Here is a 144179-nt window from a genome sequence, read left to right on the forward strand (position 1 = left end):
CGGCCCGGAGCCCCCAGCGACTCTCCCCGGCCCGGAGCCCCCAGCGACGCTCCCCGGCCCGGAGCCCCCAGCGACTCTCCCCAGCCCGGAGCCCCCAGCGACGCTCCCCAGCCCGGAGCCCCTAGCGACGCTCCCCAGCCCGGAGCCCCCAGCGACGCTCCTCAGCCCGGAGCCCCCAGCGACGCTCCTCAGCCCGGAGCCCCCAGCGACGGTCCGCAGCCCCGAGTCTTCAGCGACGGTCCGCAGCCCAGAGTCTTCAGCGGCGGCCCGCAGCCCAGAGTCTTCAGCGGCGGCCCGCAGCCCAGAGTCTTCAGCGGCGGCCCGCAGCCCAGAGTCTTCAGCGGCGGCCCGCAGCCCAGAGTCTTCAGCGGCGGCCCGCAGCCCAGAGTCTTCAGCGGCGGCCCGCAGCCCAGAGTCTTCAGCGGCGGTCGGCAGTTCAGAGTCTTCAGCGGCGGTCGGCAGTTCAGAGCCTCCGGCGCTGATCCATGGTCTGGTTCCTCCGGCGACACAGAAGCGGGGGGATCAGCAGGCGGTGTGGGGGCTACACCCCGAAACAGAGCCGCCGCCAATTATAGATGCCCACCCGGACCCTCCCCAATAGGTTCAGGTTTGTGGCCTGGAGTCCGCACCTTTGGGGGGGGGGGGGGTACTGTCTCGCTCTGACCTAGGAGAGCTGTGTTTTCTCTGTTTAGCTAGGCAAGGGTGTGATAGAATGCCCACCCACCTATGTTTTGTGTTCTATGTTTTGGCCGGGTATGGTTTCCAATCAGAGGCAGGTGTCTATCGTTGTCTCTGATTGGAAGCCATACTTAGGCAGCCTGTTTTTCCTTTGTTTTTTGTGGGTAGTTGTTTTCCGTTTAGTTGTGAGTACCTGACGGAACTGTCTGCTGTCATTCTTGTTTAATTTGTAAGTGTTCATTCTTTCATTAAACATCAAGATGAACATATTCCACGCTGCACCTTGGTCTACTCACTTTGACGCCTGTGACAAAGGTAGCATAGTTTATCCTCTCTGGGCTAGGCGGGACGAATTCGTCCCACCTACGTAACAGCCAGTTGAATCTTGTGGCGCGATTTTCAAAACGTTTGAAATGCTATTACTTCAATTTCTCAAATATATGACTATATTACAGCTATTTAAAGACAAGACTCTCGTTAATCTAACCACACTGTCCGATTTCAAAAAGGCTTTACAACGAAAGCAAAACATTAGATTATGTCAGCAGAGTACCAAGCCAGAAATAATCAGACACCTATTTTTCAAGCTAGCATATAATGTCACAAAAACCCAGAAGACAGCTAAATGCAGCACTAACCTTTGATGATCTTCATCAGATGACAACCCTAGGACATTATGTTATACAATACATGCATGTTTTGTTCAATCAAGTTCATATTTATATCAAAAACCAGCTTTTTACATTAGCATGTGACGTTCAGAACTAGCATACCCCCCGCAAACCTCCGGTGAATTTACTAAATTACTCACGATAAACGTTCACAAAAAGCATAACAATTATTTTAAGAATTATAGATACAGAACTCCTCTATGCACTCGATATGTCCGATTTTAAAATAGCTTTTTGGTGAAAGCACATTTTGCAATATTCTAAGTACATAGCCCAGCCATCACGGGCTAGCTATTTAGACACCCGGCAAGTTTAGCACTCACCAATATCAGGTTTACTATTATAAAAGTTTGAATACCTTTTGTTGTCTTCGTCAGAATGCACTCCCAGGACTGCTACTTCAATAACAAATGTTGGTTTGGTCCAAAATAATCCATCGTTATATCCGAATAGCGGCGTTTTGTTCGTGCATCCCAGACACTATCTGAAATGGTAAATCAGGGTCGTGCGCATGGCGCAATTCGTGACAAAAAAAATCTAAATATTCCATTACCGTACTTCGAAGCATGTCAACCGCTGTTTAAAATCCATTTTTATGCCATTTTTCTCATAAAAAAGCGATAATATTCCGACCGGGAATGTCCATTTCGCTAAACAGAGGAAAGTAAACAAAGCTTTCGGTCGACGCGGGCACGAGCCTGAGTCTCACAGTACTGTAACCAGCCACTACCCAAACGAGCTACTTTTTTTCAGCCAGAGCCTGCAAAGCCACGATTCAGCTTTTTACCGCCTTCTGAGACCCTATGGCAGCCGTAGGAAGTGTCACGGGACAGCTAAGATCCTAACTCTTCAATAAACAGAGACAAGAAGAACGACACCTTGTCAGACAGGCCACTTCCTGCATGAAACCTTCTCAGTTTTTTGCCTGCCAAATGAGTTCTGTTATACTCACAGACACCATTCAAACAGTTTTAGAAACTGTAGGGTGTTTTCTATCCATATGTAATAAGTATATGCATATTCTAGTTACTGGGTAGGAGTGGTAACCAGATTAAATCGGGTACGTTTTTTATCCGGCGGTGTAAATACTGCCCCCTAGCCCTAACAGGTTAAATATTGTATATAGTCCTGCAAGGTAATATGGTGCTTTAAAGTAGTATAGTACTGTAAGGTAGTGTCGTGTCTTTGGGGGTACCATTACACTGAAGATATGTTTATCAATTAGCTCCCTGTAATTATTATCACGCGATTAAACTGATTAATCGTTTAATTGTAATTAACTAGGAGGTCGGGGCACCACGGAGAATATTCAGATTACAAAGCTATAATTTTCCTAATATAACTTTCCTGTACTATAATATTATATTCTATTATAGTATAGGTCGATTATCTTCTAAGTTTAAATGGTGTATTTACCTCTAGTCCAGTCTCATTCCAAAACGTCGTAAATTGTTGAATCTGCACGAACCCAGTCTTTACTAAAATCATCCATACATCAATTGTCTTAAAATCATTTATTTACTACACTAATTAATTAACAGAAAAACATACAAACAGTAATTATTGTCACAAAGGATTGGTATCGGAATGTGCCCTTGTGGGCTAAACAGGCTGGTCGGCCTGTTGAACAATGGGTCATAAATGGTCAGCTGAGAAGTTTACACAGAGTTCATTAATATTACAATTGACAATTGAAGGCTCACTCATTCGGGAACAATTGCAATCAATATATATTTACGCTCAGTGTGTCGTTCTGATTCTTGTTGGAGAGTAGTTCTGTTGTGGAGTTTTGTCCGTGTTCTCTCTCTCTCTCTCTCTCTCTCTCTCTCTCTCTCTCTCTCGGTTAGAATGGATCTTTCAGAGCGACATTCATTAATGTCGTCATCGAATGGTTGTTTCGTTGGTCTTCGCGTTCGATGATATAATTTACTTAGCTGCAGACTAATAATTAATATCAAAGACTTGTTCTTATTCTGTCGGTATCAATAGTCTAAAAGTTAACCACGTGGTATGGTTCACTTTCAGTAGAGTACTTGGATGGTCAAACCTCTGGCCATAGAGTGTAGGCCTGGTCTGGAGAAATGTAAATCAGGGAGTGTTTTATAGTGCCCATCGAACAGGCTGGTCAAATGACGCCTGGTCCTGTATGTGTCCCTGGGGCGTGCCTATGACTGAGTTAGATTTGGTTACAGAAATACAATTCTATCACATTACATCAGTACATAGCATCTCAATGTCTTACAAAAGCTTTATCCTTATTAATACATTCCATACACCCATATGAGGCAAGTCTTAAACTGAGTCTATTATATAAACAGTTTTATGGTAATATGGCTATATTGTCTCTTCTGAGTATCACAAAATTGTACCAAAAGACGTCATGACAGTAGTATAGTCTATATATAGTATATAGTCCTGTATGGTATATAGCCTGCAATATATATATATATATATAGTATAAGAAAGAAAAATTAATCCATGCTTTTGTTACTTCTAGGCTGGACTACTGCAATGCTCTACTTTCCGGCTACCCGGATAAAGCACTAAATAAACTTCAGTTAGTGCTAAATACGGCTGCTAGAATCCTGACTAGAACCAAAAAATTTGATCATATTACTCCAGTGCTAGCCTCCCTACACTGGCTTCCTGTTAAGGCAAGGGCTGATTTCAAGGTTTTACTGCTAACCTACAAAGCATTACATGGGCTTGCTCCTACCTATCTTTCCGATTTGGTCCTGCCATACATACCTACACGTACGCTACGGTCACAAGACGCAGGCCTCCTAATTGTCCCTAGAATTTCTAAGCAAACGGCTGGAGGTAGGGCTTTCTCCTATAGAGCTCCATTTTTATGGAATGGTCTGCCTACCAATGTGAGAGACGCAGACTCAGTCTCAACCTTTAAGTCTTTACTGAAGACTTATCTCTTCAGTAGGTCCTATGATTAAGTATAGTCTGGCCCAGGAGTGTGAAGGTGAACGGAAAGGCTGGAGCAACGAACCGCCCTTGCTGTCTCTGCCTTGCCGGTTCCCCTCTTTCCACTGGGATTCTCTGCCTCTAACCCTTTTACAGGGGCTGAGTCACTGGCTTACTGGTGTTCTTCCATGCCGTCCATGGGAGGGGTGCGTCACTTGAGTGGGTTGAGTCACTGACGTGGTCTTCCTGTCAGGGTTGGCGCCCCCCCTTGGGTTGTGCCATGGCGGAGATCGTTGTGGGCTATACTCGGCCTTGTCTTAGGACGGTAAGTTGGTGGTTGGAGACATCCCTCTAGTGGTGTGGGGGCTGTGCTTTGGCAAAGTGGGTGGGGTTATATCCTGCCTGTCCGGGGGTATCATCGGATGGGGCCACAGTGTCTTCTGATCCCTCCTGTCTCAGCCTCCAGTATTTATGCTGCAGTAGTTTATGTGTCGGGGGGCTAGGGTCAGTCTGTTACATCTGGAGTATTTCTCTTGTCTTATCCGGTGTCCTGTGTGAATTTAAATATGCTCTCTCTAATTCTCTCTTTCTCTCTTTCTCTCGGAGGACATGAGCCCTAGGACCATGCCTCAGGACTACCTGGTATGATGACTCCTTGCTGTCCCCAGTCCACCTGGCCGTGCTGCTGCTCCAGTTTCAACTGTTCTGCCTGCGGCTATGGAACCCCGACCTGTTCACCGGACGTGCTTGTTGCACCCTCGACAACTACTATGATTATTATTATTTGACCATGCTGGTCATTTATGAACATTTTAACATCTTGACCATGTTCTGTTATAATATCCACCCTGCACAGCCAGAAGAGGACTGGCCACCCCTCATAGCCTGGTTCCTCTCTAGGTTTCTTCCTAGGTTTTTGGCCTTTCTAGGGAGTTTTTCCTAGGGAGTTTTTCCTAGCCACCGTGCTTCTTTCACATGCTTTGCTTGCTGTTTGGGGTTTTAGGCTGGGTTTCTGTACAGCACTTTGAGATATCAGCTGATGTACGAAGGGCTATATAAAAATAAATTTGATTTGATTTAAGGTCCTGTAAGGTAGTATAGTACTGTAAGGTGGTATAGTATATATATAGTATATAGTCCTGTAAGGTGGTATAGTCCTGTAAGGTAGTGTAGTCCATATAGTCCTGTAAGGTAGAATATCCTGCAATATATAGAGTATAAGGTCCTATAAGGTAGCATAGACCTGTAAGGTGGTATAGTCTTTTTATATAGTATACATTCCTGTAAGATAGTAAAGTCTATGTATAGTATATACTCCCATAATGTAGTATAGTCCTGTAAGGTTGGATAGTTTATATATAGTACATAGTCCTGAAAGGTAGTATGAGTCTGTAAGGCAGTATAATCTATGTATAGTATCTAATCCTTTAAGGTAGTATTGTCCTGTTTGTAAGTCTCTATATAGTACATAGACTATACTTCCTTACAGGACTATCTTTAGTATATCATCCTGTGAGGTAGTATAGTCTCTTTTTATTTATTTATTAATTTTTTTTATTTCACCTTTTATTTAACCAGGTAAGGTAGTTGAGAACAAGTTCTCATTTACAACTGCGACCTGGCCAACATAAAGCAAAGAAGTGCGACAGAAACAACAACACAGAGTTACATGGAATAAACAAGCGTACAGTCAATAACACAATAGAAAAAAAAGAAAGTCATTATACAGTGTGTGCAAATTGCATGAGGAGGTATGGCAATAAATAGGCCATAGTAGCAAAGTAATTACAATTTAGCAGATTAATATTGGAGTGATAGATGATGATGAGCAGAGGATGGTGTGTAAGTAGTGATACTGGTGTACAAAAGAGCAGCAAAGTAAATTAAAACAATATGGGGATGAGGTAGGTAGATTGGGTGGGCTATTTATAGATGGACTATGTACAGCTGCAGCGATCGGTTAGCTGCTCAGATAGCTGATGTTTAAAGTTAGTGAGGGAAATGTAAGTCTCCAGCTTCAGCAATTTTTGCAATTCGTTCCAGTCACTGGCAGCAGAGAACTGGAAGGAAAGGCGGCCAAAGGAGGTGTTGGCTTTGGGGATGACCAGTGAGATATACCTGCTGGAGCGCGTGCTACGGGTGGGTGTTGTTATCGTGACCAGTGAGCTGAGATAAGGCGGAGCTTTACCTAGCATAGACTTGTAGATGACCTGGAGCCAGTGGGTCTGGCAACGAATATGTAGCGAGGGCCAGCCGACTAGAGCATACAGGTCACAGTGGTGGGTGGTATAAGGCGCTTTGGTAACAAAACGGATGGCACTGTGATGGACTGCATCCAATTTGCTGAGTAGAATATTGGAAGCTATTTTGTAGATGACATCACCGAAGTCTAGGATCGGTAGGATAGTCAGTTTTACTAGGGTAAGTTTGGCGGCGTGAGTGGAGGAGGCTTTTTTTGCGAAATAGAAAGTTGATTCTAGATTTGATTTTGAATTGGAGATGTTTGATATGAGTCTGGAAGGAGAGTTTACAGTCTAGCCAGAAACCTAGGTATTTGTAGTTGTCCGTGTATTCTAGGTCAGAACCGTCCAGAGTAGTGATGCTAGTCGGGCGGGCGGGTGCAGGCAGCGATCGGTTGAAGAGCATGCATTTAGTTTTACTTGTATTTAAGAGCAGTTGGAGGCCACGGAAGGAGTGTTGTATGGCATTGAAGCTCGTTTGGAGGTTAGTTAACACAGTGCCCAAAGAAGGGCCAGATGTATACAGAATGGTGTCGTCTGCATAGAGGTGGATCAGGGAATCACCCGCAGCAAGAGCAACATCGTTTATATATACAGAGAAAAGAGTCGGCCCAAGAATTGAACCCAGTGGTACCCCCATAGAGACTGCCAGAGGTCCGGACAAAAGGCCCTCCGATTTTACACACTGAACTCTATCTGTGAAGTAGTTGGTGAACTAGGCGAGGCAGTCATTTGAGAAACCAAGGCTATTGAGTCTGCCAATAAGAATACGGTGATTGAATGAGTCGAAAGCCTTGGCCAGGTCGATGAAGACGGCTCCACAGTACTGTCTTTTATTGATGGCGGTTATGATATCGTTTAGTACCTTGAGCGTGGCTGAGGTGCACCAGTGACCAGCTCGGAAACCGGATTGCAGAGCGGAGAAGGTAGGGTGGGATTCGAAATGGTCAGTGATCTGTTTATTAACTTTGCTTTCAAAGACTTTAGAAAGGCAGGGCAGGATGGATATGGGTCTTTAACAGTTTGGGTCTAGAGTGTCACCACCTTCGAAGAGGGGGATGACCACGGCAGCTTTCCAATCTTTAGGGATCTCGGACGAAATGAAAGAGAGGTTGAACAGACTGGTAATAGGGGTTGCAACAATGGCGGCGGATCATTTTAAAAAGAGAGGGTCCAGATTGTCTAGCCCAGCTGATTTGTACGGGTCCAGGTTTTGCAGCTCTTTCAGAACATTTGCGATCTGGATTTGGGTGAAGGAGAAGCCGGGGAGGCTCGGGCAAGTAGCTGCGAGGGGTGCGGAGCTGTTGGCCGGGGTTGGTGTAGCCAGGAGGAAAGCATGGCCAGCCGTAAAGAAACGCTTATTGAAATTTTCGATTATCATGGATTTATCGGTGGTGACCGTGTCGCCTAGCCTCAGTGCAGTGGGCAGCTGGGAGGAGGTGCTCTTGTTCTCCATTAACTTTACGGTGTCCCAAAACTTTTTGGAGTTAGAGCTACAGGATGCAAATTTCTGTTTGAAAAAGCAAGCATTTTTTCCTGACTGACTGTGTGTATTAGTTCCTGACTTACCTGAACAGTTGCACATCGCGGGGACTATTCGATGCTATTGCAGTCCGCCACAGGATGTTTTTGTGCTGATCAAGAGCAGTCAGGTCTGGAGTGAACCAAGGGCTATATCTGTTTTTAGTTCTACATTTTTTTGAAGGGGCATGCTTATTTAAGATGGTAAGGAAATTACTTATAGTCCTGTAATTACTTATAGTAATTTACTTATAGTCCTGTAATTAGTATAATCCTGGGAGGTAGTATGGTCTATATATAGTATATAGTCCTGTAAGGTAGTATAGACCTGTAATGAAGTATAGTTTATATATAGCCCTGTAAGGTAGTATAGTCTATGTCTAATATATAGTCCTGTAAGGTGGTATTGTCCATATATAGTATATAGGCCTGTAAGGCAGTACAATCCTGTAAGGTGGTATTATCTGTATATAGTGTATAGTCCTTAAGGTGGTATGGTCTTGTGAGGTACGACAGTCTATGTACAGTATACTATATCATCCTGTAAGGTAGTTAATTCCTGTAAAGGTAGTATAGTCTATATATAGTCCTTTAAGGTTGTATAATCCTGATAAAAACGTGTTTAGAAAAAATGCTAAATTCTATGGAATTACTACATTGAACAAAAATATAAACCCAACATGTAAAGTGTTGGGGCCATGTTTCATGAGCTGAAATAATTGATCCCAGAAATGTTCCAATGGCACAAAAATCTTATATCTCACACATTTGTATACATCCCAGTTAGTGAGCATTTGTACTTTGCCAAGATAATCCATCCACCTGGCAGGTGTGCCATATCAAGAAGCTGATTAAACAGCATGATCATTACACAGGTGCACCTTGTGCTGAGGACAATAAAAGGCCACTCTAAAATGTGCAGTTTTGTCACACAACACAATGCCACAGATGTCTCAAGTTGAGAGAGCGTGCAATTGGCATGCTGACTGCAGGAATGTCCACCAGAGCTGTTGCCAGATAATTGAATGTTAATTTCTCTACCATAAGCCACCTCAAACGTCGTTTTAGAGAATTTGGCAGTAGGTGCAACAGGCATCACAACCGCAGAGGTATCAGTCAGTGACTAACAGATGCAGATCTGTACTCCCAGTCGTGAAATCCATAGATTAAGGGCCTAATGAATTTATTTCAATTGTCTGATTTCCTCAAATAAACTGTAATTTAGTCAAATATTTGAAATTGTTGCATGTTTCGTTTATATTTTTGTTCAGTATATAATATACAAAAAGGGGAAAATATGTACGTGGCAAAGTAAATAAAAGACAGAGTGGGAGTTGTTCTGTTGCAATGGTAAGCATGTGACAATTATCCCAAAGCAAACATACAAAGCTGAATGTTTGCTTTCAACTCTGGTTTCTTAAATGAAATCCAAGTTACTAAAGACTTCCAACATTTTTTAAATCCAACTTAGATCTTGTGAAATTCAGCCATAGCCTTCGTGCAGGTCTTCTCCCCTTATTTGATGAACGATGCTTATCTTGATTTCAAGCTTTGTAAGGTAGTGTGGGGTAAAATGGTTTCGTTAGCCTAAAATGCTATGAAATGCTTGAGTTGAATAGTGCTATTCACTGGTAATTTCCCCTGATGTCCAGTAACCTCTTCATACACCACAGAAAGGAGTGATTTGTTATTGTCTCATTAGCAACCAGGCTAAATTCTTGTTCTGTCTGTTTAGACTCTAAAGATCTTATCACTCCCCTATCTTCGACACGAACGCTGTGAGAACTGGTTAGTACCGGTTCTTGTTTGTACTATTCTTCTAAGGATGTGGAACCTCAGGATGTTATCCCTTCTCTTTTGTAAGCTTACCTCTCCCTAGAAGGGAGTATAGCTCTTTTTGTAGATGAAGTACACTAAATGACCAAAAGTATGTGGACACCTGCTCTTCGAACATCTCATTCCAAAAATCATGGCCATTAATATGGAGTTAGTCCCCCCTTTGCTGCTATGACAGCCTCCACTCTTCTGGGAAGGCTTTCCACTACATGTTTAAGAATTGCTGCGGGGACTTGCTTCCATTCAGCCATGAGCTTTAGTGAGGTCAGGCACTGATGTTGGGCGATTAGGCCTGGCTAATCGGTGTTCAATGCAGTTGAAGTCAGGGATTTGTGCAGGCCAGTCAAGTTGTTCCACACCAATCTCGACAAACCATTTCTGTATGGATCTGACTTTTGTGCCTTCCCCAAACTGTTGCCACAAAGTTGGAAGCACAGAATCGTCTATAATATGCTGTACTGTTAAGAATTCCCTTCACTGGAACTAAGGGGCCTGAACCATGAAAAACAGCCCCAGACCATTATTCCTCCTCCATCAAACCTTACAGTTGGCACTATGCATTCAGGCAGATAGCGTTCTCCTTGCATCTGCCAAACCCAGATTTGGCCGTTGGACTGCCAGATGGTGAAGCGTGATTCCTCATTCCAGAGAACGCGTTTCCACTGCTGCAAAGTCCAATGGTAGCGAGCTTTACACCACTCCAGCCGACCGTTGGCATTGCGCATGGTGACCTTAGGCTTGTCTGCGGCTGCTCGGCCATGGAAACCCATTTCATGAAGCTCCCGACAAACTGTTTTGGTGCTGATGTTGCTTCCAGAGTCAGTTTGGAACTCGGTAGTGAGTGTTGTAACTGAGGACAAATGATTTGTACGCGCTGTGCTTCAGCACTCGGCAGTCCTGTTCTGTGAGATTGTGTGGCCTACCACTTCGAGGCAGAGCCGTTGTTGCTCCTAGATGTTTCCACTTCACAATAACAGCATTTACAGTTGACCAGGGAAGCTCTAGCAGAGGAGCAATTTGACGAACTGACTTGTTGGAAAGCTAACATCCTTTGACGGTGCGACATTGAAAGTCACTGAGCTCTTCAGTAAGGCCATTCTAGTGCTAGTGTTTGTTTATGGAGATTGCATAGCTGTGTGCTCGATTTTATACACCTGTCTGCAACGCTTGTGGTTGAAATAGCCGAATCCACTAATTTGAAGGGGTGTCCACATACTTTTTGTGTGTGTATATACAGCATATAAAGACTAACATGTAAATAATGAAGTTCCTCCCCGGTATATCCAGAGAGAGAACTTCCTTGCAATTGCTTGAATAAACTCAACTGGAAAATGAGCTTTGCTTGATCCTTGGAACAAGTTTTCACTTTATATCTTGTGTTTATATTTTTGTTCAGTGTATATTTTTAAATTCAACAGCAAATACCTTCTACGGTATATTCCTTCTTTAAAGACCAACTAACCTGCAAATTAAAGGACATTAAAAACAGTCTGCTGTTTCTACTAGCTAAAGCCCACACACACACACACACACACACACACACACACACACACACACACAGACAATTCTTCATCAATGTTTATTGTTAAATTTAAAGGATGGAAGTGGCATTAAAGCATGTCCATACTAGTGCGTCTCAAATCAATATCCAGAATAGGAATGTCCTATTCAGTCAGGTAATATTGCCCGCATCAGGCTGCATTTTACAGTAATAATGCCTACATCAGGGAGCATTTTACAGTAATAATGCCTGCACCAGGGAGAATTTTACAGTAATAATGCCTGCACCAGGGAGCATTTTACAGTAATAATGCCTGCACCAGGGAGCATTTTACAGTAATAATGCCTACATCAGGCATCATTTTACAGTAATAATGTCTGCATTAGGCAGACTTTACAGTAATTATTATTTACAATGAGCTGGGTAGCAGGCAGATACTGTACATCTTAGTTTTCTTCCAGATAGAAACTGACAGATGTGGTTGGAAGTGATTGTAGTGAACATGCTTTTCATCCCTGGTCCAGGCGGGCCGCAGGATATGAATTATTGTCCTTACCCAAGTACGTGGAAATAGCAGGGTATGAATTACGGTCCTTACCCAGGTATGTGGAAATAGCATAATATGAATTAGGGTCCTTACCCATGTACAGTTGAAGTCGGAAGTTTACATACACCTTAACCAAATAAATGTAAACTCAGTTATTCACAATTCATGGCAAATAATCCTAGTAAAAATTCCCTGTCTTAGGTCAGTTAGGATCACCACTTTATTTTAAGAATGTGAAATGTCAGAATAATATTAGAGAGAATGATTTATTTCTGCTTTTATTTCTTTCATCACATTCCCAGTGGGTCAGAAGTTTACATACACTCAATTAGTATTTGGTAGCATTGCCTTTACATTGTTCAACTTGGGTCAAACGTTTCAGGTAGCCTTCCACAAGCTTCCCACAATAAGTTGGGTGAATTTTGCCCCTTCCTCCTGATCGATCTGGTGTAACTGAGTCAGGTTTGTAGGCCTCCTTGCTCGCACACGCCTTTTCAGTTCTGCCCACAAATTTTCTATAGGATTGAGGTCAAGGCTTTGTGATGGCCAGTCCAATACCTTAACTTTCTTGTCCTTAAGCCATTTTGCCACAACTTTGGAAGTATGCTTGGGGTCATTGTCCATTTGGAAGACCCATTTGCGACAAAGCTTTAACTTCCTGACTGATGTCTTGATATGTTGCTTCAATATATCCACATAATTTTCCCCCCTCATGAAGCCATCTATTTTGTGAAGTGCACCAGTCCCTCCTGCAGCAAAGCACCCCCACAACATGATGCTGCCACCCCCGTGCTTCATGGTTGGGATGGTGTTCTTCGGCTTGCAAGCCTCCCCCTTTTTCCTCCAAACATAACGATGGCCATTATGGCCAAACAGTTCTATTTTGTTTCATCAGACCAGAGGACATTTCTCCAAAAAGTACGATCTTTGTCCCCATGTGCAGTTGCAAACCGTAGTCTGGCTTTTTTATGGCGGTTTTAGTGCAGTGGCTTCTTCCTTGCTGAGTGGACATTCAGGTTATGTCAATATAGGACTCGTTTTACTGTGGATATAGATACTTTTGTACCCGTTTCCTCCAGCATCTTCACAAGGTCCTTTGCTGTTGTTCTGGGATTGATTTGCACTTTTCGCACCAAAGTACGTTCATCTCTAGGAGACAGAACGCGTCTCCTTCCTGAGCGATATGACGGCGATGTGGTCCCATGGTGTTTATACTTGCATACTATTGTTTGTACAGATGAACATGGTACCTTCAGGCATTTGGAAATTGCTCCTAAGGATGAACAAGACTTGTGGAGGTCTACAATTGTTTTCTGAGGTCTTGGCTGATTTCTTTTGATTTTCCCATGATGTCAAGCAGAGGCACTGAGTTTTTTTTTATTTCACCTTTATTTAACCAGGTAGGCTAGTTGAGAACAAGTTCTCATTTGCAACTGTGACCTGGCCAAGATAAAGAGTAGCAATTCGATGCATACAACAACACATACAGTGGATATAAAAAGTCTACACCCCCCTGTTAAAATGCCAGGTTTTTGTGATGTAAAAGAATGAGACAAAGATAAATCATGTTAGAACTTTTTCTACTGTTAATGTGACCTATATTGTGAATAATTCAATTGAAAAACAAACTGAAATCTTCGAGGGGGAAAAATGAAAAATAAAAACCTTACAATAGCCTGGTTGCATAAGTGTGCACACCCTCTTATAACTGGGGATGTGGCTGTGTTCAGAATGAACCAATCACATTCAAACTCATGTTAAATAGAAGTCATTACACACCTGCCATCATTTTAAAGTGACTCTGATTAATCACAAATAAAGTTCAGCTGTTCTAGTAGGATTTTCCTGACATTTTCTTAGTTGCAGCTCAGAGCAAAAGCCATGGTCCGCAGAGAGCTTCCAAAGCATCAGAGGGATCTCATTGTTGAAAGATATCAGTCAGGAGAAGGGTACAAAAGAATTTCCAAAGCATTACATATACCATGGAACACAGTGAAGACAGTCATCATCAAGTGGAGAAAATATGACACCACCAAGAACTGGACGTTCCTCCAAAATGTATGAAAGACGATAAAACTGGTCAGGGAGGCTTCCAAGAGGCCTACAGCAACATTAAAGGAACTGCAGGAATTTCTGGCAAGTACTGGCTGTGTGCTACATGTGACAACAATCTCCCGTATTCTTCATATGAATGGGCTATGGGGTAGGGTGGCAAGACGGATGCCTTTTCTTACAATGAAAAACATCCAAGCCTGGCTGAAGTTTGCAAAAACAAACATCAAGTCCCCCAAAAGCACGTGGGAAAATGTGTTATGGTCTGATGAAACCAAGGTTGAACTTTTTGGCCATAATTCCAAAAAAGTATGTTTGGCGCAGAAACAACACTGCACATCAGTCAAAGAACACCCACAGTGAAGCATGGTGGTGGCAGCGTCATGCTTTGGGGCTGTTTTTCTTCAGCTGGAACCGGGGCCTTAGTCAGGGTGGAGGGAATTATGAACATTTCCAAATACCAGGCAATTTTGGCACAAAACCTTCAGGTGTCCGTTAGAAAACTGAAGAGGAAGTTCACCTTTCAGCACGACAACGACCCAAAGCACACATCCAAATCCAAGAAAGCATGGCTTCACCAGAAGAAGATTAACATTTTGGAATGGCCCAGCCAGAGCCCAGACCTGAATCCAATTGAACATCTCTGGGGTGATCTGAAGAGGGCTGTGCACAGGAGATGTCCTCGCAATCTGACAGATTTGGAGCGCTTTTGCAAAGAAGAGTGGGCAAATATTGCCACATCCAGATGTGCCATGCTAATAGACTCCTACCCAAAAAGACTGAGTGCTGTAATAAAATCAATAGGTGCTTCAACAAAGTATTAGTTTAAGAGTGTTCAACAAAGTATTAGTTTAAGGGTGTGCACACTTATGCAACCAGGTTGTGAGTTTTTTTTTATTTTTCCCCCCTCAAAGATTTCAGTTTGTTTTTCAATTGAATTGTTCACATTATAGGTCACATTAACAAGAAAAAGTTCTGACATGATTTATCTTTGTCTCATTCTTTTACATCACAAAACCTGGCATTTTAACAGGGGTGTGTAGACTTTTTATATCCACTGTAGTTACACATGGAATAAACAAAACATACAGTCAATAATACTGTAGAACAAAAGAAAACAAAAAGTCAATATACAATGAGTGTAACTGAGGTAAGTTAAGACAATAAATAGGCCATGGTGGCAAATTAATTACAATATAGCAATTAAACACTGGAATGGTAGATGTGCAAAAGATGAATGTGCAAGTAGAGATACTGGGGTGCAAAGGAGCAAGATAAATAAATAAATACAGTATGGGGATGAGGTAGGTAGATAGATGGGCTGTTTACAGATGGGCTATGTACAGGTGCAGTGATCTGTGAGCTGCTCTGACAGCTGGTGCTTAAAGCTAGTGAGGGAGCTATGAGTCTCCAGCTTCAGAGATTTTTGCAGTTCGTTCCAGTCATTGGCAGCAGAGAACTGGAAGGAAAGACAACCAAAGGAGGAATTGGCTTTGGGGGTGACCAGTGAGATATACCTGCAGGAGCGCGTGCTACGGGTGGGTGCTGCTATGGTGACCAGTGAGCTGAGATAAGGCGGGGCTTTACCTAGCAGAGACTTGTAGATAACCTGTAGCCAGTGGGTTTGGCGACGTGTATGAAGCGAGGGCCAACCAACGAGAGCGTACAGGTCGCAATGGTGGGTAGTGTATGGCGCTTTGGTAACAAAACGGATGGCACTGTGATGTACTGCATCCAGTTTGTTGAGTAGAGTGTTGGAGGCTATTTTATAGATGACATCACCAAAGTCGAGGATCGGTAGGATGGTCAGTTTTACAAGGGTATGTTTGGCAGCATGAGTGAAGGATGCTTTGTTGCGATATAGGAAGCCGATTCTAGATTTAATTTCGGATTGGAGATGCTTAATGTGAGCCTGGAAGGAGAGTTTACAGTCTAACCAGACACCCAGGTATTTGTAGTTGTCCACGTATTCTCAGTCAGAGCCGTCCAGAGTAGTGATGCTGGACGGGCGAGCAGTGATCGATTGAAAAGCATGCATTTAGTTTTACCTGCGTTTAAGAGCAGTTGGAGGCCACGCAAGGAGAGTTGTATGGCATTGAAGCTCGTCTGGAGGTTAGTTAACACAGTGTCCAAAGAGGGGCCAGAAGTATACAGAATGGTGTGGTCTGCATAGAGGTGGATCAGAGACTCACCAGCAGCAAGAGCAACATCATTGATGTATACAGAGAAGAGAGTCGGCCCGAGAATTGAACCTGTGGCACCCCCATAGACTGCCAGAGGTCTGGACAACAGGCCCTCCGATTTGACACACTGAACTCTATCAGAGAAGTAGTTGGTAAACCAGGCGAGGCAATCATTTGAGAAACCAAGGCTGTCGAGTCTGCCGATAAGAATGTGGTGATTGACAGAGTCGAAAGCCTTGGCCAGGTCGATGAAGATGGCTGCACAGTATTGTTTCTTATCGATGGCGGTTATGATGTCGTTTAGGACCTTGTGCGTGGCTGAGGTGCACCCATGACCAGCTCTGAAACCAGATTGCGTAGCGGAGAAGGTACGGTGGGATTCGAAATGGTCGGTAATCTGTTTGTTAACTTGGCTTTCGAAGACCTTAGAAAGACAAGGTAGGATAGATATGTCTGTAGCAGTTTGGGTCTAGAGTGTCTCCCCCTTTGAAGAGGGGGATGACCACGGCAGCTTTCCAATCTTTGGGAATCTCAGACAATACGAAAGAGAGGTTGAACAGGCTAGTAATAGGAGTTGCAACAATTTCGGCAGATAATTTTAGAAAGAGAGGGTTCAGATTGTCTAGCCCGGCTGATTTGTATGGGTCCAGATTTTGCAGCTCTTTCAGGACATCAGCTATCTGGATTTGGGTGAAGGAGAAATGGTGGGGGCTTTGGCGGGTTGCTGTGGAGTGTGCCGGGCAGTTGACCGGGGTAGTGGTAGCCAGGTGGAAAGCATGGCCAGCCGTAGAGAAATGCTTATTGAAATTCTCAATTATAGTAGATTTATCGGTGGTAACAGTGTTTCCTAGCCTCAGAGCAGGAGGAGGTGCTCTTATTCTCCATGGACTTTAGTGTCCCAGAACTTTTTTGAGTTAGTACTACAGGATGCAAATTTCTGTTTGAAAAAGCTGGCTTTCGCTTTTCTAACTGCCTGTGTATATTTGTTCCTAACTTCCCTGAAAAGTTGCATATCGCGGGGGCTATTCGATGCTAATGCAGAACGCCACAGGATGTTTGAAGGTAGGCCTTGAAATACATCCACAGGTACACCTCCAATTGACACAAATTACGTCAATTAGCCTATCAGAAGCTTCTAAAGCCATGACTTCATTTTCTGTAATTTTCCAAGCTGTTTAAAGGCACAGTCAACTTAGTGTATGTAAACTTCTGACCCACTGGAATTGTGATACAGTGAAATAATCTGTCTGTAAACAATTGTTGGAAAAAATTACTTGTGTCATGCACAAAGTAGATCTCCTAACCGACTTGACAAAATTATAGTTTGTTAATAACAATACATTTGTGGAGTGGTTGAAAAACTAGTTTTAATGACTCCAACCTAAGTGTATGTAAACTTCCGACTTCAACTGTATGTGGAAATATCAGGGTATGAATTATGGTCCATTTCAAAGCTTGGTATTGTATATGTTGTATCGTATTGAAATGGTGGACTTTAAAACCCTGACCTGTACCACAACTATTTAACAGCAATGGCCTCACATTGGTCCCAGTGAAAATAATGTATTTGCCAAATACTTAACAGTTCATTCTACTCATGACCCAATGAAAATAATGCGTCCCCTTAGCACAAATGACACATTCCATTCAGCTTCATTATAAAATTATGAAACTATTTAAAACATTTTTTATTTAAAAAAAAATCAGTAGTCAATCATATTGCGCTTCAATAGTAACACATTGAATACGGTAGAGAGTGACTGAATGGGATGAGAGGGTGAGTTGCATTGGAGAGGGTTTATAGACCATGGTTCATAGGGACTGGATGGGCTCATGTTTATAGTGGAAATTAAGCCAACATAACCCTGTCCTAATAATGTCATAAAAAGTTATGGCAACTGATGCCAAATTGACTGATGTTAGGATCCCCCAAAAATGTCTGGCAGGCCATGTGCTATTTTAGCTAGGTAACGGTATGTGTCATAACACCAATATAGCCCAGGGTTCCAGTAAACTACCACCCTTCAATTTCATTTCCTATTTTTCTCCTCTCCACTTCTCTTTTCTCCTATTCTCCTCCTCCCTTCTATTTCTCCTCTCATTAGAACTTGGCCCAGTCTAAAGTGTACTTGGATCCACACTCACAACAGAACTTGGCCCAGTCTACAGGGTACTTGGATACACACTCATGGCAAAACATTGTCATCATTCCACCATTATCCACATCGTTGTCGCGTTTAGCATCGTTCCTGAAGTGGAGAAAGGCAAAGAGAGCGAGAGAGAGGGCAACCACTGCAGAGGTTTAATTATGCTGAGCAATACTACAAGAGATCAGTATTCATTCTCCAGACTTGGAGTTGTCTAACGTCATCACACACAATACACTCCCAGTCACTCAGACAGGCCCTTTCCTACCTGGAGTTGGAGCTGTCTGCTTCCCTGTTGTTGAGTCCCCCTGCTGACAGACAGGTCTTCACAGAGCCGTAGGAACCTACTGGACGGGTCTTACCTCCAACACTGAGAGGAGGAGAAAGGAGGAGGGACAGAATGAAAGGAGAAGGAATGAAAGCGAAAGAAGGAATAGGGAATAGTTTTTACTGGTGGTCTTACATTAATATTGTGTTACATATTGACAGGATTTATTGACGTGTGCGTATGTGTGTGTGCGCGCGCATGGTATGTGCATTGTGTGTGTGTGTGTGTGCGCGCGCATGGTATGTACATTGTGTGTGTGTGTGCACGCGCACACTCATGGTATGTACATTATATGTGTGTGTGTGTGTGTACTAACCCTAAAGGAGGACTAGTCAGGCCCGACGCAGCAGTGCAGTTCGGAGAGTAACCAGAAGGGGTGCTCCTCACTGATCCTGCAGATGTAACCTTAATGGATGGGATCCCTATAGGGAGGGGAGGAGAGAGAAAAGGAGAATAGAGGAGAGGAAGGAGGAGAGGGGGGATGAGGACAGGAGAGGAGGTGCACAGAAAGGAGGTGCAGAGAGAGGAAGGGAGATGAGGAGAGCGGAAGGGAGATGAGCAGAGAGATGAGCAGAGAGCGGAAGGGAGATGAGCAGAGAGATGAGCAGAGAGCGGAAGGGAGATGAGAGCGGAAGGGAGATGAGGAGAGCGGAGAGAGGAAGGGAGATGAGGAGAGCGGAGAGAGGAAGGGAGATGCGGAGAGAGGAAGGGAGATGCGGAGAGCGGAAGGGAGATGAGGAGAGCGGAGAGAGGAAGGGAGATGAGGAGAGCGGAAGGGAGATGCGGAGAGGGAGAGAGGAAGGGAGATGCGGAGAGAGGAAGGGAGATGAGGAGAGAGGAAGGGAGATGCGGAGAGCGGAGAGAGGAAGGGAGATGAGGAGAGCGGAAGGGAGATGAGGAGAGCGGAGAGCGGAAGGGAGATGAGGAGAGCGGAGAGCGGAAGGGGAGATGAGGAGAGCGGAAGGGGAGATGAGGAGAGCGGAGAGAGGAAGGGAGATGAGGAGAGCGGAGAGAGGAAGAGAGATGAGGAGAGCGGAAGGGAGATGAGGAGAGCGGAGAGAGGAAGGGAGATGAGGAGAGCGGAGAGAGGAAGGGAGATGAGGAGATAGGAAGGGAGATGAGGAGAGCGGAAGGGAGGAAGGGAGATGAGGAGAGCAGAGAGAGGAAGGGAGATGAGGAGAGCAGAGAGAGGAAGGGAGATGAGGAGAGCAGAGAGAGGAAGGGAGATGAGGAGAGCAGAGAGAGGAAGGGAGATGAGGAGAGCGGAAGGGAGATGAGGAGAGCAGAGAGCGGAAGGGAGATGAGGAGAGCAGAGAGAGGAAGGGAGATGAGGAGAGCAGAGAGAGGAAGGGAGATGAGGAGAGCGGAGAAGAGGGGAGGAGATCAGGGGAGAGAGGAGAGAAGAGGGGGGATGAGGACAGGAAAGTAGGAGAGTGGAGAGGAGACAGGAGGATAACTTGTTAGATATTACTGCATGGTCGGAACTAGAAGCACAAGCATTTCGCTACACTCGCATTAACATCTGCTAACCACGTGTATGTGACAAATAAAATTTGATTTGAGGAGACGAGGGGAGGAAAGCCGAGAGGAGATGAGGAGAGAGAGGAAAGGCAGAGAGAGGATGTGAGGAGGAGTGGAGAGAGGATGAGTGGAGAGAGGAGGTGAGAGGACGCGAAGAGGGGAGAGGAATACAGGGTGTAGACAAAAACATGACAGTCCTTTCTCTCCAGCAAAGTGGCTTTAGTTCAGTGACGTTGTATCTGAATGGCTGATGGCTGCACAGCCCAAGAGGTTGTGTTAGTCTAGTACTACAGTGCTAGCTCCAGCGTTAGTTTAGTACTACAGAGTGCTAGCTCCAGCGTTAGTTTAGTACTACAGAGTGCTAGCTCCAGTGTTAGTTTAGTACTACAGAGTGCTAGCTCCAGTGTTAGTCTAGTACTACAGAGTGCTAGCTCCAGCATTAGTTTAGTACTACAGAGTGCTAGCTCCAGCATTAGTTTAGTACTACAGAGTACTAGCTCCAGTGTTAGTCTAGTACTACAGAGTGCTAGCTCCAGCGTTAGTTTAGTACTACAGAGTACTAGCTCCAGTGTTAGTTTAGTACTACAGAGTGCTAGCTCCAGTGTTAGTTAAGTACTACAGAGTACTAGCTCCTATTAGTTTAGTACTACAGAGTACTAGCTCTAGCGTTAGTTTAGTACTACAGAGTGCTAGCTCCAGTGTTAGTTTAGTACTACAGAGTGCTAGCTCCAGTGTTAGTTAAGTACTACAGAGTACTAGCTCCTATTACTTTAGTACTACAGAGTACTAGCTCCAGCGTTAGTTTAGTACTACAGAGTACTAGCTCTAGCGTTAGTTTAGTACTACAGAGTGCTAGCTCCAGCGTTAGTTTAGTACTACAGAGTGCTAGCTCCAGTGTTAGTTTAGTACTACAGAGGGCTAGCTCCAGTGTTAGTTTAGTACTACAGAGTGCTAGCTCCAGTCTTAGTTAAGTACTACAGAGTACTAGCTCCTATTAGTTTAGTACTACAGAGTACTAGCTCCAGTGTTAGTCTAGTACTACAGAGTACTAGCTCTAGCGTTAGTTTAGTACTACAGTGCTAGCTCCAGCGTTAGTTTAGTACTACAGAGTGCTAGCTCCAGCGTTAGTTTAGTACTACAGAGTGCTAGCTCCAGTGTTAGTTTAGTACTACAGAGTGCTAGCTCCAGTGTTAGTCTAGTACTACAGAGTGCTAGCTCCAGCATTAGTTTAGTACTACAGAGTGCTAGCTCCAGCATTAGTTTAGTACTACAGAGTACTAGCTCCAGTGTTAGTCTAGTACTACAGAGTGCTAGCTCCAGCGTTAGTTTAGTACTACAGAGTACTAGCTCCAGTGTTAGTTTAGTACTACAGAGTGCTAGCTCCAGTGTTAGTTAAGTACTACAGAGTACTAGCTCCTATTAGTTTAGTACTACAGAGTACTAGCTCTAGCGTTAGTTTAGTACTACAGAGTGCTAGCTCCAGTGTTAGTTTAGTACTACAGAGTGCTAGCTCCAGTGTTAGTTAAGTACTACAGAGTACTAGCTCCTATTACTTTAGTACTACAGAGTACTAGCTCCAGCGTTAGTTTAGTACTACAGAGTACTAGCTCTAGCGTTAGTTTAGTACTACAGAGTGCTAGCTCCAGCGTTAGTTTAGTACTACAGAGTGCTAGCTCCAGTGTTAGTTTAGTACTACAGAGTGCTAGCTCCAGCGTTAGTTTAGTACTACAGAGTGCTAGCTCCAGTGTTAGTTTAGTACTACAGAGTGCTAGCTCCAGCGTTAGTTTAGTACTACAGAGTACTAGCTCATATTAGTTTAGTACTACAGAGTACTAGCTCATATTAGTTTAGTACTACAGAGTACTAGCTCACATTAGTTTAGTACTACAGAGTACTAGCTCCCATTAGTTTAGTACTACAGAGTACTAGCTCATATTAGTTTAGTACTACAGAGTACTAGCTCATATTAGTTTAGTACAGTACTACAGAGTACAAGCTCCAGTGTTAGTTTCAGTCAGTGTGTGTTAAATGTGTGTGTTACCCGAGTGCTGGGCCAGGCCAGATCTCTGGGGTAAACAGGAGGAAGAGTAGGACACAGCAGGAGAGTTGGCCTTCTTCACAGGAGCAGGAGGCTTGAACTGTGGAGAGTGCATGTGTGCGCACACCCACACTGTTCTATGCTGTGCAACACACTCCCTGTGTATGGCTCACACACTTAAAAGAACCGTTAAACACTCATACCCATGCGTCAGTGCAGCTCCTTACATAATTTAATGTGTCTGCTGCATTCTCACTGAACCGCCGCTGGCAGGATGGACACTGGACATAATCTGAGACAACATAATCACACAGTTCTCAGACTAACTTTGCTATACAGCGCTCAGTGGTGAGGCTGAGGCAAGCTGCAATGCATACAGGAGGAAGCAGTGGAGACAGAGAGAGGAAGCAAGCAGAGAAAGAGAGAGGTTAGTGATAAGAGAATTATCTAATAAAGGTAAATGAATCAATAAACCATGATGAATTATTAGTCATACAGCATGGTTAATGAATAATCAATGTAATGATCAATGTAGTGATCGATTAGTCCGATTAGTCCCAGAAAATCTAGTAGAGGCTGTAGAGGGAAAGAAATGTGTGTGAGTATTTAGTGTGCCCATGGGAACAGGAACCAGATGGTAAAGGGAGTAAAAACTTCAAAGAGTTCCTAACCTTGAAGGAAAGGAACAGGCTGAGCTGGATAGTGATAAACAGTGTGGGGAGTCAAAGTGGAGAGGCAGTTCACCAACAGTTTGTGTGTAAATGCATGTGCGTAAGTAAGCAAGAACTATAAAATGACTGTTTTGTTATCCTGACCTCAGAACGTTCTCTGAATAAAGCTACAGAAACCTTTTGCAGAAAGCTGAGTCCTTGCCTAATTATTTAACCCATTGTCTTACAAACCTTGGGCATTAGTCAAGGCGTATTGAGTATTGATTATTATCATCAAGATATAGAATTCCTTTATCAGTTAGTACATTTGCTCTTGGGGTTGGGGGTCCCATGAGAAAATCTGTACTAATCTTACGAAACAAGTTACCAATCAATATGAAGATCTCCACATGGGCCTAGGCCTCCTATAAACCTACATTGAAAGGCAAAACACTTGTTTTATCGCTAATGCTAAGTGTCAGTGTGAATCATTTTCCCCCTCTTTCAGGGGTAAAACATTACAATTGTAAAGCTAATAGGCTATGTGTTTGTTGGTGGACTGAGGTGAATGAACCTACAGCAGCCAAGGTGACAACGGCCTTTTACTGAGGAGTGGCTTCCATCTGGCCACTCTACCATAAAGGCCTGATCGGTGGAGTGTTGCAAAGATGGTTGTCCTTCTGGAAGGTTCTCCCATCTCCACAGAGGAACTCTGGAGCTCTGTCAGTGACCATAGGGTTCTTGGTCACCTCCCTGACCAAGGCCTTTCTCCCCTGATTGCTCAGTTTGTGCCGGGAACCAGCTCTAGGAAGATTCTTGGTGGTTCCAAACTTCTTCCATTTAAGAATGCAACAGGCCACTGTGTTCTTGGGGACCTTCAATGCTGCAGAATTGTTTTGGTACCCTTCCCCAGATCTGTGCCTCGAAACAATCCTGTCTCGGCGCTCTACAAACAATTCCTTCAACCTCATAGCTTGATTTTTGCTCTGACATGCACTGTCAACTGTGGGACCTTATATAGACAGGTGTGCCTTTCCAAATCATGTCCAATCAACTGAATTTACCACAGGTGGACTCCAATCAAGTTGTATAAACATCTCAAGGATGATCAATGGAAACAGGATGCACCTGAGCTCAATTTCGCATCTCATAGCAAAGGGTCTGAATGGTTATGAAAGTAAGGTATTTCTGTTATTTATTTTAATACATTTTCAGAACTTTTTACAAACCTGTTTTCGCTTTGTCATTATGGGGTATTGTGTGTAGATTGCTGAGGATTTTTTTATTTCATCCATTTTAGAATAAGGCTGTAACGTAACAAAATGTGGAAAAAGTCAAGGGGTCTGAATACTTTCTGAATGCACTGTACATGTACATATCTACCTCAATTACCTCGTACCCCAGCACATTTACTCGGTACTGTTACCCCGTGTATATAGCCAAGTTTTCGTTACTCATTGCGTATTTATTCCTTGTGATTTTATTTTTTTATTATTTCTTCTCGCTTTGCAGTGTTGGAAATCGCCTGTAAGAGTGTATTTCACTGTATATGTACACCTGTTTTTTACAACGCATGTGACAAATACCATTTTATTTGATCACATAGTCACCGGATGGAATCTGAAACAACACAATCACATAGTCACTGGATATAATCTGAAACAACACAGCCACTGGATATAATCTGAAACAACACAGCCACTGGATATAATCTGAAACAACACAGCCACTGGATATAATCTGAAACAACACAGCCACTGGATATAATCTGAAACAACACAGCCACTGGAATTAATCTGAAACAACACAGCCACTGGAATTAATATGAAACAACACAGCCACTGGAATTAATATGAAACAACACAGCCACTGGAATTCATATGAAACAACACAGCCACTGGAATTCATATGAAACAACACAGCCACTGGAATTAATATGAAACAACACAGTCACTGGAATTAATATGAAACAACACAGTCACTGGAATTAATATGAAACAACACAGTCACTGGAATTAATATGAAACAACACAGTCACTGGAATTAATCTGGAACAACACAGTCACTGGAATTAATATGAAACAACACAGCCACTGGAATTAATATGAAACAACACAGTCACTGGAATTAATATGAAACAACACAGCCACTGGAATTAATAGGAAACAACACAGCCACTGGAATTAATATGAAACAACACAGCCACTGGAATTAATATGAAACAACACAGCCACTGGAATTAATATGAAACAACACAGTCACTGGAATTAATATGAAACAACACAGCCACTGGAATTAATATGAAACAACACAGTCACTGGAATTAATATGAAACAACAGTCACTGGAATTAATATGAAACAACACAGCCACTGGAATTAATATGAAACAACACAGTCACTGGAATTAATCTGGAACAACACAGTCACTGGAATTAATCTGGAACAACACAGTCACTGGATATAATCTGGAACACAGTCACTGGGACGTGGGGGGGGGGGGGGGGGGGGGGGTGGAGGAGGAGATAAGGGTGGTGTTACCTGGTACGTAGGAGGGGGGTGGAGTAGGGGAAAGCCCCCCCCCCCCTCCCTGACCTGAGTGAGGCCCTTGGTAGCTCTGATGGTGGCGATGAAGTCCTCGTGTTTCCTACACCAGTTGGACTGCTTCTTGGAAGGCTCTGGCTGGAACACACACACTTCAGTGACCCATTGGTATAGAATGATGAAGGGCTAACTAGGTCCGAGGTGGTGCCGTCAGTGTTGGTGGCTGTTGTTTTTTTTAGCCTTGAGCAACACCAAGAATCCTCTGAGCAAAGTCTCTCAATTGCTTCTAAGAAACTGTTTTGTCCACTGATTGTGATGCTGATATATTTGGCCAGCATATATTGTAAAGTCCTCTATAACAGTGCTTTAGGTCTTCCTGGACTCTGAGATGTACCACTAGTGACAGAAGTGGTTTGGCGTCATACCACTTCACGGTTGGTCACATGACACTCGCAGTCACCTCATATCTGGTTACAGCTCAGATCACACGCTTGTATCCCTCAGTGATTAAACTGGGTTTAATACAGACTACACTGTATATGCACATCCAATAAGTGGATACTCCCTTTAAAAGTGCAGTGCAGTTCACCAGTCCCAATTCAAAACACATTATCTCCTCTAGATATCTGCATGCTCCGGGTTTAGTACGGTCATTAAAAGGACAGTACCAAAACATTGCATTTACCATAATGTTTAAGCACCTGCAAGCCCTGGAGAATAGTGACAGTGAATTAGATTCCTAAATTTGAATTAATGTTATAGGTACCAAAGTGCATGCCTACCTATTACACATAGTCTACCTACATTTGATTTCTCCCATGAAAATGTTACTACAGGAGAACACACCTAGTTCTGTCCCAAAAGTATTGCACTATAGGAAATGGGGTGTAATTTGGGTTAGCTGTTAGCTGTCAGGCAGCGTGGCTAGCTCAGTTAGCTGTCAGGCAGCGTGGCTACCTCAGTTAGCTGTCAGGCAGCGTGGCTACCTCAGTTAGCTGTCAGGCAGCGTGGCTACCTCAGTTAGCTGTCAGGCAGCGTGGCTACCTCAGTTAGCTGTCAGGCAGCGTGGCTACCTCAGTTAGCTGTCAGGCAGCGTGACTAGCTCAGTTAGCTGTCAGGCAGCGTGGCTAGCTCAGTTAGCTGTCAGGCAGCGTGGCTAGCTCAGTTAGCTGTCAGGCAGCGTGGCTACCTCAGTTAGCTGTCAGGCAGCGTGGCTACCTCAGTTAGCTGTCAGGCAGCGTGGCTACCTCAGTTAGCTGTCAGGCAGCGTGACTAGCTCAGTTAGCTGTCAGGCAGCGTGACTAGCTCAGTTAGCTGTCAGGCAGCGTGGCTACCTCAGTTAGCTGTCAGGCACCGTGGCTAGCTTTGATTTGATTTATTAGGATCCCCATTAGCCAACACCAATGGTGACAGCTATTCTTACTGGGGTCCGACACATAACAAAAAAGACATTACAGACAAAATACTTTACAATACATACATTTAAAAACATTAACAGTGTGTTTGCATCTATCAGCTCCACATACATGTCAGTACATACACACACAAGTAGGTCACATGTCAGTACATACACACAAGAAGTAGGTCACATGGGGTAGAGGCGTTGTGCCGTGAGGTGTTGCTTTATTTGTTTTTTGAAACCAGGTTTGCTGTTCACTTGCGCTATATAAGATGGAAGGGAGTTCAATGCACTCATGGCTCTGTATAATACCATACGTTTCCTTGAATTTGTCTGGTGGGGTAAGTGTGTGTGTCAGTTGACTATGCAGACAATTTGGAATTCACAACACATGAATGTTTCTTATAAAAACAAGACATTACGCAGCCATTCTTTCCTCAACTCTCAGCCAAGAGAGACTGGTATGCATAGTATTAATATTATCTCTCTAATTACAATGAAGAGCAAGACGTGCCGCTCTGTTCTGGTCCAGCTGCAGCTTAACCAGGTCTTTCCTTGCAGCACAAGAATGGACCATGATCAAGATAAGATACAACTAGAGCCTGCAGGACTTGCTTTGTGGAGTGAGGTGTCAAAAAAGCAGAGCCCCATCTATACAACCATTGAATCTACACTGAACAAAAATTTAAAAAATGCAACATGTAAAGTGTTGGTCCCATGTTTCATGAGCTAAAATATCCCAGAAATTTGCCATATGCACAAAAAGCTTATTTCTCTCAAATTGTGTGCACTAATTTGTTTACATCCCTGTTAGTGAGCATTTCTCCATTGCCAAGATAATCCATCCACCTGACAGGTGTGGCATATCAAGAAGCTGATTAAACAGCAGGATCATTTTAGGTTCTAAATTTGAGTAAATAAATCAGACACTATAGAAGCTTAACCAAGTTTAATTCTTCCCAAAGGGTCGATACAGCTGTAATTCAGACAAAACACATTTCACACAAGCACTGATATTTAACCCTTCCGCCTAGGCTGAGTCTTCTCCTCCACAACTGAAAAGCCAATGCATCTCTGTTGCTAGACAGAACAATTTTCCCTCCTCATGATGCCATCTATTTTGTGAAGTGCACCAGTCCCTCCTGCAGCAAAGCACCCCCACAACATGATGCTGCCACCCCCGTGCTTCACAGTTGGGATGGTGTTCTTCAGCTTGCAAGCCTCCCCCTTTTTCCTCCAAACATAACGATGGTCATTATGGCCAAACAGTTCTATTTTTGTTTCATCAGACAAGAGGACATTTCTCCAAAAAGTACGATCTTTGTCCCCGTGTGCAGTTGCAAACCGTAGTCTTGCTTTTTTATGACGGTTTTGGAGCAGTGGCTTCTTCCTTGTTGAGCGGCCTTTCAGGTTATGTTGATATAGGACTCGTTTTACTGTGAATATTGATACTTTTGTACCTGTTTCCTCCAGCATCTTCACAAGGTCCTTTGCCGTTGTTCTGGGATTGATTTGCACTTTTCGCACCAAAGTACGTTCATCTCTAGGAGACAGAACACGTCTCCTTCCATGTAATCTAAGATCTTCACAACCTAATACATATACAAATTTTCATTCCCCCCATGGCTATATAAACCACACTCTAGGATTCATTCCCCCCCATGGCTATATAAACCACACTCTAGGTTTAATTTGGGTTATAATGATTGTTACGGATCCCTTTGGCCCTGCAGTCTAGGGGGGATGGAGACGAGACCCGTAACATAACTCATGAAAATTATAATAGTGAAAAAGAAACAGAACAAATAACCACAGACAACTTAAATTTACCGTCAAACACTATTGGTTTATTTCTAAAACACACGGTAATGGGGGTGTGAGAAAAGGGGCTGACCTGGACCCAAGGAAAGAAACAATCCAAAAACACCCTTAAGATAGGCTAGTCTATTCCAATAACAGCTAACTAACCAAAAATACAGTGGGTGGTCTGCCCAGTTCTAACTAGGGTATTTAGACAATTACCTACGGGTAGTGTATGCCCATGGGCGACTTGTCTTGGTATCCCCTTTTCCCACAAACAAACAATCATGCACCACAAAACAATACTCACAGGTACCGGACAAATGTGACATGTAATGGGCAACACAAACGAGCGATCTGCATACAAAGAGAGAGAGAGCGAGATAGCAAGAGCTTGAGACAGAGATTTAACACAGAGAGATCGAGCTTACAGAGAGAGATTGACTGGGGTTTTAAACCAAGGGAAAGGGATGTGATAGGGTAATGAAAAAGGAGCAGGTGTCTTCTGATTGGGGAATGATGATTGCCACCTGTGAGGAGAAGGAGAGAAAAGAAATACACATACAGGATACACACTACCTGTATCCGTAACAATGATTTACAAAATAATTGCATATTATGTAATTGTTGATTCGATTCTTTTTCAGCCTATCCGCTTGTTACATGAGTGAGTGAAAGGGGGCCTAGCTGTAAGATATTGTGCTACAAACAAACATACTTCTATTTCTAGAGGTTTTTTGACCATTCAGGGATCTACTATCAAAGTCATGAAATCATAAAAAAATGAATGTCTACACTAAAGAAAATACTTGTTGACAAGTTACACGCAGGGGAAAAAAAAAAAAAAAAAATTCGCTATTTTATGAGAAATCGCATAAAAATTGATTTTAAACAGCGTTTGACATGCTTCGAAGTACGGTAATGGAATATTTTGAATTTTTTTGTCACGATATGCGCCGGCGCGTCACCCTTCGGATAGTGTCTTGAACGCAAGAACAGAACGCAGCTATTTGGATATATGTGGTTAGATAAAGGAGAGTCTTGTCTTTAAAATATGTTTGAAAAATTGAAGTTTTGGGATTTTTGAGGGGTTTGTAATTTGCACCACGCCCTATCATTGGATATTGGCGAGGCGTTCCGCTAGCGGAACATCTAGATGTAAGAGGTTAAAGGGGTATAATGGATGTTCAGGACCAGTTTATTACTGGCCACCCATTCCAAAACAGACTGCAACTCTTTGTTAAAACCTGTTTAGGATAGGGGGCAGTATTTTCACAGCCGGATGAAAAAAATGTACCCGATTTAAACTGGTTACTACTCTTGCCCAGAATATGCATATTATTAGTAGATTTGGATAGAACACTCTGAAGTATCTAAAACTGTTTGAATGGTGTCTGTGAGTACAACAGAACTCATATGGCAGGCAAAAACCTGAGAAAATTCCAAGCAGGAAGTGGACTGTCTGAGAATTGTAGTTCTTCTTTTGATTCTCTATCGGAACTACAGTATCTGTGGGGTTACGTTGCACTTTCTAAGGCTTCCATTGGCTGCCTTCAGAAAGCGGATTGAGCCTTCTCCTGTCTCTGGGCAGAGTATAGTAGCTCAGTTTCTCAGTGGTCTGACTGAGGACAAAGGGATTGGATATGAGCATTCACGCGAGCACGCTGTTTTTTCTTTTCCTCCTTGAATGAATACACTATTGTCCGGTTGGAATATTATCGCTATTTTACGAGAAAAATACCATAAAAATTTATTTTAAACAGCGTTTGACATGCTTCTAAGTACGGTAATGGAACATTTTGACTTTTTTTGTCTCGAAATGCGCTCGCGCGTTACCCTTTGGATAGTGACCTGAACGCACGAACAAAACGGAGGTATTTGGACATAACTATGAATTATTTGGAACAAAAACAACATTTCTTGTGGAAGTAGCAGTCCTGGGAGTGCATTCTGATGAAGCTCAGCAAAGGTAATACAATTTTCCTAATACTAATTCTGAGTTTAGTTTGCCCCGAACTTGGCAGGTGTCAAAATAGCTAGCTGTGATGGCTGAGCTATGTACTCAGAATATTGAAAAATGTGCTTTCGCCGAAAAGCTATTTTAAAATCTGACATAGCGATTGCATAAAGGAGTTCTGTATCTATAATTCTTTAAATTATTTATGTATTTTGTCAACGTTTATGATGAGTAATTTTGTAAATTCACTGGAAGTTTTTGGTGGGAATACATGTTCTGAACATCCCACGCCAATGTAAAAAGCTGTTTTGGATATAAATATGAACTTGATTGAACAAAACAAACATGTATTGTATAACATAATGTCCTGGAAGTGTCATCTGATGAAGATCATCAAAGGTTAGTGCTTCATTTAGCTGTGTTTTGGGTTTTTGTGACATATATGCTTGCTTGGAAAATGGCTGTGTGATTATTTTTGTCTATGTACTCTCCTAACATAATCTAATGTTTTGCTTTCGCTGTAAAGCCTTTTTGAAATCGGACAATGTGGTTACATCAAGGACAAGTGTATCTATAAAATGGTGTAAAATAGTCGTATGTTTGAGAAATTTGAAATGATTGGATTTGAGGTGTTTGTATTTCGCGCCACGCTGTTCCATTGGATATTGGCTAGACATTCCGCTAGGGGAACGCCTAGATGCAACAGGTTATTAAGGGTTTCAGTGACTTCATTAGGTGTGGTTGCTGATGTGTATATGGTTAAGTCATCAGCATACATGGACACATGCTTTGTTTGTTTATTGCCAGTGGTAGGTCATTGGTAAAAATAGAAAAGAGTAGATGGGCTTTGACATTAGAGAAGCTTCAATTAAAATAAAACACTCAGTTCTATTAGAAAGATAGCTCTGAATCCACGATTCTGAACAACCAGTTATGGTCAATAATATCAAAGGCTCACTGAAATCTAACAGTACAGCTCCCACAATCTCCTTATCAATTTCTTTCAACCAATCATCAGTAATATGTGTTAACGCAGTACATGTTGAGTGCCCTTCTCTATAAGCATGCTGAAAGTCTGTTAATTTGTTTACAGAGAAATAGCATTCTATTTGGTCAAACACACGCAAGCTGATAGGTCTGCTGTTAGAAACAGTAAAGGTCGCTTTACCACTATTGGGTAGCGGAATTACTTTGGCTTCCCTCCAGGCCTGAGGACAAAGACTTTCCTCTAGGCTCAGATACAAGTTATGACAGATAGGAGTGGATATAGAGTCAGCTACCATCCTCAGTAGCTTTCCATCTAAGTTGTCAATGCCAGGAGGTTTGTCAATATTGATCAATAATAATTTTTCCAAGTCTCCCACACTAACTTTACAAAATTCAACTTTCAATGCTTTTCTTTCATTATTTGTTTTTCTTTTATGCATGAATACAATGGCTCACTGTTCACCTTTCCTGCCTAAGTTTGCCCACAATTAAATAATCATCAAAATAATTGGCCACATCAAATGGTTTTGTGATGAATAAACAATCTGATTCAATGAAAGATGGAGTTGAACTTGTCTTTCTGCCCATACTTTCATTTAAAATTCTTCATATCATTGATCTTGGCTTCATAATACAGTTTATCCTTCTTTTAGTTATTTTCTTTGTTTAGTCACATCATTTCTCAATTTGCAGAAAGTCAGATGTGCAGCCAGACTTATTAGCCACTCCTTTTGCCCCATCTCTTTCAACCATACAGTTTTTCAATTCCTCATCAATCCATGGAGCCTTAACAGTTCTAACAGTCAGTTTACATTTTAGTCATTTAGCAGACGCTCTTATCCAGAGCGACTTACAGTAGTGAATGCATACATTTCATAAAATTTCATACATTTTTTCCCCCTGTGCTGGCCCCCCGTGGGAATCGAACCCACAACCCTGGCGTTGCAAACACCATGCTCTACCAACTGAGCTACAGGGAAGGTTTCTTAACAGGTGCACGTTTATCAATAATTGTGGAAGAAGCAATTTCATAAATTCATCAAGTGCAGCGTCTGGATGCTCCTCATTAATCACATCAGACCAACAAATCTTTGTAACATCATCCACATAAGAGTCACAGCAAACTCTTTTGTATGATCTTTTATATACTATTTTAGGCCCAGCTGTTGGAACTTTGGCTTTCCTGGATATAGTCACTATATGTGATCACTGCATGTGTACAGATACAGCTTTAGAACAAAGTTCTACAGCATTAGTAAAAATGTGATCAATACCTGTGGATGATCTTGTTCCTGTAGTGTTTGTAAACACCCTGGTAGGTTGATTAATAACCTGAACCAGATTACTGGCAATGGTTACAGTGAGAAGTTTCCTCTTGAGTGGACTGTCAATATTCAGGTCCCCAAGAAAGTAGACCTCTCTGTTTACATCACATACATTAGCAAGCATATTAGATACTGACTGTTATCAAAAAAAGAGCAAACAAAGCAAGAGAAAAACATACATTCCATTAATCAGTGTGTGTGTGTGTGTGTGTGTGTGTGTGTGTGTGTGAGCGCTGCGGGGTCAATGCTACGAACCCATGGGCTCTCTCAGCCCTTCCAAACTTTTGGGAGGGATGGTGGACAATGAGCCTGTCATATTGGATGTAAGCATAGTCCCCACGGGCTCTGGCAGCTTTCTTGGCTGGGATAAGTTCTTTCCTCTTCTGGCGCTCAGCTTCAGGATAGTCCTTATTGAGGAAGATATATGTTCCTCTCAAGTTCTTGGCTCTTTCCAGAACAGCTACCTTGTCCTTGAACCTCAGGAACTTGACCACTATCGGCCTGGGCCTGTCATCTGGGCCAGTGGTGGGTTTTCCAGTCCTGTGGGCCCGCTCCACCTCAATCATCCCGTGGTCCCGCTTCAGTTTCTCTGAGATCATTTCTCTCACTTTGTCCTCAGACTCCACCCAGGTCTCCTATAGAGATGCTGCAATTCTTGTTAGTTTAAAAGATCCTTCACCTGTGACAGAGACACCACTGTCCTCAATGGTAACGTTACTCCCGCTGGCTTTGGTCTTTGTCATGGTAACAACGGAGGTTACGCTGTTACTCCTCGCAGTTCCAGACAGGGCAGGTCGCAAGGAAGATTGAAAATAACAACAAACAGCAGGAATCTAGACAGCCACAATCCGCGGTCCCAGCCACAATGGCTAACCGCATCGCGGGCTGCGTTCAAGCCCTCAAGAAAACCAAGCTAGCTAGGTAGCAGCTAGGTTACCTGCTACGACAAACTGCTCCTCAGACCCGGCCTTGGTGGGCAGGATCACTGGACAGATAATAACAGTCCCAGCAACTGATGCCAATCACATCGCAGGATTCAAACTCAAAAAAAGGTAGCTAGCTAGTAACTCAACTCAATAGACTTCAAAATTTCCCAAAACAACAAACCTTCTTTCACTGTTCAACAGTAAGTGACGAGCGCCAAACTCAGGCAGCGTGGCAAACTCAGGCAGAAGCAGTGGATAATAGTCTAGGCATCTAGCTACTCCTTGTCAATTGGACTGCCGTCTACACAACAAGCAATAGTCTGACTAGTTGAGCTAAAGACAAATCTGGGACCAAGCTAGTTTAGCTAAAGAACAGATCTGGGACAGGGCTAGGAGCCAAGCTCTGCTCTGGAAGGCCCAAGCACATACAGCTTTAGACCAGAATTACATTTCCAGTTTCCGAAATAGATTGGTTTGAAAAAGTTAATTTCAAACATAGGGAGATAATTTAGCGGTGGATTAGTGCATGCAGTTGTCAGACGACAGTCTTGAATTGGTCATATGATATTCTGAGATCATAGGATTTTCCAACACGATAGATACTTTGTCTCCCTCTCATGGTTATGATCTCTTCCATATGTAGTGCAGGCCTGTAGGTTCATGTATTGAATTGGCATCAAGGCACTGTTAATGCCCAGGGTACCAATGTCAGGCTACAGGCCAGCACTACCGATGTCAGGCTACTGTTTCTAATTATGCTTCTGACACTAATTATGCTTCTGCAGTGCCCAAAGGGCTAGGCCAATACACGTTTGAATACTCTAGCTAATACACACAGCAATGATGTCTTTCAAAACCACACATAAAAAAGACTATTCAACTTACTTTCACAGCCCCAGTGGTAGAAGTTGACTGAAATACATAAGTGGTTTAAGGTATATAACAAATCTGGAAACAGAAATTATGATACACTAAATGACCAAAAGTATGTGAACACCTGCTCGTCGAACAAAACCATGGGCATTAATATGGAGTTGGTCTCCCCTTTGCTGCGGGGACTCAGCCACAAGAGTATTAATTAAGTTGTGCACTGATGTTGGGCGATTAGGCCTGGCTCAATTCATCCCAAAGGTGTTCGATGCGGTTGAGGTCAGGGATCTGTGCAGGACAGTCAAGATCTTCCACACCGATCTCAACAAATCACTTCTGTATGGACCTCGCTTTGTGCACATAGGCATTGTCATGCTGAAACAGGAAAGGGCCTTCCCCAAACTGTTGCCACAAAGTTGGAAGCACCGTATCGTCTAGAACATCATTGTATGCTGTAGTGTTAAGATTTCCCTTCACTGGAACTAAGGGGCCTGAACCATGAAAAACAGCCCCAGATCATTATTCCTCCTCCACCAAAATTTGCAGTTGGCACTATGCATTCAGGCAGATAGCGTTCTCCTGGCATCCGCCAAACCCAGATTCTTCCGTCGGACTGCCAGATGGTAAAGCGTGATTCATCATTCCAGAGAACGTATTTCCACTGCTCCAGAGTCCAATGGCAGCAAGCTTTACACCACTCCAGTCGACGTTTGGCATTGCGCATGGTGATCTTAGTCTTGTGTGCGGCTGCTCGGCCATGGAAACCCATTTCATGAAGCTCCCGACGAACAGTTATTACATTTACATTTTAGTCATTTAGCAGACGCTCTTATCCAGAGCGACTTACATTGCATACATTTCATTCATTTAAATATATATATATTGAATTGTGCAGACGTTGCTTCCAGAGGCAGTTTGGAACTCGGTAGTGAGTGTTGCAACCGAGGACAGACGATTTTTACCTGCTACGCGCTTTAGTACTCTGCGGTCCCGTTCCGTGAGCTCGTGTGGCCAACCGCTTAAGCGGCTGAGCCGTTGTTACTCCTAGAAGTTTCCACTTCACAATAACAGCACTTACAGTTGCCTGGGGCATCTCTAGCAGGGCAGACATTTGACAAACTGACTTGTTGGAAAGGTGGCATCCTATGACGGTGCCACGTTCAGTAAGGCCACTATACTGCCAATGTCTGTCTATGGAGATTGCATGGCTGTGTGTTCGATTTTATACACCTGTCAGCAACAGGTGTGGCTGAAATAGCCAAATCCACTAATTTGAATGGGTGTCCACATACTTTTAAATATATAGTGTAGGTCACATTTAGCTAACAAATGTAGGCTTATTTTACAATATATGATAGCATGATTAACTACATAAAATAGTTGACTATATAGGGGAAATACATGGAAATCTTCTGTTTGATACCATTCCACCAATTCCGCTCCGGCCATTACCACGAGCCCATCCTCCCAAATTAAAGGTGCCACCAACCTCCTCTGGTAGAAGTGCTCAAAAAGTGACTTTTTGGACCTCACTGCCAAAATACATAAAGGTTCAAAGATAATATAGGTGCTCAAAGTTGACCTATTTAGCATACCCACCATACAATGAGACATCCATGTCTTCATCATTGGAAAAATGTTATGGTTGTGACTGACAACATATTAAAGCTTAACTATTTTAAAATGTTGTTTAATAAAAAAAATTACTTTTTTAACCTATTAAACATCAATTATCTAAAAACCTGTAAACTCCGATTTTTTTCTTTCTCGATTTTATACACCTGTCAGCAATGGGTGTGGCTGAAATAACAGAATCCACTAATTTGAAGGGGTGTCCACATACTTTTGCATATATAGTGTCGTTCACATTTAGCTAATAAATGTGGGCTTGTATTACAGTAGAGTGGGTCTTTGTCTTCATTCAATTCATCACTAGGTCCCTTCCACAGCAGTCTGCTGCAAGCTTTGGCATGGTTATTGGAGCTGTTCTCCTATTATGAACCGTGTGCTGTTGTCTTGTCTCACCTTTGGTTTGACGGGTTTGAAAATGTCGATCTCTGTTCCCTCAGCTCTCTGCTTGCCATAGTCAAACACCTTCCTCGTCTTAGCTGGTGCTTGCTGACAAATGGGGGGGGGGTATGTTTCTTCGACAGGGGGACAAGGAAAGGGGCAGGGAGGTTTAAACCTCAATACACGCATGCAACTGCTATAGTGTGTGTGTGTATGTACTTGTTTTCCTATCTTATCAGGGCCCCAGTGTACAAACAAATTCACCTGAATATCTTGACAACGTAGGAAAACAACAACTTTTTTGAAAAGTCAGGACTTATTTTAAATGTCCCGAATTTGTTCAAATGCTATTTTAAGCTCAAGGGTTAAGTTGAGGGTTTTGTGTTAAGGTAATGGTTAGGTGTAGGGAAAATACAATTTAATGGTCAAATGTTTTTACTCCCCAAAAAGTCTGAAATTTCACAAAAATAGAGCTGCTTGTGTGTGTACGTTGAAACAGTACATAATATCCCTGATTAATCTGTGGAGGGAGTCACACCTGATTAATCTGTGGAGGGAGTCACACCTGATTAATCTGTGAAGGGAGTCACACCTGATTAATCTGTGGAGGGAGTCACACCTGATTAATCTGTGGAGGGAGTCACACCTCAACTCAGCGATACAGCAACAGAATGACTAGCAGCTGCTGCCTCGGTCCTCCATCTGATGACAACTGCTGTGGAAACTGGCAACAAAACACAGATAGTGGTCATTATTTCATCACCGACTCCATATTTTTAGCTGCTGTAAACATGGATACTTAACCTCACCAGTGTTTGGTAAGGGGGGGGGGGGGGGGGGGGTGTATACCAGCTGTGGCTCATCAGAGAAAGCAACATGAATCTGTACACAAATCTGTGTGTTTGTCTTCCCAGGAATGTAGTGTAGAAGGTCCTTCCATAGATCTTACAAGGGATCAGCTCTCCATTGGAGTGTAGAGCCTCCTCCACATCTGTACGGGAAGGAATGGAAGGGGTGTTTCGTCTTCTTTATATCGCAATGTCATTTGTCGGTTTATGTGAAATGTATTTTATCTAATTCTATTATAAATTCTCAGTCTGCAACATCACAAGCTGAATGTACTCAAGTAACAAACACTATAAAATAGCATAAATACCTGCATAAAATAGTTGACTATATAGGGGAAATCTATGGAAATCTTCTGTTTGATGTATTTGATACCATTCCACCTATTCCGCTCCAGCCATTACCACGAGCCCATCCTCCCAAATTAAAGGTGCCACCAACCTCCTCTGGTAGAAGTGCTCAAAAAGTGACTTTTTGGACCTCAATGTCAAAATAGATAAAGGTTCTCAAAGATAATATAGGTGCTCAAAGTTGACCTATTTTGCATACCCACCATACAATGAGACATCCATGTCTTCATCATTGGAAAAAAAATTACGGTTGAGATTGAAAACATATTAAAGCTTAACTATTTAAAAATGTTGTTTAATAAAAATGGACATTTTTAACCTATTAAACGTCAATTATCTAAACCTGTAAACTCCGATTTTTTTTCTTTCTCCATATTTGCCTAGCCTATGTTGTAGCTTAGACCCCATTTGATATCATCTGAGGTTTTTGTGCTGTGCCTGCCATCGGTAGAGACACAATGAAGGTAGAAGTTAGGGATTCATTTGGTTTGGGATTCATTTGGTTTACAATTTTATTTTCATGACAGTACAGAATTGGGCAGATCATGATTGAGCGTACATTCCAACACAGTAGGTGGCAGCATGCACTTAAAAGATTGTTTGCGGACCGCTATGACACCATAGAAGAAGACATTCGACGGTGGGTGGATCGGCGGCCATCTTTGTGGTAGTAATTAGAAGTAAACATTTCAGTTCAATTTAAATTTCAGGTACCAGCTAAACTGCAGTGGTTTGAAGGGATAGGTCAATTTTATGAAATCTATTTCAATGATTAAAATGACACCTACCCTGTATTCAAGAGCTTGTTGTGTTTCAACCGATGGCAGGCACAACACACACCTTAGATGAGGGTCTAAACTACAACATACACTTATGAGAAGAAAAAAAAACAGTTTTGAGAATTGAGGTTAAAGTCATACATTTTAAGCTTTTTTTAAAAGAAATTATAAAATAGTTTGGCAACCCCGTTTGTAAGCTTTTAAAGTATATCAAACTAAACCGTTTATCTTTTCCTGTGATGATGACATGGACGTCTGAAAAATAGTTCAACATTGAGCACCTTTATACATGTAGGTTATACCAGGCCCATTTTTAGGCTCTTATTTTGGTTGTGAGATGGAAAAACCTTTTATCTTGGCCAGGTCGCAGTTGTAAATGAGAACTTGTTCTCAACTGGCCTACCTAGTTAATTAAATAAATAAAAACCTACCGGTAGATGTTGGCTTGAAGGTTAGCATGCCATTCTAAGCATACATTACGTCCTTTGCTCAAGCGCTGTAGTCTACATGTAAAGGCTATCAAATAGCTTCTGAGTTACCAAATAGCAATCAACTATTCAAATCAATGCCTTCATTACGAACAACCAGTGTTATCATAACACCCTAGCTAGTCATAGACTAATCCGCCGTTTTGGCTAGACACAGCAAAGAAAGTTGTCGGTAAAGAGAATTCCCGAAAAACAACACAAAAAAACTATATTAAACAGTCAAATCTATAGCTGGTTATGTCCTTAATGTATGAATTAGTAGCGTTAAACGTCTTACCCTTAAAGCCCACCATCTCGCTTGTCTGTGTCGGTTGATGCTGTTGCAGCCATTGAGGTAGGTAACAACAGACTTTGGCTTTCCCAAACTCGGTCCTGCTTCTTGTCTGTGCCGGTCAGTATCAATTAAATGTCAATTCAATTTATGGCCTTTATTGACATGGGAACATATGTTTACATTGCCAAAGCAAGTGAAATTGATAATAAACATGTGAAATTAACAATTTAAAAAAAGAACAGTAAGAAAAAAAAGACTGACTGACTGACACACACACACACACACACACACACACACACACACACACACCACGATCTGTAGTTTTTCATTCCAAATAGTAGACCTATAGGATGTTTTTTATCTGATATTGAGTCGTGTTGGAACATCAATTATTAGGCTAAGAAATAAAAAGAATAACGTAATTTAATGACATTTATTAAAATACATATTGCATTAGTAGCCTAATTGAACAGGCGAGCCAGTGCACGAGCCGTGCCCAGCGCCCAAACGTCATGCCCACGTGCGCCAGAAGAGGTCCAGTTGCATCTGTAGATGCGACAGAAAACAAACGACCGCTTATGTCGCTGTGTGATTAACGGTGCAAAGCAGCTTGTTTGGAAGTCCTCAACACACACAGGGTAAGATTTTATAACGTGTCAAGTTTCGGTGTATGTAATCGGTTTAAATGGTGCTGCTTTCGCTGTGCCTCAAAGGCTGTCAAACTACAGATTGTAGAGAAGTATTTGTCAATACTAACCGATATTTTCTGGTGGTTTGATTTAGGCCGGTTGAAACTCGTCCCCTTGTTTTGCAAATGATACATCGCCACAAATGTGATTACAATGTTGCCATATAGCGGACGTTAATGCTATTACACCGTTGGAACATTAATTAGTACGGTTACATGCACACAATAATGTGATTGTAGATAATCAGATTAATAATAGTTCGATTAAAACGTGTACATACTTTGCACGAACGATTTCCATAATAATTCTGTTTACATGGACACATCTGAAATCAGGCTACATAATGGCTCTATAAAATGTAGAACATCGCCAATCAAAATAAACGCTCTTTCTACAACAGCGAACATGTTCGGACATTAAAGTTTATATGTGAAAACTACTTCTAAAAGACGCATACATTCAGTTGTTCAGAACACAACTCACTCGCGCTAAAGAGGGAGGCTCGCTCGGCTGGTGCTAGCACATCCGCAGATTGAATGCAACACTGGAACGCCGATTAAGGTGTTTACATGTTCTAATAGTTACAAAGATTACTCAGAAAACCAGGTGTTTTAATCGGCGATATTGACCTTGTGCCGATTAAGATAAACAGAGTATGGTGTTTACATGATTTGTGTAATCTACCTACTGCCATAATCCGTTTAATATTTAATTATGAGTGTTTATGTAAACGTTGTAACAACAAAATACACTCACTGTCGCGCTCTAGTCCACATTCGTTCAGATTGAATTAGAGAAATATCGTAATGGGGGGGATTACCAAGCCATGCATCAGGGCCGGTCCTGGCCTTTCTGCTACCGTAGGTGAGACCCAAAAAATTGCAGCCCCTACAAGGATCGTGACAGTAAGCAAAATTTCGTTGTAAAGATGTCTAAAATACGTATTTGTCCAGATATTGAAGTTATTCAATTTAGGTTCTGAGTGAAAGGTGAAAATATGAATTTTCCGGAAGTTGAAATCAGGTTTGTTTTTGGTTCTGAATGAAAGTTGAAAATATGTCATTTTTAGAGTCTTATGTTTGGGCCAAATCAAGGCTGGTCCAGACCAGACAAAATCTGATTGGTTCAGACCGGACCAAAAAACAACTTTTGTGTAAATCCAAGGTCGGTCCGGACTGCACCAAAAATACAAGTCCGGTCTGGACAGGGCAAAAAAAAACGACGTCCAGAAGGCATCAACATCGGTCTGTGTTTACTGAGGTATAGCCTACAACAGGGATGGGGAAACTCCAGTCCTTGGGGGGGGGGGGCAGAGTGGTGTCACACTTTTTCCCCTTCCCTAATCAACACAGCTGATGAAACTAATTGCATTCTAAACTGAGGATCATTATTAGTTAGTTCACTGTTGCTGTCAGATGTGTTAGTGTGACGCCAATCAGGGCCCAGAGGACTGGAGTTGTGCATCCCTGGCCTACAGTGGCATTTGAAATGTTATTTCAGGTGCCCATCTATGTTGTAGGCCTATCATTTTGTAAAACGCCCGAAAAAAGATGGCCGGTCCGGACAGGACCAAAAAAGGATGTCCAAAAGACGTCGGACCGTGCTTACTGGGGTGTAGTCTACCATGTTGCACCCCCCATAACATGAATGAATTCCCATCCATGTGGTAGGCCCACCGTTTTGTAAAACAGGCCGTTGCATTGTCTTTATTACTCCTGATTCCTGTGACTAATCAATTAGTCTATTTAAGTGCTAAATATCAGCTACCCAACTTTATCAGGAGTTATCCTGAACCTATTTGCAATGTGTTTACACAGCGGGAAATGCACTATTAGTATTTGCTTTTTCGCTTGTCAAAAATATACTGATACAAACTTGAAACCACTGATCATGACAACCGGGTAAAACTCCTGGACAACAGTTGTGATTGTCCATTCCATATTATCTGTTTTACTTTGACCTGTCCTGTTTTTAGGATATGTTGTTTGTTAACATGTCAGTGCATTTTTTATTTTTATTTGATTGCATTTAGGTTAGGCTATTTGATCAGAGAAACCTGCATGATGTATCCTAAAAAGTTTCCATCTCAATTACATTGTCATCCATTTTATCTCCAGCCTGAAGGCTACAGAAAAGGCCACACACTCTTTATTCCATATCTGCTACATGGTTTATGTTTGATTTTTTTGGGGGGTGGGGGGCGGAATGTAGGTTGAGTGCCGCAGCCACCCGTCTCTCCAACAGCACCCTGGAGAGGTGCGCTGGGAATGGACAAGATAAATATTTTGCGTCCCTGCCATTGACAAAGTGGGCACTGCTAATCATAGGGCGGCATCAGCGCTCACCTAAAAAGCCCATATGCCACTGGTTGAGAGAAATTGTCATTGTTTTTGGGCAGAATCATGTGAGGTATGATGTGTTGTTGGAGGCGCGTGTTGGCCAGTTAAGCTTAGAAAATGCCGCCCTTGTCAATCTGCCGCCATAGGCGGCCGCCTAGTGAGCGGGCCGGCTCTGCCTTACTTTTTATATCCAGCTAGATTTGTCCTTAAAGACGTTCACTGGATGGAACCAATCTGTTCCTTCATATTGTGTCACATTCAAAGCTAAATGGTGAATAGCTTATGTTCATTAGTTATGGCCATTTTAAGATATACATATTGAAGGATTTGTGTTTGACACATTTCAATTGTTAAATTATTTAGCTATTGGCAGTTTGTGTGAAGGCTATATTGGGAAGGCTGTTGCCCTTAATGTGGAAGGGTTGGCACATGCTTCAGCACAGGGACATGCTTTGGCATGCTGCGTACACACACACATTCACATGGCTGTTGGCCTACGGACGGTTGGCACATAAGTCACAGTACAGAGACATGCTCTGGCATCTTGCAAATGGCATGTGTTGTGGTAATAACAACACATTTGTCAGTCAGTAAATGGGGAAAACCCACGTATACAAAGAAAGCTCATAGTCAAACCAAATTTTATTGGTCACGTGCAGATGTTATTGCAGGTGTAGCGAAATGCTTGTGTTCCTAGCTCCAGCACTGCAGTAGTATCTAACAATTCACAACAATACACACACATCTAAAAGTAAAATAATGGAATTAATGAATGTATAATTATTAAGACGAGCCCTGTCGGAGTATATACAGTTGAAGTCGGAAGTTTACATACACTTAGGTTGGAGTCATTAAAACTCGTTTTTCAACCACTCCACAAATTGCTTGTTAACAATCTATTGTTTTTGGCAAGTCGGTTAGGACATCTACTTTGTGCATGACACAAGTCATTTTTACAACAATTGTTTACAGACAGATTATTTCCCCTATAATTCAGTGTATCACAATTAAAGTGGGTCAGAAGTTTACATACACTAAGTTGACTGTGCCTTTAAACAACTTGGACATTTCCAGAAAATGATGTCTTGGCTTTAGAAACTACTGATAGGCTAATTGACATCATTTAAGTCAATTGGAGGTGTACCTGTGGATGTATTTCAAAGCCTACCTTCAAACTCAGTGCCTCTTTGCTTGACATCATGGGAAAATCAAAAGAAATTAGCCAAGACCTCAAAATTGTAGACCTCCACAAGTCTGGTTCATCCTTGGGAGCAATTTCCAAATGCCTGAAGGTACCACGTTCATCTGTACAAACAATAGCACGCAAGTATAAACACCATGGGACCACGTAGTTGTCATACGGCTCAGGAAGGAGACGCGTTCTGAATCCTGGAGATGAACATACTTTGGTGTGAAAAGTGCAAATCAATCCCAGAACAGCAGCAAAGGACCGTGTGAAGATGCTGGAGGAAACGGGTACAAAAGTATCTATATCCACAGCAAAACAAGTCGACATAACCCGAAAGACAGCTCAGCAAGGAAGATGGCACTGCTCCAAACCGCCATAAAAAAGCCAGACTACGGTTTGCAACTGCACATGGGGACAAAGATTGTACTTTTTGGAGAAATGTCCTCTGGTCTGATGAAACAAAAATGAAAATGTTTGTCCATAATGACCATCGTTATGTTTGGAGGAAAAAGGGGATGCTTGCAAGCTGAAGAACACCATCCCAACCATGAAGCACGGGGGTGGCAGCATCATGTTGTGGGGGTGGTTTGCTGCAGGAGGAACTGGTGCACTTCACAAAATAGATGGCATCATGAGGGAGGAAAATTATGTGGATATATTGAAGCAACATCTCAAGACATCAATCAGTAAGTTAAAGCTTGGTGGCAAATGGGTCTTCCAAATGGACATTCACCCCAAGCATTCTTCTAAAGTTGTGGCAAAATGGCTTATGGACAACAAAGTCAAGATGTTGGGAGTGGCCTTCACAAAGCCCTGACCTCAACCCATAGAAAATTGTGGGCAGAACTGAAAAAGCATGTGTGAGCAAGGAGGCCTACAAACCTGACTCAGTTACACCAGCTCTGTCAGGAGGAATGGGCCAAAATTCACCCAACTTATTGTGGGAAGCTTGTGGAAGGCTACCCAAAACGTTTGACCCAAGTTAAACAATTTAAAGGCAATGCTACCAAATACTAATTGAGGGTATGTAAACTTCTGACCCACTGGGAATGTGATGAAAGAAATAAAAGCTGAAATAAATCTTTCTCTACTATTATGCTGACATTTCACATTCTTAAAATCAAGTGGTGATCCTAACTGACCTAAGACAGGGAATTTTTACTTGGATTAAATGTCATGAATTGTGAAAAACTGAGTTTAAATGTATTTGGCTAAGGCGCTTGTAAACTTCTGACTTCAACTGTGTATATATAATATAAATATATATAAAATGCATGCAGTACCAGTCAAAAGTTTGGACTCATTCAAGGTATATTTTTTTTTACTCTTTTCTGCATTGTAGAATAATAGTGAATACATCAAACTATGAAATTAACATATGGAATCATGTCGTTACCAAAAAAGTGTTAAAAAAAATTCTAAGTACATTTTATATTTTAGATTCTTCAAAATAGCCACCCTTTGGCTAGATGACAGCTTTGCACACTTTTGGAATTCTCTCAACCATGCTGAGTACTTGTTGGCAGCTTTTCCTTCACTCTACTGTCCAACTCATCCCAAACCATCTCAATTGGTTTGAGGTCGGGTGATTGTGGAGGCCAGGTCATCTGATGCAGCACTCATCACTCTCCTTCTTGGTCAAATAGCCCTTATACAGCCTGGAGGTGTGTTGGGGTCATTGTCCTGTTGAAAAACAAATGATAGTCCCACTAAGTGCAAACCAGATGGGATGCCGTATCGCTGCAGAATGCTGTGGTCGCCATGGTGGTTAAGTGTGCCTTGATTGCTAAATAAATTACAGACCGTGTCACCAGCAAAGCACCATCACACCTCCTCGTCTATGCTTCACGGTGGGAACCACACATGAAGAGATCATCCATCCATTCACCTACTCTGCGTCTCACAAAGACACGGTGGTCCGAACCAAAAATCTCCAATTTGGACTCATCAGACCAAAGGACAGATTTCCACCGGTCTAATGTCCATTGCTTGTGTTTCTTGGCCCAAGCAAGTCTCTTCTTATTGGTGTCCGTTAGTAGTGGTTTCTTTGCAGCAATTTCACCATGAAGGCCTGATTCACACAGTCTCCCCTGAACAGTTGATGTTGAGATGTCTCTTACTTGAACTCTGTGGAGCATTTGACAACCCGACTACACGTACCTCTGGAGAATACAGAAATGACTTGAGATCAATAAAAGTAATGCCAATCATGTTGGAGGTAAATTAAATAATCAAAACGTGTTTATGCTTTACATACCAAGTGTTGTCATCGATTCCTTGTGGAGACACCACACCGCTGCTTTTGTCACATGAGATGGCAACAGCTTTCTACCAAAGTATTTGTGTCCTGGTAATACTATTGCATTATTCTCTGCGTAGTTAAAGTTCAAGGACCGTTCTCCTTGTATGACTGGTGGAGGAGAGTCAGGCGTGCTCTACTGATGCTGAAAGACATTCCAGACACACATTTTAGCATTATTATACAATTGATGGCCGTAATCACTGTCAGACACACCTGGCTAACTTGATGGGTCATGAAATCATGTAGCTAGCTAGCTAGCTAAACAAGGAACCATAATCCTAATCCATAGAGTACTAGCAATAAAAATAGATTGTCGTAGCTAGCTAAAGTTAACCAAATAGGACCAATGTTAGCTAGTTAGCTTTCTAACATTAGGCTATAACTAGCAATGCAAATGGCTTTATGAGATAATATTGCTACACAGATCATACACTTAATGCTAATGTTAGCTAGTGAGCCAGTCACCCTAACGTCAGATAGCTAGCTATCTTAACAGTAAGCATTAACTTGCAATGAAAACAACTTGGACAAATTAGAAACATATATCTGAAACTGTAGCTAGACTCTCACCCGTAAACATGGATGAACGCTTCACGGCAGACTGCAACCCCTTTCATTAAATAAGACACGTCCTGTGTCATTTCCATTTTGTTTGTACAACTTGCTTGGCCCGCGTTGTGTCAAGTCACTCTGGTTCACACTGACCGTGTGCAATGCCATGAGAATTTTCAGATCTTACTCCCTCTGTCACGGATGCCATGGTTGCCCTAAGTTTGAAGATGTAATCTGGAGACAAAGTGTTTTATACAACCGCCTTCTGTGTTCTCTTTTCAACTCCCTCTGCATTTGCAATCAAACGCCAGAATTGTATTAATCTCCTTATCATACTCTGCTTCTACCAGACGTTCCCCAGATTTCAAAACTCATGTCAACGTCTTCCGTGACAACACTGTTGATCTCCGTTTCTTCCCCGTCGCTGTCATCGGAAGATTCTACAATGTTTTCTTTCGGAGAGAGTCAGCATGCTACAATCGTCCTCCTGAAAGTAGTCGATCACAACTTTTTTCCACTGACCTTTGTCGATGGCACCTGATACATTTAGGACAGCAATGTTGCTAATGCTCTCGATAACACATTTTCACTTCTCCATGGCTAACATTATATCTTTTGAAAAAACTGCAGTAGAAAGGATTATCAACACCTACTGACCAGCTCAAATAGAGATAAGATGCTATGTGGTTGACCAATCCGAAACTCATCTCTCGGCATGTCCAGCCCCTTCATTATTTCAGGCCATCATGGCTAGCGGAAAAGTATTTACAGATGGCATACAAGTTTGTTATTAAGGCACATGAAAGTTCAAATGTTCCATAAGGCATTTCTGCCAAAAAACGCATTTAGAAAAAAAATACAAAAAAATCATAAAGGTTCAAATGCCTCTCCTGTGTGTGGGTGTGATAGACATTATGGACAGTATGTGGGTATAATATTTAGTGTATCTGTAGAATACGTAGGATAGAATAGTATACAGTGCCTACGGAAAGTATTCAGAACCCTTGACTTTTTCCACATGTAGTTACGTTAGTCTTTCTAAAATGGATTAAATAAAAATCCTCAGCAATCTACCCCATAATGTCAAAGTGAAAACAGGTTTTTAGAAAATTTAGCTAATTTATTAACGTTTTAAAAACCAAAAGACCTTACATAAATAAGTATTCAGACCCTTTGCTATGATACTCGAAATTGAGCTCCGGTGCATCCTGTTTCCATTGATCATCCTTGATATGTTTCTACAACTTGATTGGTAAATTCAATTGATTGGGCATCATTTGGAAAGGCACACACCTGTCTATATAAGGTCCCACAGTTGACAGTGCATGTCAGAGCAAAAACCAAGCCATGAGGTTGAAATCATTGTCCGTAGATCGTCGAGACAGGATTGTGTCGAAACGCAGATCTGGGGAAGGGTACTAAAACATTTCTGCAGCGTTGAAGGTCCCAAAAAGCACAGTGGCCTCCATCATACCTATATGGAAGAAGTTTGGAACCACTGAGACACTCCCTAGAGCTGGTCGCAGGGCCAAAGAGAGCAATCAGGGGAGAAGGGCCTTGGTCCGGGAGGTGACCAAGAATCCGATAGTCACTCTGACAGAGCTCCAGAGTTCCTCTGTGGAGATGAAAGAACCTTCCAGAAGGACAACCATCTCTGCAGCATTCTACCAATCAGGCCTTTATGGTAGATTGGCCAGACGGAAGCTACTCCTCAGTAAAAGGCACATGACAGGTAGCTTGGAGTTTGCCAAAAGGCACCTGAGACCATGAGAAACAAGTCTTTGGTCTGATGAAACCAAGATTGAACTCTTTGGCATGAATGCCAAGCATCACATCTGGAGGAAACCTGGCACCATCCCTACGATGAAGAATGGTGGTGGCAGAATCATGCTGTGGGGATTTTTTTTTTAGCGGCAGGGACTGGGAGACTAGTCAGGATCGAGGCAAAGATGAACGGAGCAAAGTACAGAGATCCTTGATGAAAACCTACTCCATAGCTCTCAGGACCTTAGACTGGGGCGATGGTTCACCTTCCAACAGGACAGCAACCATAACATGCTGACCAGACTGCATGTGCATGTTGATTTTTGTCCACCCACACCAGACTCGATCAGGACATGCAGGTTGAAATATCAAAACAAACTCAACCAACTATATTAATTTGGGGACAGCTCAAAAAGCATTAAACATTTATGGTAATTTAGATGGCCTGCTTGCTGTTGCTTGCTAATTTGTCCTGAGATATAAACATTGGGTTGTTATTTTACATGAAATGCACAAGGTTCTCTACTCCGACAATTAATCCACAGATGGAAGGATAAACCAAGTTTGATTCTAGTCATCTCTCCTCCTTCAGGCTTCTTCTTCTTTGGACTATATATGGCGGTTGGCAACCAACTTTAAGGTGCATTACCACCACCAACTGGACAGGAGTGTGAACCTCAGTTCATCTTTCAATCACCCACGTGGGAATATGCTCCTAAAAACCAATGAGGAGATGGGACTTGCAGCGCATCAAGCGTCACAAATAAAACCAAGTTCTAATTTGGCGCCTGGCTACGCAAACGCTTGTTGATGCGCGCGAGCGCAATGATTGATTGTGTACATTTATTTTGCGAGTAGTGTGGTCAGCATGTAAGCACACAGCCAAGACAACGCAGGAGTGGCTTCGTGATAAGTCTCTGAATGTCCATTAGAGGCCGGACTTAAACCTGAACCTGAAAATAGTTATGCAGCAACGCTCCCCATCCAACCTGACATAGCTTGAGAGGATCTGCAGAGAAGAATGGGAGAAACTCCCCAAATACAGGTGTGCCAAGCTTGTAGCATCATACCCGAGAAGACTTGAGGCTGTAATCTCTGCCAAAGGTGCTTCAACAAAGTACTGAGTAACAGGTCTGAATGCTTATGTAATATTTGTTTTTTTATTTGTAATAAATTTAGAAAAATTCTAAACCTGTTTTTGCTTTGTCATTATGGGGTATTGTGTGTAGATTGAGGACATTTTTTTTTTTTTGTAATCCATTTTAGAATAAGGCTGTAATCTAACAAAATGTGGAAAAAGTCAAGGGGTCTGAGTACTTCCCTGTGTGTGTGTGTGTGGTGTGTGTGTGTGTGTATAAAGCAATAGTTGAATAGGATGTCAGTGAATAGAATACAATATATACATATGAAATTAGTAAAACAGTATGTAAACATTATTAATGTGACCAGTGCTCCATTATTGAACTGACCAGTGAATCCATAGGGCCCGTAGACTCCAAGGTGCAGGGTTTAGTAACGGGATGGTAGCCTTCTAGTGACGGTGACTAAGGTTCAGGGTACTGGGTGAAGGACGGTTAGGGATGGCTATTTAAGTCTGATGGCCTTGAGATTGAAAAACTGCTTCTGTCTGTCTCAGTCCCAGCTTTGATGCATCAGTACTGACCTCGCCTTCTGGATGGTAGCGGTGTGAACAGGTAGTGGCTCAGGTGGTTGATGATCTTTTTGGCCTTCCTGTGACATCGGGTGCTGCAGGTATCCTGGAGGGCAGGCCGTGTGCCCCCGGTGATGCTTTGGGCAGACTGCACCACCCTCTGGAGAGCCCTGTGGTTGTGGGCGGTGTAGTTGCCGTACCAGGCGGTGATACAGCCTGACATGATGCTCTCGATGGTGCATCTGTTTGTGAGGGCCTTCGGGAATTTCTTCAGCCTCCTGAAGTTGAAGAGGCACTTTTGCACCACCTTCACTACTCTGTCTGTGTAGGTGGACCATTTCAGATTGCCAGTGATGTGTACGCAGGGGACCTTGAGGTTGTTCACCTTCTCCGCTACGCCAGGGCCCTCACCACCTCCCTCTTGTCATTGTTGGTAATCAGACCTACTACTTTTGTGTTGCCTGCAATCTTGATAATTGAGTTGGAGGCATGCATGGGTGAATAGGGAGTACAGGAAGGGGCTGAGCATGCACCCTTGTGAGGAAGGGGCTGAGCATGCACCCTTGTGGGGCCCCTGTTGAGGATCAATGTAGTGGTGTTGTTTCCTACCTTCACCACCTGGGGGTTGCACAGGGTGGGGTTAAGACCCAGGGCCTGAGCTTAATGATGAGCTTGGAGGGTACTATGGTGTTGAAGTCTGAGCTGTAGTCAATGAACAGCATTCTTACGTAGGTATTCCTCTTCTCCAGATGGGATAGGGCCGTGTGCATTGCGATGGCGATTGCATCGTCTGTGGATCTATGCAAATTGAAGTGGGTCTAGGTGTCAGGTAAGGTGGAGGTGATATGATCCTTAACTAACCTCTCAAAGCACTACATTATGACAGACATGAGTGCACTGAGGCTATAGGTATTTAGTTCAGTTAGCCTTCTTGGGTACAGGAACAATGGTGGACATCTTGAAGCAAGTGGGGACAGCAGACTGGGATAGTGAGAGATTGAATATGTTCATAAACACTCCAGCTAGCTGGTCTGCACATGCTCTGAGGATGCGGCTAGGGATGCAGTCTTGGCCGGCAGCCTTGCGAGGGTTAACACGCTTGCATGTCTTACTCGTGTCGACCACAGAGAATGAGACCACACAGTCCTCTGGAGCGGCCCACCACGCTAGCACTGTGTTATCCTCAAAGCGGGCGAAGGTGTTTAGCTTGTCCGGAGCAAGACGTCGGTGTCCGTGACATGGCTGGTTTTCTCTTTGTAGTCCGTTGGGTCAGACGAGCGTTGAATAGAACTTAGCACGGTACTTCCTGTTTGAGTTTTTGCCTATAGGAAGGGGGGAGCAGAATGCAGTCGTGATCTGATTTGCCGAAGGGAGGGCCTTGTAGCCATCCCGGAAAGGAGAGTAACAATGGTCGAGTGTCTTTGAAGCACGAGTACTACAGGCAATGTGTTGACAGAATTTTGGTAGCGTTTTCCTCATATTTGCTTTGTTCAAGTCCCCAGCTACAATAAATGCGGCCTCGGGATTAGAGGTAGACTGATTATGATTTTTCAACGCTGATACCGACTTTATTGGAAGTCCAAAAAAAGCAGATACTGATTAATCGTCCGAATATTCGTTTTTTTAATATATCTATATATATATTATTTATTTATTTATTTGTAATGACAATTACAACAATACTGAATGAACACTTTTATTTTTTTATTTTAACAATATAATCCATAAATAAAATCAATTTAGTCTCAAATAAATAATGAAACATGTTCAATTTGGTTTAAATAATGCAAAAACAGTGTTGGAGAAGAAAGTAAAAGTGCAATATGTGCCATGTAAAAAAGCTAACGTTCAAGTTCCTTGCTCAGAACATGAGAACATATGAAAGCTGGTGGTTCCTTTTAACATGAGTCTTCAATATTCCCAGGTAAGAAGTTTTAGGTTGTAATTATTATAGGAATTATAGGACTATTTCTCTCTATACCGTTTGTATTTCATATACCTTTTGACTATTGGATGTTCTTATAGGCACTTTAGTATTGCCAGCCTAATCTTGGGAGTTGATAGGCTTGAAGTCATTAACAGCGCTGTGCTTCAAGCATTGCGAAGAGCTGCTGGCAAATGCAGGAAAGTGCTGTTTTGAATGAATGCTTATGAGCCTGCTGCTGTCTACCACCGCTCAGGCAGACTGCTCTATCAAATCATAGACTTAATTATAATACAGAAATACGGGCCTTTGGTCATTACTATGGTCAAAACCTGGAAACTATCATTTAGAAAACAAAACGTTTATTCTTTCAGTGAAATACGGAACCGTTCCGTATTTTATTGAATGGGTGGCAACCCTAAGTCTAAATATTGCTGTTACATTGCACAACCTTCAATGTTATGTCATAATTATGTAAAATTCGGGCCAATTAATTACGTAAAATTCGGGCCAATTTAATTACGGTCTTTGTTAGGAAGAAATGGTCTTTATGCAGTTCGCATGAGCCAGGCGACCCAAATTGCTACGTATACCCTGACCCTGTTGCACTGAACGCAAGAGAAGTGACACAATTTCCCTAGTTAATATTGCCTGCTAACATGAATTTCTTTTAACTAAATTTGCAGGTTTAAAAAAAAAAACTACTTGTCTATTGATTTAAAAAAAGGCATTGATGTTTATGGTTAGGTACATTGGGTAACGATAGTGCTTTTTTCGCGAATGCGCTTTTGTTAAATCATCACCTGTTTGTGATTCGATTATAAATTAACCGGCACCACATTGATTATATGCAACGCAGGACAAGCTAGTTAAACTAGTAATATCATCAACCATGTGTAGTTAACCTGTTGGGGATAGGGGGCAGTATTTGCACGGCCGGATAAAAAACGTACCCGATTTAATCTGGTTACTACTCCTGCCCAGTAACTAGAATATGCATATAATTATTGCCTTTGGATAGAAAACACCCTAAAGTTTCTAAAACTGTTTGAATGGTGTCTGTGAGTATAACAGAACTCATATGGCAGGCAAAAACCTGAGAAGATTCCTTACAGGAAGTGGCCTGTCTGACCATTTCTTGACCTCCTTGATCATCTCTAACAAAAACGGGATCTCTGGCATGACGTGACACTTCCTACGGCTCCCATGGGCTCTCAGAAGGCGGGAAAAAGCTGAACGATGTAATTCCATCCCCAGGCTGAAACACATTAGCGCGTTTGGCAAGTGCTCTATCAGAGGGCCATCAGACTGAGGCTCGTGCATGAGGGGATAGCATGCTTTTACTTTCACTCTCTTTGTATTAAAAAATGATTTCCCGGTCGGAATATTATCGCTTTTTTATGAGAAAAATGGCATAAAAATTGATTTTAAACAGCGGTTGACATGCTTCGAAGTACGGTAATGGAATATTTAAAAAAAAATTTGTCACGAAACGCATCGTGCTCGTCACCCTTATTTACCCTTTCGGATAGTGTCTTGAACGCATGACCAAAACGCCGCTATTTGGATATAACAATGGATTATTTGGGACCAAACCAACATTTATTATTGAAGTAGGGGTCCTGGGAGTGCATTCTGATGAAGAACAGCAAAGGTAATAACATTTTTCTTATAGTAAATCTGACTTTGGTGAGAAATAGCCCGGCATCACAGGGCTAGCTATCTACTTAGACTATTGCAAAATGTGCTTTCACCGAAAAGCTATTTTAAAATCGGACATATCGAGTGCATAGAGGAGTTCTGTATCTATAATTCTTAAAATAATTATGTTTTTTGTGAACGTTTATCGTGAGTAATTTAGTAAATTCACCGGAAGTGTTCGGTGGGAATGCTAGTCACCTGCTAATGTAAAAAGCTGGTTTTTGATATAAATATGAACTTGATTGAACAGACATGCATGTATTGTATAACATAATGTCCTAAGATTGTCATCTGATGAAGATCATCAAAGGTTAGTGCTGCATTTAGCTGTGGTTTGGGTTTTTGTGACATTATATGCTAGCTTGAAAAATGGGTGTCTGATTATTTCTGGCTGGGTACTCTGCTGACATAATCTAATGTTTTGCTTTCGTTGTAAAGCCTTTTTGAAATCGGACAGTGTGGTTAGATTAAGGAGAGTCTTGTCTTTAAAATGCTGTAAAATAGTCATATGTTTGAGAAATTGAAGTAATAGCATTTCTAAGGTATTTGAATAACGCGCCACGGGATTCAACTGGCTGTTGAGTAGGTGGGACGCAAGTGTCCCACCTAGCCCAGAGAGGTTAACTAGTGATTATGTTAAGATTGTTTGTTTTTTTATAAGATAAGTTTAATGCTAGCTAGCAACTTACCTTGGCTCCTTGCTGCACTCGCGTAACAGGTGGTCAGCCTGCCATGCAGTCTCCTCATGGATTGCAAAGTAATCAGCCATAATTGGCGTCCAAAAATGCCGATTACCGATTTATGAAAACTTGAAATCAGCCCTAATTAATCGGCCGACCTCTACTCAGGATATGTGGTTTCCAGTTTACGCAAAGTCCAGTGTAGTTCATTGCGGGCCGTCGGGGTATCGGCTTGAAGGGGAAGATGCACGCCTGTGACTATAACTGAAAACAATTATCTTGGGAGGTAATACGGTCGGCATTTGATTGTGAGGTATTCTAGGTCGGGTGAACAAAAGGACTTGAGTTCCTGTACGTTATGACTCCATGAGTAGTTAGTCATGAAACATCCACCTGTGCCTGCCTTCTTCCCGGAGAGTTCTTTATTCCTGATGTACTGAGAACCCAGCTGGCTGTATGGATGGGGTCAGTACATCCGGAGAGAGCCATAATTCTGTGAAATATGTATGTTACAGTCCCTGATGTCTCTCTGGAAGGAGATCCTTGCCCTGAGTTTGTCTACTTTATTGTCCAAGGACCGAACATTAGTGGGAAATGTACTATGAAGTGGTGGATGGTTTGCACGCCTACTGAGACCGACTAGAAGTCCACTCTGAATACCTCTTCTCCAACGGCGGTGTCTTGGAGCAGCCTCAGGGATTTCAATTACCTCGGGGGGGTACAAACTAAGGATCCAATTTGGGAAAGTTGTTTTTCTGGTTATAATGCTGGCAACTATGTAATTACACAAAAAAAATGTTCTGGGCAAATAAGAAATGACACACAAAAAAAAAAAATATATACTGAAAAGCTACTTAGGAGCTGGAAGTAGAGCTGCCATGTCTGTCGGTGCCATCTTAACAAGTTTATGCTGATCTTAGCTTCTTGTGTGTGTCTGTAAATTATGTAAAACATAAATATTTCAGAGGGATATGAGGGCTGATTTGGTACAAACTGTACTAGGCTGTCATTACAGTCCCACCACTACAACCAGCCCTGTAGCCTACACGCCACATTTAAATCTCACAGCTAAGAAAAGTACAGTATGAGGCTGATATTTCACTCCACAAGTGTGTTCGCCACACCAGTGATGAGCCAGCAAGCCTAGTTAGAGTAATAGGTTCTGTATATCAGTCTATCCTCTCAGTTCCCATCCATTTCCTGATTTTGTGCTTCTGACACAAAGATAAGGATATTGATGTGGATCACATGGACATTTAAACATGTAAAGGAGTTGTCTGTATACTGTAAACACTCATACTCTGTTTTGTTCAGTAACAACTGTTTATTTCCTGCCTTTTTAACCGTATTCTCGATTATGTCTGACAAAAAGGCCCTGTGGGATTGTTGGCGTAACAACCAATCCAAAGGAACCCCAGTGTATGACCAGTGTGGAGTGACTGGGGTCCTCATTAGTAGGGAATGACCCTAGTCCAAAAGCTGTTTACTCTTTTCTTTTTTTTTAAGAAGAATTTGGATTTCAGCCAATGCATACTAATACTTAACAGTGTGTCCTTCATTTGGGTAAGAATTCTAGAATATACAGTTGAAGTCGGAAGTTTACATGCACTTAAGTTGGAGTCATTAAAACAACCACTCCACAAACTTCCTGTTAACAAACTATAGTTTTGGCAAGTCTGTTAGGACATCTACTTTGTGCACGACACAAGTAATTTTTCCAACAATTGTTTACAGACAGATTATTTCACTTATTCACTATCACAATTCCAGTGGGTCAGAAGTTTGCATACACTAAGTTGACTGTGCCTTTAAACAGCTTGGAAAATTCAAGAAAATGATGTCATGGCTTTAGAAGTTTCTGATAGGCTAATTGACATAATTTGAGTCAGTTGGAGGTGTACCTGTGGATGTATTTCAAGGCCTACCTTCAAACTCAGTGCCTCTTTGCTTGACATCATGGGAAAATCAAAAGAAATCAGCCAAGACCTCAGAAAAATAATTGTAGACCTCCACAAGTCTGTTTCATCCTTGGGAGCAGGAAGGAGACACGTTCTGTCTCCTAGAGATGAACGTACTTTGGTGCGAAAAGTGCAACTCAATCCCAGAACAACAGCAAAGGACCTTGTGAAGATGCTGGAGGAAACAGGTCCAAAAGTATCTATATCCACAGTAAAACGAGTCCTATATCGACATAACCTGAAAGGTCGCTCAGCAAGGAAGAAGCCACTGCTCCAAAACCGCCATAAAAAAGCCAGACTACAGTTTGCAACTGCAAACTGTAGTCTGGGACAAAGATTGTACTTTTTGGAGAAATGTCCTCTGGTCTGATGAAACAAAACTGTTGAACTGTTTGGCCATAATGACCATCGTTATGTTTGGAGGAAAAAGGGGGATGCTTGCAAGCCAAAGAACACCATCCCAACCATGAAGCACAGGGATGGCAGCATCATGTTGTGGGGGTGCTTTGCTGCAGGAGGGACTGGTGCACTTTACAAAATAGATGGCATCATGGGGGAGGAAAATTGTGGATATATTGAAGCAACATCTCAAGACATCAGTCAGGAAGTTAAAGCTTGGTGGCAAATGGGTCTTCCAAGCATACTTCCAAAGTTGTGGCAAAATAGCTTAAGGACAATAAAGTCAAGGTATTGGAGTGGCCATCACAAAGCCCTGACCTCAATCCCATTGAAAATTTGTGGGCAGAACTGAAAATGTGTGTGCGAGCAAGGAGGCCTACTAACCTGACTCAGTCACACCAGCTCTGGCAGGAAGAGTGGGACAAAATTCACCAAACTTATTGTGGAAAGCTTGTGGAAGGCTACCTGAAACGTTTGAACCAAGTTAAACAATTTAAAGGTAATGCTACCAAATACTGAGTGTATGTAAACTTCTGACTCAGTGGGAATGTGATGAAAGAAATAAAAGCTGAAATAAGTAATTCTACTATTATTCTGACATTTCACATTCTTAAAATCAAGTGGTGATCCTAACTGACCTAAAGACGGGGAATTTTTACTTGGATTTAATGTCTGGAATTATGAAAAACTGAGTTTAAATGTATTTGGCTAAGGTGTACGTAAACTTCCGACTTCAACTGTAGATACAATGACGGTTCTGAATGCAGAAAGAAATGTAAAACTGTTCATAAGATAAGGTGATGATGGTGATGTCACTGCCTGAGTGTGTTTGTAGGGACTGGGTTCTCTGGGTGCTGACCAGTGAGCCTTTTCCTCTGGCTCCAGCAGTGGTGCATGGATAAAATCACTGGGGAAGCCAACCACAGTAAAAAGCCATCTTACAACCTATGTGTTGTGATAATTGTTGTTTTCTCTATAACCTGTTAGTTCATATGCCTTGACACCATGATATATAGGCCTAAAGCTGAGAAAATAAGAACACACAGTGGCAGAATAAATTCAACCACACCTTTGTTTCATCACAAAACCGGAGAGCAACCTCTGTCCGGTGAAGTCCACAAAGCATATAGCGTGTAACAAACAGTTATATGACCTACAGCATGGTCAAGCAAGTTAGTTTCCGACCTTTTCGGACTACTAAACAACTATTTATTCAATGTCAACATTTGAACATCTAATCACCTATGCTTCGTCTAATACAGTGACAACTGAAAGATGCACTTCAGTAAAATCATGGAGGATAAAACACACAAAGTCTGAGTATTACTTCTGTTGTGGTCCTTTTTAATTCCATTCAATGGAAGCTAAATATGCTGTCTCTCCATGGTACTTATTTCTGTGTGCGTGCAAATAGAAAAAACATGTTGACTCACCCTACTTGTAGAGAAACGCCAATGCCATCCTCCTCTCTCATGTTGCCTTAACAGTCTGACTCGGTTTTTGTTGTCCTAGGCTACCTGGCTAAAATGCTTGCTCGCTCGCCTAACTTCCTTCCATGGGCAACGATGTGCCAGGCCAGCTAGTTAACATTAGCCAGCCAACTACATCTAGCTACATGTTGAACTTCTGTCCTCTCAGGCCAGGGGCACAACAATGTATGAATTAATGGTTGGATCAGAATCGCCATTATAATCATTGGCCAGTATGGACTTTTAAGTAAAACCTCAAGTCCAAATCCCTATCTCCATTCATGGCTAATTTAGGAAAGGGATGATTTTTAGCTAGCCACCGGAGGACAACGACACAACGAGATGCAACAATTCAAGTTTTTTCTGTCAATGATGTTTGGTTTTTTACTGTGATTGGTGTGAAGCCAAATCCAAACTGGCTTCCCTTGACACTTATTTTTTTGGTGTGCCAGGACCATTCACAGCTGAGCTCACTGTTTCGCTCAATGCTGATTGGCTATTATTTTAATCAAGGGAGGCCAACTGCTCACTGGCTTCCCTTGCATTCAATACTATGGGTGGCAACGATGTCATATTATTTTTGACCAGACCCCATATATGGGCTCCACATACAGAGACAGAGGGGCGTCGTTTCGTTCACTTGGCTGCTTTCTCTGGTGAGATACATTCAACCTCTTGCGAATTGAAGGACATTTATAAAACACAGAAAACATATACATTCATTATTTTGTATATATTTTTGTTTTCTTGGTCATTTTTGGGGGGGAAGCTTGGTTTCCCTTGGCATCTATGACTACACACTACTATCTGGCTCCCCTCAGCAGATGGCTGTTGTAGGGCAGGGTTTCCCAACGGGCGGCACGCTGATGTTTTTATTTTCCCCCACGCCCCCCCCAAAAAAACATTTTAATTGTTGGACATAAGACTAAAAAAACACCCAACCATCCATTTAAGAACAAATTGTCCCGGGGCTGAATCTAGTTGATGATCCCTGGTCTAGGACAACTCCATGGTAACGGAATTACACTGATACTCAGTTTTGTATACCAAACAAAAACCAACTTAAACAAGCATACACATGCACAAGGACTACTTTAAAAATGTCCACTGAAAATTGTACAAAAACACATTTACAGGAAAAACTATGCAGATACAAAGTTTGGTAACAGAATAAAACTGAGATTTTTACTTTAATTCTGTTACCTAACTTTGCATCTGCAGGATTTATTTTTTATTTTTATGTATTCTTACTATCTGTGTAAATTGTTCAAAGTAGTCATTAAACTTTTAAATCAATGGTTTTTGTTTGGCTTCCATTTTAAAGTGACACACACACACACACACCGAGAGGGTGTATTTGTATTTATACTGTGTGTTCCCCTGTCTCCCAGGCCCTGCTATGTTGAGGTGTGTCAGCTATGACTGATGTGGAGGCGACGTATGAAGACTTCATCGCTTCGCGGCGGACCGGCCGACGGAACGCCGTACACGATATCCCACAATCCCCTGAGGCACAGGGACCCAGCGACCTATCACAGGACCTGGCACAGCTCAACATCAACAAATCAGGTCAGAGCATTGGACACACACATATATTCACACCGGCACACACGTAGACATGCGCACGCACACACACACTGACTCAATTGCCCTTCTGCTCTCTTCTCTCTCTCAGGTGAAAGAGAGGATGCTGAAAAGAGCAAGACCCCGTCGGAGTCTTCATCCCAACCAGAAGAGGGAGGTAAAGAGTAGGGGAGCTAGCAGACGATCCAGAACTGGACCAAAACTGCTGCTCTTTTTCCAAACTACTGATCTGTGAACTGTAGACCTTCTACCTACTACCGGCCAGTAGAGCTTCCCAACCCGCTCTCAGAACTCTGCTCTGAGCCAATAACATGAGTTGTTGGCATTACCTAGGCAGTCACAGCACACTGAGTCCTCTGTGCTGGTCCTCGTCCCAACAGTCTTAAAAAGCTTCCTTTCCTTGCCTCCTTTCCTTCTAAACAACGGAAGCTGAAATTAAAACAAGCCGTTTCCGATTCTCCTCTTTCTCCCAGAAGTTTGTATAAGGGAAGTAACGGAGTTGGATTAATATGGTGTGGCTGATGAAAGCAATATTGTTTTATCCTACCTAGTCCATTGACCCTTCAATGGTCCTTCCTAAAGGAAAGGAAACGAGGAAAGGTAGCCAATTAAGGTGATTTGTACATGACCAAAGAAGTTTTCAACAGAGGAAGGGGAACTTCCCTAACCACCCATGGGGATTCACTATGGTTACCATCCTTAACACAGGACTGTCGCTCAGAACAATGAACAGTGGTTGGACACGGACTCCTGCTCTTTCTTCTCTGCCCTGATGCCATTGGCCCGGGCCCCCTGTCAATCATGTGGACATCCTTACAGGAACAACAACCCCCTTTTACTCTCTAAATGATTGAACCTTCATTTAACCAGGAGATATCCTGAGATTGAGAATCTATTTTACCAGAGACCTGGAAATGCAGGCTGTTGGAAACTAAAACATCATATATATATAAATATTGCCATGATATGATAATTGGAGACACTGACGCTGAAACATGGCCGTTAATTTCACTTCTCCAACAGGTTGTTTCTTCTGTGGCCTACGCTGCTAACTGATGTCCCCTCCACAGTGTGTGGCTGATCAGCATGTGTGTGTGCTGTCCCATGGTCATGTCCTGATGTCTCACTCACTGCACCAGGTGTAATGAGTGATGTCTGTGTTCTATCAAATGAGCTATTCATCCGTTTTCACTAAAGGATGCTTAGAGGGATAGTTCACCCTAAATTCAAAGTTGGTCAGATATTCTCTAATAACGAAACCGGGCCTAAATGCTACATAGCACAGTCCAATCCTAGTGGTACAGTCCAATCCTAGTGGTACAGTCCAATGCTGTTTATAATGAAAGCCTACTAGCTGTATGAACTCTACATGTAGTGTTTTCCATATGTATTTGTGTATTTATTTATTTATTAACCTACTAACAAGAGCACTAGTTTTGATGGTGAGACTGACATGCTGGCTGCAGGCCATTTGTTGATTTGTTTGTTTTGGATATACAAATAAAGACCATAATTGAGAAGTGACTATGAATTGTTGGGATGTGACTGTGGATCGTTGGGAGGTGACTGTGGATCGTTGGGAGGTGACTGTGGATCGTTGGGAGGTGACTGGATCGTTGGGAGGTGACTGTGGATCGTTGGGAGGTGACTGGATCGTTGGGAGGTGACTGTGGATCGTTGGGAGGTGACTGTGGATCGTTGGGAGGTGACTGTGGATCGTTGGGAGGTGACTGTGGATCGTTGGGAGATGACTGTGGATCGTTGGGAGGTGACTGTGGATCGTTGGGAGGTGACTGTGGATCGTTGGGAGGTGACTGTGGATCGTTGGGAGGTGACTGTGGATCGTTGGGAGGTGACTGGATCGTTGGGGGGTGACTGTGGATCGTTGGGAGGTGACTGTGGATCGTTGGGGGGTGACTGTGGATCGTTGGGGGGTGACTGTGGATCGTTGGGGGGTGACTGTGGATCGTTGGGGGGTGACTGTGGATCGTTGGGGGGTGACTGTGGATCGTTGGGGGGTGACTGTGGATCGTTGGGGGGTGACTGTGGATCGTTGGGGGGTGACTGTGGATCGTTGGGGGGTGACTGTGGATCGTTGGGGGGTGACTGTGGATCGTTGGGGGGTGACTGGACGGAGGTTATTCATGGACAGGGACTCCCTCTTGTGGACAAATTTACTGTCATTCTGAAGATTCATATTTATTTCATGTGATTGATTTACATCTGTACCTCATTTTAAGGTCAACTGTGTTAGGTGAACTGAACCCTCATTATGTGATGTAACTATTCCTTAAACAAAAAGAAAAATCTAAAGGAACATGTAACGTCTGTCAAATCATAGTCTAGAAGCAGATGAGCTGGTTCTACTCTGGCCATTTTATGTTTTGTTGTGGAAAACCTAGTGGGTCAAAAGTAACGTGTCAGTCCTGTTACCCATAGATGGACAACCTAGAAATGTTTGAATAATTACAATGTTTTTGTGAAGGTTACTTTCAATTGCCCTTCCCTGTTGCACACAACAAACTTCCATTCCCTCTGTCACAAGAGGATGGATATAACCCAGTAAACAGTCAACCCTGTGACTTTATTTGCACTTAATAGATGGGTTAGCTGACAACGTGACCAAAACGATGTGCGTGCTTCCATGGGGCAGAAGTCAGCCTGTTGTTGTGTTTCTGGATGGCCATTGCTAGCAAAAATGAGGAGAAACTTCCATGTGAGTAATCGTAAGTGGCTTGTTTAAGCTCGATTCATCTTGTTCATGATACCATGTCTTGTTTTGATGGATTTCATGCCAATGCAAATATGGCTAAAATTCGCTAGCTTGCAAACCAACAACGAAGAATGTATTTGAGAGGCAAGTGCTCATAGTGCAAATATATTTACGTTTTCAGTAAACATTCTAAGCCAACCCTGTCTGTTTCGCCCAATAGTTTCCCAAGCCTTGGTTTTGTTGCTAAACAACCAATAACTCTTAATGAAAACATGTTTAAGTTGAACATGTGCTCTTTATCACAATGTTAAAGTAAGGTAAAAATCAACCGTGTTTTAATTATTATTTTTATTTTTTTACAAAGTTACGCTACTCAAAAGGCACCCAATTGGTTGAATGAATGACCCATGTATGAATGGGGACTGTCCACACAAGGATGTGCATTTACAAATCCAAAGCAGGACAAATAGGAAGTATAAAAGAAAGTCTGGTATTTTTAGAATGCAGTTTATTGGCTAAAAAGATCGGGGTTCTTTAACACCAGAACTGCTCACATCAAAAAGCTGAGTTCATTATAGCATGGTGGGGCGGCAGGTAGCCTAGTGGTTAGAGCGTTGGGCCAGTAACCAAAATTTTGCTGGATCGAATCCCCGTGCTGACGAGGTAAAAATCTGTCGTTCGGACCCTGAACAAGGAAATTAACCCACTGTTCCCCGGTAGGCCGTCATTGTAAATATGCATTTGTTCTTAACTGACTTGCCTAGTTAAATAAAATAAATAAAAATGATGCTGCCCTCAAATAGGGAAGAGCAGGAACCCACTGAAGGTGCTGTGACATCTTGACCCACGTCTTGGTGGAGACTCATGTAGACCACCTAGAGACAAACCATTAGATATGTACGCATCAACTTCGCCAGCATTGTTACCTATTATACATAACATACAGGTCATTTTGGTAAAGTTATACACCAATCCATTGTGGACTGGCAGTGAATCTGAAGTAGTAGACTCCTCCCACTGGTGCTGTGAAGATACCTGCATCAGAGGAGAAGCAGGAAGAAATCAGCACTGTCTGTCACTCATAGACACTGGACTGTATGTTAGATGGACTGTAGATGGATTCAGTGTGTGTTGACTAGTAACATTAGTTGGGTTGTGACGATTCTGCTGGACTGGCAGTGTGATTAGTGTATTGATGGGTCCTGAGTCAGTCAAACCAACCGAGAAGGCCACCTTTGGTATGTCTGTTAACACAGAAAAACACAAGACAACATATTAATGCAGTGCATTTAGAAAGTTACATTAGCAGTGTTCATAAAACCAATTTACTAGTTCACCACTGGGCAAAAACTGGTAGAATCAACATTGTTTCCACATTAATTTCAACCCCCAAAATCCATGTGATGACGTTGAATCAACATGGAAAACGGATTGAATTTGAAAAAAGTAATCATGTTGAAGTCCCGTTTAGTTGAAAACTAGACGTTGAACTGTCGTCTGTGCCCAGTTGGTCATGTCTGTGTTACCTGCAGTCTCTCTCTTCAGAACCTCCACCTCCTTCTCACTGGCACTCAATCTGGCCTCCAACACAGTATTACATAAAGCTATAGATTCAACTGAACCTTAACCTTAGGATAATGTTTCTTGGAGACATTACCTGTCTCCCCTGTGTAACCAGCTGTCACTCTACCATCCAGGGCTGAAATCACAGGAAGAGATTCACAGCCGTAACAACCACGTACAAAACTCAAATATGGGTTCGAACAGAATGAACACATTATCTATCTGATTACTTTATTACCTGTGTAAACTATCTGATTGGTTTATTTTGGTTTGGTTTATTAGCTGTTAACTCTCTCCAGCTCCTCCACCTTGTTTCTATGGAGCTGCAGCAACCTTCATTGTGAAATGATAACTCTTCAGAAAGGATGTCATTTTTATAAGGCTGAGTCTCAGTGAAAGTTCTGGAATAATGCCAAGGACATTATTTTGCACCATACTCCCCTTATGCCTCCAGCTAGCAGACAGTGCAGGAGTTACCCCTGGTTACAACTGATTGGATAAGACCTAGCAGTGTGCTGTCCGCTCAACCTTTATCAGGAAGCAGCTGTTATAGTTACTGTTGTTTAATGCTAGCATCTGAATGTAAATAGGAAGTTAATGACCGACAGACATTAAGCCTTTTGTAATGCCTTAATTAAGGTTGTGAGAAGTAGATTTGCACACCGAGGAAGCCCTAACTTCCTGACTCTTCATTTTAGCTCAACACAGAACAACTAGAGGGTGATCACACAGTAAATACTGTTCTCTCTTTCTAGCTCCTTCACCTCACTCTCACTGGCTGTGTTTTAAAATCTAGAATATAGCTAAGAATAAATTGTTCTGGTGTTAACATAACATGTGTTCTGTCTCCACCTTGTTCTTCTGACGCTGCAGTTCAGTGACAGTCAGCTCCACTCCCTGTTCCACCACCATGTCTCTCAGCTCCGTCCAGATATCATCAGGTGTGGTGGTGGTCTCCTCCACTGTGACCCTGTTGAGTGATGACATTCTCTCTGACCCCTCCGCTCTCTCCCTGAGCCCATGCCCCAGAAAGACAGAGCAGCAACACCGGCAGAGTTTCAGCACCCCTCATTCTGAAATGGAACCTCTTCAGAAATGATGTAGTCGATGAGGCTCAGTCCCTTCTCTACAGTATATACTGTACACTCAGAACGTAGTGAGCTTGAAATCTTGGTGACCAAGAGTCTTCTGTTCTTTCGACTGATTGAAATTTTAAAACGTGTTTATTTTTTATAAAAACAATATGTTGACTACTGAGCTTGTCTGATGCTTTAAGCACACTGTGATGTAAATAATTAAGACACAGATGACTCGAGGGAGGCAGAGATCAAGATGGCCTAACCAGAAGAAAATAAACTCTTCCGGAATCACCACCTTCTGATGGCCTTTGGAGATTCTGCCATTAAGCTCCCGAAGTTGCCAGTAACAGGCTCCACCCGGAGTTGGCAACCTTTTCCGTTTGGAATGCCAATTTAAATGACCAGTTCTATCAATCTGCATGCCAGTTGTGATTTTTATATGCACATTTTCGTGGAACAGTTTCATGTATTTTATAATAAAATCTACGTATCTCAAAATGATATCTAAACCAAAATGAAAATTGGGCAAAATCTAAAATTAACTTCCATTGCCAACTACTCTATGTAAAAAAAAAATATAAAAAAAATGCCTACATAAAGCCAACAAATAAAAACATTGCAGCCTGCAGGTAGAAAATATCCTGATTTAAAAATAAATCACGTTGTCTATGCATGGCTTGTCTGCAAGGAACTTAAAACATAGTGCAACCTTCAGGCTGAACGATGTTGATACAATCAAACCTGCATGTTTCCTGCACCAGTGAGTCCCGGACAGACACAGCTGTAGGCTATTTGTGCAAGGGATAAGAAGTAATCAGGTGGGCCTATTTTATGACCTACCGTTCAAGTCGGAAGTTTACATACACCTTAGCCAAATACATTTAAACTCAGTTTTTCACAATTCCTGACATGTTATCCTAGTAACAATTCCCTGTTTTAGGATCACCACTTTATTTGAAGAATGTGAAATGTCCGAATAATAGCAGAGAGAATGATTTATTTCAGCTTTTATTTCTTTCATCACATTCCCAGTGGGTCAGAAGTTTGCATGCACTCCAATTAGTATTTGGTAGCATTGCCCTTAAATTGTTTAACTTGGGTCAAATGTTTCGGGTAGCCTTCCACAAGCTTCCCACAATAAGTTAGGTGCATTTTGGCCCATTCCTCCTGACAGCTGGTGTAACTGAGTCAGGTTCGTATGCCTCCAGGCTCGCACACGCTCTCTTGAGATGTTGCTTCAATATATCCACATAATTTTCCTCCCTCATGATGCCATCTATTTTGTGAAGTGCACCAGTCCCTCCTGCAGCAAAGCAGGAGCGGTATGACAGCTGCGTGGTCCCATGGTGTTTATACTTGCGTACTATTGTTTGTACAGATGAACGTGGTACCTTCAGGCGTTTGGAAATTGCTCCCAAGGATGAACCAGACTTGTGGAGGTCTACAATTCTTTTTCTGAGGTCTTGGCTGATTTCTTTTGATTTTCCCATGATGTCATGCAGAGGCACTGAGTTTAGGCCTTGAAGTACATCCACAGGTATACCTCCAATTGACGTCAATTAGCTTATCAGAAGCTTCTAAAGCCATGACATAATTTTCTGGAATTTTCAAGCTGTTTAAAGGCACAGTCGACTTAGTGTATGTAAACTTCTGACCCATTGGAATTGTGATAGTGAAATAATCTGTATAAACAATTTTTGGAAAAATGATTTGTGTCATGCACAAAGTAGATGTCCTAACCGACTTGCCAAAACTATCGTTTGTTAAAAATAAATTTGTGGTGGTTGAAAAGCGAGTTTTAATGACTCCAACCTAAGTGTATGTCAACTTCTGACTTCAACTGTAGATTAGAGCATGACATTTTTCCCCTTTCATGCTAAGTGATTATCAAAAGGGAGAGAGCTGGAAAGATTTTTAAAATAGGCTACATTGAGGAACTATTTTCATTCTCAATAGATGTAAAAATAGACTTTGTTTACTTGCTGTTTGAGGTGAAGAAAAAAATACTTTGAGAAGCTCCACAGCTCATTAGTGGCGAGTTAAGACAATCAGAAATACTATCAGATCCCCAAATGGGCACATTTATAAGTCTACATTTGCACACTGGCCAAGTAGCCTTGGCCTACTTCTATGCATAATCAGGTGCGCGTTCTTACTCAACATTGACAGGAGCACTCCAAACAAAGCACAATTAATAAATTGACAACTCGTACATGGAAGGAAAAAACTAAAACGTGTTTCTCACAACTATAGACTAGGTTGTGTGCTCTGCAAACAACTTGTCCACTCTGACAATGAGAACTGTAAAATACTAATAATAATGTATTGAATGCATTAACAGAAATGACGTCATCCAAACAAACATTGTAGATTACAGCGGCAGTCAGTGTTGTTTAAGATGAAGACACATTGAACTAGGTGAATGACATATGAATGAGAGTCATCCAATATGCTGTAATATAAATAAGGCCATGCTCATGAAAAAATAATTAACAGCGATAGGTTTGGGCAACTACATGATACACTAACTTTCCCTTGTACCCATCATGAGGTTTCTACAACCTAGCCTACGAATGAAAATGTACAACGTAGGTGCACACAGGTCGGCAGACAGTGACACATGGACAGTGACATTCAATACCGCCTTACACACTATTGACTGAATCTAGCTGATATAGGGTGACATCATTAGTCCAACAGTTGCAAACTAGAGTTTCTATTGGACAAATTCAGGTACATTTATCCCTGTTTTTTTTCCCCGTTTGCTTCCGCTTAAAAAAAAAAATTCAACAGAATGGGTGGAAGGAATACACCCCTGATCACGTGGAAACACAGTTCACTTTCATATCATCCACGTTGTATTCCTTCTATGCGCTCTCCTACTCTCACCTTGTCCCTTCGCTTGTGGACTTCAATGCACAACACATCAGCTGTTTGTGACCAGGGGAAGTTGTGGAGAAGTACAGACCAGGGTTGGGTTAAAAAAAAATGTCTGAAACTTTGAACATCCCATGGAGCACCATTAAATCCATTATAAAAAAATTTAAGAATATGGCACCACAACAAACCTGCCAAGAGAGGGATGCCCACCAAAACTCACGGACCAGGAAAGTGGGGCATTAATCAGAAAGGTAACAAAGAAACCAAAGATAACCCTGAAGGAGCTGCAAAGCTCCACAGTGGAGATTTGAGTATCTGTCCATAGGACCACTTTAAGCTGCACACTCCACAGAGCTGGGCCAGAAAAAAATCCATTGCTTAAAGAAAAAAATAAGCAAACACGTATGGTGTTCGCCAAAAGGCATGTGGGAGATTCCACAAACATATGGAAGAAGGTACTCTGGTCAGATAAGACTAAAATTGAGCTTTTTGGCCATCAAGGATAATTCTATGTCTGGCGCAAACCCAACACCTCTCATCACCCCGAGAACACCATCCCAACACCAACACCGCCATCCCCCAGCATCATGCTGTGGGGATATTTTTCATTGGCAGGGACTGTGAAACTGGTCAGAATTGAAGGAATGATGGATGGCGCTAAATACAGAGAAATTCTTGGGGGAAACCGGTTTCAGTCTTCCAGAGATTTGAGACTGGGACGGAGGTTCACCTTCCATCAGGACAATGACCCTAAGCATACTGCTAAAGCAACAATCGAGTGGTTTAAGGGGAAACATTTAAATGTCTTGGAATGGCCTAGTCAAAGCCCAGACCTCAATCCAATTGAGAATCTGTGGTATGACTTTTAAATATTTCTGCACACCAGCGGAACCCATCCAACTTGAAGGAGCTGGAGCAGTTTTGCCAAGAAGAATGGGCAGAAATCCCAGTGGCTAGATGTGCCAAGCTTATAGAGACATTCCCCAAGAGTCTTGCAGCTGTAATTGCTGCAAAAGGTCGCTCACAAAGTATTGACTTTGGGGGGGATGAATAGTTACGCACGCTCAAGTTGAATGTTTTTTATTCTTTCTTGTTTGTTTCTCAATAAAATATATTTTGCATCTTCAAAGTGGTAGGCATGTTGTGTAAATCAAATGATACAACCCCCACCCAAAAAAATATTTTCATTCCAGGTTGTAAGGCTGAATACTTTCTCAAGCCACTGTAGCATCCCTCTGTTTGAGAAGGGTGTTTCAGTTGACTAATCTAACGAGCTGCATTTGCTAGCTAAGTAAGTGAAACTCAAAGTTTTAAAAAAAGACACTATTTCTCTCTTGCTTCTCCTTCATTTTGGAAGAAATGTATTTGGTTAAAACTGTTCAACTATTTTCTCTCCTTCAACTACTCACCACATTTTATACACTGCAGTGCTAGCTAGCTGTAGCTTATACATGTCAGTTCATGCTGCAAGAGCTCTGATAGACTGGAGGATGTCCTCCGGATGTTGTCATAATGACTGTGTAAGTCTATGGAAGGGGGTGAGAACCATGAACCTCCTAGGTTTTGTATTGAAGTCAATGTACCCAGAGGAGGACAGAAGCTGGCTGTCCTCTGGCTACACCATGGTGCTACCCTACAGAGTGCTGTAGAGGCTACTGTAGACCTTTGCAAAATAGTGTTTTAATCAATTGTTTGGTGATGTGATTATATTTAGTATAGTTTTATCTAAAAATAACTTTGTTTTACAATTTTAATTGTTCTGAAATTCACTGAGCAGGGTGGTCCTCCCCTTCTTCCTCTGAGGAGCCTCCACTGGTAGATTAGAAATGATGGGAATTAATGGTAAATGTACTACTGGTGTGCCATCAATCAAGACGTGCCATAAATGTAGTATTTGTTTTGCAACTGCCCTACTAAAATATTATCGGTCGACCACCAGCCTTCCGACCAAACAGTCGTCCAGTCCACTAAACGGGGTCAGCCCTAATTAGATGGAAATTTAACATGTTTCTGACAGAAAAAAATAGAAAAAACATCAAGTGCCAAAGACTGTCTGATGTTCTCTCAGACCGTGGGAAAAGTAAACCTGTGCATTAGTTGAAGATCTCTCCCTTCCTGCTCAGCCTGTGTTATTGTTTGTGGTCAGCCAAAGTAAACACCTCTACAACAGCTGTGGCTGGAGAGCAGATTGAGCCAGTCTGAATACAGGATAAGATGTGCACATGAGATTACAATGATACATTAACATGAATCATAATATCTTTATTGATATCATTGGGTATTACATGATATTATACACAAACATCAAATCAGAAATAAAATATACTTGCATTTATATGACATTTACACTTTGCAGTTAAAAGTAATGCCTGGTTTGATAATGTATACGAAATGTACAGATAATGTATACAATGAAGAGGTAATGTGTACAATGCATACAAAATGAACAGATTATGTATGCAAAACGTACAGATTGTATACAATGAAGAGATCATGTATACAAGGAAGAGATCATGTATACAAGGAAGAGATCATGTATACAATGAAGAGATCATGTATACAATGAAGAGATCATGTATACAAGGAAGAGATCGTGTATACAAGGAAGAGATCGTGTATACAAGGAAGAGATCATGTATACAAGGAAGAGATCTTGTATACAATGAAGAGATCATGTATACAAGGAAGAGATCATGTATACAAGGAAGAGATCATGTATACAAGGAAGAGATCATGTATACAAGGAAGAGATCATGTATACAATGAAGAGATCATGTATACAAGGAAGAGATCATGTATACAATGAAGAGATCATGTATACAAGGAAGAGATCATGTATACAATGAAGAGATCATGTATACAATCTACTGCAAGAAAAAGGTACAAAACTAAAGTCTACTACAAATATGGCAACTGCAGATTCCACATTAAAACACAGCTTGAATTTGATCATGATAAATACAATGGGCATGATAATCACCAGATAGGCTGCTATTCAGAAAGGACATACGTGGAAATTACCTCAGAGCTGATGATCAATTACATTAGCTATTTATTTTTAATAAGCTTAGTGGTGTAGAGAAATTGGATTTGTGTTTTTATCCTTTCTGTTCACTCTACCATGGACGGCAGATGATAGACAACTGCACTGTAGATATTCTACATGTATTTCTGTAACCAGTTGAGCATGTCTGTCCTGGCCTCCTGGATGCAGGGCTGGTCTGTGGTGTTGATGTCCTCTCTCTTCCGGTGAACAAAGCCATGAGTCTGACCTGGGAAGACCTTCACATGGTAGTCTACACCTGTACACTTTTCCTGCAGGTTCTTCTCCAGGACACTCACCTGGAAGGAAACAACAGGGAATTAATGAACTGGTGATAGGATGGTTGAAACACAACTCAAAGCATTTGATTGGATGACACTAAATTGTGGTATAAGGCCAGTAACCGACAGAGATGCTGATGGTGAAGGTTCATTTCACTCAAGAGATCACTCTGGCTTGCAATAGATGGTGCTCAATATAGTTTTCAATATATGTATGATCTACATTGACTTTTTTCTTTTTAAAATGTAGTACTGTGTAGTATTTAATAATACCAGACCTGGTCCAGTGGGATGACGTCATCCTTCTCTCCGAAGATAAACAGTGTCGGGCTCTTCAGTTCATACCTGTCCTCCCTCTCCCTGATGATTCCTGCAGACACGCAGTCACATCCAAACAGCATAGCATTAGCATTACTAGCCTGCTAGGCAAGCGCAATGGTTGCGTTCCAGACCGACTACATTGCAGCTGTTGCACTGCATCAACCAATGGTTGTGTTCCAGACCGACTACATTGCAGCTGTTGCACTGCATCAACCAATGGTTGTGTTCCAGACCGACTACATTGCAGCTGTTGCACTGCATCAACCAATGGTTGTGTTCCAGACCAACTACATTGCAGCTGTTGCACTGCATCAACCAATGGTTGTGTTTGATATTATCGACTGTGCAGTCGGGAATCAGGCTGCTAAATCATTTATTTAAATTTTTTACATTTTTGTCATTTAGCAGATACTCTTATCCAGAGTGACTTACAGTAGTGAGTGCATATATTTTTAGACCTTTTTTGTACTGCGGTACAAGCGCCAAGCTCTACCAACTGAGCTACACAGGACCACATCATATGATGTGGTTAGCTAGACCTTACGAGATCTACCAACTGAGCTACACGGGACCACATCATATGATGTGGTTAGCTAGACCTTACGAGATCTACCAACTGAGCTACACGGGACCACATCATATGATGTGGTTAGCTAGACCTTACGAGATCTACCAACTGAGCTACACGGGACCACATCATATGATGTGGTTAGCTAGACCTTACGAGATCTGGCAGGCGTATGCAATGTAATCAGCCTAGATTGCGACTGTTGGTAGACACTCTACCTCATGGTTATTACTGTATTCTGATTGGACAGGCCTCTGAACCCTACCCTTACCATAGACAGATACCCCTGCCCTGACCTCAGGGTACTGCAGAGCCAGGTAGTGGGTGGCCACCCCCCCCCAGCAGAAGCCCACTGCCCCAATACGCTGGGCCCCACACTGGCTCTTCAGAAACCTCAGGACTGCGTCCACCTCCCTGGACGGACGGACGGACGGACGGACGGACGGACGGACGGACAGACAGACAGACAGACAGCAGGGGGAGAGGGGAGGAAGAGGTTGGGTTACTGGGGGAGCACAGGGCACACACATTTTACTTGTAAGTTAACAGAGGGATAAAGTTATTTTCGAATAAAGTTATATTCTATTGACAGAATATAAGACTAACAAGTCTGGCTTCGTGATGGCACCCTCTGCTGGCCAACAGTGGATGTGTGCTGATAGAGATTAATACTGTATACAGATGTGAGATTATGGAGTGAAGTCTGGCTTTCTGCGACAACTCTCTGGCCAATGGGAATGTTTGCATTACTTGTTGATATTGGTGGGCTTCTTGTCCTCCAACCACTGCTGAAAGGTAGACCAATCATGTGATGGACTCCATGGCTCCTTTCCAATGTAGAAGTCAGGGCACACTGCACTGGGGGGAGATAGACAGCCAGCATGACAATACTGGTAATATACCTGGCATTTACTGGTGAATTACAGTACATGGTAAGTAACAACATTGTTAACTTCTTGGTGACAGGGGGCAGTATTCGGAAATTCAGATGAATAACGTGCCCAAATTAAACTGCCTGCTACTCGGGCCCAGAAGGTAGGATATGCATTAGTAGATTTGGATAGAAAACACTCTGAAATTTCTAACTGTTTGAATGATGTCTGTGAGTATAACAGAACTAATATGGCACGCAAAAACCTGAGAAAAAATCCAACCAGGAAGTGGTTTGTAGTCCTTCAATTGATTGCCTTTCCAAACTACAGTATCTGTGTGGTCATTTTGCACTTCCTAAGGCTTCCACTAAATGTCAACAGTCTTTAGAACCTTGTTTCATGCTTCTACTGTTACTGGGGAGAGAATAAGAGCTGTCTCAAGCCTGGGACCAGTGAGTTGTTTACTGCGCAGGCACACCGTTCCTTCTTTTTCCTCTGTAATGAATACGCTATTGTCCGGTTGGAATATTATCGAAGATTTATGTTAAAAAGACCCTAAGGATTGATTGTAAACATCGTTTGACATGTTTCTACGAACGGTAATGGAACTATTTGACTTTTTGTCTCGGGTTTTGCGCTCGTGCATTATGCCTTTGGATTAGTGATTTCAAAGCGCGAACAAAGACGGAGGTATTTGGACATAAATATGGATTTTATCGAACAAAACGAACATCTCTTGTGGGAGTCCTGGGAGTGCATTCCGACGAAGATCAGCAAAGGTAAGTGAAGATTTATAATACTATTTCTGAGTTTTGTTGACTCCAGAACTTGGCGGGTAACTGTATAGCTTGCTTTGATGGCTGAGCTCTGTACTCAGAATATTGAACAATGTGCTTCGCCGTAAAGCTATTTTAAAATCTGACGCAGCGGTTGCATTAAGGAGAAGTGTATCTATAATTCTTTTAATAACTGTTGTAAATTTTCTCAATGTTTATGATGAGTATTTTTGTAAATTGATGTGCTCATTCACCGGGAGTTTTGGAGACAATACATTTTCTGAACATCACGCGCCAATGTAAAATGGGGTTTATGGATATAAATATGAACTTTATCGAACAAAACATACATGTATTGTGTAACATTGAGTCCTGGGAGTGTCATCTGATGAAGATCATCAAAGGTTAGTGATTCATTTTTGCTGTATTTCTGGTTTTTGTGACGCCTCTCCTTGCTTGGAAAATGGCTGTGGTTTTTCTTGTTTAGGCGCTGTCCTTACATAATCTAATGTTATGCTTTCGCCGTAAAGCCTTTTTGAAATCGGACAATGTGGTTGGATTAACGAGAAGTGTATCTTTAAAATGGGGTATAATAGTTGTATGTTTGTTTTGAATTTGCCGCCCTGCTATTTCACTGGCTGTTGTCTGGCGGGTGGGACGCTAGCATCCCACATACCCCAGAGAGGTTTTAAGTATGCATTGTTACATACATGTATCCATTGGAGGCCAGCATGTCAGCCATGTATCTGGTGTTGGGTAGCTGCCAGCCATAGATGTCCTGAATGATGATGATGGCCTTGTCTGAATCAGAGGGAGGCTTGACCAGGTAGGCCTTGATGTGTTCTATCTGGACCTCCTGGCCAACACCGCCGTACTCCATCATGTATCCCATGTCACATGGACAAGGCTTCGCCTCATTGGCCATCTGGAAAGAGATAACATTGAGAATCACACACATAACCATACAAACATGTATAGAGACAGCATACTGCTACACTGAAACACATGGATTTTTATTAATCGATACAGCGATACGGAATCCTTGGACATAAGTCGGTAATTAAAATGTTCCTACTCATTACTAAGTGCGTCATGCTGACTCTGCACTAGATGGCAACGTTATAGCCTACAAGCCTTAGTTATTTCCACATACAATGGAGAGCCCATAAAATCGTCAGACTCCAGTCACCCAAGTCATAGACTGTTTTCTCTGCTACCCCACGGCAAGCGGTCTCGGAGCGCCAAGTCTAGGTCCAAAAGGCTCCTTAACAGCTTCCACCCCCAAGCCATAAGACTCCTGAACAATTAATCAAATGGCCACCGGACTATTTACATTGACCCCCCCATTTGTTTTGTACACTGCTGCTACTCGCTGTTTATCATCTATGCAGAGTCACTTCACCCCTACCTACATGTACAAATTACCTCAACTAACCTGTACCCCCGCACACTGACTCTAAAAAATAGTGTATTTGCCCCCTTCCCGTTAGAGTTTAGTTTTCTTCCGCGGTGGAAAAGTGAAAAGAATTATGTGAATGGCTGACTGCAAGGAACGCCCTCTTCGACAGCGTGAGCGCCGTTCCCAGTCCGAAGTCCAAACCCACCAAAATGTATCATTTTATAATCTGCAACGTGAGTGTAGAAAATGTAAACGTGTAATAATCATTCAATTCGCCTTAGTCGAGTTTTAACTGGGATAATTTCGAACTGTACAAACCTACCGTCTCAAAAAGGCACTGCTGAGATTCGAACTCAGGATCTCCTGTTTACTAGACAGGCGCTTTAACCAACTAAGCCACAGCGCCGCTGATGCCGTGTGCGTTAAAGATATTAACAATACTTGACCTTGCTTTGGTAATGTGAGCATTTGTTGTAAAGTTAGCTGTGTGCAGTTTCCAATTACATTCCCGAGATTCATTGTAAATACCATAACGGGGTAAAGCGGTGGATCAGACATCAATTTAAAGAAATGGGATTCAGTCACAGATATATCGGTGTGATGTAGTACCGGCTAAATACCACAGGATGTCACTATCTACACGTGCCAGAAACCACAAAATGGTACCATGTGACGCAGAATCCGGAAGCTGTGACCGCTGACGGAAAACGGCGCACACTGTCGCAAGGTGTCACTTGTGTCGGGTAAATGTCTTATTCGTCTCCTCCATCGTTTTGCATTTGCAAGGAAGAGGTCTGCTAGCGATCTCGGTTTGACAATCGCTACCGGTCCAAAATACATGGTCCGAGCGTGTCACGAAACAGGAGGGATTCTGGTGTTCAAAGTGGACACCATTTTAGGATAGTCAATGTATCTGACTTCAAGGATAGTCTGATCCAAATCGGCTAAAAACGGTGAAATTCACGTTGTGGATGGGTGTGCGATAGCAAACTAACGTTACTGTATAACTCCAAAAGAGGGGCAGAGCCTCATCTATGAATATGGACATTGCAGACGAAGGTAAATGTCATTTTACAACGTTGGCTAGCTAAGTTAGCTTAGTTGAACTAGCTAGTTACTCTGTACGCAGTCTCCAAGGCAAAGGTGGACTCTAACTAACGTTACCTTTCCAACGTCAGTTTGTAGCACATTTTTCGTCCACTGACACCCAAACAGTGACACCAGGTAGGGCCTGGCTCGAAGCAATCGATCATCAACGGGCTAGTAGCTAGCTAGCTAGACCGGTGTTAGTTATATAATCTAGCACATTTCCCCAGTACAGATATTGATGCGGCTGCTAGCACTGGCATGTTTGTTAGTTAGTTAGTTAAGCTAACGTAATGTAGCAAGGTAATCAATGAAACGTCGCTAACTCCATAGCTAGCTAGCTATTTATTAACTGATGTCTGCTCTCATGGCTGATGTTGCCATCTATCTTGTCAGTGTAAGGCTAACTACAATATTGTTTGATTAAGCACTGGAACAATTCATTAGGTAGCTTCAAATCGATTGCTACTACAGAAGGTTGTTCTTCCTACGTGTAGGCGGTGTGTCGTTTTGTCTGTCTCTCTGAACCAATGGAAAAAACATATTCTCTGTGTAGGGGACATATGTCGCGTGTGTCGTTCAGAGGGGACCCCAGACAAACCCTTGTACCACCCCTGTGTCTGCACTGGCAGCATCAAGTTCATCCACCAGGAATGGTGAGTGTCTCTCTCTGTCTCTCTCTCTCTGTCTCTCTCTCTGTCTCTCTCTCTCTCTCTGTCTCTCTCTCTCTCTGTCTCTCTCTCTCTGTCTCTCTCTCTGTCTCTCTCTCTGTCTCTCTCTCTGTCTCTCTCTCTGTCTGTCTGAATCACTGTCAACTCCTGTCCTGATGAATGATTGACACAGCTTGGGAACATGCGGTCATCAGGAACAATTACAAAGATTGTCATTGAATTGCGACCTCAAGATTGTTTTACACTTTAGTGCACTTATTATCAGAAGTCAACTGTATACTGTTTTTATATATATTTTTTACCTTTACTGTATTATATAGTGTACTAGTATTTCTAGTGGAACTATAGCCTAGCCCCCCACACCAGCTCCCAGTACCAGCCATAGAGAAACCTCCTCACTCCTCTGATATAATGGCCATAGGAGAATCTCATTTGAGTCAGTAGGAGGAAGTAATGTTGATATAAAGACACAGGATAGGGCCTCGCTATTTCCTCAGACTGTCCTGAGGCCATTATGTTGACGTGTGTCCCAAGTGATCATCCCACTTATGTCGCTGCTATCGCAGCTGCTTTCTCTGCCATGTGGATCTAACAAAGGAAAAACAATTAGCCAGGTGTGCCAAAATAACGCAAAGGATAAAAGACAGAGAAAGTTTCTGATCTGCCGTTTACTGTGCTAGCACTAGTGATGAGAAGCAGTCGGAACACTATTGAACTACTCTGTGGTTTACTGCTATGCTTTACTACTGCAGAAACATGATAAAAGCCTTCAGGTTAATACGGGTGTGGTTACACATTTGTGGTCTGCTGATCCGGGTACAGAAGTGCATTGGAGTGCTGTGTCATCATTCCATTTCTGGGACCATCTGCTCTGGCATAATGTCAGGGATCTCCAGCGGGCCCTGTTGGTTCACACACGATTCATTCAGATGTACAGGAAGATAACCATGTAACCTCGGCCTAGTTAGTTACGTGGAACTTGGGGCTCCCGAGTGACGCAGCGGTCTAAGGCACTGCATCTTAGTGTTAGGGGCGTCACTACAGATCCTGGTTCGATTCCAGGCTGTATCATAACTGGCCGTGATTGGGAGTCCCATAGGACGGCGCACAATTGGCCAAGCGTCGTCCAGGTTTGGGTTTGGCCGGGGTAGGCCGTCATTGTAAATAAGAACTTGTTCTTAACTGACTTGCCTTGTTAAATAATAAAACAATATGTAACTTGGGTTGTCTTGGTGTTATTAACATGTAATCCTAACTGGCAGTAATAACACTATCATGAGGATTCAAATCAGTGTTTTAGGATCCTCTGTGTGGACCAGTTCTCATTCACCAGGTGTGTGTGAGACAGTAATATCTCATTCTTAATATATTGCAAACTAGGACCACATAATCACCAATGCTAGACAGGTCAGGGCTGCAGTAGCAAGCGTTGTACTGCGTAGTAAAGAAAGCATTACGAAGTGTTAAACTTCTGAATGAGTGGACTGCTGTGTGGTATGAAAGAGTCGTTTAGGGTGTTCTCTCACTATCGTTAGTTCCTCACCTAACATTCACCGCTCCTACCTTTGTTGTTTACAGTTTGGTCCAGTGGCTGAAGCACAGCAGGAAGGAGTACTGTGAATTATGCAAGCACAGATTTGCTTTCACACCAAGTAAGTACCCGTCCCGTGGCATTGACCTGTCAGTCTCAAAAATGTTCGCTGTTGCAAGAGGTTGACTTCAGACTGGGATGCTCTGTCATTGAATACACTCTTAGAAAAAAAGGGTTCTACCTAGAACCCAAAAGGGTTCTACCTGGAACCCAAAAGGGTTCTTTAAACCAAAAAGAGTTCTACCTGGAACCCAAAAGGGTTCTTCAAACCCAAAAGGGTTCTACCTGGAACCCAAAAGGGTTCTTCAAACCCAAAAGGGTTCTACCTGGAACCCAAAAGAGTTCTTCAAAACGTCTGAACCTTTATTTTTGCTCTGTTATTCATAAATGATTGTCTCGTCCCTCTATCTGCTCTGCTCCAGTCTACTCCCCAGACATGCCCCCCCGGCTGCCCATCCAGGACATCTGCGCTGGCCTGCTGACCAGTGTGGGCACGGCCATACGATACTGGTTTCACTACACACTGGTGGCCTTCGCATGGCTGGGGGTGGTCCCCCTCACTGCATGTGAGTAGGCTGATATGTATGTGTATATATCACACACACACTAATGCGTCAACACTTTACTCTTAAGTACAGAATCACTCACATAAGAACCTGTACACTAGCGTTGTGTCCATGGTTTAATAGGATCAGAAGTGGGATTTTGGGATTTTCACAGTTTGGTTAATCCTACTGGTGTGTTGGTTTGTGTGTCCACTGTCTACGCTATAAGGCTATAAGGATAGGGAGGATTACAATACCAGCTTTAAGCATTCAATTACTGCCCCTGCCTAAACACATTTGTCCTCAGTCCTAACCAAGATCTTCCTTCATGAAGGCCTACCTCTTTCTTCAGCGTGTCCTCCCTTGGTGAGATGATGCTCATATCTCCTCTCCGTCTCTCTCTCTCTTCAGGTCGAATCTACAAGTGTCTGTTTACCGGCTCTGTGACCTCGCTCCTGACGCTGCCATTGGACATGCTCTCCACGTGAGTCATGACATCATATCCTCCTCCTTCGCCAATCAGACTCTACCTCCTCACCTCCTTCCTGTATCAGATCATGTCATTGTTTATTAAAGCTTACGTGTTGGCCGCTTGGCCTTGGTCAGAGCTTCTAGATGTCTTTATTACCAGTTTGCCGAGCACATGCAACCAGATGTGAGTGCTTTTTTGTAGATGTTTGACATTTTCACATCCGCTCTCCCTGTAGAGAGAACCTGCTGGCAGACTGTCTGCAGGGCTGTTTCGTGGTGACGTGTACACTGTGTGCGTTCATCAGTCTGGTGTGGCTCAGGGAGCAGATAGTCCACGGTGGTCCCCCCCTGTGGCTGGAGCACCACCAGCAGCAGCAGCCCCAGCCCAACGCAGCCGGACAACAGCCCAACGAGGTAACACACACACACACACACACACACACACACACACACACACACACACACACACACACACACACACACACACACACACACACACACACACACGTTCATCACTCACACACACGTTCATCACTCACACACACACACACACACGTTCATCACTCACACACACACGTTCATCACTCACACACACACACACACACGTTCATCACTCACACACACACGTTCATCACTCACACACACACACGTTCATCACTCACACACACACACACACACATATTTACAGCCCCTCCATCCACATTGCTCCCTGCAGGCTGCCGGTCAAGGAGCAGCTGATGAACCCCCTGCCAGACCCCCAGCTCACGAGGCAGAGCCAGAGCCCCCGGACGGCCCCCCAGAACAGGGGGAGGAGCCAGAACTAGACAACGAGGAAGAGGAGGGGGCGGCTGCCGAAGATGTGGATGCCAACAACGGGGCTCAAGGTAGGAGACTAGGACCAGCCCTCATCAGATGACTAACATATTGCAACAGCAATACTAAAAGTTATATAGTATGAGATCTGTCTCTCCCTCTTATTTCTCCTCTCTCACTCTTTCTCTCTCTACATCTCTCTATCACTTATTTCTCCTCTCACTATCTTTCTCTCTCTACATCTCTCTCTCTACCACTTATTTCTCCTCTCACTATCTTTCTCTCTCTACATCGCTTTCTCTACCACTTATTTCTCCTCTCACTGTCTTTCTCTCTACATCTCTATCATTTCTCTATCTCTCTCTCTCCCTCTCTCTTTCTCTGTCTGTAGATGATATGAACTGGAATGCTCTAGAATGGGACAGAGCAGCAGAGGAGCTCACATGGGAGAGGGTAAGACTGGTTTAGTTTCTCCAACACATCTGTCCTGAATCAAACACGTGACACCGCACTGTCCATGATTATATCATCACCTCTTAATGTCTCTCTCTTTACCTCTCAGATGCTTGGACTCGATGGCTCCTTGGTGTTCTTAGTACGTATTTATTTACACACCTAGTATGGAGTAGTATTAACACGCAGTATGGAGTAGTATTAACACGCAGTATGGAGTAGTATTAACACGCAGTATGGAGTAGTATTAACACGCAGAATGGAGTAGTATTAACACGCAGAATGGAGTAGTATTAACACGCAGTATGGAGTAGTATTAACACGCAGTATGGAGTAGTATTAACACGCAGTATGGAGTAGTATTAACACGCAGAATGGAGTAGTATTAACACGCAGAATGGAGTAGTATTAACACGCAGAATGGAGTAGTATTAACACGCAGAATGGAGTAGTATTAACACGCAGAATGGAGTAGTATTAACACGCAGAATGGAGTAGTATTAACACGCAGAATGGAGTAGTATTAACACGCAGAAGGGCGTAGTATTTATACACCTAGTGTGGCGTAATGTTTATACATCTAGTATGGGGTAGTATTTATACATCTAGTATGGGGTAGTATTTATACATCTAGTATGGGGTAGTATTTATACATCTAGTGTGGCGTAGTATTTATACACATAGTATTTATACACTTAGTATGGGGTAGTATTTATTCACTTAGTACGGGGTAGTATTTATACACCTAATTTAGAGTTGTATTTATACACCTTGTGTGGCATTGAATATATACACTTAGGGTGGGGTAGTATTTCTACATCTAGTATGGGGTAGTATTTATACATCTAGTGTGGGGTAGTATTTATACATCTAGTGTATAAATACTAAGTGTATTTATACACTTAGTATGGGGTAGTATTTATACACTTAGTATGGGGTAGTATTTATACACTTAGTATGGGGTAGTATTTCTACATCTAGTATGGGGTAGTATTTCTACATCTAGTATGGGGTAGTATTTATACATCTAGTGTGGGGTAGTATTTATACATCTAGTGTATAAATACTAAGTGTATTTATACACTTAGTATGGGGTAGTATTTATACACTTAGTATGGGGTAGTATTTATACACTTAGTATGGGGTAGTATTTATACACTTTGTGGCGTAGTATTTATACACTTAGTACGGGGTAGTATTTATACACTTATTACAGGGTAGTATTTAAACACTTAGTACGGGGTAGTATTTATACACTTAGTACGGGGTAGTATTTATACACTTAGTACGGGGTAATATTTATACACTTACTACGGGGTAGTATTTATACACTTTTCATGGGGTCGTATTTATACACGTATTACGGGGTAGTATTTATACACGTATTACGGGGTAGTATTTATACACTTAGTACGGGGTAGTATTTATACACTTATTACGGGGTAGTATTTATACACTTAGTACGGGGTAGTATTTATACACTTATTACGGGGTAGTATTTATGCACTTAGTACGGGGTAGTATTTATACACTTAGTACGGGGTCGTATTTATACACTTAGTACGGGGTCGTATTTATACACTTAGTACGGGGTCGTATTTATACACTTAGTACGGGGTCGTATTTATACACTTAGTACGGGGTATTATTTATACACTTAGTACGGGGTATTATTTATACACTTAGTACGGGGTAGTATTTATACACTTAGTATGGGGTAGTATTTATGCACTTACTATGGGGTAGTATTTGTACTCTTAGCGTCGGGTTGTATTTATACACTTAGTATGGAGTATTATTTATACACTAGTATTGCTTAGTATTTATTCCCTTAGTATGGGGTTGTATTTATACACTAGTATAGGGTAGTATTTATGCACTTTGTATGGTGTAGTATTCATACACTTTGTATGGTGTAGTATTTATACACTTAGTACGGGGTAGTATTGCAATGAAGGGGATGTCTGTTCTATAAGCAGTAGCACTAGGAAGTAGTGAGGTGACGTTTTGCTTTGTGTGTCGTCTTACAGGAGCATGTGTTCTGGGTTGTGTCTCTGAACACTCTCTTCATCCTGGTCTTCGGTGAGTACACAAATTAACACTAACTCTCCCTAAAGTAGTACCCTTGTTAAAATGATCTAGCCAGGTATGGTGGTAGGGCTCAGTAGAAAGCTGTGAGGTTTGATGCATCACTGTTCTCTTCCAGCATTCTGTCCATACCACATTGGTCACTTCTCTGTCATGGGCCTTGGCTTTGAGGAATATGTAAGAAACATTCTCTAATACATTGCTCCTGACTCTGTGCAAAACATAATGTTATACACTACAAATATATTGTATTATCAAAGATGACTGCATTATTTAATCGATATAGTCAAGACTAGTCTTTACTTTCTGCATTCAACAAAGTTGGCCTCACCAACAAAGCAAATATGGTTGAATGCTCTTGTCTTGTCCTCTAGGTCCAAGCCTCCCAATTCGAGGGCCTGATCACAACCATCGTAGGGTACATCCTGCTGGCCATGACGCTCATCCTCTGTCACGTATCCTTCCGCCTACTGACCGGGATCCCTTCCTGTGACCATGCAATGTTTCCATGGAGACCTTTCCACTGTTTTTGTGTACAAAAGTGTGTGTTTGTCCTTAACTTGTGTCTCTCAGGGGTTCGCTGCTCTGGTCAGGTTCCAGCGGTCCCGCCGTCTACTAGGGGTCTGCTACATCGTTGTCAAGGTAACATTTCGGTTTTAAATCTAGGCTTTTCATATTACTTTAAACCCGAAGAACGACTTTGACTATAACATTAAATCTAAATGAATGACGGAAGGTCAACTTTTTTTAAATGTAAATCTCCCATTGATATCAATGCATGAGTTTCCCCTGGGTCTTCATAGTCCCTGAGGTCATGTGTCTGTCCATGGTGTTTAACGTGGTGTGTTCCAGGTCTCACTGCTTGTTGTCGTGGAGATAGGAGTTTTCCCCCTCATCTGTGGCTGGTGGCTCGACATCTGCTCTTTAGTACGTACAGACGTTTATTTCTATCCCTCTTTCTCTCTCTCCCCCTCTTCTCTTCCAACCTTGCTCTCCATTTCCCCCCACCCTACCCCTGTCTTTTTTCTTTTCTTTAACCGTTCCCACCTTTTCTTCCGTCCGTTCTGCAGGAGATGTTTGATGCGTCTCTGAAGGACAGAGAGCTGAGTTTTAAGTCTGCACCAGGCACCACCATGTTCCTGCACTGGCTGGTGGGAATGGTCTACGTCTTCTACTTCGCATCCTTCATCCTCCTACTGAGAGAGGTAGGATCACATTTAGGCTGAGACACAAATGGCACCCTATTCCCTTTATAGTGCACTACTTTTAACCAGAGACCTATGGGCCCTGGTCAAAAGTAGTGTACTATATAGGGAATAGGGTGCCATTTGGGATGTAGAGTTAATGTACTGCACTATATGATGTGTAATTTGGGACATGTTCTATAACCAGGTTTCCATACAGCTAATTCATGCGAGTGAATTAACAGATGCATTAGAAAAGACGGGATCGAGCTGATGGAAACAGGAAATGCGGGGGAATTAACAGATGCATTAGAAAAGACGGGACCGAGCTGATGGAAACAGGAAATGCGGGTGAATTAACAGATGCATTAGAAAAGACGGGACCGAGCTGATGGAAACAGGAAATGCGGGGGAATTAACAGATGCATTAGAAAAGACGGGACCGAGCTGATGGAAACAGGAAATGCGGGTGAATTAACAGATGCATTAGAAAAGACGGGACCGAGCTGATGGAAACGGGAAATGTCGGTACAATTTCATAAATGTCGACAGACAATTTGTTTGTTCGGTATGGTGGGATCTTTTTGTGTCTGTCAAATTAATGATGTGAGAAATGGCGTTAACTGCTTTATTCGCAAATATTGATAAAATAACCATCATATTGAAATAAACATGGAGTCACGTGATAATACAATACATGGCCAAAAACGTCCGTGTATTTGTCCATCGGGGTGTGTGTGTTCTTCTTTAGCTAGTAGCTTATTTGGTCTTTAAAGAAGGAATATACCGTAGAAGGTATTTGCTGTTGAATTTTTAACAAAAAGTTCCACTGAACAAAAATATAAACGCAAGATGTAAAGTGAAAACTTGTTCCAAGGATCAAGCAAAGCTCATTTTCCAGTTGAGTTTATTCAAGCAATTGCAAGGAAGTTCTCTCTCTGGATATACCGGGGAGGAACTTGATTATTTACATGTTAGTCTTTATATACTGTATATACACACACAAAAAGTATGTGCACACCCCTTCAAATTAGTGGATTCAGCTATTTCAGCCACATCTGTTGCTGACAGGTGTATAAAATCGAGCGCACCACCATGCAATCTCCATAGACAAATATTGGCAGTAGAATGGCCTTACTGAACAGCTCAGTGACTTTCAACGTGGCTAGTAACATTTCTGCCTTACTAGAGCTGCCCCGGTCAACTGTAAGTTCTGTTATTGTGAAGTGGAAACATCTAGGAGCAACAACGGCTCAGCCTCGAAGTGGTAGGCCACACAAGCTCACAGAACGGGAGTGCTGAAGCGTGCAGGCCTAATCGTCCAACATCAGTGCCCATCCTCACTAATGCTCTTGTGGTTGAATGGAAGCAAGTCCAGGCAGCAATTTTCCAACATCTAGTAGAAAGCCTTCCCAGAAGAGTGGAGGCTGTTGTAGCAGGAAAGGGGGGACCAACTCCATATTAATGCCCATAATTTTGGAATGAGATGTTGGATGAGGTGTCCACATATTATTGGCCATGTAGTGTATGTTGTGTGGTCCTCCCACTACAACTCGGGAAAGCATGTAGTTTATTCGTTTACAGGTAAAATGTTATGATGAACTTCACAATGTGGTGAAAGTGCACAGCGATGAGCATTGATGCTCCTTTCCAATAAATACTGAGTGTCTTATTCTGGTGACGTGATGATGCTTCTCCAGCCTATCTGCACAGTATCCGTGAGCTGTTGGCTAGAGCGCACGTGCCACAAACCTTCGCTATTTAACACAACAGTTTTGTTTGAAATGCGATGGAAACACATTCAACTTTAGGCTTTTATTCGGTACATGAAAATGTATGCGAAAAACTAACTTATACGTCATCACGCACTGCTTAATATCCGGAAAATGTGCATACTTTCTTTATGCGGATTTTAGAATATTCACTTAAATCTGTTACCAATTGAATGGAAACGTAGCTATTGACTGGTTTGTCGTAGTGTACTGTTGATTAATTCCTGACTATAGTGTGGTGCTGTTTTGGATCAGGTGCTGAGGCCTGGGGTCCTGTGGTTTCTGAGAAACCTAAACGATCCAGACTTCAACCCAGTCCAGGAAATGATCCACCTACCCATCTACAGACACCTCCGCAGGTTCATCCTGTCTGTGGTACGTACATCTACAGACACCTCCGCAGGTTCATCCTGTCTGTGGTACGTACATCTACAGACACCTCCGCAGGTTCATCCTGTCTGTGGTACGTACATCTACAGACACCTCCGCAGGTTCATCCTGTCTGTGGTACGTACATCTACAGACACCTCCGCAGGTTCATCCTGTCTGTGGTACGTACATCTACAGACACCTCCGCAGGTTCATCCTGTCTGTGGTATGTACATCTACAGACACCTCCGCAGGTTCATCCTGTCTGTGGTATGTACATCTACAGACACCTCCGCAGGTTCATCCTGTCTGTGGTACGTACATCTACAGACACCTCCGCAGGTTCATCCTGTCTGTGGTATGTACATCTACAGACACCTCCGCAGGTTCATCCTGTCTGTGGTACGTACATCTACAGACACCTCCGCAGGTTCATCCTGTCTGTGGTACGTACATCTACAGACACCTCCGCAGGTTCATCCTGTCTGTGGTACGTACATCTACAGACACCTCCGCAGGTTCATCCTGTCTGTGGTACGTACATCTACAGACACCTCCGCAGGTTCATCCTGTCTGTGGTAAGTACAGTACATTCGGAAAGTATTCAGACCCCTTGACTTTTTCCACATTTTGTTACGTTACAGCCTTATTCTAAAATGGATTAAATAAATAAAAAGGAATCTACAGATAATACCCCATAATAATTTTTAACTACAATATGACATTTACATAAGTATTCAGACCCTTTACTCAGTACTTTGTTGAAGCACCTTTGGCAGCGATCACATCCTCGAGTCTTCTCGGGTATGACGCTACAAGCTTGGCACACCTGTATTTGGGGAGTTTCTCCCATTCTTCTCTGCAGATCCTCTCAAGCTCTGTCAGGTTGGATGGGGTGCGTCGCTGCACAGCTATTTTCAGGTCTCTCCAGAGATGTTCAATCGGGTTCAAGTCCGGGCTCTTGCTGGGCCACTCAAGGACTTTCAGAGACTTGTCCCGAAGCAACTCCTGCGTTGTCTTGGCTGTGTGCTTACTGTCGTTGTCCTGTTGGAAGGAGAACCTTCGCCCCAGTCTGAGGTCCTGAGTGCTCTGGAGCAGGTTTTCATCAAGGATCTCTCTGTACTTTCCCTTGATCCTGACTAGTCTCCCAGTCCCCTCCACTGAAAAACATCCCCACACCATGATGCTGCCACCACCATGCTTCATCGTAGGTATGGTGCCAGGTTTCCTCCGGACGGGATGCTTGGCATTCAGGCCAAAGAGTTCAATTTTGGTTTCATCAGACCAGAGAATCTTGTTTCTCATGGTCTGAGAGTCCTTTAGGTGCCTTTTGGCAAACTCCAAGCGGGCTGTCATGTGCCTTTTACTGAGGAGTTGCTTCCTTACGTCTGGCCACTCTTCCATAATTGGTGGAGTGCTGCAGAGATGGTTGTCGTTCTGGAAGATTCTCCCATCTTCACAGAGGAACTCTAGAGCTCTGTGAATCTGACGATTGGGTTCTTTGTCACCTCCCTGACCAAGGCCCTTCTCCCCCGATTGCTCAGTTTGGCTGGGCGGCCAGCTCTAGGAAGAGTCTTGGTGGTTCCAAACTTTTTCCATTCAATGATTGATGGAGGCCACTGAGTTCTTGGGGACCTTCAATGCTGCAGAAATGTTTTGGTACCCTTCCCCAGATCTGTGCCTCAACACAATCCTGTCTTGGAGCTCTATAAACAATTCCTTCGACCTCATGGCTTGGTTTGTGCTCTGCATGACATGCATTGTCAACTGTGGGACCTTATGTAGACAGGTGTGTGCCTTTCCAAATCATGTCCAATCAATTGAATTTACCACAGGTTGACTCCAATCAAGTTGTAGAAACATCTCAAGGATGCTCAATGGAAACAGGATGCACCTGAGCTCATAGCAAAGGGTCTGAATACTTGTAAAATGTTTTTTAGTTTTTATACATTTGCAAAGATTTTTATTTAACCCATTTTGGAAAAATGCTGTAATGTAACAAAATGTGGAAAAAGTTAAGGGGTCCAAATGCACTGTACAGTGAGGGCAAAAAAGTATTTCATCCCCTGCTGATTTTGAACGTTTGCCCACTGACAAAGAAATGATCAGTCTATAATTTTAATGGTAGGTTTATTTGAACAGTGAGAGACAGAATAACAACAAAAAAATCCAGAAAAACGCGTCAAAAATGTTATAAATTGATTTGGATTTGAATGAGGGAAAGCTTGAAACCAGTTGTCTGTTTCTCTCATGTTCTATTGATTTTCATTGTCCAGTAGCCAAAGGAACAATCCTAGTCATATTAGCAACCAATGCTAGTTGTTGCATCTTTAGATCTCCTCTTTCTACATTTCTAACCACTAGGCTACCTGCTGCCACATAAAACTGCACAAAATGTGTTTTCCGCTAATTGCATTATGGAGCGAAAATTCGTGCATAGCTTACTGCCTTGTGTGCATTGCCACACTTATAATGTGAAGAAATAATAGCTTATCAACATTTATGCTAAACGTTCTGATCTGTTGCATGAGCTTTTTTACGTTTTGGGGTGTAGCCTAGGACTACTGGTTGTCTGAATTATGGATCTATCGTCCCACAACTGTCCCAGCGTCTGTTTTGGAGCAGGATATTTCATTCTCGCACAGAACGATAAGCTGACCAATAGAACAGGTCAACTTTTCTACTATGGCGGATAGTAGATTGACATAGGCTAGGAATTTTGCTGTTCGTTACTTGTTGGATGAGGAAAAGTAAATGTGGCCAGTTATTCTAACATATGCAGCATGTGGGTTTCAAGTTTGGGGAAGCTGTTTCACCATAAAAATGCACCATTATAATAAACCATTTCATGCATCCTCCATTTGCAGACGTGTGTAAGATATCCTACTATTCATAATGTGATGAGTAGATTGGATAGTCATAATTTAGGACAATAATATAACTAAATCACAGCTGCAAAAATACTGTTGAATGCAGGGTGTAGTGACTTAGTGGGCCTAGGCTACATATCTTCTTTTGTACAGGAAAATGTTGGCCTTTTTAATAAACACATTTTATGCAATTCTGCTACACTTTATATGACTGGAGACATTAGCAGAATATTTTTTAATATGACAAATGACAGAGAAGCCTACTCTTCTGACAAACAGATCAATAAAGACAATGTTGTCTGATCTATATATTAGGCCTACGAGAAGAGGAGACACAAATTCAATATGACGTCCCATCTAACCTGGAGGAGGAAATGACTGTCCAAAACTGACCCAATGATAAAGACAGTGAATATGCACAGTCACTGGGGTTACGGCCCATGTTCTCCGCTGGTGCCAATAGGATAGGCTACTTTTCGCTCAATTAAGTTGATCATTTTGATTACTAAAAGACAGATTGGAGTCTTCTCTTTACAGCAATAGCCAATTGTTTTCCAAACTGTTTTTCCGCGATTTGTATTTTTAAATATTACGATATGCCTGTCTGGGTCTCTCTGCTTTTCACTGACAGTCGAAACTCATCACTCATCTTTTTGGTATTTACAGCTCTCTCTGCATAAATTGCAGGTCCTTCCGACTGTGGGCTATGCGATTTAAAACAATCTGCATATTATACAAGTTCATGATATTCTGTGGCCAAAACATGCTGTTTGGTGTAGTAGGTTATATAGATTTTTTCTTCTTCTTCTGTATAGACAGGAATAAGCTAATTAGGCTATATAATTTTGGCAATTGAATGAAATCTACTGTAAGGAAAGCTTCCCCAAGCCTTATGGATAAACCACCTGTATATTCTAACATCTTCAAATTGCTCAGCAGAATTCGGTAAGAATGACGCACGCCGTTTCATCCGACTGGCATGTTCTGTTAAGATGAATTACCATAAACTAAATGTGGTTTCAGTCATTCTGACAACCGTGGGTGGACGCCCTAATCAGCACACGCAAACAATGCATATGGGTCCTGTAAAGTTCTTAAATGTCCAGTAAATAAAAATGCTGCCTCCGCAGGTTCACCCTGTCTGTGGTCCGTCCATCTACAGACAGATTTGTTGGTAAAAAGTAGTCACATCCAGCTATGGTTCTGCTTTGATTGTGTGCTGATCATTAAAGGTGTATGATGTTTGTCCTCTCCTAGGTGGTGTTTGGCTCTATCGTTCTCCTGATGTTGTGGCTGCCCATCAGGATGATCAAGCTCCTCCTCCCTGCCTTCCTGCCCTACAACGTCATGCTTTACAGGTACACTCCTTCCTCCCCTACAACATCACGCTTTACAGGTACACTCCTTCCTGCCCTACAACGTCATGCTTTACAGGTACACTCCTTCCTCCCCTACAACATCACGCTTTACAGGTACACTCCTTCCTCCCCTACAACGTCACGCATTACAGGTACACTCCTTCCTCCCCTACAACGTCACGCTTTACAGGTACACTCCTTCCTATCCTACAATGTCACGCATTACAGGTACACTCCTTCCTCCCCTACAACGTCACGCATTACAGGTACACTCCTTCCTCCCCTACAACGTCACTCTTTACAGGTACACTCCTTCCTCCCCTACAACGTCACGCATTACAGGTACACTCCTTCCTCCCCTACAACGTCACGTATTACAGGTACACTCCTTCCTGTCCTACAACGTCACGCTTTACAGGTACACTCCTTCCTCCCCTACAACGTCACGCTTTACAGGTACACTCCTTCCTCCCCTACAACGTCATGCTTTACAGGTACACTCCTTCCTGTCCTACAATGTCACGCATTACAGGTACACTCCTTCCTCCCCTACAACGTCACGCATTACAGGTACACGCCTTCCTCCCCTACAACGTCACGCTTTACAGGTACACTCCTTCCTCCCCTACAACGTCACGCATTACAGGTACACTCCTTCCTCCCCTACAACGTCACGCATTACAGGTACACTCCTTCCTCCCCTACAACGTCACGTATTACAGGTACACTCCTTCCTGTCCTACAACGTCACACTTTACAGGTACACTCCTTCCTCCCCTACAACGTCACGCTTTACAGGTACACTCCTTCCTCCCCTACAACGTCACGCATTACAGGTACACTCCTTCCTCCCCTACAACGTCACGCATTACAGGTACACTCCTTCCTCCCCTACAACGTCACGCATTACAGGTACACTCCTTCCTCCCCTACAACGTCACGCATTACAGGTACACTCCTTCCTCCCCTACAACGTCACGCTTTACAGGTACACTCCTTCCTCCCCTACAACGTCACGCTTTACAGGTACACTCCTTCCTCCCCTACAACGTCACGCATTACAGGTACACTCCTTCCTCCCCTACAACGTCACGCTTTACAGGTACACTCCTTCCTCCCCTACAACGTCACGCTTTTCAGGTACACTCCTTCCTCCCCTACAACGTCACGCATTACTGGTACACTCCTTCCTGTCCTACAACATCACGCTTTACAGGTACACTCCTTCCTGCCCTACAACGTCACGCTTTACAGGTACACTCCTTCCTGTCCTACAACGTCACGCTTTACAGGTACACTCCTTCCTGTCCTACAACGTCACGCTTTACAGGTACACTCCTTCCTCCCCTACAACGTCACGCTTTACAGGTACACTCCTTCCTCCCCTACAACGTCACGCTTTACAGGTACACTCCTTCCTGTCCTACAACGTCACGCTTTACAGGTACACTCCTTCCTGTCCTACAACGTCACGCTTTACAGGTACACTCCTTCCTGTCCTACAACGTCACGCTTTACAGGTACACTCCTTCCTCCCCTACAACGTCACGCTTTACAGGTACACTCCTTCCTGTCCTACAACGTCACGCTTTACAGGTACACTCCTTCCTGTCCTACAACGTCACGCTTTACAGGTACACTCCTTCCTCCCCTACAACGTCACGCTTTACAGGTACACTCCTTCCTGTCCTACAACGTCACGCTTTACAGGTACACTCCTTCCTGTCCTACAACGTCACGCTTTACAGGTACACTCCTTCCTGTCCTACAACGTCACGCTTTACAGGTACACTCCTTCCTGTCCTACAACGTCACGCTTTACAGGTACACTCCTTCCACCCTTACAACGTCACGCTTTACAGGTACACTCCTTCCTCCCTTACAACGTCACGCTTTACAGGTACACTCCTTCCTGTCCTACAACGTCACGCTTTACAGGTACACTCCTTCCTGTCCTACAACGTCACGCTTTACAGGTACACTCCTTCCTGTCCTACAACGTCACGCTTTACAGGTACACTCCTTCCTGTTCTACAACGTCACGCTTTACAGGTACACTCCTTCCTGTCCTACAACGTCACGCTTTACAGGTACACTCCTTCCTCCCTTACAACGTCACGCTTTACAGGTACACTCCTTCCTGTCCTACAACGTCACGCTTTACAGGTACACTCCTTCCTCCCTTACAACATCACGCTTTACAGGTACACTCCTTCCTCCCTTACAACATCACGCTTTACAGGTACACTCCTTCCTCCCCTACAACGTCACGCTTTACAGGTACACTCCTTCCTGTCCTACAACATCACGCTTTACAGGTACACTCCTTCCTCCCCTACAACGTCACGCTTTACAGGTACACTCCTTCCTGTCCTACAACGTCACGCTTTACAGGTACACTCCTTCCTCCCCTACAACGTCACGCTTTACAGGTACACTCCTTCCTCCCTTACAACGTCACGCTTTACAGGTACACTCCTTCCTGTCCTACAACATCACTCTTTACAGGTACACTCCTTCCTCCCTTACAACATCACGCTTTACAGGTACACTCCTTCCTCCCCTACAACGTCACGCTTTACAGGTACGCTCCTTCCTGTCCTACAACGTCACGCTTTACAGGTACACTCCTTCCTCCCTTACAACATCACGCTTTACAGGTACACTCCTTCCTCCCCTACAACGTCACGCTTTACAGGTACACTCCTTCCTGTCCTACAACGTCACGCTTTACAGGTACACTCCTACCTGTCCTACAACGTCACGCTTTACAGGTACACTCCTTCCTCCCCTACAACGTCACGCTTTACAGGTACACTCCTTCTTGTCCTACACTGTCACGCTTTACAGGTACACTCACATGGCTCAACTGTGGCCAGCAATGTCACCAACCCTGGTCCTGGAGAGCTGCTGTGTGTGCAGGTTTTTGTTCCAGCCCAGCATCAAAATGCCTAGATATAGATGTATGCCCGGTAAGTGATATACCTTCACCCACCTCTCTCCCTCTCCCCCCTCCTCTATCCTCTCTTCCCCCCTCCTCTATCCTCTCTCCCCCCCTCCTCTATCCTCTCTCCCCCCTTCCTCTACCCTCTCTTCCCCCCTCCTCTATCCTCTCTTCCCCCCCTTCCTCTATCCTCTCTCCCCCCCTCCTCTACCCTCTCTCCCCCCCCTCCTCTACCCTCTCTCCCCCCCTCCTCTACCCTCTCTCCCCCCCTCCTCTACCCTCTCTCCCCCCCTCCTCTACCCTCTTTCCCCCCCTCCTCTACCCTCTCTCCCCCCCTCCTCTACCCTCTCTCCCCCCCTCCTCTACCCTCTCTCCCCCCCTCCTCTACCCTCTCTCCCCCCCTCCTCTACCCTCTCTCTCCCCTCTCTCCCCCCTCCGCTCTCCTCTCCCCCTCCTCTCTTCCTCTCTCCCCCCTCCTCTCTTCCTCTCTCCTCTCTCCCCCATCCTCTCTCCTCTCCTCTCTCCACCCTCCTCTCTCCTCTCTCCCCCCTCCTCTCTCCTCTCTCCTCTCTCCTCTCTCCCCCCTCCTCTCTCCTCTCCCCCCTCCTCTCTCCTCTCTCCCCCCTCCTCTCTCCTCTCTCCCCCCTCCTCTATCCTCTATCCTCTCTCCTCTCCCCCCTCCTCTCTCCTCTCCTCTCTCCTCTCCCCCCTCCTCTCTCCTCCAGTGATGCTCCAGTCAGTGAGTTGTCTCTGGAGCTGTTGCTACTGCAGGTGGTTTTGCCAGCTCTCCTGGAACAAGGTCACACACGCCAGTGGCTCAAAGGTTTGGTCAGGGCCTGGACCGTCAGCGCTGGATACCTATTGTGGGTCTATCCACGCTACACCTATACACACTATACGCTACACCTATACACACTATACGCTACACCTATACACACTATACACTATACCTATACACACTATACACTACACCTATACACACTATACACTACACCTATACACACTATACGCTACACCTATACACACTATACGCTACACCTATACACACTATACACTACACCTATTTACTATACCTATACACTACACTTATACACACTATACACTACACCTATACACACTATACACTACACCTATACACACTATACACTACACCTATACACACTATACACTACACCTATACACTACACCTATACACACTATACACTACACCTATTTACTATACCTATACACTACACTTATACACACTATACACTACACTATACACTACACCTATACACACTATACACTACACCTATACACTACACCTATACACACTATACACTACACCTATACACACTATACACTACACCTATACACTACACTTATACACACTATACACTACACCTATACACTACACCTATACACACTATACACTACACCTATACACACTATACACTACACCTATACACACTATACACTACACCTATTGACACTATACACTACACCTATACACTATATCTATACACACTATACACTATACCTTTACACTACACCTATACACTACACCTATACACACTATACACTACACCTATACACACTATACACTACACCTATACACACTATACACTATACCTATACACACTATACACTACACCTATACACTACACCTATACACTACACTATACCTATAAACACTATATACTACACCTATACACTACACCTATACACTACACCTATACACACTATACACTACACCTATACACTACACCTATACACACTATACCTATACACACTATACACTATACCTATACACACTATACACTACACCTATACACTACACCTATACACACTATACACTACGCCTATACACTACACCTATACACACTATACACTACACCTATACACACTATACACTACACCTATACACACTATACACTATACCTATACACCTATACACTACACCTATACACACTATACACTACACCTATACACACTATACACTACACCTATACACACTATACACTACACCTATACACACTATACACTATACACACTATACACTACACTATACCTATACACACTATACACTACACCTATACACACTATACCTATACACTACACCTATACACTACACCTATACACACTATACACTACACCTATACACTACACCTATACACACTATACACTACACCTATACACTACACCTATACACACTATACACCTATACACTACACCTATACACACTATACACTACACCTATACACACTATACACTAGACCTATACACACTATACACCTATACACTACACCTATACACACTATACACTACACCTATACACACTATACACTACACCTATACACACTATACACTACACCTATACACACTATACACTACACCTATACACTACACCTATACACACTATACCTACTACACACTATACACTATACCTATACACACTATACACTATACCTATACACACTATACACTACACCTATACACACTATACACTACACCTATACACTACACCTATACACACTATACACTACACCTATACACTACACCTATACACACTATACACTACACCTATACACACTATACACTACACCTATACACACTATACACTACACCTATACACACTATACACACTATACACTACACCTATACACTACACCTATACACTACACTATACCTATACACACTATACACTACACCTATACACACTATACACTACACCTATACACTACACCTATACACTACTATACACTATACCTATACACACTATACACTATACACTATACACACTATACACTATACCTATACACACTATACACCTATACACACTATACACTACACCTATACACACTATACACTACACCTATACACTACACCTATACACACTATACACTACACCTATACACACTATACACTACACCTATACACACTATACACCACCTATACACACTATACACTACACCTATACACACTATACACTACACCTATACACACTATACACTACACCTATACACTACACCTATACACACTATACACACTATACACTACTATACACTATACACTACACCTATACACTACACCTATACACACTATACACTACACCTATACACACTATACACTACACCTATACACACTATACACTATACACTACACTATACACTATACCTATACACACTATACACCTATACACACTATACACTACACCTATACACACTATACACTACACCTATACACTACACCTATACACACTATACACTACACCTATACACTATACCTATACACACTATACACTATACCCACTATACACTACACCTATACACTACACCTATACACACTATACACTACACACTATACACTACACCTATACACACTATACACTACACACTATACACTACACCTATACACTATACCTATACACACTATACACCTATACACACTATACACTACACCTATACACACTATACACTACACCTATACACACTATACACTATACCTATACACACTATACACTACACCTATACACTACACCTATACACTACACTATACCTATACACTATACACTACACCTATACACTACACCTATACACTACACCTATACACACTATACACTACACCTATACACTACACCTATACACACTATACCTATACACACTATACACTACACCTATACACACTATACACTACACCTATACACTACACCTATACACACTATACACTACACCTATACACTACACCTATACACACTATACACTACACCTATACACACTATACACTACACCTATACACACTATACACTACACCTATACACACTATACACTACACCTATACACACTATACACTACACCTATACACACTATACACTACACCTATACACACTATACACTACACCTATACACACTATACACTACACCTATACACACTATACACTATACACACTATACACTACACCTATACACACTATACACTACACCTACACTACACTATACCTATACACACTATACACTATACCTATACACACTATACACTACACACTATACACTACACTATACACTATACCTATACACACTATACCTACACCTATACACACTATACACTACACCTATACACACTATCACACTATACACTACACCTATACACTACACCTATACACACTATACACTACACCTATACACTACTATACACTATACCTATACACACTATACACTATACCTATACACACTATACACTACACCTATACACTATACACACTACACCTATACACACTATACACTATACCTATACACCTATACACTACACCTATACACACTATACACTACACCTATACACCTATACACACTATACACTATACCTATTTACACTATACACTACACCTATACACACTATACACTACACACTATACACTACACCTCTACACTACACCTATACACACTATACACTATACCTTATACACTATACCTATACACACTATACACTATACCTATACACACTATACACTACACACTATACACTACACCTTATACACTATACCTATACACCTATACACACTATACACTACACCTATACACTACACCTATACACACTATACACTACACCTATACACACTATACACTACACTATACCTATACACACTATACACTACACCTATACACTATACACACTACACCTATACACACTATACACTATACCTATTTACACTATACACTACACCTATGCACACTATACACTACACACTATACACTACACCTCTACACTACACCTATACACACTATACACTACACTTATACACTATACCTATACACACTATACACTACACCTATGCACACTATACACTACACACTATACACTACACCTCTACACTACACCTATACACACTATACACTACACTTATACACTATACCTATACACACACTCCCAAAGTGTTCTTTCATTGTAGCTACAGACCCGTAACATGAAGTATATATTTGTTAGGTCACTTTCTCTACCTTCTCCTTTTCACCTCCTCCTCTCCCCCCTTTCAGAGACCTCCACTCTTACCTGCTCGGAGAACAGGAAGACAATGATGCTAACCAGCCTGTCAACAACAACCCTGCTCCCGGTCACCATAACAACAACAACGCTAACCCCGCCCCTGCTGTGGGGGAGGGGCTTCATGCAGCCCATCAGGCCATACTACAGCAGGGAGGACCTATCGGTTTCCAACCCTACCACCGGCCCCTACGCTTCCCCTTCAGGGTCAGTTACACTACCACCGGCCCCTACGCTTCCCCTTCAGGGTCAGTTACACTACACACTACCACCGACCCCTACCCCTACGCTTCCCCTTCAGGGTCAGTCACACTACACACTACCACTGTCCCCTACGCTTCCCCTTCAGGGTCAGTTACACTACCACCGACCCCTACGCTTCCCCTTCAGGGTCAGTTACACTACCACCGACCCCTACGCTTCCCCTTCAGGGTCAGTTACACTACACACTACCACCGACCCCTACGCTTCCCCTTCAGGGTCAGTTACACTACCACCGACCCCTACGCTTCCCCTTCAGGGTCAGTTACACTACCACCGACCCCTACGCTTCCCCTTCAGGGTCAGTTACACTACCACCGACCCCTACGCTTCCCCTTCAGGGTCAGTTACACTACACACTACCACCGACCCCTACGCTTCCCCTTCAGGGTCAGTTACACTACACACTACCACCGACCCCTACGCTTCCCCTTCAGGGTCAGTTACACTACACACTACCACCGACCCCTACGCTTCCCCTTCAGGGTCAGTTACACTACACACTACCACCGACCCCTACGCTTCCCCTTCAGGGTCAGTTACACTACCACCGACCCCTACGCTTCCCCTTCAGGGTCAGTTACACTACCACCGACCCCTACGCTTCCCCTTCAGGGTCAGTTACACTACACACTACCACCGACCCCTACGCTTCCCCTTCAGGGTCAGTTACACTACCACCGGCCCCTACGCTTCCCCTTCAGGGTCAGTTACACTACACACTACCACCGACCCCTACGCTTCCCCTTCAGGGTCAGTTACACTACACACTACCACCGACCCCTACGCTTCCCCTTCAGGGTCAGTTACACTACCACCGACCCCTACGCTTCCCCTTCAGGGTCAGTTACACTACACACTACCACCGACCCCTACGCTTCCCCTTCAGGGTCAGTTACACTACCACCGACCCCTATGCTTCCCCTTCAGGGTCAGTTACACTACCACCGACCCCTACGCTTCCCCTTCAGGGTCAGTTACACTACCACCGTCCCCTACGCTTCCCCTTCAGGGTCAGTCACACTACACACTACCACCGACCCCTACGCTTCCCCTTCAGGGTCAGTTACACTACACACTACCACCGACCCCTACGCTTCCCCTTCAGGGTCAGTTACACTACACACTACCACCGACCCCTACGCTTCCCCTTCAGGGTCAGTTACACTACCACCGTCCCCTACGCTTCCCCTTCAGGGTCAGTTACACTACCACCGACCCCTACGCTTCCCCTTCAGGGTCAGTTACACTACCACCGTCCCCTACGCTTCCCCTTCAGGGTCAGTTACACTACACACTACCACCGACCCCTACGCTTCCCCTTCAGGACATGTAACCACTTGAATGTCTCTCTCCTGTCTGTAGATCGTCTTGCTGATCGGGTTCATGTGTGTCACCCTGCTGGTTTCCAGTCTGGTGTGTCTGATATTACCAGGTGAGACATCAACCTTAAGTCATTGTTGGGGGAGTCGTGAACAACATGTAGTTCAACCAGTAATTTAACTATATTTTTCAGTGGGAAGTTGAACTAAATTCAAATCTTGCAGTAGAGGCTGGTGGGAGGAGCTATAGGAGGATGGGGTCACTAAGGGCTTGAATGGAACGGTATCAAACACAGCAAAGATATGGAAGCCACATGTTTGACTCTGTTCCATTTATTCCATTCCAGCCTTTACAATGACACCGTCCTCCTATAGCTCCTCCCACCAGCCTCCACGGAAATCTTGGTAGTGTTTTCAGTAATGAATAACTTATTTTTTTACATGTAGCTAACTACTGGAACTACACACAAGTTTTTAGTTTTTTTTCAGCATTAGACTGGCCTAGTTCTCAGTTGAAACTTATTTTTTTTGTTTGTTTAATAGGCTAAATTACACATTGTGTTAACATCTGACTCTGTAGGGATATGTTTAGATATGATAACCTATCACAAAGTAGCTTGTTTTCAAATGAACTCGAACAGATCAGCTAGTCCGAAGCACCCTAAAACCGGTGGGAGGTATGACATGAACAGACCCGAGGCAGTGCTTGTGGTTCCTTTTCTTTTGTATCGTTTACTAAACGGGTCTTCTTTCGAACGAGTAAATAACTCCAGTACAGGTAACGTCCAGCGCTGAAACACCAGCGTAACAAAACAAATAAACATAAACTAATCCGTCGACCAAAAGGCCGTGGCTGAAAAGGGAATGCAAAACAACAGACGGCTACTCCTGTCTTAGACTGTCGTCTACACGTAACAGTTACAGGAGGAACGCGTCTGTCTACCTAAAACCTGTCTTAGACTGTCGTCTACACATAACAGTTACAGGAGGAACGCGTCTGTCTACCTAAAACCTGTCTTAGACTGTCGTCTACACATAACAGTTACAGGAGGAACGCGTCTGTCTACCTAAAACCTGTCTTAGACTGTCGTCTACACGTAACAGTTACAGGAGGAACGCGTCTGTCTACCTAAAACCTGTCTTAGACTGTCGTCTACACGTAACAGTTACAGGAGGAACGCGTCTGTCTACCTAAAACCTGCCTAGGTTAACAGAGAGACAGGTACCCAGTCACAGATGCTTTCTCTGAGGTAGGAAACACTGACGTCCTCACCCAGCTCCTCTCCTGGCACTCCTATATAGAGGAAAACGCAAAGCAATTAGTGGGCCCAGGTGTGTACCAATCCCCTTTACACTGAGTACCAATCCCCTTTACACTGAGTACCAATCCCCCTTTACACTGAGTACCAATCCCCCTTTACACTGAGTACCAATCCCCCTTTACACTGAGTACCAATCCCCCTTTACACTGAGTACCAATCCCCCTTTACACTGAGTACCAATCCCCCTTTACACTGAGTACCAATCCCCCTTTACACTGAGTACCAATCCCCTTTACACTGAGTACCAATCCCCCTTTACACTGAGTACCAATCCCCCTTTACACTGAGTACCAATCCCCTGAGGAGGGTGCTGTCGCATCGTCTTCCTCCGACTGGTCACTGAACTCTCACATTTAGTTCAGTAAACTATATTTTTCTTAAGGGTAGCTTGACTTCTTCCAGTGTGAAGTAATTGGTAGCTTGGTAAGCTATATTTTCAGAATAGCATCCCCAACACTAATCTCTCTCATCTATCGACACACCTTCTTAGTATTGTTTTAAATCTAATTGAACTGCGCGGAAATAAGTGGACTTATTTGATCTAAATACTGGAGTAGTTGTAAAGGAATCTCACCTGGAATGACTAACCTGAATGTTTGGAAAGGACACTAAAGGCCATGGTTCTGTTTTTAATGTGTGTGGTGAAGTGTTTGCGGGCCGATGGCTGATGTCGTTCTGGACAGGCAGCTCGAAGATCCATGAGCTGTATACAGCAGCGTGTGGTCTGTACGTGTGCTGGCTGTCCATCCGCGGTGCCACCGTGCTGTTGGCCTGGATGCCCCAGGGACGCACCATCATCATGGTCAAAGTCCAGGAGTGGAGCCTCATGGTAAGAGTGGCCCCAGAGGGTTTTCCTCTCTCGTGCAAATTCAGTTAAGTGTGGCAGCCGGCCTTGAAATGAAGCCTGTGTGTCTATGTCGACTCTGTGTCTATGTCGACTCTGTGTCTATGTCGACTCTGTGTCTATGTCGACTCTGTGTCTATGTACGCTGACAACTCAACAGTAAAATACAACGGAGAGCTCCAGTCAGTTTTAGGATGGGTATCTAGCAATAGACTGCCGCTAAATATCTCAACTAAAAGCATCATTTTGGAGACAAATCAAATCAAATGTATTTATATAGCCCTTCGTACATCAGCTGATATCTCAAAGTGCTGTACAGAAACCCAGCCTAAAACCCCAAACAGCAAGCAATGCATGTGAAAGAAGCACGGTGGCTAGGAAAAACTCCCTAGGAAAAACTCCCTAGAAAGGCCAAAACCTAGGAAGAAACCTAGAGAGGAACCAGGCTATGAGGGGTGGCCAGTCCTCTTCTGGCTGTGCCGGGTGGATATTATAACAGAACATGGTCAAGATGTTAAAATGTTCATAAATGACCAGCATGGTCAAATAATAATAATCATAGTAGTTGTCGAGGGTGCAACAAGCACGTCCGGTGAACAGGTCAGGGTTCCATAGCCGCAGGCAGAACAGTTGAAACTGGAGCAGCAGCACGGCCAGGTGGACTGGGGACAGCAAGGAGTCATCATGCCAGGTAGTCCTGAGGCATGGTCCTAGGGCTCAGCTCCTCCGAGAGAAAGAAAGAAAGAAAGAAAGAAAGAAAGAAAGAGAGAAAGAAAGAAAGAAAGAGAATTAGAGAGAGCATATTTAAATTCACACAGGACACCGGATAAGACAAGAGAAATACTCCAGATGTAACAGACTGACACCTAGCAGTCGTCTCCTCAACGCTAAACCTTGTTTACACCTATTGTTGAATAATGTGGCTATTGAGCACATTGAGGAGACGACTGCTAGGTGTAACCCTAGATAGCAAGCTGTCATGGTCAAAACAGATCGACTCTATGGTTGCTAAAATGGGAGGAGGTCTGTCCGTGATGGGGTGTTGCTCTGCCTTGACATCTCAGTCGACCAGACATGACCAACAGGCCTAAGTTTTGTCACACCTGGACTACTGCCTAGCTGTGTGGTCATGTGCGGCAAAGAAGGACATAGGTAAATTACAGTTGGTCCAGAACAAAGCAGCACGTATCTCACTTAATGTACACGGAGGGGAAGTTACAGCTCAAAGATGAGGAGAGATTGACTGCATCACTGTTGGTCTTGGTGTGAGGTGTTGAGGTGTTGAAGGTACCGACCTGTCTGTCCAAGCAGTTGGCTCACAGTTCGGACTGCAACACCAGACATGCAACCAAAGTTTTCTTCACCGTCTCCAGGTCCAGAACAGAGGCTGGGGAACACACAGTATTAAACAGAGCCATGACTACATGGAACTCTCTGGTAACCCAGGTAACTCAGGCTAGTAATAAAAACAGTTAAAAAAACCCAGATAAAAGAACACCTTACTGCACAAAGGGGACTGTGAAGAGAGACAGCCATTTTATGCATCTTGTATTGTAATTTGCACTGTAGTGCTGTATGTATTACAGCTAGATATTGTTTGTATGTAGTAATATATAGACTGTGATGTTTTTAGATTTGTGTTTCAGTCCTTTAATTATATTCTGTACTATGTATCATGTCCTGTTTCATGTGGACCCCAGGAAGAGTAGCGAATGCTTTTGCAGCGGCTAATTGGGATCCTAATAATGACCAAATCCTCTTTTCTGGAGGTGTGTATAGAGGAAGATGGACTGTAGTAGGCTGTACTGGTTATGTATAGAGGAAGATGGACTGTAGTAGGCTGTACTAGTTATGTATAGAGGAAGATGGACTGTAGTAGGCTGTACTGTTTATGTATAGAGGAAGATGGACTGTAGTAGGCTGTACTGGTTATGTATAGAGGAAGATGGACTGTAGTAGGCTGTACTAGTTATGTATAGAGGAAGATGGACTGTAGTAGGCTGTACTGGTTATGTATAGAGGAAGATGGACTGTAGTAGGCTGTACTGGTTATGTATAGAGGAAGATGGACTGTAGTAGGCTGTACTGGTTATGTATAGAGGAAGATGGACTGTAGTAGGCTGTACTAGTTATGTATAGAGGAAGATGGACTGTAGTAGGCTGTACTGGTTATGTATAGAGGAAGATGGACTGTAGTAGGCTGTACTGGTTATGTATAGAGGAAGATGGACTGTAGTAGGCTGTACTGGTTATGTATAGAGGAAGATGGACTGTAGTAGGCTGTACTGGTTATGTATAGAGGAAGATGGACTGTAGTAGGCTGTACTGGTTATGTATAGAGGAAGATGGACTGTAGTAGGCTGTACTGGTTATGTATAGAGGAAGATGGACTGTAGTAGGCTGTACTAGTTATGTATAGAGGAAGATGGACTGTAGTAGGCTGTACTGGTTATGTATAGAGGAAGATGGACTGTAGTAGGCTGTACTAGTTATGTATAGAGGAAGATGGACTGTAGTAGGCTGTACTAGTTATGTATAGAGGAAGATGGACTGTAGTAGGCTGTACTGGTTATGTATAGAGGAAGATGGACTGTAGTAGGCTGTACTGGTTATGTATAGAGGAAGATGGACTGTAGTAGGCTGTACTGGTTATGTATAGAGGAAGATGGACTGTAGTGGCTGTACTAGTTATGTATAGAGGAAGATGGACTGTAGTAGGCTGTACTGGTTATGGAGGTGGCTGTATGTCCAGGGTCAAGATCTTCATGCCATTATCATTTATATTTCAACATCCAATCATGTCTTACCTTTGTGTGTGTGTGTGTGTGTGTGTGTGTGTGTGTGTGTGTGTGTGTGTGTAGATTCTGAAGACCCTGGTAGTAGCGTTGCTGGTGGCTGGTGTTATCCCTCTACTACTGGGCCTGCTGTTTGAACTGGTCATCGTTGCTCCCCTACGTGTTCCTCTGGACCAGACGCCTCTCTTCTACCCCTGGCAGGTACTGTGTGTGTGTAATAGTAAAGGTCACTGTTTTTTTTATATGGTATCTTTTGTGTGTCTGTGTGATAGGAAAGGTCACATTTTTTTTTATATGGTATCTTTTGTGTGTGTGTGGTGTGTGTGTGATAGGAAAGGTCACAGTTTTTTTATATTGTGTGTAGGACTGGGCTCTGGGGGTGCTCCATGCCAAAATCATCGCTGCCATCACCCTCATGGGTCCACAGTGGTGGCTGAAGACAGTCATAGAGCAGGTGTGTTACCCTACACCACGCCATTATCCCTTATACAATGATCAATCTCACACGAAGTTTGACCAACTCTTTCCGTTGTGACTAATTGAATTGTTCGGCCTCTGACCGTAAGGTGCTACAGAGGGTAGTGCGTAGGGCCCAGTACATCACTGGGGCCAAGCTTCCTGATATCCAGGACCTCTATACCAGGCGGTGTCGAGGAAGGCCCAATCTTTTTTCGAAGACTCCAGTGACCCTAGTCATAGACTGTTCTCTCTGCTACCCCACGGCAAGCGGTACCTAAGCCCCAAGTCTAGGTCCAAGAGGCTCCTTAACAGCTTCTACCCCCAAGCCATAAGACTCCTGAACAATTAATCAAATGGCCACCCGGACTATTTACATTTGTTTGTACACTGCTGCTACTCGCTGTTCATAATCTATGCATAGTCACTTTACAAATGACCTTGACTAACCTGTCCCCTGCACATTGACTCGGTACCGGTTCCCCCTGTATATAGTCTCCACATTGACTCGGTACCGGTACCCCCTGTATATAACCTCCACATTGACTCTGTACCAGTACTCCCTGTATATAGTCTCCACATTGACTCTGTACCAGTACCCCCTATATATAGTCTCCACATTGACTCGGTACCGGTACCCCCTGTATATAGCCTCCACATTGACTCTGTACCGGTTCCCCCTGTATATAGCCTCCACATTGACTCTGTACCAGTACTCCCTGTATATAGTCTCCACATTGACTCTGTACCGGTTCCCCCTGTATATAGCCTCCACATTGACTCTGTACCAGTACCCCCCTGTATATAGTCTCCACATTGACTCTGTACCGGTTCCCCCTGTATATAACCTCCACATTGACTCTGTACCGGTTCCCCCTGTATATAACCTCCACATTGACTCTGTACCGGTACCCCCTGTATATAGCCTCCACATTGACTCTGTACTGGTACCCCCTGTATATAGCCTCCACATTGACTCTGTACCGGTTCCCCCTGTATATAGCCTCCACATTAACTCTGTACCGGTACCCCCTGTATATAGCCTCCACATTGACTCTGTACCGGTACCCCCTGTATATAGCCTCCACATTGACTCTGTACCAGTACCCCCTGTATATAGCCTCCACATTGACTCTGTACCGGTTCCCCCTGTATATAGCCTCCACATTGACTCTGTACCAGTACCCCCTGTATATAGCCTCCACATTGACTCTGTACCGGTTCCCCCCTGTATATAGTCTCCACATTGACTCTGTACCGGTACCACCTGTATATAGTCTCCACATTGACTCTGTACCGGTACCCCCTGTATATAGTCTCCACATTGACTCTGTACCAGTACCCCCTGTATATAGCCTCCACATTGACTCTGTACCGGTTCCCCCTGTATATAGCCTCCACATTGACTCTGTACCGGTTCCCCTGTATATAGTCTCCACATTGACTCTGTACCAGTACCCCCTGTATATAGTCTCCACATTGACTCTGTACCGGTACTCCCTGTATATAGCCTCCACATTGACTCTGTACCGGTTCCCCCTGTATATAGCCTCCACATTGACTCTGTACCGGTTCCCCCTGTATATAGCCTCCACATTGACTCTGTACCAGTACCCCCTGTATATAGCCTCCACATTGACTCTGTACCGGTACTCCCTGTATATAGCCTCCACATTGACTCTGTACCGGTTCCCCCTGTATATAGCCTCCACATTGACTCTGTACCGGTACCACCTGTATATAGTCTCCACATTGACTCTGTACCGGTACCCCCTGTATATAGTCTCCACATTGACTCTGTACCAGTACCCCCTGTATATAGCCTCCACATTGACTCTGTACCGGTTCCCCCTGTATATAGCCTCCACATTGACTCTGTACCGGTTCCCCTGTATATAGTCTCCACATTGACTCTGTACCAGTACCCCCTGTATATAGTCTCCACATTGACTCTGTACCGGTACTCCCTGTATATAGCCTCCACATTGACTCTGTACCGGTACTCCCTGTATATAGCCTCCACATTGACTCTGTACCGGTTCCCCCTGTATATAGCCTCCACATTGACTCTGTACCAGTACCCCCTGTATATAGCCTCCACATTGACTCTGTACCGGTACTCCCTGTATATAGCCTCCACATTGACTCTGTACCAGTTCCCCCTGTATATAGCCTCCACATTGACTCTGTACCGGTACTCCCTGTATATAACCTCCACATTGACTCTGTACCGGTTCCCCCTGTATATAGCCTCCACATTGACTCTGTACCGGTTCCCCCTGTATATAGTCTCCACATTGACTCTGTACCGGTACCCCCTGTATATAGCCTCCACATTGTCTCTGTACCGGTACCCCCTGTATATAGCCTCCACATTGACTCTGTACCGGTACCCCCTGTATATAGCCTCCACATTGACTCTGTACCAGTACCCCCTGTATATAGCCTCCACATTGACTCTGTACCGGTTCCCCCTGTATATAGCCTCCACATTGACTCTGTACCAGTACCCCCTGTATATAGCCTCCACATTGACTCTGTACCGGTTCCCCCCTGTATATAGTCTCCACATTGACTCTGTACCGGTACCACCTGTATATAGTCTCCACATTGACTCTGTACCGGTACTCCCTGTATATAGCCTCCACATTGACTCTGTACCGGTACTCCCTGTATATAGCCTCCACATTGACTCTGTACCGGTTCCCCCTGTATATAGCCTCCACATTGACTCTGTACCAGTACCCCCTGTATATAGCCTCCACATTGACTCTGTACCGGTACTCCCTGTATATAGCCTCCACATTGACTCTGTACCGGTTCCCCCTGTATATAGCCTCCACATTGACTCTGTACCGGTACTCCCTGTATATAACCTCCACATTGACTCTGTACCGGTTCCCCCTGTATATAGCCTCCACATTGACTCTGTACCGGTTCCCCCTGTATATAGTCTCCACATTGACTCTGTACCGGTACCCCCTGTATATAGCCTCCACATTGACTCTGTACCGGTTCCCCCTGTATATAGCCTCCACATTGACTCTGTACCGGTTCCCCTGTATATAGCCTCCACATTGACTCTGTACCGGTTCCCCTGTATATAACCTCCACATTGACTCTGTACCAGTACCCCCTGTATATAACCTCCACATTGACTCTGTACCGGTACCCCCTGTATATAGCCTCCACATTGACTCTGTACCGGTTCCCCCTGTATATAGCCTCCACATTGACTCTGTACCGGTACCCCCTGTATATAGCCTCCACATTGACTCTGTACCGGTTCCCCCCTGTATATAGTCTCCACATTGACTCTGTACCGGTACCACCTGTATATAGTCTCCACATTGACTCTGTACCGGTACCCCCTGTATATAGTCTCCACATTGACTCTGTACCGGTACCCCCTGTATATAGCCTCCACATTGACTCTGTACCGGTTCCCCCTGTATATAGCCTCCACATTGACTCTGTACCGGTTCCCCTGTATATAGTCTCCACATTGACTCTGTACCAGTACCCCCTGTATATAGTCTCCACATTGACTCTGTACCGGTACTCCCTGTATATAGCCTCCACATTGACTCTGTACCGGTACTCCCTGTATATAGCCTCCACATTGACTCTGTACCGGTTCCCCCTGTATATAGCCTCCACATTGACTCTGTACCAGTACCCCCTGTATATAGCCTCCACATTGACTCTGTACCGGTTCCCCCTGTATATAGCCTCCACATTGACTCTGTACCGGTTCCCCTGTATATAGTCTCCACATTGACTCTGTACCAGTACCCCCTGTATATAGTCTCCACATTGACTCTGTACCGGTACTCCCTGTATATAGCCTCCACATTGACTCTGTACCGGTACTCCCTGTATATAGCCTCCACATTGACTCTGTACCGGTACTCCCTGTATATAGCCTCCACATTGACTCTGTACCGGTTCCCCCTGTATATAGCCTCCACATTGACTCTGTACCAGTACCCCCTGTATATAGCCTCCACATTGACTCTGTACCGGTACTCCCTGTATATAGCCTCCACATTGACTCTGTACCAGTTCCCCCTGTATATAGCCTCCACATTGACTCTGTACCGGTACTCCCTGTATATAACCTCCACATTGACTCTGTACCGGTTCCCCCTGTATATAGCCTCCACATTGACTCTGTACCGGTTCCCCCTGTATATAGTCTCCACATTGACTCTGTACCGGTACCCCCTGTATATGGCCTCCACATTGTCTCTGTACCGGTACCCCCTGTATATAGCCTCCACATTGACTCTGTACCGGTACCCCCTGTATATAGCCTCCACATTGACTCTGTACCAGTACCCCCTGTATATAGCCTCCACATTGACTCTGTACCGGTTCCCCCTGTATATAGCCTCCACATTGACTCTGTACCAGTACCCCCTGTATATAGCCTCCACATTGACTCTGTACCGGTTCCCCCCTGTATATAGTCTCCACATTGACTCTGTACCGGTACCACCTGTATATAGTCTCCACATTGACTCTGTACCGGTACCCCCTGTATATAGTCTCCACATTGACTCTGTACCGGTACCCCCTGTATATAGCCTCCACATTGACTCTGTACCGGTTCCCCCTGTATATAGTCTCCACATTGACTCTGTACCAGTACCCCCTGTATATAGTCTCCACATTGACTCTGTACCGGTACTCCCTGTATATAGCCTCCACATTGACTCTGTACCGGTACTCCCTGTATATAGCCTCCACATTGACTCTGTACCGGTTCCCCCTGTATATAGCCTCCACATTGACTCTGTACCAGTACCCCCTGTATATAGCCTCCACATTGACTCTGTACCGGTACTCCCTGTATATAGCCTCCACATTGACTCTGTACCGGTTCCCCCTGTATATAGCCTCCACATTGACTCTGTACCGGTACCACCTGTATATAGTCTCCACATTGACTCTGTACCGGTACCCCCTGTATATAGTCTCCACATTGACTCTGTACCGGTACCCCCTGTATATAGCCTCCACATTGACTCTGTACCGGTTCCCCCTGTATATAGCCTCCACATTGACTCTGTACCTGTTCCCCCTGTATATAGTCTCCACATTGACTCTGTACCGGTACCCCCTGTATATAGCCTCCACATTGTCTCTGTACCGGTACCCCCTGTATATAGCCTCCACATTGACTCTGTACCGGTACCCCCTGTATATAGCCTCCACATTGACTCTGTACCAGTACCCCCTGTATATAGCCTCCACATTGACTCTGTACCGGTTCCCCCCTGTATATAGTCTCCACATTGACTCTGTACCGGTACCACCTGTATATAGTCTCCACATTGACTCTGTACCGGTACCCCCTGTATATAGTCTCCACATTGACTCTGTACCGGTACTCCCTGTATATAGCCTCCACATTGACTCTGTACCGGTTCCCCCTGTATAGAGCCTCCACATTGACTCTGTACCGGTACTCCCTGTATATAACCTCCACATTGACTCTGTACCGGTTCCCCCTGTATATAGCCTCCACATTGACTCTGTACCGGTTCCCCCTGTATATAGCCTCCACATTGACTCTGTACCGGTTCCCCCTGTATATAACCTCCACATTGACTCTGTACCGGTTCCCCCTGTATATAGCCTCCACATTGACTCTGTACCGGTACCCCCTGTATATAGCCTCCACATTGACTCTGTACCGGTTCCCCCTGTATATAACCTCCACATTGACTCTGTACCGGTACCCCCTGTATATAGCCTCCACATTGACTCTGTACCGGTTCCCCCTGTATATAGCCTCCACATTGACTCTGTACCGGTACCCCCTGTATATAGCCTCCACATTGACTCTGTACCGGTACCCCCTGTATATAGCCTCCACATTGACTCTGTACCGGTTCCCCCTGTATATAGCCTCCACATTGACTCTGTACCGGTACCCCCTGTATATAGCCTCCACATTGACTCTGTACCGTAACACCCTGTATATAACCTCCACATTGACTCTGTACCGGTACCCCCTGTATATAGCCTCCACATTGACTCTGTACCGGTTCCCCTGTATATAGCCTCCACATTGACTCTGTACCGGTACCCCCTGTATATAGCCTCCACATTGACTCTGTACCGTAACACCCTGTATATAGTCTCCACATTGACTCTGTACCGGTACCCCCTGTATATAGCCTCCACATTGACTCTGTACCGGTTCCCCCCTGTATATAGTCTCCACATTGACTCTGTACCGGTACCACCTGTATATAGTCTCCACATTGACTCTGTACCGGTACCCCCTGTATATAGTCTCCACATTGACTCTGTACCGGTTCCCCCTGTATATAGCCTCCACATTGACTCTGTACCGGTTCCCCCTGTATATAGCCTCCACATTGACTCTGTACCGGTTCCCCTGTATATAGTCTCCACATTGACTCTGTACCAGTACCCCCTGTATATAGTCTCCACATTGACTCTGTACCGGTACTCCCTGTATATAGCCTCCACATTGACTCTGTACCGGTACTCCCTGTATATAGCCTCCACATTGACTCTGTACCGGTTCCCCCTGTATATAGCCTCCACATTGACTCTGTACCAGTACCCCCTGTATATAGCCTCCACATTGACTCTGTACCGGTACTCCCTGTATATAGCCTCCACATTGACTCTGTACCGGTTCCCCCTGTATATAGCCTCCACATTGACTCTGTACCGGTACCACCTGTATATAGTCTCCACATTGACTCTGTACCGGTACCCCCTGTATATAGTCTCCACATTGACTCTGTACCGGTACCCCCTGTATATAGCCTCCACATTGACTCTGTACCGGTTCCCCCTGTATATAGCCTCCACATTGACTCTGTACCGGTTCCCCTGTATATAGTCTCCACATTGACTCTGTACCAGTACCCCCTGTATATAGTCTCCACATTGACTCTGTACCGGTACTCCCTGTATATAGCCTCCACATTGACTCTGTACCGGTACTCCCTGTATATAGCCTCCACATTGACTCTGTACCGGTTCCCCCTGTATATAGCCTCCACATTGACTCTGTACCAGTACCCCCTGTATATAGCCTCCACATTGACTCTGTACCGGTACTCCCTGTATATAGCCTCCACATTGACTCTGTACCGGTTCCCCCTGTATATAGCCTCCACATTGACTCTGTACCGGTACTCCCTGTATATAACCTCCACATTGACTCTGTACCGGTTCCCCCTGTATATAGCCTCCACATTGACTCTGTACCGGTTCCCCCTGTATATAGTCTCCACATTGACTCTGTACCGGTACCGCCTGTATATAGCCTCCACATTGTCTCTGTACCGGTACCCCCTGTATATAGCCTCCACATTGACTCTGTACCGGTACCCCCTGTATATAGCCTCCACATTGACTCTGTACCGGTACTCCCTGTATATAGCCTCCACATTGACTCTGTACCGGTTCCCCCTGTATAGAGCCTCCACATTGACTCTGTACCGGTACTCCCTGTATATAACCTCCACATTGACTCTGTACCGGTTCCCCCTGTATATAGCCTCCACATTGACTCTGTACCGGTTCCCCCTGTATATAGCCTCCACATTGACTCTGTACCGGTTCCCCCTGTATATAACCTCCACATTGACTCTGTACCGGTTCCCCCTGTATATAGCCTCCACATTGACTCTGTACCGGTACCCCCTGTATATAGCCTCCACATTGACTCTGTACCGGTTCCCCCTGTATATAACCTCCACATTGACTCTGTACCGGTACCCCCTGTATATAGCCTCCACATTGACTCTGTACCGGTACCCCCTGTATATAGCCTCCACATTGACTCTGTACCGGTACCCCCTGTATATAGCCTCCACATTGACTCTGTACCGGTTCCCCCTGTATATAGCCTCCACATTGACTCTGTACCAGTACCCCCTGTATATAGCCTCCACATTGACTCTGTACCAGTACCCCCTGTATATAGCCTCCACATTGACTCTGTACCGGTTCCCCCTGTATATAGCCTCCACATTGACTCTGTACCGGTACCCCCTGTATATAGCCTCCACATTGACTCTGTACCGTAACACCCTGTATATAACCTCCACATTGACTCTGTACCGGTACCCCCTGTATATAGCCTCCACATTGACTCTGTACCGGTTCCCCTGTATATAGCCTCCACATTGACTCTGTACCGGTACCCCCTGTATATAGCCTCCACATTGACTCTGTACCGTAACACCCTGTATATAGTCTCCACATTGACTCTGTACCGTAACACCCTGTATATAGTCTCCACATTGACTCTGTACCGTAACACCCTGTATATAACCTCCACATTGACTCTGTACCGGTTCCCCCTGTATATAGCCTCCACATTGACTCTGTACCAGTACTCCCTGTATATAGCCTCCACATTGACTCTGTACCGTAACACCCTGTATATAGCCTCCACATTGACTCTGTACCGGTCCCCCTGTATATAACCTCGTTATTGTTATGACATTTTCTTCTGTTACTTATTTTTTTCACTTTAGTTTATTTTGTAAATATATTCCTAACTGCATTGTTGGATAAGGGCTTGTAAGTAAACATTTCACTGTAAGGTCTACACCTGTTGTATTCAGCATTTCACTGTAAGGTCTACACCTGTTGTATTCAGCATTTCACTGTAAGGTCTACACCTGTTGTATTCAGCATTTCACTGTAAGGTCTACACCTGTTGTATTCAGCATTTCACTGTAAGGTCTACACCTGTTGTATTCAGCATTTCACTGTAAGGTCTACTACACCTGTTGTATTCAGCATTTCACTGTAAGGTCTACTACACCTGTTGTATTCAGCATTTCACTGTAAGGTCTACTACACCTGTTGTATTCAGCATTTCACTGTAAGGTCTACTACACCTGTTGTATTCAGCATTTCACTGTAAGGTCTACTACACCTGTTGTATTCAGCATTTCACTGTAAGGTCTACTACACCTGTTGTATTCAGCATTTCACTGTAAGGTCTACTACACCTGTTGTATTCAGCATTTCACTGTAAGGTCTACTACACCTGTTGTATTCAGCATTTCACTGTAAGGTCTACTACACCTGTTGTATTCAGCATTTCACTGTAAGGTCTACTACACCTGTTGTATTCAGCATTTCACTGTAAGGTCTACTACACCTGTTGTATTCAGCATTTCACTGTAAGGTCTACTACACCTGTTGTATTCAGCATTTCACTGTAAGGTCTACTACACCTGTTGTATTCAGCATTTCACTGTAAGGTCTACTACACCTGTTGTATTCAGCATTTCACTGTAAGGTCTACTACACCTGTTGTATTCAGCATTTCACTGTAAGGTCTACTACACCTGTTGTATTCAGCATTTCACTGTAAGGTCTACTACACCTGTTGTATTCAGCATTTCACTGTAAGGTCTACTACACCTGTTGTATTCAGCATTTCACTGTAAGGTCTACTACACCTGTTGTATTCAGCATTTCACTGTAAGGTCTACTACACCTGTTGTATTCAGCATTTCACTGTAAGGTCTACTACACCTGTTGTATTCAGCATTTCACTGTAAGGTCTACTACACCTGTTGTATTCAGCATTTCACTGTAAGGTCTACTACACCTGTTGTATTCAGCATTTCACTGTAAGGTCTACTACACCTGTTGTATTCAGCATTTCACTGTAAGGTCTACTACACCTGTTGTATTCAGCATTTCACTGTAAGGTCTACTACACCTGTTGTATTCAGCATTTCACTGTAAGGTCTACTACACCTGTTGTATTCAGCATTTCACTGTAAGGTCTACTACACCTGTTGTATTCAGCATTTCACTGTAAGGTCTACTACACCTGTTGTATTCAGCATTTCACTGTAAGGTCTACTACACCTGTTGTATTCAGCATTTCACTGTAAGGTCTACTACACCTGTTGTATTCAGCATTTCACTGTAAGGTCTACTACACCTGTTGTATTCAGCATTTCACTGTAAGGTCTACTACACCTGTTGTATTCAGCATTTCACTGTAAGGTCTACTACACCTGTTGTATTCAGCATTTCACTGTAAGGTCTACTACACCTGTTGTATTCAGCATTTCACTGTAAGGTCTACTACACCTGTTGTATTCAGCATTTCACTGTAAGGTCTACTACACCTGTTGTATTCAGCATTTCACTGTAAGGTCTACTACACCTGTTGTATTCAGCATTTCACTGTAAGGTCTACTACACCTGTTGTATTCAGCATTTCACTGTAAGGTCTACTACACCTGTTGTATTCAGCATTTCACTGTAAGGTCTACTACACCTGTTGTATTCAGCATTTCACTGTAAGGTCTACTACACCTGTTGTATTCAGCATTTCACTGTAAGGTCTACTACACCTGTTGTATTCAGCATTTCACTGTAAGGTCTACTACACCTGTTGTATTCAGCATTTCACTGTAAGGTCTACTACACCTGTTGTATTCAGCATTTCACTGTAAGGTCTACTACACCTGTTGTATTCAGCATTTCACTGTAAGGTCTACTACACCTGTTGTATTCAGCATTTCACTGTAAGGTCTACTACACCTGTTGTATTCAGCATTTCACTGTAAGGTCTACTACACCTGTTGTATTCAGCATTTCACTGTAAGGTCTACTACACCTGTTGTATTCAGCATTTCACTGTAAGGTCTACTACACCTGTTGTATTCAGCATTTCACTGTAAGGTCTACTACACCTGTTGTATTCAGCATTTCACTGTAAGGTCTACTACACCTGTTGTATTCAGCATTTCACTGTAAGGTCTACTACACCTGTTGTATTCAGCATTTCACTGTAAGGTCTACTACACCTGTTGTATTCAGCATTTCACTGTAAGGTCTACTACACCTGTTGTATTCAGCATTTCACTGTAAGGTCTACTACACCTGTTGTATTCAGCATTTCACTGTAAGGTCTACTACACCTGTTGTATTCAGCATTTCACTGTAAGGTCTACTACACCTGTTGTATTCAGCATTTCACTGTAAGGTCTACTACACCTGTTGTATTCAGCATTTCACTGTAAGGTCTACTACACCTGTTGTATTCAGCATTTCACTGTAAGGTCTACTACACCTGTTGTATTCGGCATTTCACTGTAAGGTCTACTACACCTGTTGTATTCGGCATTTCACTGTAAGGTCTACTACACCTGTTGTATTCGGCATTTCACTGTAAGGTCTACTACACCTGTTGTATTCGGCATTTCACTGTAAGGTCTACACCTGTTGTATTCGGCATTTCACTGTAAGGTCTACACCTGTTGTATTCAGCACTTGTGACAAATACCTTTTCCCCCTACGTGAACAATACATTTTGACCCTGTGTAAAGTGACCGGCGAGGGGTAACATCGCCACCTCTCCTCCTGTCAGGTGTATGCTAACGGCATCAGGAACATCGACCTCCATTTCATCATCTGTAAGCTGGCTGCCCCTGTCATCTCGGTGCTGCTGCTGTCCCTGTGTGTCCCCTACGTCGTAGCAGCCGGGGTCGTTCCTGCCGTAGGTCAGTCAACAGTGCGTGTGTGCAGTGTGTGTGTGCACGTGTTTGTTTGTTTGCGTGCATATTCATGGGAAGTGTTTGCATGCACACTTGTGGGTGAGTATGAAGTGTTTAGCTCTAACTCTACTAATAGATCTGTACCCCTCCTGGTGTGACTCCAGATATAACTCTACTAATAGATCTGTACCCCTCCTGGTGTGACTCCAGATATAACTCTACTAATAGATCTGTTACCCTCCTGGTGTGACTCCAGATATAACTCTACTAATAGATCTGTACCCCTCCTGTTGTGACTCCAGATATAACTCTACTAATAGATCTGTACCCCTCCTGGTGTGGCAGGTCTGTCAGGTCTGTCAGGTATGACCCCAGAGATGCAGATTCTGATACAGAGGAGGATCTACCCATTCCTCCTGATGGTAGTGTCCATCATCGGCATCCTCTCCTTCCAGATACGACAGTTCAAACGCCTTTATGAACACATCAAGAACGACAAGTAAGCACCCACCCCTATCTCCATACCTGGCCTGTTCCTTCAAAGCTCCTTGTTCAGCGATAGTACAACCCTGATCCCAGGGAGTGTCAGGATATGCAGGCTTTTGTTCCAGCCCAGCACTTCCACACCTCATTTGAACTATTCAAGGTCTTGATCTGCAGCTGACACACAAACTAGGTAAATGCTCTAGTATTGTGATTGACATGTGACTGTTTTTTAACCCCCGTGCCCTCTTTGCCTTCCTGCAGGTACCTGGTTGGCCAGCGGCTTGTCAACTACGAACGCAAGGCTAGGGGAACCAGCTCTGTCCCGCCGCCTAACTCTATCCCAGAGTAGTCAAATGTACTTTTGGAAACCACCCATCTCGTGTCCTCTCTCTCTCCCCACCCCTCTCTCTCTCTCTCCCCCCCCCCCCCCCTCTCTCTCTCTTTCTCTCTCTCTCTCCTCTCTCTTTCCCCCCCCCCTCTCCCTCTCTCCCCCTCTCCCCGTCATGTTCATGCCTTGCTAAGTGTTAAGTGCAGCCTGAGGATTGTACATATGTAAATACTTTGGATGCAGACTTGTCTGAAATTGGACAGATTTGGATTAATGCAATGACCATTGTACATCTTAAGTGTATGTATATTAATTTATTAAATCAAACTGACAATTTGTTTCTGTCTTGTTGTTTATCATGAAGAAGAAAAAATACATTTTAAAAAATGTAGAGGGGTGGTGTGATAGTTTCATCCTTTGGGACAAGTTGAGATTCCAGCATTATTCCAAACTCCTCCTTTAGTATGTCAGCTATCTCTTCATCAGTCAGCTCTCTGGTGGTTTTAGTCACAGTCCCAGCTTCATCTGAGGGAAACTGGGTGGTGATGAGTTTATGGCCTATGTAGGTGAGCCTCCCGGTAGGCTTCAGGATGGAGCAGAGAGACTTACAGAAGAAGATGGAGCTAGGGGAGCTCTGATGGTAGTCACACATCTCTATGAAGTCTCCTCTGTGTCTTGTGTCCAGAGTGAACTTGTATAGCTCAGTCCAGAGCCCAGTTTCTCTCTCTTCATCTTGCCACTCCAGAAAGTGCATCTCTCCCGCTTGTCTGATCCTGTACACTCTGTGGCCCTGCTTCTGAGGTTCTTCCGTCTCTAAGGACATGGGGAACTCGAACCCTGATCCACCAAATGCCACGTCACACAGCCACCGATGCCCCTCGAGCGTCACCATCGAGATGAAGTGGTCGAACGGCGGGCCATACAACCCTGTGATGGCGTTTCTCACTTGTCCCGCTAGGATGTTGACCTCAAATCCCATTTCTGACAGAAGCCAGGAGAACAGACCGTTATTCTCGAAGCAGAACCCTCCGCGGCGGTGGTTAACGATTTTATCATAGAGGTGCGGGAGGTCGAGTCGTACGCGCCCCCCGCTGTGGACGGTGAGATTCTCGAACGGGACAGTCCTCAGATGACAGCGGTGTACACGCTGGAGCGCGTCCAAGGTCGGCGTTGGCAAAGCAGGTCCCTCGTACCCAATGCGTAGCAAATACTTCTGAACATCCATTTCTAATCGAGAACTTTCTAATCGAAAAAAAAAAGAAAAGTTAATCGTATTTTGTATAAAGTGAACGAAATATTTTATCTTTAAGAACAAAATGTCGATAGGAAGAAATGTTATGCCTCGGATTTTGAAAATAGATTAGGCGAAATGTGCAGTTCCTGTGTGTGGAGGATATTCCTTTCAGTTTGCTTTCAGTCCTGCCAAAGGTTAATGTTACACTAGTAAACCGACGCGCTGCCTCCTGGCGGACACCAATCAGTAGTGATTGGGAAGGAATAGTCCAAGCAGACTGAAGGATTATAAAGCAGGTACTCTAGGTCCAGGTCTAAAACGAATATAATATACAATCCTAATAAAATAGACGCCTAGATTAGTAGGATATGTCTAGAGACCTGATTAAGGTTAATTTTACAAAGGCATCCAAAATCTAAACTAAAAATCAAGAGATTAATAAAAGCATGCAACACAGTTGGAACTCCAAAGCTTCTCCTTTTATTTTATTTTCGGGCCAGGGCTTATTCATTACCGTTTATCGTTTAAGAACCAGACGGAAGCAAACAGAGAACAGGGCGAAACAGAAAGGGACCTACCGTTGCATGTAATCGGTTTCGCAACAGACAACATTTTGCAACAGAATCGGCGTAATGAATACACCCCAGATATACTAGCGCGGAATACAACAGGTGTAAACCTTACAGATATACTATATATATATATATATATATATATATATATATATATATATATCTGTAAGTGTGGGACACTTGCACACTCTACCGGGAGACGAAGGGAAATGCACAGGGGAGCGTGGTCGGTGACGTCACGCAGTCTCCCATGGGGTGGGGTCGTCACGAGATACCACAGCTACGAAGTTATAATCCCCGACCATTTCTACTATCTATCTCTTTCAAATGTGATTTTAAACTAACTTTAACCTCACTGCTAACCTTAAATTGAGACCCCCCCCCCCAAAAAAAAAATATATATATATATATTTCATGCATTTTTACGATATAGTAGTGCTTAATTTGTAAATCGAGAGGGCCCGGAACACAGTGAGGAAAAAAGTGTCCAAAACAACGTAGCAGCCAAGTAACCTACTATCTATGGTGGTGAAACAGACAGCACACTCCAAGGTTTTATTACTAATTAACAACAAATCAATACAGAGAGTACATGAGGGAACACACGTATATATAGATTATATACAATGGACAATTGGGCTAGGGGGTACAATATCACATTACACAAAGACCTTAATACATACACTTATAATTCTAACAGCTTTTTTGTTAGTAGAGTATTTAATTGTCTTAAAATACAGTTCAATTTCTTTTTGTACGGAAAGAAAATGTGTTTTTTTGTTAGTAAATTTACATTTGTGAATATGAAATTTGGCCAAAAGAATAATGAAATTAATTAAATAAAAATGTTTCATCTTATTCATATCGTAGGTAAAGAATCCAAGCAGTAACATCTCTCCACAATAGTGTAAGACCTTCATAAATGTGTTCAATGATAAATCTACTGATGTCTTGCCAGTTTTCTTACATGAATACAATCCCCAAAAAGATGCAACACTGTCTCTGGGTGGTCATTACAAAAGGAGCACTTTGAGTTGATGTTTTCCTTAAACTTCTTCATATAGTGGTTGGCAGGATAATATTTATGAATCATTTTAAAGGAAACTTCCTTCATTTTGTGAATAGTAGGTATGTGTGTGGCAACATCCAAACTTTTTTCCAACAGATATTATCAATAAATCCATTCCAATAAGGCATGACATAAGGTATAGATAGATACAACATCCTGCTGAAACAAGGTTCGTATCGCTCTGTTGTTGAATGGACCAAAAGAGAAACAAATCTGTCCTACTGATGAGTCAACAGGGTCAATGGAAGGTAGGCTCTGAGGGTCAGGTCTTGACATGTTCCTGAATAACAGAGCAACACCTGAGGGAATGGCATCTAAAACAATGGCAAAATCTTTAGGTGTTACAGGGACCTTGTAAAGTGATAAGAATTCCTTATAACTGAGTAAAAGACCCTCTGCATTTACCAGTTGGCTCACCAATAGGATATTATTTACCAGTCGGCTCACCAATAAGATATTATTTACCAGTCGGCTCACCAATAGGATATTATTTACCAGTCGGCTCACCAATAGGATATTATTAACCAGTCGGCTCACCAATAGGATATTATTTACCAGTCGGCTCACCAATAGGATATTATTTACCAGTTGGCTCACCAATAGGATATTATTAACCAGTCGGCTCACCAATAGGATATTATTTACCAGTCGGCTCACCAATAGGATATTATTTACCAGTTGGCTCACCAATAGGATATTATTTACCAGTCGGCTCACCAATAGGATATTATTTACCAGTCGGCTCACCAATAGGATATTATTAACCAGTCGGCTCACCAATAGGATATTATTAACCAGTCGGCTCACCAATAGGATATTATTAACCTGTCGGCTCACCAATAGGATATTATTAACCAGTCGGCTCACCAATAGGATATTATTTACCAGTCGGCTCACCAATAGGATATTATTTACCAGTCGGCTCACCAATAGGATATTATTTACCAGTCGGCTCACCAATAGGATATTATTTACCAGTCGGCTCACCAATAGGATATTATTTACCAGTCGGCTCACCAATAGGATATTATTTACCAGTCGGCTCACCAATAGGATATTATTTACCAGTCGGCTCACCAATAGGATATTATTTACCAGTCGGCTCACCAATAGGATATTATTAACCAGTCGGCTCACCAATAGGATATTATTTACCAGTCGGCTCACCAATAGGATATTATTTACCAGTCGGCTCACCAATAGGATATTATTTAACAGTCGGCTCACCAATAGGATATTATTTACCAGTCGGCTCACCAATAGGATATTATTAACCAGTCGGCTCACCAATAGGATATTATTTACCAGTCGGCTCACCAATAGGATATTATTTACCAGTCGGCTCACCAATAGGATATTATTTACCAGTCGGCTCACCAATAGGATATTATTTACCAGTCGGCTCACCAATAGGATATTATTTACCCGTCGGCTCACCAATAGGATATTATTTACCAGTCGGCTCACCAATAGGATATTATTTACCCGTTAACCAATATTCTAAAAACAAATAAGTATTTTTATACAACATATCCCGATTATTCCATATATAATATCTGTGTGGAGAAAAATTGTGTTTATAAATTAAGGACCAAGACAAGAAAACCTGCCGATGAAAAGCAGAAAGTTTCACTGGAACTTTGTCAATATTATAATTGCAAAACAAGATGAAGTTAAGGCCACCAAAAGTAGAGAAGACATGATGAGGAATACAATTCCATATAGAAGTGGGTCTTCTTAGGAATTGTTTTATCCAATTGACCACTTCCAGCACCCGACAGAGATGGCCGCCTCGCTTCGCGTTCCTAGGAAACTATGCAGTATTTTGTTTATTGTACTCACTTCCATCATCATGAAGTGCTTTGAGAGACTAGTCAAGGACCATATCACCTCCACCCTACCTGACACCCTAGACCCACGCCAATTTGCTTATAGGTCCACAGACGACGCAATCGCCATCACACTGCACACTGCCCTAACCCATCTGGACAAGAGGAATACCTATGTAAGAATGCTGTTCATTGATTACAGCTCAGCATTTAACACCATAGTACCCTCCAAACACGTCATTAAGCTCGAGACCCTGGGCTCGACCCTGCCCTGTGCAACTGGGTCCTGGACTTCCTGACGGGCCGCCCCCAGGTGGTGAGGGTAGGTAACAACATCTCCACCCCGCTGATCCTCAACACTGGGTCCCCACAAGGGTGCGTTCTCAGCCCTCTCCTGTACTGCCTGTTCACCCACGACTGCGTGGCATTGCACGCCTCCAACTCAATCATCAAGTTTGCAGACGACACTACAGTGGTAGGCTTGATCAACAACAACGACGAGACGGCCTACAGGGAGGAGGTGAGGGCCCTCGGAGTGTGGTTTCAGGAAAATAACCTCACACTCAATGTCAACAAAACAAAGGAGATGATCGTGGACTTCAGGAAACAGCAGAGGGAGCAGCACCCTATCTACATTGACGGGACAGTAGTGGAGAGGGTGGAGAGTTTTAAGTTCCTCGGCGTACACATCACAGACAAACTGAAATGGTCCACCCACACAGACAGCGTGGTGAAGAAGGCGCAGCAGCGCCTCTTCAACCTCAGGAGGTTGAAGAAATTTGTCTTGTCACCAAAAACACTCACAAACTTTTACAGATGCACAATCGAGAGCATCCTGTCGGGCTGTATCACCGCCTGGTACGGCAGCTGCTCCGCCCATAACCGGAAGGCTCTCCAGAGGGTAGTGTGGTCTGCACAACACATCACCGGGTGCAAACTACCTGCCCTCCAGGACACCTACACCACCCGATGTCACAGGAAGGCCAAAAAGATCATCAAGGACAACAACCACCCGATCCACTGCCTGTCCACCCCGCTATCATCCAGAAGGCGAGGTCAGTACAGGTGCATCAAAGCGGGGACCGAGAGACTGAAAAACAGCTTCTATCTCAAGGCCATCAGACTGTTAAACAGCCATCACTAACATTGAGTGGCTGCTGCCAACATACTGACTCAACTCCAGCCACTTTAAAATGGAAAAATTTATGTAAACAATTTATCACTAGCCACTTTATATTATATAATGTTTACTTACCCTACATTACTCATCTCATATGTATATACTGTACGCTATACCATCTACTGCATCTTGCCATCTTGATGTAATTAAATGTATCGCTAGCCCCTTTAAACAATGCCACTTCATATAATGTTTTCATACCCTACATTACTCATCTCATATGTATATACTGTACTCTATACCATCTACTGCATCTTGCCATCTTGATGTAATGTATCACTAGCCACTTTAAACAATGCCACTTCATATAATGTTTTCATACCCTACATTGCTCATCTCATATGTATATACTGTGCCCTGTACCATCTACTGCATCTTGCCTATGCCGTTCGGCCATCACTCATCCATATATTTTTATGTACATATTCGTATTCATTCCTTTGCACTATATTACTGCATGGTCGGAACTTGAAGCACAAGCATTTCGCTACACTTGCATTAACACCTGCTAACCATGTGTATGTGACAAATACATTTGATTTGATCTTAAAAGTATTATTTAAGATAGTAAAGTCCAGAAAATTCAGCCCACCATTCTCATAAGTGTTCATTACAACAGTTTTCCTAATGTAATGGGTACGGTTTCTCCACAGAAAGTTGAAAAGCATCTGGTCTATCTCCTTGCTTATTTTACTGTCAAGATATAAAGATATAGTGCCATATGTTAGTCTAGAGATACCTTCAGCCTTGGTTATTATGACTCTACCTTTTAAAGATAAGTCCCTCTTTAGCCATTGATTTAGCTTCTTCTGGGGGTTTTTAATAAGAGGGTTAATATTTAGTAAGCCTCTAGACATCTGATCCTTTGTAATGGATATGCCTAAATATGTAAGTTCTTCTTTTACTGGAATACCATAATATGAAGGTGTCACACAATCTTTGACAGCTATGAGTTCACATTTATTAATGTTAAGATATACCAGATGCTTTGGAAAAGGATTGTATCACATTGATCAATATGGGAATTTGGTTAGCGTCTTTCAGAAAAAGTGTAGTATCGTCAGCCAGCTGGCTTATAATAATTTCTTTACCAGCTATGGAAATACCTTGTACAGGAATATTATTTAAATAATTTGCAAGAAGTTGGATGATTAATAAAAACATGTACGGAGAGATTGGACAACCTTGCCTAATTCCTCTCTTTAACTCAAATCTAGGTGAGGTGCCATATTTCAATTTGATAGAGCTGTTACCATTTTCATAGAGAGTCTTAATAGCCTTACAGAAAAAATCCCCAAAGCCAAGTCTCACAAGGGAGTGGAAGAGGAACTGATGCTCTACTGTGTCAAATGCTTTATAAAAATCTAAAAATAATATGAAGCTATCCTCGGTTATTAGGTCTGAGTAGTCAAGTATGTCTAATACTAGTCTGACATTGTTAGAAATATGTCTGTTCCTCATGAAGCCAGACTGTCTTTCATCAATGATTGCATCCAGGACTTCTTTAATTCGTTTTGCAAGTAGTAAGGCTAAATGAGGGAAAGGCTGCTTACTTCGTCAGAGGACAAGGCTTCATCAACGGTTCAGAAATCCATGTTCCTCCCTAAAATCTCACCAGAAGGAAAAGGTTCAAATGTTTCAGCCATGGAATTCTCATTTTTCAGGTATTGTTTAACTAACAAGCATCAGATGACTATTTTTCAGAATACTCAGGTACTTCAATTTATTAGTTTGTTCTTGTATGACCAGAAGGCCTATTTTGTTTACAAACTTACGAAGAAGACTGAAAGCTGTATTTATTTTTCATATTACACAGTAACTAAGATACTGTTTTAAAGGGCATACAGGTCTGCTCTGACTTTACATGGGTATTGTTCTATTTAGTTATTAATACTTATTTCCAAGTTAAAAAGGTCTTAGGAACATGTATATGTAAAACATTTTTTATTCCATTTTTTTTTATGATCAGTTTTCATATGCACTTAAAATAGTAGGTACCCTTTTATTTAAATTATTATTTTGTATTTTATTTCTCAGAATAATTCCTGATTACACTAAAGAGGGTTTTTAGTCTCTCTTACTACAAGAACCCTTGGTTTGGTCTTTTCAGTTGAGTTGAATTTCAAAGCCGGATAACGTCTAGCTCAAAGATTATGGAATAAGCTATTTTCACTTTAAATTGACTTAAATGGTGCAGATCTCGGTTCCTTATCGTTTACGCTCACTGCTCCTACGTCTTTGACTCATCCTACAGTTTATACTTTTATATAATCTTTGTTGTTTTGTCTTTGTCTATAGTTTCTCTTAATGCTAGGGGGTTACGAAACAATGTGAAGCGCAAGGCCTTATTTTTATTTGCTAAGCAATTTCGAACAGATTTTTGCTTTTTTCAAGAGTCTCACTCAATTTCGGCTGATGCCAACTTCTGGGGGTCGCAGTGGGGCAACGATATTTGGCTTTCCCATGGATCTGAACGCTCCGCTGGTGTCACTACAATGAAAAATACCTTTGGTGGTAATATTCTACATTCGGAATGTGACCCCTTTGGTCACTTTATTTGTCTTGTGATCAGTTACAATGACATTACGCTCATTACTGTAAACTTCTACGGGTACAACACCAAACATGAGAATGATGAGTTGCTTGAATCTATAGAGAAACATATACTTAATTGGTTATCTACATTTCCCAATTTGTTATTATTGATAGGAGGGGACTTTAACATTACTATAGACAATTCAACTGATAGATGGCCCCCAGGTAGGCCAACCAATCAGAATTTGGGTTTAATACTTTTTATGGAAAAGTTTGATCTTACTGATATATGGAGAGAGGTTTCCAGCCGACAGATCATTCACTTGGAGAAACAAAACAGGTTCCAGACAATCCAGAATAGATTTTTGGCTTATATCCAAATGTATTGATAGTGAGTGTGTTACTACAAATATTTGTACTACTCCACTCACAGACCATAGGGCCATTTACATTGATATCAAAATATTTACCCCTGACACTAACCTTGGTAGAGCATCCTACTGGAAGCTAAATAGCTCATTATTAAATAATGATATAGTTAAATTTGAGGTTAAAGATCTGCTCTCAGACTTTTGGGAAAGGGCTTGTGAAGAAAAATCTTATTGCAAGAATAATATATATAGATTAAATAAACTGGATAATACATATAGATTAAATAAACTGGATAATATATATAGATTAAAATCAGAAGGAACCTTTATTAGATCTAGGAAAAAATGGATTGAGGAGGGAGAACAGAATTCATCCTATTTCTTTAGACTTGAGATATTTCACTCTACAAATAACACTATCCATAAGTTAAACATTGATGGTGTTATTACAGGTGACCAAAAATGTATCGCTAAATACTGTAGCAATTTTTACAGAAAATTGTATAGCTCTACGTACTGTCAGGAATCCACAGATATGTTTTTTAACTCACTGAATAATGTTCACTCTATCAGTGATATAGTATCTAAACAGTGTGATGAACCCATCAAAGTTGAAGAGATTATAGAGTCTATCAAACATCTAAAGAGCAATTAATCACCAGGTGTTGATGGAATTACTTCAGAATTTTACAAATTATTTTCTGAACAAGTAGCTCCCTTCCTATTTGAAGTCTTTTTAGAGAGTAATAAAAACAATTTTCTCCCTCCAACAATGAGTCATGGGTTAATAACACTGATACCTTAGCCTAAAAAAGAAGAGCTGCTCATCGATAACTGGCGTCCAATTTGCCTTCTTAATAATGACTATAAAATATCAGCACTCTCCAAGGTGCTAATTAAGTCAAAGTATTTTAGACGTCACTGCAGTATGCCTACATACTTGAGTATAGCGGGGCTTACACAAGTCCGAATTTCATGTAGCCTAATTTTCTAGACATCAATGTACAACAACATTTTTAGAAGACATTGCAGAACACCCGCAGTGGGGCTTACAAGACCCGAATTTCATATAATTTTCAAGACATCAATGTAGCAATAGAACATATAGCGCAATGTCAGAATATAACTTCAAATGAAATAAATCAATGTAGGCTACAGCAGAACACACATATGCGAATATATAGGCCTGCCTATGTGATAATATGAAGCACATATTCAGATTACAAGTTAAAGGGAAAAAAATGTCCTGCCTTAGTTTTCAAAACCACCCACAATTACTCTCCCCATGTCAAGTCCATTTAACTTCTGAGAGTCAACTTGTTGCTCAAAGCCATGAGCGGACATGTGGCTGTGATGTTTAGCCTCCTTCTAAGGCTGTTCTGAAGACTTTGGCTGTAGTTTCTATTTTCTTCTTCTTTGTCTTGAGTGTTAACCTGGGTGTCTTCTTTAGCCTTGTCTACAAGGCTTGCTGCCACAAAATGCGCCTTGGTTCAGGCATGTTCAAAAATCTTTTTACTGTTGTTGGGTTTTTTTTACATCTGATGCGTAGGATGTTCATTTACTGTACATTCCACCCACTCTTTTGCTAGTTTAATCCCTCCAGGTGTTTCTAGACCCAAGCGCCATACCTTTTTGCATGTTGTACAGCCCAACTTTGAATTCTGCATGACAAGCCAGGGGTTATACTTTTGCTGTGTCGGTGGATGCGCTGCACCCCTCCCCCAGCTCCCCGTCTCCCTCTCCCGCTGAGTCTGACTCGCTAGCAGGCCTACTAGCTAGTGGAGGTGCCAGTGGTCATGCTGAACTGGCGGGATTAGCATCGCTATCAGGAACAGTTTGCCCCTCACTCTGCTCCTCCGGCACGGACAGTTCTCTGGCTCGTTCTGGATTCAATTCACCATCTTGCTCTGGATTTTTGACTTGAAAAATGTCAAACTCGATTGTCTTTTCTTATACATTTTTTATTTGGCTTTCCCACGCTTCAGATTCAGTAGGGAGATGACTTGATTAGGCTACGTGACGTGATTACGTAGGGACCTTAACGCTGATCGCTTTTATTAGAATGTCAACAGTGCGAACAGTGAAATAATTAATCAATCATGCTGCGAGAGGTCAAGTCAAATCTGAGTGGTACCCGATCTGAGCAAATACGTGCCTGAACAAACAGTCAAATCTGAGATGTGCCGGATCCTGTTCTGGCAGGATCCAGCTCAAATTAAGCACTGGTGCTATCTAGTGGAAACCCTTCAGATGGGAGAGTAAAGATGGCGCCCACCCACATACTGCGATATTGTCAACAGGGCTTAGCTTGGATACCTGTGGTTTTTATCGTCCTAGTCATATGTTGATGATATTAGAGTTCGTGTGAAGATATGACAGAGCTGAGTGACTTGGTGTGTAGAGAGAAGAGGAGAGGTCCTAGAAGCGTGCAGAGCCTGAGATGCCCCTGACAGGGTTGAGAGGAGGATCTGATGGTTCACGATGTCCAAGGCAGCGGATAGATCTAGGAGGATGAGAACAGAAGAGAGATTCAGCTTTTGCAGTGCGGAGAACCTCTGTGGCACACGCAAACACACACACTCAGTTCAGAGTCAATTTAGAAACTACTACAAAATGCAACCCTTCGTAGACTTGTCCTGGATGTTTTGACTGTTTTTTCTGCAATGTGTGTCTGACTGTCACTGTGTGTGGCTCTTGCAGTCATCTACATGGTGTTCTTCCAGCTGTCCTTCATCATGTTTGTGTGGTCCTACTGGAACACCATCTTAACCCGTCCTGCCAACCCCTCCAAAGAGGTACCTTTCCTTTAGATAACTGCCCTGAAACATCTACAATGACGTGTAAGTGTACTCCAAACTGTTCTAATGTTCAGATGAAGTAAGGTCATAACTCAACTTCGTTTTTGACTCTCTCTCTCTCTCTCTCTCTTCAATTCTAAAGAGGCTTTATTGGCATGTAAAACACGTTTACACTCTCTCTCTCTCAATTTCAATTTAATTCAATTCAATTTAAGGGTTTTATTGCCATGGGAAACATGTTTACATTGCCAAAGAAAGTGAAATAGATAAACAAAAGTGAAATAAACAATAACAAATGAACAGTAAACATTACACTCACAAAAGTTTCAAAGGAATAGACATTTCACATTTCATATTATCTCTATATACAGCGTTGTAACGATGTGAAAATTGTACGAAAGGGAAAATAAATAAAAATAAATATGGGTTGTATTTACAGTGGTGTTTGTTCTTCACTGGTTGTCACAAATCTTGCTGCTGTGATGGCACACTGTGTTATTTCACTCAATAGATATGAGAGTTTATCAAAATTGGATTTATCAAAGTCTCTCTTTCAGGGTGAACAACTGTGTGGGATTTTTCTGTTTCTTCATTGCAGCCACGTACTGCAGTATTTCATCAAGTTCTGGACAGTGAGTAATGGTTTCCCATCTCCTCCATCCCTCAGTCTGTTCACATTCTGCCTCCCCTTGACCCCCCCCCCCTTTCTCTCTCCCTCTCACACAGACATGATTATTGTCCTCTGGTCTGTCTGTTCATTTCTACCATGCCCTCCTGTCCCCCCCCTCCTTCCTCTCTGTTCATTTCTACCCTGCCCTCCTGTCTGTGGCATCTCACCACCCCTGACTTTGCCACCTCCCTGCTCCTCTGTTCTCCTCTGTCCTCCTCACCTACAGTCCCACCGTGAAGCCAGTGCATTTTGGACTTCTAACCCCTTTTAACACTGTGTTTAACGGGGGCTGAGCTAGAGAGGTGTTTGTGAGACAAGGGCAGATCTTGAATGTGGAGTCCGAATGGTAATCATTTCTTTAAAATACCTAATTGTAGGGCTGGACATGCAGAAAAAGTCTGTCATTTTTGCAGGGGTCTCAGGACTGACAGGGTTAACACACGTTCTCTCTTTCACCCCCTCACATACACATGGTTAGCAGATGATATTGCGAGTGTAGCGAAATGATTGTGCTTCTAATTCCGACCATGCAGTAATATCTAACAAGTAATCTAACAAATTCCAACCTTTCCCCCTCTCATTCGCTCGCTCTCTCTCTCTACCCTACGTCTCTCTCCCCTATCCTACCACCCACCCTCCCTCTCTCCCTCCCTCCCTCCTCTCCCTCCCTCTCTCTCTCTCTCTCTACCCTACGTCTCTCTCCCCTATCCTACCACCCACCCTCCCTCTCTCCCTCCCTCCCTCCTCTCCCTCCCTCTCTCTCTCTCTCTCTACCCTACGTCTCTCTCCCCTATCCTACCACCCACCCTCCCTCTCTCCCTCCCTCCCTCCTCTCCCTCCCTCTCTCTCTCTCTCTCTCTACCCTACGTCTCCCCTATCCTACCACCCACCCTCCCTCTCTCTCTCTCTACCCTACGTCTCTCTCTCCTATCCTACCACCCACCCTCCCTCTCTCCCTCCCTCCCTCCTCTCCCTCCCTCTCTCTCTCTCTCTCTCTACCCTACGTCTCTCTCCCCTATCCTACCACCCACCCTCCCTCTCTCTCTCTCTACCCTACGTCTCTCTCCCCTATCCTACCACCCACCCTCCCTCTCTCCCTCCCTCCCTCCTCTCCCTCCCTCTCTCTCTCTCTCTCTCTCTACCCTACGTCTCTCTCCCCTATCCTACCACCCACCCTCCCTCTCTCCCTCCCTCCCTCCCTCCTCTCCCTCCCTCTCTCTCTCTCTCTCTACCCTACGTCTCTCTCCCCTATCCTACCACCCACCCTCCCTCTCTCTCTCTACCCTACGTCTCCCCTATCCTACCACCCACCCTCCCTCTCTCTCTCTCTACCCTACGTCTCTCTCTCCTATCCTACCACCCACCCTCCCTCTCTCTCGCTACCCTATGTCTCTCTCTCTCTCCTATCCTACCACCCACCCTCCCTCTCTCCATCCCTCCCTCACTCTCTCTCTCCCTCCCTCTCTCCCTCCCTCCCTCCTCTCCACTCTCTCCCCCTCCCTCTCTCTCTCTCTACCCTACGTCTCTCTCCCCTATCCTACCACCCACCCTCCCTCTCTCTCTCTCTACCCTACGTCTCTCTCCCCTATCCTACCACCCACCCACCCTCCCTCTCTCTACCCTACGTCTCTCTCCCCTATCCTACCACCCACCCTCCCTCTCTCCCTCCCTCCCTCCCTCCTCTCCCTCCCTCTCTCTCTCTCTCTCTACCCTACGTCTCTCTCCCCTATCCTACCACCCACCCTCCCTCTCTCTCTCTACCCTACGTCTCTCTCCCCCTATCCTACCACCCACCCTCCCTCTCTCTCTCTCTACCCTACGTCTCTCTCCCCTATCCTACCACCCACCCTCCCTCTCTCCCTCCCTCCCTCCCTCCTCTCCCTCCCTCTCTCTCTCTCTCTCTACCCTACGTCTCTCTCCCCTATCCTACCACCCACCCTCCCTCTCTCTCTCTACCCTACTTCTCTCTCCCCTATCCTACCACCCACCCTCCCTCTCTCTCTACCCTACGTCTCTCTCCCCTATCCTACCACCCACCCTCCCTCTCTCTCTACCCTACGTCTCTCTCCCCTATCCTACCACCCACCCACCCTCCCTCTCTCTCTCTCTACCCTACGTCTCTCTCTCCTATCCTACCACCCACCCTCCCTCTCTCTCGCTACCCTATGTCTCTCTCTCTCTCCTATCCTACCACCCACCCTCCCTCTCTCCATCCCTCCCTCACTCTCTCTCTCCCTCCCTCTCTCCCTCCCTCCCTCCTCTCCACTCTCTCCCCCTCCCTCTCTCTCTCTCTACCCTACGTCTCTCTCCCCTATCCTACCACCCACCCTCCCTCTCTCTCTCTCTACCCTACGTCTCTCTCCCCTATCCTACCACCCACCCTCCCTCTCTCTCTCTACCCTACGTCTCTCTCCCCTATCCTACCACCCACCCACCCTCCCTCTCTCTCCACCCCTCCCTCCTCTTCACTCTCCCCCTCCCTCTCTCTCTCTCCCTCACTCCCTCCCTCTCTCTCCCCCTCCCTCCCTCTCTCTCCCCCTCCTTCCCTCTCTCTCCCCCTCCCTCTCTCTCTCTCCCTCCCTCCTCTCCCTCCTCTACACTCTCTCTCCCTCCCTCTCTCACTCCCTCCCTCTCTCTCCCCCTCCTTCCCTCTCTCTCCCCCTCCCTCTCTCTCTCTCCCTACCTCTCTCTCCCCCTCCTTCCCTCTCTTTCTCTCCCCCTCCCTCTCTCTCCCCCTTCCTCAGTGGCATTCAAAGCTCCACAGGAAGAACTTTTGGCAGCTACCCATCTTCACCAGGTTGGAGGGAGGGAGGAGATGGTGGGAGGGATGAAATCTGAATCAGATGTATGGATGTGCACTACTTGTAACAACCAGTCTCTAGACCAGAGTGTCTTCTCTCTGCCGGTGTGGTGTGATGTGGTGTGGTACTGTGGTGTGGTACTGTGGGGTGTGGTACTGTGTGGTGTGGTACTGTGGTACTGTGTGATGTGGTGTGGTACTGTGTGGGGTGGTACTGTGGTGTGGTACTGTGTGGTGTGGTACTGTGTGGTGTGGTACTGTGTGGTGTGGTACTGTGTGGTGTGGTACTGTGGTGTGGTGTGGTACTGTGGTGTGGTACTGTGGTGTGGTACTGTGTGGTGTGGTGTGGTACTGTGGTGTGGTACTGTGTGGTGTGGTACTGTGGTGTGGTGTGGTGTGGTACTGTGGGGTGGTGTGGTACTGTGGTGTGGTGTGGTACTGTGGTGTGGTGTGGTACTGTGGTGTGGTACTGTGGTGTGGTACTGTGTGGTGTGGTACTGTGTTGTGTGGTACTGTGGTGTGGTACTGTGTGGTGTGGTACTGTGTGGTATGGTACTGTGTGGTATGGTACTGTGTGGTGTGGTACTGTGGTGTGGTGTGGTACTGTGTGGTGTGGTACTGTGGTGTGGTGTGGTACTGTGGTGTGATACTGTGGTGTGGTGTGGTGTGGTACTGTGGTGTGGTACTGTGGTGTGGTACTGTGGTGTGGTGTGGTACTGTGTGGTGTGGTACTGTGGGGTGGTGTGGTACTGTGTGGTGTGGTACTGTGGGGTGGTGTGGTACTGTGGGGTGGTGTGGTACTGTGTGGTGTGGTACTGTGGTGTGGTACTGTGGTGTGGGATGTGGTGTGGTACTGTGGTGTGGTGTGGTATTGTGTGGTGTGGTACAATGGTGTGGTGTCGTACTGTGGGGTGTGGTACTCTGTGGTGGGGTACTAAGCTGTGGTGTGGTATGAATGGTGTGCTGTGTGGTGTATTACAGTCAGGGAGATGGACTGATGTTCCCAGCACGGCTAGTCAATATTGACCCAGAACAGCACACAATCCACCTGCAGCCAGAGGCCAATAAAAGGTCATCAAAACTGATCAGTCGATCAGAAGGTCAATCAATGTGACAGTACCAACAAACGGTTATCAGATGTAGATGAATAAACTGAAACGTGAGAGATTAAAACTGTTTTATCTAGTGAAACGTCAAATATTATTATCTAAATATGTTCAGTAATGCATAATCAGTCAGATGTTGGTAAATCTATTATTTTATTCCCAAGACGTCTCAGGCCAGTCCTCTCAGCGAGTCTCAGAACTGTCCCCTAGGCAACGAACAACACGCCAGTGTGTTAGAACACCTGGAGAATGACACCCTGAACTTTGGTAGGTATCTGGTCTGGTCAACATTAATCTTTACCATGACATTTGGTACGTCCTGAGTGGCTCAGTGGGTAGAGCATGGTGCTTGCAACGCCAGGGTTGTGGGTTTGATTCCCACGTTGGACCAGTATGAGAAAAAGTTTAAAAAAAATAAAATGATCCATTCACTACTGTAAGTAGCCCTGGATAACAGCTAAATGACTAAAATGCGAATGTACATTCTGCTCAGGCACTTTTAACCCCTGACCCTTTGTCTCTGTTGGAGAATGAGTCATAACGAGGTGAGCCAAGCAGATTTCTGCACCTGTTTAGAGCTGTCTTCTATGTGACTAGATTTCATAAACTCAGTATTGTCTCAGGAGAAGAAACCAGCCATCTTATATGATGCCTTAAGCAACATCACACTTTTGTTTAACAGCATCCCAATGCATACCTGTAGCTATAGAAACGGCCCACAGCATAACCATGTAAACACACTCCTGTCACTCATCTCCGTAGTCGCACCCTCCAGCCTGGTCTTTTAATCATCAGCAAGTTACACACGCACACACACAACCATACATGCAGTTGCACGGAAGAACCACATAGAGTGGTTCACACAGAGTGGCTATTTAACTGTGCTAAAAGCTGAGTGTTACATGGACCAGGGCTGAGGAAGGACCTGAACTGGGAAAAGACTATATCTGAGCTGGGACCTACTGGAACATAATGGTTTTGTACAGATTTTTCACCCAACATTTATAAAATGGATGGTATGAATCTGGAAGATATCACCAAGACTACATGGAAGAAACATTATTTTGTTAACACATCATTTAGAAGAGTGTTTGGATTGTTGGATGGGTGGACTGTGCAAAGAAGACCCAATCGAGGGGATGCTGGACTAAACCATTGCTGGAGTGAAATGGGGGGGACTCCTACCGGGTGTTGATAATGTCATAGCACAAGATGGCACGGTTGCACTTTCAATATTACATTTTAATGTCCATCACATTATGTGCTGTATTCTTGATGTCCAAAAACATAGATTTAAGAAAGGTACAGTTTGTCTTAAGAAGGTGTGTTTTGTCAGATTTGATAAGAGAAAGAAAGTCTGTTTGCCTGCATGCATGTGGGCAGAATTGTTAGGACAGAGACATAGTGTGTGCAGGAAGGCAGGTGCTTGCTGTACCTGACAGCATACAAGGACCAGCTTTACGTTTTAGTGAAGGGTGAATAGATAGTTTGGCTTACATGCATTCATAAGCTGCTTGTCGACCCTGAAGGTCATGTCATGTGAGAGTATACAGTAAGTATAGCCTCAAGCTCCTCCTCAACCAGTTCTACCTCATGGACAGAGGTTTATTACACGTTGATCAATGATTGTTTTAATTTGACTGGAATTGAAATGGAATTGACCACAACCTTGCTTGAACATGACCTTTTACGAAGGTTGTGTCTCAAAATACACCCTATTTCTCAATATAGTGCACTACCAGAGCCACATAGGTGTTAGGGGTTAAAGTAGTGTGCAGGCTGGGGAATAGGGTGTGAATTGGGATCAGTCTGAGGTCACCGTTGGTTGCCAAATAAAGGGCTGACCAATCATCTGCTCCGACCTCTGAACTGGAAGTGTTTCCAGCACGTGCGCGATCCCATAAAATCTTAATCATAGACCATTGAAAGGGAATGTCTTGTAGTATTGTAGTCATTCTTATTCTATGCTTGATACCTTAATGCTTTCACATCATTGGCCAGTGTCATGGAAACCAAGTGACTTGATGTTTAAGGTTTACCTGTGTGTTCCCAGTGTCTGGGCCACCTTGCAGTACTGGTGCTGGCCAGCAGGTGGTGAAACTTCCCAGCCTGTCTAGCTACCTTCTTTCTGTTGTACAGTACTTGTTCTTCCTCGAAAATGAGGTGCCTCACAGTTAAGGTCTATAGTGGACCAGTATGTGTCCTATGCAGTAAGATTCCCTGTGATGTTAAAGTATGCGGGGCTCAGCTTGTGTGACCTTTGATGGTGAGGTGTTATTTAAAATAAAATAAAAAATATTTGTTTTTATTTCACCTTTATTTAACCAGGTAGGCCAGTTGAGAACAAGTTCTCATTTACAACTGCGACCTGGCCAAGATAAAGCAAAGCAGTGCAACACAAACAACAACACAGAGTTACACGTGGAATAAACAAAAGTACAGTCAATAACACAATAGAAAAAGTATATATACAGTGTGTGCAAATGGAGTAAGGAGGTAAGGCAGTAAATAGGCCATAGTAGCAAAGTAATTACAATTGAGCAAATTAACACTGGAGTGATAGATGTGCAGATGATGATGTGCAAGTAGAAATACTGGTGTGCAAAAGAGCAAAAAAGTAAATAAAAACAATATGGGGATGAGGTAGGTAATTGGAGGGGTATTTACAGATGGGCTGTGTACAGCTGCAGCGATCGGTAAGCTGCTCAGATAGCTGATGCTTAAAGTTAGTGAGGGAGATATAAGTCTCCAACTTCAGCGATTTTTGCAATTCGTTCCAGTCATTGGCAGCAGAGAACTGGAAGGAAAGGCAGCCAAAGGAGGTGTTGGTTTTGGGGATGACCAGTGAGATATACCTGCTGGAGCGTGTGCTACGGGTGGGTGTTGTTATGGTGACCAGTGAGCTGAGATAAGGCGGAGCTTTACCTAGCAAAGACTTATAGATGACCTGGAGCCAGTGGGTCTGGCGACGAATATGTAGCAGAAAATGGTGTAGTGTATCCACTTGTTATGCCAGTCACTGACAGTCACTCAATTAGCCCAAGTGAGCTAACATTTTTTTGATTGCTAGGTAAGGTATTCTAGCCAGCTATCTAAAACTTGTGGAAGGCCTAATCATCACCAAATTACCGACCGGGTACACAGGGTATGTGCCTAGGGGCCCTGGCCCCAGTGTTGTAGTAGTCCAGACCAAGACCACATATTGAGTGTCTTGGTGTCGGATACATTTGTGCTCTGTCTTGAATCAGTCTCGGACAGTGAGACTTTTCATTTCTTCCTGAGACCAGCAGAGTAAAAACCTCATAAATATCAGTTTCCATTCAGTCAGCGCCTAAAACCGCTTCGCCAGGCCAAATATATACACTCCTTTCTTGAAACAATATCTTAACAGCCTTTATATATTTCATAGGCATGTTTGCTCATTGTCAAACTTAGTTAGACAGGTTGGGGATTCTGAAAGGACAGCAACCGTAATACCTGTGCACTCATATAAGAGAGTGCACTTTTTGTAAAACACAAAGGGCCAGTGGTGTAGTGGAGGGCAGGTATAAGCTGTTTACCCACTTTTTCCGTGGGCTTTGCTTACTGACTTCTTAATCCCTACTGATGTGTATCTAAGTAGTGTAGTGGAGGTATATGACTTATCTGTTATGTAGTACAATAGAGAAAGTACACAAAGTAGCCTTAACAATCACAAAGCATGTGAAATATATTCAAATGGGCGCAGCACACAGACTAGTTTCAGCAGAATATGCCGGCAGCAAGAGTATGCAGCTCTCAACTGGTTTTGACATGGATCAGCTCACAGAATAATTAGCCTGTAGGGTAGGAAAGACATTTTAGCTGATAATATCTAGCAGTAAATGCTAACTAAGGCAACAATGGGTATACGAATCAGGTATTGAAAAAGTTTAGTCTGAAGTGTTGGTTAGCAATTGCCATCATCAAATCAAATTTTATTTGTCACATGAGCCTATACAACAGATGTAGACCTTACTGTGACATGCTTACTTACAAGTCCTTAACCAACAATGCACTTTTAAGAAAAATAAGAGTTAAGAAAAAATTTACACAATAAACTAAAGTATAAAATAACAATAAGGAGGCTATATAGAGGGGGTACCGGTAGAGTCAGTGTGCCGGGTACAGGTTAGTCGAGGTAATTGAGCTGTACATGTAGGTAGGGATAAAGTGACTATGCATAGATAATAAACAGCGAGTATCAGCAGAGTAAAAAAAAGAGGGGGGGGGGGGGGGTCAATGCAAATAGTCCGGGTAGCCATTTGATTAGCTGTTCGGGAGTCTTTTGGCTTGGGGGTTGAAGCTGACAATAAGCCTTTTGGACCTAGACTTGGCGCACCGATACCGCTTGTCGTGCGGTTGCAGAAAGAACAGTCTATGACTAGGGTGGCTGGAGTGAGGGCACACTGCTGGTCGGTGCTGGGGACGTTCCTCAGGGAGTCGAGGCAGCAGGCAGGGCACTATCGTGTCACCCCAGGTCAGTCGGCACCAGGCTCACCCAGAGCCCCCTGTTGCTCACATGTATGTGTTTATTACATTTCCTGTATTTTCCCTGCATTCCCAGCATAAGGCGCTCGTAGATTCAGGCGCAGCTGGGAATTTTATTGACCGTTCATTTTCCCATAGTTTAGGGATCCCCCTTGTTCCTGTGGATATGCCCTTCCCTGTGCACGCCCTAGATAGTTGACCATTAGGGTCAGGGCTGATTAGGGAGGCCACCGCTCCACTAGACATGGTTACGCAGGAGGGTCACAAGGACAGAATCAGTCTCTTCCTTATTGATTCTCCTGCGTTTCCCGTGGCGCTGGGCCTACCCTGGTTGGCCTGTCATGACCCCACTATTTTGTGGCAACAGAGGGCTCTCAAGGAGTGGTCACGAAAGTGCTCAGGGAGGTGTGTAGGGGTTTTCATCGGTGCGACTACGGGGGAAAGTCCAGACCAGGTCTCCACCGTGCGCATCCCCTCAGAATATGCCGATTTGGCTCTCGCCTCTGTAAGAAGAAGGCGACTCAATTACCACCCCATCGACGGGGGGATTGTGCGATAAATCTCCTGGTAGACGCAGCACTTCCCAGGAGTCACGTGTATCCTCTGTCACAGGAGGAGACGGCGGCTATGGAAACATATGTCTCCGAATCCCTGGGGCAGGGGTACATTCGGCCCTCCACTTCACCTGCCTCCTCGAGTTTCTTTTTTGTGAAGAAGAAGGATGGAGGTCTGCGCCCGTGTATTGACTATCGTGGGCACAATCAGATCACGGTGAGGTACAGCTACCCGCTGCCTCTCATCGCCAGTGCAATCGAGTCAATGCACGGGGAGCGCTTCTTCACAAAAATTGGATCTCAGGAGCGCTTACAACCTGATGCGTATCCAGGAGGGGGACGAGTGGAAGACGGCATTTAGTACCACCTCAGGGCACTATGAGTACCTCGTCATGCCGTACGGGTTGATAAATGCTCCATCAGTCTTCCAGGCCTTTGTTGACGAGATTTTCCGGGACCTGCACGGGCAGGGTGTAGTGGTGTATATTGATGACATTCTGATATACTCCGCTACACGCGCCGAGCATGTGTCCCTGGTGCGCATGGTGCTTGGTTGACTGTTGGAGCATGACCTGTACGTCAAGGCTGAGAAATGTCTGTTCTTCCAACAGTCCGTCTCCTTCCTAGGGTACCGCATTTCCACGTCAGGGGTGGAGATGGAGAGTGACATTACAATAGTTTACTTTCACTTGCCCATTGTAACGTCAAATTAGCCTACGGGTGGGCAGCTATAGGTCTCAGTGGGCCGCTATAGGTTTCTAACGGCCTGAAATATCCCTATAGGTTTCTAACAGACTGAAAAATCCCTATAGGTTTCTAACGGCCTGAAATATCCCTATAGGTTTCTAACTGACTGAAATATCCCTATAGGTTTCTAACGGACTGAAAAATCACTATAGGTTTCTAACAGACTGAAATATCCCTATAGGTTTCTAACAGACTGAAATATCCCTATAGGTTTCTAACAGACTGAAATATCACTATAGGTTTCTAACAGACTGAAAAATCCCTATAGGTTTCTAACAGACTGAAATATCCCTATAGGTTTCTAACAGACTGAAATATCCCTATAGGTTTCTAACGGACTGAAATATCCCTATAGGTTTCTAACAGACTGAAATATCCCTATAGGTTTCTAACGGACTGAAATATCACTATAGGTTTCTAACAGACTGAAAAATCGTGGTGTTTTAGCGAATTTGGAGAGCAACTTGACTTGGGACAGTGTTGTGTTGGAGACACATGGGCAGAGCCACAGGTCTCCACCAGGATCCCAAGACAATGTACTCCCGTAGCCTAATAGCCTATAGTCGTTAGAAGGATAGTTTCCTTAAGGGGGAATCACTGCTGTTAGTAAAGCATCATGGATAAGGTTGTTAATAGATGCCATTATGCAGACATGTTTTTGCAAGGTGTTTACCCCTAGGCTACGCAACAGAGCGTTGTAGAGCGAATTCGGAGGGCAGACTGACAGGGACTCAACCCCAGTTCTTTTCGCATTCAATGACCGTGCCAAGAACGTTTTTTTGTTGGTGCTCATAACGCACCATGGACGTGTATGTCTATAGTCTGAAATTGCCGGGGGGAGCTTGGTGTGTGTGTGTGTGTGTGTGTGTGTGTGTGTGTGTGTGTGTGTGTGTGTGTGTGTGTGTGTGTGTGTGTGTGTGTGTGTGTGTGTGTGTGTGTGTGTGTGTGTGTGTGTGTGTGTGAGAGAGAGAGTCATTAGATGCAGGGGTGTAAATTTCACTGGGGACATGTCCCCCCCACACACATTCTGAAATTGCATTTTTGTCCCCAGTCTTATCATTGGAATGTCATACAAAATTAGGTAACGGTGTGCTTTAGGACCATGTGGACACCTCTGAGCAGTTGAGTGGGCTGTTTGGAGAGTTTATCCAACTGGAGAAAAAAATTAAGAATAATACAATTATGTCCCCCCCACTTCTAAAAACCAAAGTTGCACCCCTGATTAGATGATTGATAATCGTGAGTGCACACTGCGCAGTGACGCCTGTTTGAACTAGTGTATCAGATCATTAGATTGATGGCCATTCTTTTGTTTTGCCCTTACTTGTTACCGCCTCCACACACACCTGCATACACACACAAGCCACCCATCTCTACCTATATGTAACCACGGTCCCTCTATCTGAAAATAATCTGTGGCACAACCTCTTCCTGATCCTAATACTTATATGTGCTAAAAGAGCAAGGATTTCCTTGTTACTAAAGCCAATTCTAAAGTATACTTTCACCAGGTCATCTAACTCAGGCATTTCAACAGTGGTGGGCACAGTAACAGGGAGCCAAGGAGACATGCAACCTACATTCATCTTGAAATATAACTGCAACGTCATTGTCAAAATGGTGTCTTTATTATTTTGCCATTTTATTCTCTAAATATTGCCACAAATACCACGACCACTCCATTTTATTTCTCCTCTCTTGGCCTTAATACTCTTCTGTATGTTTCCACAGCCATTTCTCACAAAATTAATTTAAAAAACACAAAAAGATCTCACCATGTTGAACAAACAAATTGTCTGTTGGCATTTAAAATTATACCAGCATTTCATGTTTCCATCAGCCTGGTTGTGACTTTTCTTATGTGCCAGGTAATCATCAACATGAAGGTAAGCATCACTTACCCCAGGGGGCTAGCTAACCCCTACTACCCTACTACTGCACTGTTGGAGCAAGGAACACAAACTTTTAGCTATATGCGCTACATATACCATAACTTCCTGTTTCCATCACAGCAGTCTTGATTTTTTTTTTTATATGGTATGACTTTACTCAAAAACTGTTGATGGAAACGTGGTTAGTGGTACTGATCCAATGATAAAGACATTGAATTTCTCACCAGGGGTTTGACTGATGATGTCTTCTGGTACCAATAAGATAGGGTACTGTTCGCTTAATTTGGAGTTGAGCATTTTGATAACTAGAAACATATTCGTTTTTTTCTTTGTCTTCTCTATTCAGCATTAGCCATTTGTTTTCTGAACTATGTTTTTCCAAAGATTGTGGTTTGAAGTAATGCAAAATACCTATTTAAGTGCTTTTCACTGACCGTTGCAACTCAACAATCAGCTATTTGGTAGGCAATTTGATGCGCAAATTTAATTCAATTTACTTTAGGTGAAGCTTATTTTCTTCTCGCCGCCGATGCCGACATCAATGTTAAAGTAACCAGTGCATAAAACAGCTGGCAGTGAGGCTTTCAAGGCCGAGTTCAAATGTCAACATCAATTCAAAGCAACACGCACTGCCTAAACGGCTGACTGACAAAGCGAACAGGCTGGCAGCCTCTCTGAGTGACACTCCGCATGGTCCTAGAGCCATTATTTCCTTTACACTAAACAGCCGTTGTATTTTAATCGAGATTGGAATGATTTTTGTCCATTTTTTCTAGCCTACTTGTACATTTTTGGTCTTGAGCTAGCTGCCCTACCCAACTGAAACCGCTTCTAATAATCTGTATTGTGCTGTATTACTAGGCAGAGCTCCCCATGCTCTTGTTTAAACCTGGGGTGGCATAGATCATCAACACACTACAACTATGTGTGTGTGAGTGTGTGTGTGTGTGTGTGTGTGTGTGTGTGTGTGTGTGTGTGTGTGTGTGTGTGTATTTATATTACATGATATGATTTTCTTTTCATCAACAAGTACCGTAATTTCCGGACTATAAGCCGTTTTGAACCTCGCGGCTTAAAAAATGACGCGGCTAATATATGGATTTTTCCCGCTTTCAATTTTTTTTTTTCAAAAAAACACATTATGTGAAGTGCTCAGTTTTTTGGCGGCATGAAGCTTTCATTAGACCAATGAAATTGCCGAACGGGTTAAGGTCAAACAACTTTTTTGTTTACTGTTTAGATTAAATCGAGCGCTCTCAAACTTCCCATCATTCTGATTACGGTAGTCATTTTGTCACCCTCATCATGGCAAAGACATGGAGAAATGCATATGATGCAGCTTTCAAGTTGAAGGCGATTGATCTGGCTGTTGGAAAAGGAAATAGAGCTGCTGCAAGGGAGCTTGGTCTTAATGAGTCGATGATAAGACGTTGGAAACAGCAGCGTGAGGAATTGACTCAGTGCAAAAAGACAACTAAAGCTTACTGCTAATTTTACATTTTTTGTTACAAGCCGTGTTTCGTTAGTCTATTTATTTTTGTTACAAGCCGTGTTTCGTTAAAGCCTATTTATTTTTGTTACACGCCGTGTTTCGTTAAAGCCTATTTATTTTTGTTACAAGCCGTGTTTCGTTAACGCCTGTGTAAAGTTCATTTGTTTCAATGTACCGGTAGGCACCTGCGGCTTATAGACATGTGCGGTTTATTTATGTTCAAAATAATATTTTTTTTTAAATTCAGTGGGTGCGGCTTATATTCAGGTGCGCTCAATAGTCCGGAAATTACGGTAATATTATATCGATAGAAAACCCTGCAAAGTGCACATCTTGTGGAACTGGCACCAAGACCAAAATCAAAGAAAAAACATTTGTAACACTTGTTATTTTGACCATTGCAACTGTCAACGCAGGAAAACATATAACAATGTAGCACACACAGACGTTTATGTGAATGATTAATGAGATACATAATGACTTGCCTAGTTAAATAAAGGTTATATAAAAAATGTGATAAAAATAAAAACATTATATTACAGCATGGAAATGGCAGTGTATTTGGAGCGGTATTGGCAATGCATGTGCAAAACAAGACTGGTATAGAGACAGCAGTCAGGATTTATTCAATCATATCAGGAAACAAAATATGTAGCCAACATGTAATGAATCATTAGTTTATGAGAAAACATTTTCAATCAAACAAAATCACTTTTTATTCACTTTTTAGTCTATCTCGTGAGGGTTAATGTTCTGGTGGTTTCTGTTTGATAAACACCTGTCAAAACAGACAGCCTCTTGTGTAATTATGCCTTTTGAAGCATTTGGGTTGGGCAGGATCCCTCACAGCAGTGCGTGCCTTTTCTTGTCATGGTGGAGACTGTTGTAGACCATAGCTGCAGCCACCTCTTTCACTTGAGTTTGTGGTGTGTGGCATTCATCCAGTTCTCTCATGGAAAGGAATAATAAAAAAAACTGCAGTATGAGTCAACACATGTCTTACTGTTCATTTCAATGGCACTGGACACGGACTGTAGTGAGTGCAACTTATAGTGGGAGCAGCGTGTCGTTACTGCAGTCTGCAGATATTATAGTGGGCTAGCTAGTCATAAAGATAAACCACTTTAGTGAGGGAAAATACATGTTGAATTGAGTGGGTAACTG

At 43.4% G+C, this 144179-nt stretch overlaps 4 protein-coding genes, 1 non-coding gene and 1 pseudogene across 9 annotated transcripts; 2 read left to right on the top strand and 4 right to left on the bottom strand.

Moving 5' to 3' along the window:
- Positions 1-18246: 18246 nt before the first annotated feature.
- Positions 18247-39401, bottom strand: LOC106590588 (zinc finger C2HC domain-containing protein 1A-like; annotated as a pseudogene).
- Positions 39402-39875: 474 nt separating this feature from the next.
- On the top strand, positions 39876-61103 carry LOC145865799 (cAMP-dependent protein kinase inhibitor alpha). The gene is made up of 3 exons (XM_082970798.1): positions 39876-40020; positions 59391-59568; positions 59675-61103. Exons 2-3 carry the CDS (start codon positions 59418-59420, stop codon positions 59749-59751), a joined length of 228 nt encoding a protein of 75 aa, XP_082826924.1. The 5' UTR covers positions 39876-40020; positions 59391-59417; the 3' UTR covers positions 59752-61103.
- An 8962-nt stretch (positions 61104-70065) lies between these two features.
- cmbl (carboxymethylenebutenolidase homolog (Pseudomonas)) lies at positions 70066-75479 on the bottom strand. 4 transcript variants are annotated; one of them, XM_045710990.2, is made up of 6 exons: positions 75401-75479; positions 74390-74604; positions 72782-72889; positions 72303-72445; positions 71421-71512; positions 70066-71160 (listed from the first exon to the last, which is right to left on the bottom strand). In XM_045710990.2, the coding sequence occupies exons 2-6, from the start codon at positions 74602-74604 to the stop codon at positions 70978-70980; spliced, it is 741 nt and encodes a 246-aa protein (XP_045566946.1). In that variant the 5' UTR covers positions 75401-75479; the 3' UTR covers positions 70066-70977. The 4 variants fall into 4 exon arrangements, with proteins under 4 accessions (XP_045566946.1, XP_045566943.1, XP_045566944.1 ...); XM_045710987.2 differs by lacking the exon at positions 75401-75479 and adding an exon at positions 75105-75267; XM_045710988.2 differs by lacking the exon at positions 75401-75479 and adding an exon at positions 75115-75253.
- Positions 75411-75484, bottom strand: trnat-agu (transfer RNA threonine (anticodon AGU)). The gene has a single exon. It is a non-coding gene; the product is annotated as a tRNA-Thr (tRNA).
- Positions 75485-75776: 292 nt separating this feature from the next.
- On the top strand, positions 75777-117995 carry LOC106590587 (E3 ubiquitin-protein ligase MARCHF6). 2 transcript variants are annotated; one of them, XM_045710984.2, is made up of 26 exons: positions 75777-76137; positions 76721-76820; positions 78414-78487; positions 78849-78992; positions 79383-79455; positions 79679-79856; positions 80158-80326; positions 80647-80708; positions 80818-80850; positions 82739-82790; positions 82915-82973; positions 83171-83251; positions 83370-83438; positions 83649-83723; positions 83867-84001; positions 86008-86127; positions 90249-90349; positions 94019-94156; positions 98303-98516; positions 99936-100005; positions 101862-102043; positions 104920-105054; positions 105218-105307; positions 116717-116849; positions 117189-117342; positions 117591-117995. In XM_045710984.2, the coding sequence occupies exons 1-26, from the start codon at positions 76113-76115 to the stop codon at positions 117676-117678; spliced, it is 2754 nt and encodes a 917-aa protein (XP_045566940.1). In that variant the 5' UTR covers positions 75777-76112; the 3' UTR covers positions 117679-117995. The 2 variants fall into 2 exon arrangements, with proteins under 2 accessions (XP_045566940.1, XP_045566942.1); XM_045710986.2 differs by lacking the exon at positions 94019-94156.
- Positions 117952-119099, bottom strand: LOC106590589 (arylamine N-acetyltransferase, pineal gland isozyme NAT-10). Its single transcript, XM_014181701.3, has one exon. It carries the CDS (start codon positions 118880-118882, stop codon positions 118037-118039), a length of 846 nt encoding a protein of 281 aa, XP_014037176.1. The 5' UTR covers positions 118883-119099; the 3' UTR covers positions 117952-118036.
- Between the last annotated feature and the right edge of the window lie 25080 nt (positions 119100-144179).

Source organism: Salmo salar, chromosome 29 (genome assembly GCF_965601325.2).
Source record: "Salmo salar chromosome 29, fSalSal1, whole genome shotgun sequence".
NCBI classification, from domain to species: Eukaryota; Metazoa; Chordata; class Actinopteri; order Salmoniformes; family Salmonidae; genus Salmo; species Salmo salar.

Bases quoted from the DNA above. Each gene is read 5' to 3' on its own strand.
- LOC106590587 (XM_045710984.2), top strand. From the start codon at position 76,113: ATGAATATGGACATTGCAGACGAAG. The intron at 80,327-80,646 runs GTAGGAGACTAG...CTCTGTCTGTAG, and splicing joins TGCCAACAACGGGGCTCAAG to ATGATATGAACTGGAATGCT. The intron at 90,350-94,018 runs GTACACTCCTTC...TCTCTCCTCCAG, and splicing joins TACAACGTCATGCTTTACAG to TGATGCTCCAGTCAGTGAGT.
- LOC106590589 (XM_014181701.3), bottom strand. From the start codon at position 118,882: ATGGATGTTCAGAAGTATTTGCTACGCATTGGGTACGAGGGACCTGCT.
- cmbl (XM_045710990.2), bottom strand. From the start codon at position 74,604: ATGGCCAATGAGGCGAAGCCTTGTCCATGTGACATGGGATACATGATG. The intron at 72,446-72,781 runs GTAATGCAAACA...CCGTCCGTCCAG, and splicing joins AAGCCCACCAATATCAACAA to GGAGGTGGACGCAGTCCTGA. The intron at 71,513-72,302 runs GTAAGGGTAGGG...GCGTGTCTGCAG, and splicing joins GGCAGGGGTATCTGTCTATG to GAATCATCAGGGAGAGGGAG.
- LOC145865799 (XM_082970798.1), top strand. From the start codon at position 59,418: ATGACTGATGTGGAGGCGACGTATGAAGACTTCATCGCTTCGCGGCGG. The intron at 59,569-59,674 runs GTCAGAGCATTG...TCTCTCTCTCAG, and splicing joins GCTCAACATCAACAAATCAG to GTGAAAGAGAGGATGCTGAA.